The following is a 144179-nucleotide window of genomic DNA, read 5'->3' as shown; positions in this document are numbered from 1 at the left end:
TTAATTATATTTTATACGATTAGAACTTACGAGCACATATTGTAATTGGGTTAACGCCTGTATATATGCATACAATAAATAAATAAATAAATAAATAAATAAATAAATAAATAAATAAATAAATAAATAAATAAATAAATAAATAAATAATATTTTTGAAATGAAATGTCACACTTGTGTGGTTTGAAGTCAACGAGAAACTGGAGCTCTCGTGGCTGTGATCATGGTCAAACTACAATCTCTGAAAACTAAAAGCTTGTTTACTTCGTATACAAAATGGCTATGGCTGGCGAGGTAAACACCATGCCTTTAATTAAGGTAAAATGCAGCACTTTCTGATGTGAACATGAGAAATCACCTTTACGGACGCCTACGTTGGACTTCGAATTTATCACGACACGAATTCAAGCCTTACCTGTGAACGAAAATTCTTTGTTAAATCAGAGCTTCACTGAGTTATCTACAGAAAAGAAGTGCTTAACCAAAATACACGGCGAGTCTCTCCTCTACAACTAGAGTTAACGTGGCAATTTGGGCGGTAATAAGGAATATACCAAAGCCAAGATGTATAGTATAGTTCATACCCCCATTTTGTATTGTAATTGTATGCTGCTAAGACAGTAATTGCGCATCCTGGCCTGCATCTCATGATGCTAGAGATTATTGTCAGTCTTTAATAACAACCATAATATACACAATTTGAGCGCAGGTATGAGTAATGCGTGTGTATAGGATATTTCCGTACTCGAATCTGTAGGCAGACTGTCAATGAGTGTGTCTCGTGTAACAGAGTCTACTCTGAACCAGCTGAGAAACAACGTCATCGCAGTTCTTGAAATAACTTCCGTGGGCACGCTAGAAATGACGCAACATGATGTGCGTTCTCCACCATCTCTGATAGACTGTAATTAATAAACAGTTGTAGTTGGATCATACCTTTTCGCATCCCACCCTCCTTATCTCGTCCCTGGTCACCTCACTATTTTGCCATGGGCAACGGACTTACCCAGTATAGTTAAGGAATTTTACTTTTTTTTAATTTTGCTTTTTGTTTTACATTGCACTGACACAGATAGGTCTAATGGCGACGATGGATAAGGAAAGGCCTAGAAATGGGAAGGAAGCGGCCGTGGCCTTAATTGAGGTACATCGCCAGCATTTGCCCGGTGTGAAAATGGTAAAACACGGAAAACCATCTTCAGGGCTGCCGACAGTGGGGTTCGAACCCACTATCTCCCGGATTCAAGCACACAACTGCGCACCCCTAACAACCCGGCCAACTCGCCCGGTGAACTTAACTTTCATATTTATAACATATAATTATAAATAACATAAATGACGTGTTACACGCCTTCCTAGAAGTCAGTCTCTGAAGTTGACATTCACGGACAAACTGAGCGTCTGTGAGGATGGGGCTGTACCTAGAATGAAACGGAATGTCGAATTCGCACAAGCACCCAGTCCACAAGCCGAAGAAATAACCGACTCAGGTGGGAATCAAACCCAGGATTCCTTGCACCAAAGGCAACTTGCTAACCAGTGAATACGGAACCGGACATACATCAAGAGGGAATAGAGGTACTGTATGCTTTTGTTGATGAGGACGGAAGAGACAATCGGCTTGAAAGAAAGTTCATTTTCTTGTTTTTTCTCTTATGCCGACAGTTTTTAACATAGTAAGGAGGCCCCGTGATATAGGGTTGGCAGGTCTACATCCTACTCGGAGGTCCCGGCTTCAGTTCCCGGCCAGGCCAATAATTTTTACCTGGTTCTGAGGGATTCTCAGCCGAGGAGATTTCAATTGAAAAAACTGACTGTGAGATGGCAACCCGGGTCTAGAAAACTACGAATAACGGCCGAGAGAATTCGTCGTGCCGACCGTATGACACCTCGTAACTTGCAGACCTTCGGGCTGAGCTGCGGCGCATGATAGGCCAAGGGCGCTTCGGGGCTGTTGCGCCATCGGGGTTAATTTAATAAGGGATTTACACTTAGACTGGAGAGTATTAGATCGGACACATCAGTATTTGCAGTATTGAAATAATCTTCTACCTTTGTTTGAGGGCTGTAAAACCAACGCGGCAATTTTGTCTTACATGCAGATAATCGGTAGCAAGATAAATTGTCCTTTTAGTTCATATATGGCTAGTTCCTAGATGGTCTCTCCTGTGACCCAAAATAACTTCAATATTCGGGCATTATCTGAATAAAGGTTGTCACTTTTGTTAACCATAGCGCCACTAACTTCAATGTCATGAAGATCATAAGACTGCTTACAAAATAATATAGCTGACAGATAAATGGATTTGTGTTTTTCTTCCACTTTGATTTTCCAGTTAGTGTACAACTCGAACCTCACAGTAGGGCCCATAATTTACTCCAATTCTCACTCCCACTTCCATGATCATAATGACGGCGCTTCAGGTACATCAGCTTGTTGTTAAAACATGCAGATCTCTTCCCCGGACAACTTATAACAATGTGGTACCCTTTAGTGTGTTGTCTGATGTTCCAACAAACCTTACCAAGCCGTTAAGAGCCCATGAGGTAAGGCGAGTTTCGATTTCGTCACATCGTCTGCAGTAAATTTCCATTGCTGCTGCTCTCATTTCCCCATTGTGACTGTTTTCGGTACTCTCACCATGAGGAACATTTTTTAATCGCTTGTATGAAGAAGTGTACTAGTACCTGCTATGAGGGACCAAAAGAAAAAGACTGGCATGAGTTTTGGTCATGGCCTGAATATTTTAATAAATTCAGAATTTGAAAGAAGCGAGTGTCACACAATCGTCAATATGTACTATAGGTACATAATCTATTGGTGCTCTTATCGTAAATTTTTGACCAGAGACCCCAGTTAATAGAGTATAACATTGTTTCCACTCAATTGTGCCAGGTTCCTTATTGTCATCTGTTATACCTGTACTTCTTCAACCAATACGTGTTCTGGTTTACGAAGCCTACGGAGTATTGCGTGTACATGCGTTTCACACCTTCAGTCTTCCAAAGGTATTCGTCTACCTACAGTTCTTACCGCCTATACTTCGTTCAAAACCGGGCGAGTTGGCCGTGTGCTTGGGAGCACACAGCTGTGAGCTTGCATCGGAGAGATAACGGTTCGAACCCCACTGTCGGCAGCACTAAAGATGGTTTTCCGCGGTTTCCCATTTTTTTGCTATTTGCTTTACGTCGCACCGACACAGGTATGTCTTATGGCGACGATGATATAGGAAAGGTCTGGAAATGAGAAGGAAGCGGCCGTGGCCTTAATTAAGGTACAGCCCCAGCATTTGCCTGGTGTGAAAATGGGAACCCACGGAAAACCATCTTCAGGGCTGCCGACAGTGGGGTTCGAACCCACTATCTCCCGATTACTGGATACTGGCCGCATTTTCCCATTTTCACGCCATGCAAATGCTTGGGCTGTACCTTACCTAAGGCCACAGCCGCTTCCTTCACACTCTTAGGCCTTTCCCATCCCATCGTCACCATAAGACCCATCTGTGTCGGTGCGACGTAGAACAAATTGTAAAAAAAAATATAAAAAACTTCCCTCAACAACCAACTGAACTAGTCTTGGATGTCTCTTCACCAAATCGTTCTCCTCGCACCAATTCGATTCGGTATCCCTTCATTCGTGATTCGATCAACTCGTCCAAAGTTCAGCGTTCTTCTGCAAAACCACATTTCAAATGCTTATATTCTCTTTCTTCCTGAGCTGGTTATTGTTCATGTTCCACTTCCATACAATGCTACGCTCCAGAAGGAAGTATTCAAACATTCTAATTCATCAATGTTCGCAGTGGGTAAATTTCCTTCTTTTAAGAAAGATATTCCTTGCTTGCGCTAGTTTGCATGTTGTATCATTCTTACTTGTGCCTTAGTTATTCTAATACCCAAGTAACATATACTGACCCGTAGCACATACATTATAAAGAGCGAGAATGCCTTGACAATATTCACACAATATTCCACCTTAGATGACAGACCCTTACCGGCCAAAGTTCTAAGCTAAAATATTTCACATAGGAGGTTTTGTCCAGGCAGCGACGATATTCATCCAGTTCCTAACCTAATATTTCCTGCATCACCCGACTTTGTTCGACTGCAATACATTATTTTTTTATTTTATTTTTTTCATCCTGTACTCCTCCTCCGAGAATGTGTCCATACCATTTATCAGTTCCTCCATATCGTCTTCACACTCAGATAAAATAACAGTATTATCGGTGAATCTCAGAGTTCTGATTTCCTCTCATTGGATGTGACTCCCTTTCAAAATGCATCTCTGGTATCTTTTTTCGCCTATTCTATCGAATTATCTTGCTCCGAATTTTTTTCCAAATGTAAAGTCAGGTCGCGTAAAACTTCAGGCCTCATGATTTATACCTTTACTCATAATTACATGTCATGAGAAACTCCAAGCTTGTGTTTAACCGTGGACTGTGCACATAAAGCTGTTAACCACTATACGCCAACCCCGGAAAAGAATAAAAAACAACAATAACAACAACAACAACTGTCCTTTCAATTCATTATCCATATTTATATTCGTTGCTATGAAGTTTCTTTAGAAATAGCTGTAGGCTCCGACGTCTGTTCTCGCCTTCCGTCATGTAATGTTATGAAATACTGATTCTGCTACGCTGAATGATGGATATTCAGCTTCACAATACAGTACTACCCACCTAGTGGGCGTGTTCGTTAAGGCATCAAGTCTTCATGGTTTGACACTTTGGTTAGTCAGTTTGAGTGTCGTCGATGGAAAGGAAAGCCGGCGATGCCGTGTAGGGGTAGCGTGCCTGACTCTTACCCGGAGGCCCCGGGTTCTATTTCGCGCCGAGTCAGGGAATTTTACTTGGATCTGAGGGCTGGTTCGAGGTCCACTCAGCCTACGTGATTACAATTGAGGAGCTATCGGACCGTGAGATGGCTGCCCCTGTCTAGAGAGCCAAGAATAACGGCCGTGAGGATTCGTCGTGCTGACCACACGACACCTCGTAATCTGCAAGCCTTCGGGCTGAGCAGCGGTCGCTTGGTAGACCATGTACCTTCGGGTCTGTTGCACCATGGGATTTGGTTTGTTTGGTGCAAAAGAAATCGCCATTAGAATGCTTGCTGGCAAGGTAGAAGAGGTCCTTGTAAACAATTTATAATCACTAGACTGCGTGCCAAAAGCCTGAGTTCACTGACTGAATTGACCGTGCGATTTAGCATTCGCAGCTGTGAGTTTGTATTCGAGAGACAGTGGGTTCGAACCCCACTGTCGGCAGCACTGAAGTTGATTTACCGTCGTTTTCGTTTTTTCCGCCAGGGAAATGCTCGGGTTGTACCTTAATTAATGCCACGGCCGCTTCCTTCTTCCTCCTAGCGCTTTTCTGTCCCATCGTCACCATAGTACCATCGTCGTTGCCAGGACAAAACCTCCTATGTGATAATATTTTTGGAGGTATACTGACCCGCAGCACATGCATTATGAAGAGGGACAATGCCATGACGATATTCACACAATATTGCACCTTAGATGACAGAACCTCACCTACAAATTTCTAAGCTAAAATATTTCACATAGGAGGTTTTGTACGGGCAGCGACGATATACTGTATTTGTCCCTATGCTATGTAAAACCAAACATAAAAAAAACATCCTGGATTCTGGGTTCAGTCGCAAACTTCTCGACAATGTTCATGGTGATTAGTTCGTCGAATAGGGATGTTAAGCCTTGGGCAGGCCTTTTGTTGTTGTTCGACAGGATTGGGCTATATGCTGACACCGGGTTTTACCCTCTTCATACCATTTTGTCTGTACCAGGCCTTTCCGGAGGCCACATGGCGTCATCACCACCTTAATAATAAAGACACCCATTTCACAAAGACGACTTATATCAAACTGTAAAGTAATCGTTCATGACATGGTCGTACAAGTTTTCTCTTCAATTGTTCCTTACCTGCCTTTAGTAGAAGGGTGATTTTCCTGATTTTCTGTTGTAAAATAGAAATAGTGACTCATTAACTGCCATGATTCCAACTTACGAACTTTTCCGTTGCAGATATTGAAACACGAGGTTGACAATGCAGTGCATTTTCCCTTGTTGTCCACAATCTTTGCCTTTGTACAAATGTGAAGTGATTGTTGAATTGTGGACTGTTACTTGAAGGAAGAACACAGATCCTTCAAGGCTTCATGACTTCTCTAAGTAACGTTATTTAGAGGATATTTAATACAAGGATAATATTTTGTTTATGACAGTTTACAGACTACATATAATAGTATTCTGTTTTCAATAACTGATGTTCAGTTACTTTAATAGGTACTCATGATTCATGACAGTTTTTCAAAATGTGTACTTGGCGTTATTTTTTCCTATTACTAGTGCTTTAGTAAACGCGGAAAACGGTTTAAATTATACATTTTTGTAGTTATTGGGTTAATTGTTTTAATATTTCCTTTATGGACGTCTTATTTCTCCTTGTCATCTAAATTGTGGTATATGAATAGCTACAGTATGTGTCAGGGTAAAGGGGACTCTGGTTTCAAACTGTTTAGTTACTGGACTTACTGCTGTTGTACTGTTCCTTCAATTTGTGGACGCTAATTAATTTGCATTCATAATGCAAGCCAAGCCTTATCCGTCCAGGTCATGCAGGGCCCTGGAGGAGAAAAAGTGAAGAATTATACGGTTTGTAATCTCAGAACTTCATGAGACACAATGGTTAGCTCCAGGAAATAGCGTGGTACTCTTATCTCGTATAAGCTAACTGAACTTCAGAGCAACGTGTTGGCAGAAATGGAAGTCTCGTTTTTTAATTTATCATCTTTCTGAGAAGGAATCCAACCTATGTTCTGCCCGGGAATTGGATATGTTCATATTGTTTTGGCTCGGTGACCCGAATTTTATCTGTATTTGCTGTACTATTAAACCCCTTTTAAATTCTATGTGAGTATGTTATGTTACCTAATGAGCTTTACTGTCGATTAGCGGTTGGAGAAAAGTGCTCGGGCCGATGACCTATTTGTTAGGCCCCTTTGAAGAAACAATAAGAAAAATGCCCGTGACCTCTTCTCAGCATTTTCCAAGCGTTATGAGCAAAAAACAGTTTTCAATTTTATCCACCTTGTTATTGTTGCGCATCCATCTTCCTCACTCCTCACTCATTACAGAAATTATCTTCGCATTATTATGAATAGGGAGCAGTCATGTTGATTGTTGAAGCCATGTGTTTTTGGCGCCAGCCTTGTTTGCTTAAAGCTGTAGGATCGAATCCTGACACAATCTGTTGATTTCAGTAGAAGGCAACTAATTTCACAGATTCACTGGTTTACTGCAATCCGAAGTGTCTTCAAATATCCGGAATTTATGAATATTCATTTATTTCATTATTATTGAAAATTAATTGATATAATTAAGTTAGTAAATTCGTTTATATTAATCAATAATGACTGTGCATACACTTGCTCAATAAGACGTATAGTGTGAAATATAAAAACCCCATTATTAATTTGGTTAAGGAGTGAGATATTCATGTGTATATTGTTGGAATATGTGACTTCTCAGAAGACGACAACCATGGACAGTGATCGCCGTTTTGCTTTTTCACGCTTAAATCAAACCTTCTTCTTTCTTATGCTTAAATGTACAGTATTTATTGTCCTCAAGGGCATTCGAAAATTTTTTCATTCTTTGACAGCTGCCAAAATATTCCTCTCACCTAAGACTCCCCATCGAAGTAACAGTATATTGCACTATTCTGATATACGACGCCACCTGCGTTGCTTCGGTAGAGATTACAACAATTAGGCTAATTAGCTCAGCTGAGGGCCAGTGTTAACCGCAATGTAAAGTAATAAACTAAGAGGATACCGATCATTGTATGGAAGCACAGCAACGAAGATAATTTTATAGTATAATTATATACCATTAACTACATTATCAACAAATAATTTACTAGAACAAACTCAAAGCCTTTGTGGAGGGAACTGGGAAGTTCACGTCTTACTAATAACGTCTTAATAATAACCCACGTTTAGAAACATATTGTGCAACAAGTAGTAGGAAATCAATTTTGAATATTTAAAATTGCCACTTCTTTTGGGTTAATAAATATTACCGACACATATTCCAATATAATTTTCTAAAAACGTTCCAAGTTTTTATGTTCTGAAGAAATATTTTATCTAAGTTCCGGTCATGAGAGGTTAAGAAATACTTAATTATCAGTGTTGTTTTACGTTTTCAGTTCAACATTCTGCGCCACTACAAATGCTGCTCGATGTGGGGACACCCTATGTCATTAGAAATATTGTATATCTGAAGGATTATCTGTCAATGTAGTCAAATCACCTGGTATGATTTGCATCCCATGTGCCATAACCAGAATTCATGCAAACATTATTATGTCTTCCGTCTCCACCAGGATTTCGTAGGTACTGCTACTCTTAGGCCCCTTTTAAAATTTTCCAGTGGAGTTTAGTTCAGTGATTGGAAGTTAATAACTGGGTAACTTCTGCCTCTATAGTACATCTTCTCTCAAAATCTTGTCCTGATAACCTTGGCGCTCAATTGCAGAATAGTGTTGTATTATCGTGTTGCACCAACGTTTGTTGACGAGTGTTCAGCGACACAGACCCTATGTCTAGAACTCCTTCAAGAAAGTCAAGTACTCGTGGCCCGCTAGGTGGGGTGGAAAAATGTGGTACTTTCAGAAGAGCACTGTTGAAACTTGCAAGGACATTGTTCAGCATTCCCTGGAATCTATGGTGAAATGTGTAAAAAGGGTGAAACTTGAACATGGCTTGAACATTTAGCTTTCTGGACCGTATTCTACTTCCGATAAACTTTCAGTATATTAGGTTGTCTTATGTAGTACATACCAAAGTAAAGTGCCGAAGAGGGATAAACCGGTGAAAACCGAACCCTTTCGAATACGATGCTGTACTATTGAGCCACAATGGCCTTGGTATTTGTGTTCCCTTGGCTTAAGAACTGAGCAACAGGTAAGACACTACACGATACGTGCCAGATTAGATTATTATTTTTGGAAATAATAATATATTTTGAAACATGGTAGAGAAAATAATTAATGGAAGCCGGTAGACCATGTAATGCTCTTCAATTTCTTCTCCCAATTTAGAAAATACGGTAGATTCATGTGAAACAATGATGAAAAAACCAGTGAAGTTTCTTTACTTGTTGTAATCTATAGTAATCTGCAAGAAGGTGAGTTCGTAAATAAAACTGTTCTTACATTGTCCATTTTAACGTCTGGAGCGACACCGGTTGCATCTTGTGATTTGAAGGTGGAGAGAATTCCTACAGAAGAGTTCAGTTACAAATGAATACTGAGAATAAATCTAACCCAAAGGATATTGGTGAGTTACCTAGGAGCTCAGTGGTATCCATCGCCAGCCCTAAAGGTAGTTTCCTGTTATTCGCTATTTTCACACAAGGCAAATTCTGGGGCTGTGCCTCAATGAAGACCACAACCACTTCCTCACCAGTTTTAGCCCTTGACTATCTTATCATTGCCGAAAACCTCAACGTATTAGTGCGAATTTGAAACATGAATAAGTTATTCCTTTAAAACTTGGGAATTATATTTAGTTCAGCTTCTGTAATCAATTCCCGGAATTTGATGTAAACTGGGTAAAATGCCGAAGAAAAAGGTGGAAAAATAATAATATACTACGTTAATTATTCTACATTTTTATATTTAGTTATCATTTTAATTTAAGAGTTCAACCTGTTTCAAAATTCAGATTTAAGGTAGTTGAAATGACGCTTATGGAACAGTATGGTTTTGGTCTGGTTTACTTGCTGCAATCCTAGATCCCAATAGTTACAGTTACAAGCATAGCAAGGGATACACGTGAATATAGCTCACCACACATACCTGTTGCCCTTCCTGTCTCAGAGAGCTCGGACCAGGATAAATTTAACTTTCACGCATGTCTCTGATCTGTTTGCGTTTGTGACATATAGAAGCTGCTGTGCTATGGATGGTTTTGTCGATAATGATAAAAGTTTTACTCATAAAAATGTAGTGTTTTAGCACTCATTTTTGGTACGGTGAAGAGAATGGTAGCGAATTACCTCACTCCTTATCTTTCCACGTATGCCCCGTTATTGTGCTGACGTGGAGTTTTCAGATTCCTCATTACCTGGATTGACTTCTAGACTCTAAAAGCTAACCTATAACCATAGCAGAACGCCTGAAGTCCAAAGTTTATACGATCTATCTCAATTTTTCTTACGTAGGCTAATTGAAACTCTATTTCTCTTTATTCCACATCTTTTTGAAAAAATGTGTGGTTTTTGTTTAGAAAGTCTTTTGTTAGTGTTGATGTAGACAACATTTGATACTCCTGTTTTCTTACGAGTCCATTAGCACGTATTCTCATACTTGTATCCTACACCAGTCTCCTGATCTCCGGTTACTGCTAAGAGCATGTACTAGAGGTTTCCTAATAGACTGCTTTATATTTTGGTCCAGATGAGTTACATTGTTAATCGACAATTGGTCTCGGAAAAAAATAAAAATGTGTGTTCACTCCGAGGAACGAGAATGTTAATATAATGTGGTCTATATTATACTAATAAGAACATTCTTCAATTATTGATATTTTCCTTTAGAAAATAACTAATAGGGTTAACATAATATGATGCTGGGGTATCAATTAAGATGTAATTATATGGCAAGTTTGCGGCAAGTTGTCCTTTCTGATGCCAACATCAGTTGAGCTAATGAATGTGAAATGAAAGATTGTACATTCAATCTGGTAAGGATGTTGAAGGAGTCGGCTGCGGATTAATAATAGGAACTGTCCTGGTATTTGTCTGAATGTGAAAATAAGTCTGAGGATAGTCGACGGTGGGGTTCGAACCCATTAGCCTCCCGAATGCAGAACTTGGCTCAATATCCGTAATACGTAAACATGCCTGCCCAGTCCACTCGGTGTGAATGAGACAGTACTTTTCTCAAATCGTCCATTGTTTCAACGACCCGCAACCTCAGACCTCTGATGTGTGCTTCTCCATGGTGACTAGAACGGCTTTGTATTTCAATCTGATCACGCCTACTATGTATTCTTGACAAGTTTCCGTTGAATTTATGAGATAATAATAATAATAATAATAATAATAATAATAATAATAATAATAATAATAATAATAATAATAATAATAATAATAATAATAATAATAATAATAATAATAATATTCCAGCTAACATGTGCAGGCATTTTAATTCAACGCCACTTCGACGTTAAGTTTTAATCTGCTGTTGGGCTATCTGTAGCTGGGATTTGATACTGTTGTCGTTTAAAAAACTAGTGTGTCGCCAGAGATCTTTTAGATGCCGACATCGTACTGTCGAGTGCACGGAATCATGCCGATTTATTTTTGTAGTGGTATGTTACAACATCTCTCCCCCACCCAGGGCCAGCCCAGTATCTGGTTCCAATAATTTCTGTGTGTTGATTGGTAACATATCCTTACCTTTTGGTATGAAGAGTCTGACGAGGTCAAGATAGCTAAAGGATCAAATTGTAACAATTTGATAGCCTGAAAACCCTCACAAATATTCATATTTAGTCACATACACTTTTTTTAATTACCTGCCAACTGGTCTGCTAGAAAATGACTTGAAAGAGATTATTCCAATCCCTTCCGTGTAATTTAAATACTGTCCCTCCATTTCAGAGAGATGAAACTGCTTAAATATTAGGCTAAACTGGTCGAAAATATACTTTGCAGAGAGATGAAACTGCTTAAATATTAGGCTAAAAATGTTGAAAATATACTTTGCAATATCTAAGTTTATTTTTTTTAAATTGCTGTAAATCCATGTAAATATATTTTCACTATATTTAGTTACACTGCAAATATAATTCTTTTTAGGACCGGTTTGTTGTCGAAAAAATGGTAATAAAATTAACATGATCATTGTCGAAGGAATGGTAATAAATTTAATATAATAATCATTTAATCTTATGAAAATAAAACCTCTATCATGCAGCCGCTCACGTCTGAGTCCCAAGGAGCATTTATCTCAGGGGTGAGCGGGTGCAACAACTGATGTGACTCAAGAATACACCACTGTTACGGTCAGCCCATGTCTCCCTCGTGCCTGTTTGTATGTACGGGTCAGTGATGTATTGTCGGTGTTACTTTTCTAACATGGATATGTTTTGGGTCGGGAGGTCCATCTGGATTTAGCGTGGACAGTTTTGCGTCGTCAGTTTTCCTACTCCACGGTATCCATGGCAAATGGCAACCAGTTTACGCCATCTATGTATACTTAGGACAGGAGGAAAATATATCAATTCTTGTATGCTTTCCGGTGAAGCGGAAAACTTAATTTTATTTTTCACGCTTTAAGGCTACTGTTTCACATGGAAATGGCGTAAGGCTTTTGGTGCCGGGAGTGTCCGAGGTGAAGGTCTTTCTGATTTGGCACCCGTAGGCGACCTGCGCGTCATGATGAGGATGAAATGATGATGAAGACGACACATTCACCCAGCCTCCGTGCCAGCGAAATTAACCAATTAACCCGGGACCCCTGTGACCAAAGGCCAGTACACTTTATAAAGTAATACATTTCAACTAATCAGATTAAATTCCTCTTTACTCCTTTCGGTTACCTGAAGGAAATTCTGCCAATAATGGATAGGAAATAGCATTGTTGGAAACTAGCTGTATTGACACGACTCGTGCCGCGTACTCTACTTCGACATGGACTGCTGAATGGACCATATTCCACCCTTCAAAATTCTGGCTACCTTTGTCGGATTTGAACTGGGTATCTTCGGATTCGGATGACCAAATGACCAATTTACTACTAGGATTACCATGGTCCAAAGTTGAATCTCTGTGGTTCGGATTCCACGTACAATTGAATGTTCTATTGCTATAATAGATAGCGTTATCAGCTTTCACGTAGGGCTTGCTTTGATTGCACTTGAGATTCGCAACTCTCGAAAACCATTGGACTTCCTTCGAGTCCCACTTCTTTTCAGCCCATTCATGAGATTTGTTACCTTTAGGAGACATTGCTCCACGATCGCACAACATCCGGTACAGATGTGACTATTTTAATAGTTAGCACTCTAGAATACCACACAATAAATTATGTTCGTCTTCCTCTACCACCTTATTTTCTTACTACTTCTGCTCACGTCTTGGGGTTTAACAACGTAACTATGAATAATCATTTCATAGGAAGTATAGAAAGTAATTTTATTATGTAACAAAGATACACACATTTTTGTTCTGTCTATATTATGAACAAGCACCATTGTGATAGTCGTAGTTCTCCCTCTGCACTTGACGAACTATCTCTGCCCCATCCCCGATCATCTCTCACCGCCCGACAGCGCTTAGCTGACTGCCTGATGGATTGTCTGTAAGAGGCGACAGCATTGCGCACATTGATACATTGAAACCTGCACATTGCACAATAAACTACTGTATATCACAAGTTGCCATAAAATGCTCCTAAATTTTAAAGACAAGAGGCATACCTAGTAGCCATAGACTGTTATTGAGAGAGAGTAACACATTTTTCCAATTTCGGACCCGGTAAACTGTCTAGAACGGGTGGAATTAGACTCTGCGCAAGGAGGGTAATTGTGATTTAGGAAACTAAATTATTACTTGCACACCTTTTAGTGATATATTTTTGTACAAGTGTGAGGAGTAAGGAGGCAGCTCTCCCGGTTCCTGCAATACTGCCAACTGAATGGAAATGAAATCTGAACTGAATCAATGATATGATCGATCGATATGAATTTTCTACACCTTTATTATCTTCAACCAACAACTGTGTCACACACACACTATATAATATTTCTCGATGCGAATCATGTTCCTAGCATGAATTCTATAGTTTGGCTTTGCTGTGTAAACAACAACAGTACTAGAATGTAAAGTGTACGCCAGATGTCGGACAGCGATGCATAAACAATTCATAGTTTGTGTGTCAAAGGTTGCCAATACGAATCTCGAAAATAACCGAGGTCGACCGATTCGGCACTAGAGTGTCCATATATCACTAAAAAGCAATACTTCGTAGGACGTGAATGATCAGTGTCAACTTCTCAAGAAGGTGGTCACAGTTCGCATTATAGAAGTGTTTGTGCGTTTTCGGAAATGCGATGTTACTTTCCTGTACTTAGGAGCCAAATTGAAACTGTAGAGACATTGATTTCTGATCACATGTTTAGCTATCACATAAAGGCAATTTATTAGCTTGTTTTATTTCCTCATGAAAATGTTACTAAATTTATTTAAAATTATTTGAACACAAACTAGAAGTTTTTAATATTAATAATAATAATAATAATAATAATAATAATAATAATGTTATTTGCTTTACGGATATCTAACCTACTTTTACGGTATTCTGAGAAACCGAGGTGCCGGAATTTAGTTCCTCTGGAGTTCTTTTACGTCCCATTAAATCTACCGACATGAAGCTGACTTATTTGTGCACCTTCAAATATCACCGGTCTGAGCCAGGATTGGACCTGTCCAGTTGGGGTCAGTAGACCAGCGCCTCAACCGTCTGAGCCACTCAACCCGGCAACTGTTAGTTTTTCAAACTAATGTTGTCTACGATGGGAGTTGGTCTTACCTACGTTGTTAATGTTAAAACTGTAAAATTAATGTCCATATATGTCTGAAACTACGACCACTAGAAATTGTACAGCCGTTTGTTGTTTCCGGATTATCTTATAAGTCTACAATATCAGATGTAAGTGATTATTGTAGTTCAAATAGGTTTTAGGTTTATTCACTTGAATTGTTTTAAAAGGAACGGCTATTATTGAAAACACTCTAATTTAGACAATGAGAAGTAGTTTGTGTCAGCCTCTGTGGTGTAGTGGTTAGTGTGATTAGCTGCCACCCCTGAAGGCCCGGGTTCAATTTCCAGCTCTGCCACGAAATCTGAAAAGTGGTACGAGGGCTGGGACGGGATCCACTTAGCCTCGGGAGGTTAAGTGAGTAGAGATGGGTTCGATTCCCACCGCAGCCATCCTGGAAGTTGTTTCCTGTGGTTTCCTACTTCTCCTCCAGGCAAATGCCGGGATGGTACCTAACATAAGGCCACGGCCGCTTCCTTTCCATCTTCCTTGTCCATTCCTTCCAATCTTTCCATCCTCCCACAAGGCCGCTGTTCAGCATAACAGGTGAGGCCGCCTGGGCGAGGTATTGGTCATTCTCCCCAGTTGTATCCCCCGACGCAATGTCTTACGCTCCAGGACACTGCTCTTGAGGCGGTAGAGGTGGGATCCCTCGCTGAGTCCGGGGGAAAAACAACCCTGGAGGGTAAACAGATTAAGAAGAAGAAGAAAATGTTAGTATGATTTTTGCTGAATCTAATTTCGTAATTGCTTTCAGAAGTTCATGAAGAATTGAAATGTTCGTTTGGTAGTTTGTACAAGAGAAGTAGGCCTACATACAGTATTTTTTTTTTGTAGTTGTTTTACGTCGCACCGGCATAGATAGGTTTTACGGCGACGATGGGACAGGAAAGGGCTAGGAGAGGGAAGGAAGCGGCCGTGGCCTTAATTAAGGTACAGCCTCATGATTTGCCTGGTGTGAAAATGGGAAACCACGGAAAACCATTTTCAGGGCTGCCGACAGTGGGGTTCGAACCTACTATCTCCCGAATACTGCACACTGGCCGCACTTAAGCGACTGTAGCTATCGAGCTCGGTATACAGTATATGGACGGACGGGCGGACAGCATATACATATATTAGAAAACCACTTATTGTAGAACTCCATGCATCCACAGGACTTCATTTTAAACCCGTGTGTAGAATGCGCAGGATACCAGTAACAGGTCCAAATTAGTTAATGTCCGCAACAGAGCGCACTACCACTTGAATTATGACATCTCTTATGATGAGACGCTTCCCTCTGAATGGTTTCTCTACATTGGGAAACAGATAAAAGTCACAGCTTTATGTCCGGTGAATAGGGTAGATGATCCACGACCTCCCACCTCCACCGTGCCTACAATTTCCTCAAAGGAGCAGCATTGTGGCAGCGGGTATCGTAACGCGGTACAACGGGCGGATACACTTTCTACACGGTGCAGGACGGCGATAAAGTTCCGTAAACCTGCAACAGTATGCGGCATATTTACCCATGTTCCTTGTTCCACCTTTGGAAACATCACTTTGCGGGCATTCCAATTTTACATCACAAATTGACGGCTTTTCATTCGTCACTTGCAGAATCTGCACTAGTTTAACAACGTGAGTTGCCTACCTCCATCTCCTCTCTACATCTGATACCAAAAGAAGCAAACTCAACTCTTCCTATGGGAAGTAACGACAGTATTAAATGAAGCGTATTACGACGTTCCTGCGTCCAGGTAGGTGAACGTAACAGAATTTTCCCAACCAGCTCCTCAGGGGTTCTGAAGCTGCGATGTATGTTTGAGCGTGGGATCTGAGAAAGACTTTGATGCGTCGATCCGAGGTTACTCACTTTCAACCTGGTGTGTTATTAATTCTTTTTACCTCCACGATGGACGTCTCCACCCGACTCATCAGTAACGACATTCAGTCAAAGAAAAACGTATACCTTGTTCTAATATGATATTCATAAATAAATTCTCAAGTGAAGTTTTCTCAAACTAGCATTATTTATAGACAAGTAAATTGTGAAGAAATGAATAAAAATTAAATCTGAAGATAAAAGTTTATAAGGTTTCCAGAATGCTTATGCCACTGAGTGTGTAATGCTGAACAGATGATCGTTTATAACACAACAACATAATACTGCTTGCTGTAATTCATTCATGGCTAATAAAATTAGGCTCTTCACTCTTCTTACACTTCACAAATAAATATCTCTTAGTGCTGCCTACCCTATAAAATATACCTTCCAGCTGAAAATAGAAATATTTCCTTTCATAATTACACTGAATTCGAGTTATTCATCTTCCAAGATAAGTTCCTTATAAATTACCTAAATTTTAAGTAGGCCCCATCTAATCTTCTTAAGCTAGATTTCAGTTATCATCTTTTCTTTAATCTGAATTTGAATTTGAATCGGAATTTCATCATGGGCTTGTTGACTAATTAACCATCGGAATATTCAATAAGTTTCTTGTATATTGCAGGTCAAATTTCGCTGCTAATAATCTGCTATACCTAATTTCAATATCATATCTAATATTCACATATTCAACACATGTATAACGTTGGGAAGATCAAATGTGTCACATTTAGCTCATTTACTACCTGTGTGCCATTAAAATGTATTAAATCTCTCAACATCCGAAAATATACTACTTCGCAAAATCACATACTCTCTCTTGTGTGCCACTAACCTAAATTATTTCGTAGCTTTCAACCATGAATTGGTTCATCCTGAAGACTGTAGCTCAATATAGGGTGACTAACTAACATCATAACCTAGTATTACATCATTTGTTTATAGTATTGAGGTTATCAGGTGACTATACTCCAATATCTTAATTCGTTATTTTGGCTTGAGTACGTTGAAACTGTGGTAGAATACCTATTCTCTGAGACAGTAACTTTTCTTATACACTCACGGGCAAGTACGATCCTATTTTACATGTATTATGAATTAACATATTCTATTTATTCTTCCTTTCTACGATGCATACTTCTTCATGAGCTTCTTATTCCATATTTCTCTTCAATCAATTCTTCTACCCTATAATTACTGCACTTCAAATCACGTCTCTTCTCAATATCAACTCTACATTGCAGGAATACTTTCCCTCGACGTATTACTTGCTCCTGTTTCCCTTCATAATGATATATGATCCATTTCTTCTTAAATTCTTATAATCTTTACCCTGTCTGACAACGTTACTCTTCCATAAACAAAGCAAAAACAAATGCAAAGTCACCTCCGCACAGGCCATGAAGACCCTAGAAGGAGTGGAAGGTAAAGTCTTCCACCATTGTCAACCTCGGCACCATAACCCCCAGGAATTAACCTGGTACTCATTTTCGGTGTAGACTGAGTGAACCTCAGGGCCATATGCATCTCCGGAAGTGGAAATCTCGTGTCTTAAATTTTCACGACTTCCTGACGTGGATTCGAGCCCACGTCCTTCCGGGTGAACCGAACACGCCTTTACTGTCTCGGCCAGGTAGCCCCTACCTTTCCATAAACAGAATTACAAAATAAAACGTATAACCTCTATGATATTATTTCATTGACATCTATATTAACCTTGGCTGTGATTTGCGGTCCACACACATTCTAGTGATGTTCTCCTACGGTATGAAAACTGTTGGCAAGACTTGGATTAATTTATACTACGGTCACATCTTACTTCAATATAAATGGATTGGAACATATGTTAATCCAAGTTGATTTTGACGATCACGTCAGGCACAACGATTATTTTACACTTGTAAACAACTATCAAACTACATAAATATCTTAAAATAACAAGAAACTTATCTCAATTCCTCCGCAATTTTGGGATGGACAGATCTGCTTGAACACCGCCAGAGAATCCTGCGGCTGATCACCTTATATTGGATCGGGCAGCTCTGACATGTGAGTAGTCCATTTCCCACATCTGGCTAAAACTTCTCCATGACGTCCAGTTCTTCCTTGCAATAACAACAGATGAGTTGGATCAGATAATACATGCTAATGAAGTTTTCTCTAGCAATCTTTCAATTGATCAAATGTTAGCCCCTGTAAAGTTCACTCTGGTCTCTAATTTCCTGTAAGTGGTTGTTTTCTCAACTGTTTCCGTAATTGAATGAATTCGGCGTCGGTTTACTCTCTTTATATGGGGTACTTTATAGCTAATCTGTAGTTTTGATCTTTTTCTTCTCCGTGCAGATCGATTTTTTAAGCGTATAATGCACTATTCTTCTCCCAGTTTTTAAGTTGTACTTTTCGTGAAAAAGCCTCTTCTTTTTCCTTGTTTTCGAATGGATATCGCTAATTTGGCAGGCTACACTCCTTAATACGCTCTAGGTCAGTATTTCCTTTTCTTTTCTGAAGTTTTGTAATATAATTTTACCTTCTTGGCTGAATTATGTCTAAATGCTGATAAAATAGTCGTTCATTTTTTTCTACTGTTGTCTCGTTTTTAATAATCCAAATTTCATTTATTTGTCTTTTACACGGCCAGCATGTTTCTATGTATTGTGCTATTCTGCTAATCTGGATTTCTGTGACATTGTATGCTTATTTACTATGTTTTATGTCACCGCCGGCCATCGTATTTATTCCGATCTCCTTAACATTTCCACTTTAGGGATAGCGTAATGATGCAGTACGAACCCCACTGTCGGCATCCCTGAAGATAGTTTTCCGTCATTTCCCATTTTTATACGAGAGAAATGCTGGGGCTGTACCTTTATTAAGGTCACGGCCCCTTCCTTTCCACTCCTAGCCTTTTCATGTCCCGTCGTCGCCATAAGACCTATCTGTGTCAGTGCGACGTAAGAACAACTTGTAATAAAAGGGGCCTGAATGTAATCCCTGATGTGCTTCGGCATATTTTCCACAGAGGAATACGTCAACATGTTCCTCATTTATGGGGAGGAAGCGAGCACGATAGCTGCACTCGCTTAAGTGCGGCCAGTTTCCAGTATTCGGGAGATCGTGGGTTCGAACCCCACTGTCGGCAGCCCTGAAGATGGCTTTCCGCGGTTTCCCATTTTCACACCAGGCAAAGGCTGGGGCTGTACCTTAATTAAGGTCACGGCCGCTTTCTTCCCACTCCTAGCCCCTTTCTCCCTCATCGTCGCCATAAGACCTATCCGTGTCGGTGCGACGTAAAGCAAATAACAAAAAAAAAAAAAAAAAAAATTGGGGAAGCAAGAAAACCGCGTGCGAGGCACTACGTCTGTACTAGGAACGATATCCGACTGGCGACACCCTACTGCTACGATATTCCGCCGTGTTGAAAGACCCCTAAGGACAACAGGCGTGATTTCCAAGTAGCCACCAGTCCGCGATAGGCACGTTCCATCGGGTGAAAAGAAGAGACCTTTCTGGAGGCAGTTCGTAATTATCCACACATCAGTACAAGGGCGATTGCACAACAGATGAACACCAGCTAGCCGTCCGTCTGGCGAGTACTGCATGAACATAAATCTCACCCATACCATCTTGAGCGGAATTTCGAGGCTCGAATGGAGTGCTGTGGGTGGCTACTAGGCAGGCTGGAAAGTTATGCAGTATTCGTATCGCACATCTTGTTCTCGGACTAATCGCGCTTCCACAATAATGGGAACGCCAATCGCCACAACGTGCACTACCGGAGTCTGGACAATCCTCACTAGGTGCAACAGGCGACTCATCAAGTACGAAAGGGAGTGAATGTGTGGTGTGGAATCTTGGAGGTTCGCCTGATTGACCTTATTTTCTTTTAGGGCTATTGGACGGCCCCACACTTCCTGCGCTTTCTGCGTCACGAACTCCCACTGCTGCTGGGGGATGTGCCCTTGCATAATCGTTTGACGATATGGTACCAACAGGATGGAGCTCCATCACCTTCGTCTTTACCCGTTTGTAACCATTTGAACGAGTAACTGCCAGGGAAATGGATAGGACGAGGCGGCTCTGTTTCACACTAAACCTCCGAATTTATCGACGTTATACTTTTTCTTCTGGGGGCATTTGAAGAACGTCGTTTACACCCAAGCGCCGGAAAAAACCCCACCATGTCCGCCAACTTATCACGGATGCCTGCCGAGCAATTACACCTGGAATGCTTCAGCGCGCAAGACGATCTACTGGACACCGGGCGCGAACGTGCATAAACCAAAACGAGCATTTGCTGCGATAAAACGTTGTCAGAGCAGTTGTGTTGCTGTTATTTCCGGTCCGTATGTGTCCGGCCTGCTAATTGGCCCATATTAGGGCAACAAACACATTCATTCACACACAAGTTGCATGAAAGCGGGTATTTAACTTACCTTTCGCGCGGTGCGTATTAAACAGATATTTCGAAAATATGGAATATTCGCCCCGGAATCGAATCTCCCACCTAACACGTAAGCCCTCTCCGCCGCGCCTTTACCAACTACGCTATGGTTCCGTACGGCACACTGTGGAGCTTATAGCGTGTTTTAGGTTTACTGCGGTCACAATATCAATTTAGCGTTTCGCCGGCGAGTCAGGTTGAAATGATGTACATGCATGCCTTCCAGTGATTGATACAAGTATAATATTACGGCGTCCTATTTTGGTGAGGCGGTAAATACCAAGATATCCGGTTGTGTTGCCTGAGCATACCGGCAGGGTAGATGTTTTGAGGACGGAATTAATATTCCGGGTTGCATAAAACTACATTGAAAACGGCGGCTGAATCACACGGTATAGAGAGTGTGCAGAGAAGAATTTGAAGAAAGGCGTACAGTAGGAATATAACGTTATGAATGTACTATACTGAGGAAATACAGGCCGAAATCGTCATCTTGTAAGCATATCAGCGTATCAGTGAATGACAGTTCCACACAATCTGCTAAGTTAGTGCAGCATCAGTTTACAGTAAGATATTATTCAAAGTCTTCTGCAACAGTATTAAAGTACTGTAACGGCACTAACCTCCAATAACTTGGCGTCTGCTTGCGTCGTTGGCATTCAGGACGTATTCAGGAAATAGCACTGCATATTATTATTATTATTATTATTATTATTATTATTATTATTATTATTATTATTATTATTATTATTATTTAAATGTGAAAATTATATGGAAAACAAATGGTATTTGGATATTTATAAACGTAATTTATTAAATAGGTGCCCACTGGAAAATGAGCCAGATTATCAACAGCCAATTGAATCAACAAAAGAAGTTGTATGACTTAACCCATTTTGATATTTTGCTGCTCTTCGTGGTCTGTGTCAAGTCTCACGTTCATAAAAAGCAGTTGTTATTAATTTTGTGACGTGTTTTGAAATATAAATCCTATGTTACAAGGTTCTATTCATACGTATTCTAAATATATTAGGTTTATACGCATTAATACTTACAAAGAAAGATTATGGAATATCAGGTATAATAAGAGGTGATAAAATAGAGAGAGGTATTGTGTTCTCAAAACTAAAGTACTCCTTACTGTAGTGATAAATTCATTGGAAATATTTCTTTCCCATATTTTTAGTAACTTTCTCGTTCCGTGTCAGTGCTAATGATGGGTAGGGCGGGGCTGTGCGTCCAGGGTAAACAGCATGTACAGTACCTGTAGAGGGCTTATCGCCATAGCAACAGTGTGCTGGGGACAGCTCCTGCGCGCTGCTACATTACAAAATGGACTTGTTTAGGTCTGCTAATATCAAATGAATTAGTTACTCAACAAAATATTAAACTTTACTATATACAGGAATATGCATTACTCTATACATGAGACGTGAGTGTCAATGAAACTTAAAGAAAATACCTTCTTACAGACAGTATCTCAATTAGTGAATGACATTTAATCATACTGTATTCCCCTCAATAAAATATTAGTGTCCATGACGTCCCTTAATGTATAATCGATAAATACTATTTATAAAAGCCGAATTGCCCTTGTAATTAGAAAGCGCATTTCTGAAAACTTAAATAAATCGAGTTCTAAGGGTTCTCTACCCCATGCAACCATCTTGCGATGAGATGTGCATAAGTAATGTATTTCCAACACTTGCCGCGTTGCTTTACGGAGTATGAAGTGCGATGAATCTTCGTACAGTGTTTTTTACGACCAGATGCCCTTCGTGACGTCAACCTTATTAGAGGAGTTATTGAGGGAAATGAATGACGTGAAATTTGACAGTAGGATGGATGAGAAGGTGAAACCCGATGTTGACACATAGCTTCCTCCTGTTGAATACCACCAAGGGGTCTGGTTTACGTCTTCATCCAACGGACGATTCACCACCAACAGCGTCAAATTCCCTCACTCCGTACGAACACTGTGGAGAGGTTTGGAATTTATTTCAGGCATTTGGCATGCAACCTAGTGATTAGGAATTGTATATCAGCAGCTTCCCTACCCTACCGGCCAACATTCTGCTGATGAAAATTACAATAATACAGAAATCACAGTAGTACAACGTAATAATAATGCCGTCTTGTAAAAGAGTTCCAAGGAAAGTAACATTAAAAATCACTCAAGATTGCCATATGCCTTAGACAGACGGTCTAAAAATGAAATGTGACACCTAATGGGGATGGGAGTGTCCTTACAGTTTAGGAAATGTAAAACTCGTCAAGATAACAAAAATACAAATACTAAGTCCTAGGAAAGATGTTAAGACAACAGAATTATTAAGGCCACTTGCCTTACTACAGCACGCACCATTTCCCCCAAGTTGATTTGAGTTAAAAATAATGTGTATGAGAAAACAATTCAGCCTTCCATCGCGGCAACCTGAAACAGACCGACAGCCAAGCCACAGATGGGCTCTGACGTCCAAGAAAATGCGATGAATCATGGGAAGGACAGGATAAATAACCAAAGCCTGCTTCAGGAGGAGATCAATTTACAGTTTATTAATATTAAAAGAAGCTTCCAGCAGATATCACATCAATGTCGGTCAGGCAATAATGGGAGAAGAATGCCTGTAAAAAGCTTCAGAAGTAACACAGGTTGCGTGTTTGCGCCTAAGTAGTGGTGAGCACAAAATACACGGGTCCAGAGTTTTTATCCCCTGAGGTGCGTAGTTGTGCACAACAGCATGAGAATATCGTTATGGTAACAATAATCGTATGGATTTGATTTGATCTAATTTAGACCAGGGTTAGCAGCCCTTTACCGACTTGCGGTCTAGTTCATTACTGTTTAATGTCTAGTTTGCGATTGGTTATTTTCGTTTAAAATCATTATAAAACCCATCATCTGACTTCGTTTAGGCATTAGATTGCATTACATATAAATCGAATGAATGTTTCATGTTTATATTTTGCAAACATCACTGAAAATTATGTTAAAAACAGGTAAAATTTAAGAACCTATATAAAGAAAATCGTAACGACCATGTGTCGGTAAATTTACTATTTTGGCGAAATTTTCATTCAGTTGTCCGTTTCAGGTGTAATAATGATCATCTGCATACTTTTTCTTAGCTTTTGTGTCTCTTTGTTTGTCTGTTTGTCTTCTTGTCTGAGTTCTTAATAATAATTGTTACCGTGTTTTAGCGGTAGGTAGAGGCGTAAGAAGGTGCGGGCGTGAATGGGTTTCAAACTACGGAATCAAAGTTAATGTAAAAGTAATTTAAAATTTAACTAGGTTATATTTTCTTTTCAAAAACAAAGCAATAACAGACATGGCAGGTACAATGTAGCAACACAAGGGGAGATACAATATTTACAGGTTTTGGGCTTCACGCCCTGACTTCTGCGATCAGCTCAGTTTTACCACAAACACAAGTTTTAACAGAGGGGCAGAAAACCCCATTCATCCCTAGGAGCCCCTGGCTCCGAATTACACAGAAAAGCCTCCACGAGGCATATGACACTCCATTTTCAAAAGAGCGATCCGCTCTTAAAATTTAAGCCTCTCAAAGGCCAAACCAAACTCTACCTTCAAGCTGTCCTTTAAGGACGTATTCACAGGGGTAAAATACCCAACCTACAGAGGTCTATTACATGAAAAGAAGGTTGATTACATGACCTCTAAAATAACAATTTGAGAGGAGGCGATCTTGCACTCCTAATACACTTTGTTTTTTTTAAAACCTAATCTGGCTCTGGGCCGCTAACGCAAGGGCTAATCCCATACTACAGAGGTGACTTAGAGAAGAACACTTTACATTACATAAACGAAGAATAGTTTGAGAAAATAAGTTCACCTCAAAACAAATGTGAGTGGGAGCTCGAGAGGGTTAGCACTCTCTATCCCAATATGTAGCTTTACAAGAAAAAGATGAAAAGAGTAATTACATTTTAGGAAAAGGTTACATGATGGAAATGCTTCGAACCCGCCGCGAGTGTTAAACTGCCGACCTAGCAAGAAAAGAAGTTATTAATAGGCCATTACCTGGTGTTGAACGGCTGAAGAAGAAAGAGGCGCTTCCCGCCTCCTGCTATGTACTTAATACACTGAAAGATGGAACAGAAATGGCCCGGAGACCCCAAAATCAGCAGTTTATATCCTCTCGCGGAAGATTCTAGGCGTTAGGGGAAATAAAACACCCTCCCTCAAAGTTTTTATTGGTTCGGGAAAAGAAACCCCTACATCGAGGAAAAAGAAACACATTATTGGTGGAAAATTAATTAAAGAAATTCGGGATTGGCTAGATCCAAACTAAGGGGAAAAAGAGGGGTATACAGCCAACTTAAACAAATGACAGAAGGAAATTTAACAGAGAACAAACTCTTGAAATAAAAATTTCTCCAACAAAATAGTTCTTTAACTCCGCACTAGGTCGCACTATTGTTGATCTTCAGTAGTGTCCTCTAGAAGAGAAAGTTCACACTTCTTACTTCAAGCGAAACAAAAACACATCAAAAGTGACACAGTTCAAAAACTCAAAATTTTCCACGTGGTGACATCTTCTGAGAAAGTAGAGAATTAATAGAATAGATAAAGTTCAACCTTCCTCCAGAAGAGGAGTTTCAACTGGCGCAACTTTTAAATAAACAGAGTAGAGGTGTACCGCCCGGTACAGACCTCCCCCCCCAAAAGTTCCTCCAGGGGTGACACATGAAATCAGTTTGAAACAAAGTCCAAGTAATGATGTTGATATTAAGATTAATTGCGGAAGCATTTATAAGATTTTAGTAATTTGGTTGGTTTCAATTTCAAAATTTTGTTGTTGCAGGTGCAGTAAAGTCTTTCTGTTTGTAGTAGTTGAATTTCTGAAGATAAACCTTTAATGCTTAAAAGTGAAGAAAAGTTTTGCAATGTCCACCAAATATTGTTGTTAAATTCCCAAATGTAGTTATCTCTTATAGTAACTGTCCATGTAGTTGATGTTGATGAAGTTGGATGGCCGGACCGGCCGTTGCAGCTTGCGTCCAAAAGGAGGCCGCTCGGACCCCTTAAGTACCCTGAGATACCGCTCGCCCGCACTATGAGGGGAGCAGAGGTGTTGAAGTACGCCGCGCCCGCGGTGAACAGATACAGGCTGCGGGCATGTAGCAGGTCGTGCGCCGCACATCAGCCTTGGCCGGGGGGGGAGCTCCGGCTCGCCGTGCACATGTCGTCCTCGCTGGAGAAGAGGGGGCCCATCCCCCTCCCCAGTCGCTGCACGGCGCTGCGCGGCTGCGGGGGCGCTGAAACATTAAAGCTAGGCGGCAGAATTGTGTTGGACTATCATCTTCTTTGAGGGTACAGGCTTGTGGAGAGGTTGAGGGGCCAGCGGCGTGTAGATATCCATGGCATTTACTATTATGAAGCCACAGTGTAAGGTGAAGCAGGAGACGGGAGCGTGGTAATGGCCGTGGCAAGAACAGGATGGCAGTTTAACGGATCGGGGTGGGTTTTACAAAAGGCTTACATCTAAAACCAAAATATTACAGAAGGGGCAGAATGCCTTAAAAGTGAAACTCAAAAAAAATATAACCTTCATATCCTTTCAAATAATATGAAGCAAGTTAACACAAAATTACACCGGTTTCACCTGGGACAGGTGAACTCTAAATATCCTCTCGGTGGCTGGATTACTTAGCAATAAGGTAACCGGCGTAAGAAAATCGAGAATGATACAAGGCCCATGAAATCTGGGAGCAAGCTTGCCCGCGGGAACAAAATTTTTGACCATAACCTGGTCACCTACCTTCAAAGTGGTGGGTCTCCGTCCACGATCATACCTTTCCCTAACCTTTTCATGAGACACTTTAAGATTGGCTTTAGCCTTCTTCCAAAGATCTTTAATGTTATCCGGATCTATTGTCTCGGGTAGAATGTCATTCAAAGACCAGAGGTTAGAGAGCGGCGAGTTGGGAACAAACTTGAACATCAAGGAAGCTGGAGTAAACTTGTGAGATTCATGAACCGCCGAATTCAAAGCAAAAGCTATCCAATGCAGGGACGTGTCCCACCTGGAAGGATCTTCATGATGATAGGCAATGAGTGCGGACCTGAGATTACGGTTAACCCGTTCAGCCAGAGATGGTTGAGGATAATAAGCAGATGTAGTTACATGAGAGATGGACAAGTCAAAACAGAATTTACGAAATAAATTAGATGTAAAAGCCTTAGCATTATCAGATACAATATATTGACACGGACCAAAAGAAGCAAAAATAGAATTTAAGCAAGTAATGGTTGACTGAGCGGTAGCCAGCTTAGTCGGAAATAACCAGGAAAATCTTGTAAAACCATCTACACACACAAGGATGAACTTGTTGGCATTGCCCTTTGACTGGGGGAAGGGTCCTACATAATCAATATACAGGCGTTCCATGGGGCGCGACGCTTGATGAGAAGACAAAAGGCCTACTTTAGTGGACATGGTGGGTTTACTGAGCAAACAAGATTTACAAGCTTTTACAAGTTCACGGATTTCACCGTCCATACCTTTCCAGATGAACATTTCACGAATCTTTTCACGAGTTTTAAAGATACCCAGATGCCCCCCCAATGGGGTCTCATGATAGTATTTGAAGATCATAGGTACAAGAACCGCTGGAACAACAACTTTCATCAACTTATCATGCCTCGAAGGGCAACATAGAACACCATTCCTCAGAACATAAGGGACAGCATGTTCCCCAGAAGAAAGGGTTTCCATTATAGGAGCCAGCGTCGGATCTTCACGTTGGTATTTCTCAATATCCCTAAAAAGCATGGGAGCATCTGTTAGGATGGCATTAACCTCGGATAGTATGGACTTGGAAGGTGATGAACTGTCGACCGGTTCGTGGGTTTCGACGTCGTTGTGAAACATACGGCTGAGTCCATCAGCAACAACATTTTCGGTACCTCTGATATGTCGTACATCAAATTGGAAGGCAGAAATACGGATGGCCCAACGGGCTATACGACCAGTACGACGCGGCCTACCTAAGACCCAGCTTAAGGCTTGATTATCTGTCTCCAGGTCGAATTTGACATGTTCCAGATAGAGACGGAACTTTTCTAAGGCGAATAAGACTGCCAACCCTTCGAGCTCATAGATGGAATACTTGGCTTCTTGAGCCGATAGAGTCCTAGATGCATAGGCGATGGGACGCCTCCCTAGTTCAGTCTCTTGAAGAAGGACTGCAGCTACAGCTGACGACGACGCGTCCGTTTGGACGATGAATTTCTTCGAGAAATCAGGCATAGCAAGTACAGGGGCATTACAGAGAGCTAATTTAAGATCTTCGAAAGCGGCTTGTTGAGAAGGTCCCCACTCAAATTTGATGCCTTTCCTACGAAGAAGGTTTAAGGGCGCCGCTCTATTAGCGAAGTTAGGAATAAACTTCCTGAAGAAATTCACCATACCAATGAATCTAGCGATACCTTTGATGTCCTTAGGAGGTTTAAAATCACGGATGGCCTGTGTTCTAGAATGATCGACAGCTACCCCATCGGGTGACACAATATGCCCTAGGAATGACATAGAGGGCTTAGCAAAGGCAACCTTGGACAACTTGACAGTTAACCCAGCCTTACGAAGGCGATTCAGAACTTCTCGCAGATGATCTAGATGTTCTTCAAAAGTCTCGGAAAATACGACGACATCATCCAAGTAGTGATATAAGTACTCAAATTTGATGTCGGAGAAGACCCTATCTAGTAGCCTAGTGAGCACAGCTGCCCCCGTGGGGAGCCCGAAAGGCACGCGGTTGTATTCATATAAATTCCAGTCCGTGGCAAACGCTGTAAGATGTTTAGACTCCTCGGCAAGGGGAATTTGATTATAGGCCTGATTCAAGTCCAAGATAGTGAAGAACTTGGCCTTTCGAAACCATGAAAAGCAAGAATGAAGGTCGGGAAGGGGCACAGATTGCAACACCACCTTCCGATTGAGAGCCCTGTAATCAATGACAGGCCTGAAGCCTCCTTGGGGTTTCGGGACTAGAAAAATAGGCGAAGAATACGCTGACTTAGAGGGCCTAATAATACCATCCTTCAACATCTGATCGATGATTTCTTTCAGAGCCTTCATTTTAGGTGGAGATAGCCTATACGGTGGAAAACGGACAGGAATTGAATCCGTGACCTCAATTTTGTATTCAATAAGGTCAGTAACACCAAGAGTATCAGAGAACACCTCGGGAAACGACTGACACAGTTTCCGAATACTATCAGCCTGCTCCTCAGGTAGATGTCTAAGGTCTAACAACATCTCATCCTGGGTTGGCGAAATAGATGAACATGATACAGAATTACACTTTAACAAGGGAATTCTACAATTGGACGCAAATTTGAATGTGCACGACCTACTCTGGAGATCGAGCACAAGACCAGTGTGAGAAATGAAGTCCGCTCCCAATATGATGGGGCAAGACAAACGCTTGGCCACAAACAATTTGATCTTCCATGTAAATTTAAAAACCCCAATTTTGACATGTAAGGAACCTAGAATTTCTAATGGAGATGAATTAGCCGAAACATATTTAACAGGAGATGAGTCATAGTCAGGGAGTTTACAAACAGATTTCAATTTAGAATACCAATCAGCCGAAATAATGGAACAAACACTGCCTGAATCTAAGAGAGCTGTTATAGGCTCGTTATTTAACTCAATCTTAAGAAAAGGAACAGGTGCGGGGGTATCCGCCGCAATCCTAAGACACTCTTTAGGGCATTCAAAAGATGAATTTGAAGGCTGGTCGTTCTCTGCATTTACAACCTGTTTACTAGGGGCTGAGTCTCGGGAAGAAGGATTAGTCGGCTCAGCCGACGCCACTAGTCACTTTTTATTATTGGCATAGCTGGAATTTGCACCAGAAGTTGAGCAGGAGGGGGTGCTATTTGAGTTTGGGCAATTCTTGGCGATATGTGAGAAGGCCCCACACTTAAAACAGCCTTGTGATGACCCTGCTCCATTCCTTGTCCCACTTGACTTGATCAGAGGACACTTATTCCGCAGATGGTCAGGCGACCCGCAAGCATAACATTTACGGGGATTGACTGGTCGGCGAGGTGGAGGCCGAGTGTTACTAAAGGAAGGCGGGGGTTCTTTCGCGACACGCAAAGAATCGGCGTATCTAACTCCTTCCGCTGAGACTGCCAATGCTTCAAGTTCCGAGAACGTTTGCGGGCACGCCGCGAAACACAAATATGACCTATAGGATGGTGAAATACCTTCCACAATGGCTTGTACAATTTGATCCTCAGGGAAGTGAAGAGCAAACACCCTAGTATAAAACTTAATATCTTGGATGAAGTCTGCCAGGTTTTCATCCAAGCGCTGTACCCGATAATAGTATTTCTGAATAAGGGAGGACCTGGCCCTAGCCGGGATGAAGTTAGCTAGCAAATGGGCATGGAAATCCTCAATAGAAGATTGCTCAGCGATGGCTCTAACTATTTTGTCAGATAGAACACCAATAGCATAAGGATAGATAATTTGCAAAATTTGACATGGGGAAAGAGAAAACACAAGGGCATGATCCTGAAATTCCACTAGAAATCTTAAAAATGAAATTACGTCACTGGTGGTGTTGACGGAAAACTTAGAGATACCTCTAAGCAACATTGCCAATGGATGAGGCAAGCTGCTGAACCCAGGTGACATAGTCGTTAAAGGTTTCAATGGCAAAGAAGTTAATTCAGAGCGGATGTTACTCAATGACGCACGGCGTTCAGATTCGTTGTTCGATGGGGCAGAGATAGTTTGAGCAGCAACGGTTATCCTATTGACTTCTCCCTGAGGAGGCTCTTCCTCGTTACCTACATTCACCGTGGCGGGTTGATCAGTTTTGGGAGGAGCTTCGCCGGTTAGCAATTGAGTGACCTTATTAGACATTTCAGAAATAGTTTCAAGGAGCGTATTAGCTTGCTTCCTCTGAACGTCATTCACCTTTAGAGACAACAGATCATTAACTCTATTTGCAAAGTGATACAGCCTGCCTTGCACACGCTTAATTTGATTAGGAGATGGATCGTTTTCATCAAAAAAGCTGACTACCGATGCAAGCCCAGTAATATTCTCGACAATCGTGGAAAGAGAGTCATCAATTTCTTTCTCTCCCAAATTGGGGATGGAAATGGGCAAATCAAGGGACTCTCTAAGCTTGTTAGTGTCTATTGCAACCGTGCCTCCAGATTGAACGTTTCTGATAGTTAACTCATATATCAACTCCTCTTTGCGCAAGTAGTTAAGGAGGAGAACATCGCGAGGGCCGGGCATGATGACAGAACAATTTTGAAAAACTCAAAAAATTCCAGCAACTGAGAAAATTGTTAGAGTTCGAATCAAAGCAATGTTTAGCCGTCAAAAGGGGCTAAATTGAGACCCATTCAACCACGCTCTGCTACCACTTGTTACCGTGTTTTAGCGGTAGGTAGAGGCGTAAGAAGGTGCGGGCGTGAATGGGTTTCAAACTACGGAATCAAAGTTAATGTAAAAGTAATTTAAAATTTAACTAGGTTATATTTTCTTTTCAAAAACAAAGCAATAACAGACATGGCAGGTACAATGTAGCAACACAAGGGGAGATACAATATTTACAGGTTTTGGGCTTCACGCCCTGACTTCTGCGATCAGCTCAGTTTTACCACAAACACAAGTTTTAACAGAGGGGCAGAAAACCCCATTCATCCCTAGGAGCCCCTGGCTCCGAATTACACAGAAAAGCCTCCACGAGGCATATGACACTCCATTTTCAAAAGAGCGATCCGCTCTTAAAATTTAAGCCTCTCAAAGGCCAAACCAAACTCTACCTTCAAGCTGTCCTTTAAGGACGTATTCACAGGGGTAAAATACCCAACCTACAGAGGTCTATTACATGAAAAGAAGGTTGATTACATGACCTCTAAAATAACAATTTGAGAGGAGGCGATCTTGCACTCCTAATACACTTTGTTTTTTTTAAAACCTAATCTGGCTCTGGGCCGCTAACGCAAGGGCTAATCCCATACTACAGAGGTGACTTAGAGAAGAACACTTTACATTACATAAACGAAGAATAGTTTGAGAAAATAAGTTCACCTCAAAACAAATGTGAGTGGGAGCTCGAGAGGGTTAGCACTCTCTATCCCAATATGTAGCTTTACAAGAAAAAGATGAAAAGAGTAATTACATTTTAGGAAAAGGTTACATGATGGAAATGCTTCGAACCCGCCGCGAGTGTTAAACTGCCGACCTAGCAAGAAAAGAAGTTATTAATAGGCCATTACCTGGTGTTGAACGGCTGAAGAAGAAAGAGGCGCTTCCCGCCTCCTGCTATGTACTTAATACACTGAAAGATGGAACAGAAATGGCCCGGAGACCCCAAAATCAGCAGTTTATATCCTCTCGCGGAAGATTCTAGGCGTTAGGGGAAATAAAACACCCTCCCTCAAAGTTTTTATTGGTTCGGGAAAAGAAACCCCTACATCGAGGAAAAAGAAACACTTTATTGGTGGAAAATTAATTAAAGAAATTCGGGATTGGCTAGATCCAAACTAAGGGGAAAAAGAGGGGTATACAGCCAACTTAAACAAATGACAGAAGGAAATTTAACAGAGAACAAACTCTTGAAATAAAAATTTCTCCAACAAAATAGTTCTTTAACTCCGCACTAGGTCGCACTATTGTTGATCTTCAGTAGTGTCCTCTAGAAGAGAAAGTTCACACTTCTTACTTCAAGCGAAACAAAAACACATCAAAAGTGACACAGTTCAAAAACTCAAAATTTTCCACGTGGTGACATCTTCTGAGAAAGTAGAGAATTAATAGAATAGATAAAGTTCAACCTTCCTCCAGAAGAGGAGTTTCAACTGGCGCAACTTTTAAATAAACAGAGTAGAGGTGTACCGCCCGGTACAATAATAATAATAATAATAATAATAATAATAATAATAATAATAATAATAATAATAATGTTAATTCTATTTGCTTTACGTCCCACTAACTACTTTTTTACGGTTTTCGGAGACGCCGTGGTGCCGGAATTTTGTCCCGCAGGAGTTCTCTTACGTGCCAGTAAATCTACCGACACGAGGCTGACGTACTTGAGCACCTTCAAATACCACCGGACTGAGCCAGGATCGAACCTGCCAAGTTGGGGTCAGAAGGCTAGCGCCTGTCCGAGTTCTTACAACTTAAAAACTACTGGATATATCTCTACCAAACATCACATTTAGAATCCACCTGTCCTTAGATAAGAGTTAGGGCCAACATTGTTTCCAAATCCCTCAATTGACTGGGGGTTTATATGAAACCCAAACCTGCTTTTGCACTCCCGCAAAATATACACAACCAAACTTAATGGAAATCAATTTCTAAAACATTTTTCTCATGTGCACCTTTTCGATAGGAGGGTTACAAAGGAGTTATCAATAATGGACAGTTTTATAGGCTGTAATGTCATTTTAAGTTGGGTTAAATGGTTTAACTAAAGATAAATTTTCATGTTTTCGATTTAATAGGTAATACGGGAGGTTATTGTCAACGACTGGTTTCATGAGTTTTCAGCCATAGTGCCACTCCCGGTGCCAGATGAACAACAATATGTAACCGAGAAATAAGGAGAATAACGCTCAACTTCGGACCAGGGCTGTATCTTTCAATAAACTCTGTGATCTATCCCATTCTGCTTCCACTTTTCTCAGCTTTATCGTACTTCATGTTACTGCCACGTGCTTTTGTAGAAGAATTCCGTGTAACTTGCCGTATTAAACGTTTGAATACAGGCGTGTAACTTCGCATAAATTCATGAAGGAATCGTGAAATCGATTTCCAAAGCCCGTACGAAGAACGGGTACATATGCTAGTAAGGTATATTTTTGGTTCAGCCTAATAAAATTTGTAAAAACGTACGGCAACAGAATTGAGCCGCACTTCTTTATTAAAGCGTAGTATTAAAATATGCTATGATGCGAGATTTCCGACATATTTATTACATGTTAAAAAACTAGTCTGTTAGTATGTTGTCTGACGTTACACATAAATCGTGTTCGCGTGTTACCTTATGTCATAGGTTCGCCGTCCCTGAATTACACTGTAAGCTTCACCATTTCGAGGTTCTATTTTCCTCTACCAGACAACAGAAAAGACAGAGCTCTGTCAAGTGGCTTATTGATGAGTATCGATTAATCTTGTGGGGGTAAGTATTAAATGTTGCCAGACGTCCACATTCTACAACATGGGGTCTTAAATGGATTTTATTCCTCTTTTCATAAATCTAGCTATCGCTCTCGGGTTCGCACCACCAATCTGGGGACCGAAACTCTACCACTAATCCACGGAGAGAGCTGATGCCTAAAAATTGGAGTTCTAAACCCTGAAAAATAAGTCTGGAAGATTCTACACACACATATACAGAAATAATAAAATGTTACTTTTAAACCCTTTGTAGATGATAAATAAATAAATAAAATATGTAAATGGAACTCTAAATGTTCTCGGCTATCCCTCGCATAAATAAAACTGAAATATTCTCTCACTGCCTTGGTGTCTTGCTATCGGCAACATCGTACTTGACACATATTACGATTTCTGAGACACAAGGATGGAAAAGAATTAGGCAGATACCGTAGCAGCAGGCACACCCGCAGATTTTTCCGGGAATGAAAATTGGAATCCTCTAAAAACCATTTTAAGGATTACCGAAAGTGCTATTCGAAACAAATAACTCCGAATGCAAGCACTTAGCGGAACCGTGTGGCCTACTCCCTCGTTGGCCCTAGCGTTGAGATGTATGGTAAGTATGGAGAAGTGTGAAAGATCCTTTACGAACGGCAATACAGAGAAGCGAGAGTGATTATTTTCAACCATGACACATCGAATGGTGGTAAGTTATATCTGAGCGTTGTGTAGAAAAGTACACGAGACCCCTTTACAGTCCTGATTTAGATAAATGTTGCAGGTTTTTCATCAGGCCTGGCATAAGGAATAGTGAAAATTTCCTCACGAACCTTGGTATGGACTACAGCTAAAGAGGTGTGAAAAGTTCTTATCTAACCCAGGAATATGAAAGAATTTTTTTTTTGTTTCTAGCCCTCATACGAGAATATAAATGTAAGTCCCCAATTATGGCCCCCATCTTCACACAGCAGTTCACCTGTGTGAAGATCTAACCACGAAAAGAAATGAAAATTAAAATACATGCAGTCTAGATATCTCACTATCCGTATCTTAAATCACTTCCAACGATATAACTAACCAATAAGTAAGTAAAGTGGGTTTAAAAAATAGAGGTAATGCTGATCATATATTGGCTCCAAATATGGCCCCACCCTTAATTAACTCCAGGAAAAAAATATTGGTGTAATACTTAACCAAGGCCAACGGCCGTAGCCGAGTTAAAACATCGGATCCCGTGAGATCTCCGAAGTTAAGCAACATTGGGCGTGGTCAGGAGTTGGATGGGTAGCCACGCGCTCTTGGTGGGGGGTAAGGGAATGGAGGAGCGGAAAGAAACTAGCCACTCTACCGCACGTAAACTCCGGCTCAGGAACACCTCTGCGGAGGTTCGGACCTGCCTTCGGGCAGAATAACCCTTACTTACCCTACTTAACCAGGAACGGATACATAGTGTTACGAATGAATCATTCGCTTGTGATAAGTATTCCTTTCGGGTATTGTCTCATTGTTTTTCACAAAGAGTGCATTTAAATATTTTTGTAACTTTTCCATTGCACTTTTCATGGCTCCACACGAAACAGTTAATGTACCGGATACATTTCTGACCCTTGCTGTCGTCTGAGTACAGTATATTGCAGATGGGACATTCAGCAACTACTGTTGTTATCGTCGGTTGAGGCAAATTTCTGCTTCATACTCTTCGTCGCTGCTAGACGAACTCACCTGACGTTTTAGTTTGGCGCGTCTCTTTTCTTTCTTAGCCGCATCCGCTGCTTCCTTCTGCTGTTTCTCCTGAATCGATGTTTCAACTGCACTTTTATGTGATGAACCAGTGACCAAAACAGCTGAACCTCACCGAGTGGATATTCTGGGTTCGATGACTGGAAAAGGTCGAATGTTACCGGGCAGCACGTAATCATCGTTGCCATAGTTGGACTCTCTATCAGAATTCTCCTTTAAGAAGTCTGTTCTCATTTAGTGGGTAAATCCCCGTTGCCCCCGAATCCGTTGGTGGCTGTTGTCGTGGGAGCCGCTCTAACGTACGCACGTCCCATGAGTTCGCCAATTTCGTAATGGCTGACAATCCTGTTTTCGTGGGAGTCTAGCCAATATCCGACCTCTTTTGCACAATATATTTTGAAGGTATACATAAGACCCACATCCAATGGTTGCATCCGATCAGTACAGTGGGGACGAAGGCAGACTATCGACACACCATGTTCACGACCTAAATCAAATACGTCCACATTCCTGGTGTAGGAGTGATGTCCATCCAGTATTAAGACGCTGGATCCTCTTTTTTGGGTTTCACGATCTGAAGAAAATGCTCGAATCATCTAGTGGAATGATCTAGCTGAATCCATCCAGAGAGATGCGTTACAGCAATTGTTTTAGGCGGTGTTCCGCCCAGCAGTTCAGGTTTCACATTCTTGCGCGGAAACACTAACATGGGTGGAACACACTGGCCAGAAGCAGACATGCATGTTACTACGGTCACTAGTGACACACGCTCCGCTGATGACAGTCTATGGACCTGACGTTCCCCCTTCACAGAAATTATATTTCTATCCTTTTGCTGATTTACTGTCAGTCCCGTTTCGTCCACATTGAATACTTTGGGATTATGCTGAATTTCTGGCTTCAGAATTGAGAAAAATATTACAACATTTTCTCGCCCAAACCCCTGAATTCTAGCTACAGACAGCAGTTAAGGTTTTCTGAAGGACAGATGTGGATGAAGGCGCATTAAGAGTTGCAGCCGTTTCTTCCCTCTTTGCCCTTTAGAATTCTTAAAAGGATGCACAATATTGTTCCTTATGGCTAATTGAAACGCCTTTCTTCATAAGTCACTTGCATGCAAACCGTAGAAATTCCTTTCCATGCGTAGGCAATATTCTACTAGTTTCTGTTCTAAATCGGTCAGAAAAACTGTCTTTTGGCCTGGTGGGATCTTAACAATTTCCTCATGTTTCAGGTCATTAGAGTTATTTATTTCTCTTAAATAGTTTCTCAAAGCTGTGTGAGGTACTTTTAAATCCCTTACACCTGCTTCACTGACATTTTGTCCTCTTTGACACGCTTAATAGCTTTCAGCATTCTTTGTTTATCCCAACACTTTCATTTCGACATGTGGTGGACATCAAAAAATAACTACACCATGTGAAAATACAATACAGAGAGTACTTATAGAAAAAATTACATCTTTAAAACTTAGTAACTAGATACCAAAATAAATTTATGAATACACGTCTGTAAAAATATCACTTTTCAAAGAAATGTCAATGTTAAAAGTGGAAAACTACACGTTAGCTTTGTCTTTTAAACGATCACAACTCATTCATAGCAGCAAACTGGCGTAGTCTTAACTTTTTTCGCCAGAGTTCACCACCTAGAAAACGCAATATGAGAAGGGGCCATACATGGAATCTACCCTTATTAACTACGCTTTAGTCTAATTTGCTTTACATCACACCGACACATATAGATCTTACGGCGACGATGGTTTAGGATAGGGCTTGGAATGGGGACGAAGCGCCAGTGGCTTTAAATAAGTTACGTCCGCAGCATTTCTTCTGGTGGGAAAATGGGAAACCACGGAAAACCATCTTCAAGACTGCCGACGGTGGGATTCGAACCCACTATATCCGAATGTATCCTCACAGCTACGCGAACGCTTACCATCCATTCTTTTGGAATGGTTACAACGCAAGTGTATTAATAAAGTCATGATTCAACACGTTGTTGTCGTTACAGCAAGGCAAATCTGTCTACACATAGTAGTTTATTTTGCTAGCCACTTAATCACTTAATGTCGCATTTACTCATCGAAGGTTTTCGGCGCTATATGGATGGGGAGGGGCTAGGGTATTGTCTGTACATTCGAGTCATAGTTCTTGTACGGGTAATCACCATGTATAAGGTGATGAGCACGTAAATATATTACTCTACGAAAAAAAAGACGTAATGCATAAGAAGCACGATTTTTTTATATTAATAACGATTTCCTGCAGGAAGACTAGCGCCTTATGATAAGTTTCCAAGGGTCTAAAGACAGCTACGGAAGACGATATCCTTTGTAAAAGACCTACTCGGGGTGCACCAGTGATGTCTGGTGATATATAAAAAGCTGCGAATAATGCAATGACAACACCAACACCGCAGCTCAAGGGCCATAGGGAGTGAAGAAATGATCTGAACATCATCCAGGCGTCTGTACTAGTGGCCTTTATTGCGGCTCGCACGGGAGCGAAATAAATGAACGGAAATATACATCCAGCACTAATGTTTGAACCTCCGAACATACGACACGACATTGGACATTAACGACCGCTTAGAAGTCTTTTGCAGCTGTTCTTGTACACACATTCACAGAAATGGTGTCCTGATATAAACAAAGCTTGGCGTCTCCTCACCTCCTCGCTTAACGCATTGCTGGAAGTAGGGAGCCCGCAAAAAACTTTGTTGTGATTGAAATGGACACAGTGGTGGAGGTATAGCGATACTCACACTCTACCTTCAGCACTACTCGTTCACTTCCTTTCCTGTGCTGGAGAGGCATTCAATACTACCCCTTCGATTCCCTCCCATCCTTTTCAGTATTAGAGTGGGGCAGTGTTTCTTGTTTATGTCAGAACACCATTTCCGTGCATGCATGTGCATTGTTATTCTACTGTCAAAGCAGTTTCTGATCAAGAAGGAACGTTCCTATGATGGCTCTATGCGTTTATTCATTAAAACCTTCTTATTACTGGTTGTAGCACGAAAAGAAGGAATTTGAGCCATGCACCTACACAAGACACTACTATTCGAAGACACGGGAGATGATTTCTCGTTAGATAAAACTGCGGGTTGCATAGATCCTAAGAAATAGGAGTGGCTGGTTCACCCTGTATACTAAAACATCATTTCAACATCCAGACAATAGAATGATTTAACAACTAGACTCCCTTGATATATACGAAATAAATTGTGATTCACTACAGTGTTAAACTGAAGATAATGCGTTTGGTAATATAGCAATTTAAACTTATTCATTTAGTTTTTGGCCCTCAGTGGTGTATTCTCCAGTATCAATAACCCTGGATGAAGTAACGTTTTCCATGAGGCTTTATTAAAACCGAAATAATTTTGAGAAACATTTCCTTGTGAAGTTTATGGCATCATTCAGCATTCCAGGTTTAAGTATACATTTTTGCTTGTACACTTGGTTTGATCGTGGGAGATGAGGAATATTCTCAGATTTCAGAATGTTAAATTTGAGATGAGATTCAGATTCGAAATTCATTAACGATTAACTCACACCTGAATGCCTGGAGTTTCATTTTCAATAGCTGGTTATTTAGTCACTCAAAAACCTTTCATTATGTTTATTAACAGTGATCCGTTTGAAGAGACCTTTAAAATGTTAGGCCCTAACTCATGGAGCGATGTTCCTGTTAACCAATCAACTGCAAGTTTGGATACTTATGAGTTGGTTATTTATTACATTTCATTCCAATTTTGCATCATGTAGTGAGACAATATTTTCTATACAAGACCAACTACTTCATTTAAATTACTGGAGAGGTCGAACTTAGCTCGCTCTATATTAATAGCAACCCTGGCATAGGGAAATGTAGTATGGTCTTTTAAAGTCTGGCATAGAGAAATGTAAAATGGTAAGTTGTCGACGTTGTCAACCCCAGCATTGTCAACGTTGGTGTAGAGAAGTGTGAAGGTTTATGGAAAGCCTTGTATACAGAAGTGTGAAAGATTATTTAACAACTACAACTCTGGTATAGAGCAGTATGGATGGTTGAATTTTCAATCCTTGTATAAAGAAGTGCGAAAGGATAAATAGTCAACACTGGTATTAAGAAGTATGAAAAGTTAAATTGCGAATGCTTACGCAGGAAAGTATGGTAGTTTATACTGACAAAGCTGGTATAGAAAAGTGTAAATGTTTAAATTATCTAGCCTGGTATAGAGAAGATTGAAATATTACATATCGGAGCCTATTATAGAGAAGTGTGACATGTTGTTGGACAGTTCTAATACAGAGAAGTGTGAAAATTTACATTTCCAACTCTGGTATAGGTAACTGTGACAGGTTTGGACAGCTCTTATAAAGACATTTGAAATGTTCTTGGATAGCTCTAGTACGGAAAAGTGTGTAAGGTTAAATTATCAAATTGTCAACCCTGGTATAGAAAAGTGTAAAAGGTTACAAGTTATTTTTTTGACAGGTATGCCCTGTAGAAGTGTGAACTGTTCTTTGCCATACCTGGTGTACATCCTGTTCACTAACATTCTGTGACATATGTTTCTTAATCTCTTTCCACAATTCTCAGGAAGTTGCTATTGTATATATTTTTCATGGCACACATTCCTTGTATTGTTCAAGTTTATTTTCACTGTGCAATACAGCACCCGTTAGCTACGAGTCGTATAAAAACCAATATTGGAGTTCTTAATAAGAGAGCTGAGGCGGCGAGTGCGAGGAGAAATGGAGGGGGTGAGAATAGGAATGCGGGAAGGTAGAAGGGTACATGCCAGACTCTAATAAACAAAGATATTTCACTCCCTAATTAACTTTGAAGCGCTGCTGCTATACATGACGTGAACGAGAGAAATTTGAGCACAAGAAATGTAGAGTGAGATGAAGGCTGTCAAGTAGCACGGCTACAACAAATATAGGAATCAAAGGGAATATTGTTCTCAACAAATAACGGGTGACTGGCAATCTTCTCGTGATGAACTGCTTGTGAAGACACCATTCAAAATATTAACTCTTTACTGTCATATTATGTAGCATGCCTACGAGCTCTTTTGTTATTGAACGATAGAAATATCTTGTTTATAGAAATTAGAGCCAATCAGCCATGTTTGACTTAAAATAAGGGAACATGCGCATCATATATCTTCCTCATTATCTGATCCCTACTCTACATAATTAAATGAAAATCAGTTCGGAAGGAAAATTAGACAGTAAGGTTAGCTGGCATTCTTTGTCCCTAGCATGGATAACGAACAGCTTTTAATAGCGAGCAGAAAATATAAAATGGCAACCTTTCCAACTACTTACTATCTTGAAATGAATTGAATTTCAGAATCAATTTCATTCTCTCGGTAGGAATAGTACTCATTAGTATCAGATAATATCAAAAATTACTTTATGCCTAAGAGAAATGTTAGGAAAGAGGGCCTCAGTCACTAGACTATATTTATTGACCAGTGGTCGATAACTTCTGTACATTCTATAATGAAAACAATCGAGGGATCATAAGGGTTGTATTTATACATCTCTCAGAAGGAACGAGTGTTGTATAGATTATTAGCAGGTATACTTTTATCAGAAGCAATTGAAGTCATAGATATAGGCCTAGTGTTTGTTGTGTATATCCACGGGTTATGTATCTGCAATGGAGATGAATTATATTTTGATGATAAAATGTAATTCTTGGCCCTACGTAAAGTCTGATAAAGTGCACTCCTAACTGACTATTCAGCCAAGAAGACGGTATTAAATGCGAGGAACGTATAACACCATGCACTCACTCATTTTTTACTCGACTATACTTTCCTTTTTAATAAGGTGAAATAATAATTGTCTCTTACCTTAAAATAATGTGTTTATGAAGCATATTGTTGGTTAATGAACAGTACAGCCTATCCGAAATTGCTCTTTCTATCCAATAATTTCCTCAAGACTGGTCACGCCTTCCAGGCATATATGGATATGCAGTCCATCAGGACAATATTTTCATTGTGTTCATACTCCTATGCGCGTTTGTAAAGGGAAATGAACCTTACCGTATCATATTTTAGGACTGTACGTTTGCATGACGTATTCACGCACTCCTAGAATATACTGTATTTAAGGTTCATTTTCTTTTACACATAACCACAGGAAAATTAACACAACGAAAATTGTAGACCTCGATGCAAGAACTGGTCAAGTCCAGAAAGTAAAATGTTACAGGACAAAATAAAATCATTATGAAACTTCCAATCGTGCATGAATATCTAATAAAATTGTTCACACGAGATGTAGGTTATATATCGGAATTTTTTGTGGTTACCAACATTTTGTGCTTTCTTTTTTGTTCATAGACGCATTTTAGGATGATGGAATTAACTGTTTCTGTACTAAAATGGTATTTATTTGTTAATTACTTGAAAACATAAAGCCTAAAACCCATTCACCTCTCAGTACATTCCAAATAAGACAACTGGGTTTTAATCATTGAAATTTTGGAAGTCTTATACATATCTGCTAACACATTCTGTATAAACAATATTGTAAAGACCCTCTGTCTGCACATTGGCTATTTTGGCGAAATGTACATTCAGTTATCCGTTTCAGGTGTAATAATGATCATCTGCGTATTTTTTAGCTTTGTTGTCTATCTGTTCGTTTGAGTTCTTATAACTTGAAAACTACTTTGTACGAGTATATCTACCAAACTTCATATTTAGAAAATTCATTTGACCTTGGGTAGGTTTTGGGGCCAATATTGTTTTTACTGTAAATTCCTGAACTGACTGGAGATCTATAGGAAACCAAAACCGTGATTTTGCAGTCCCACAAAATACACAACCAAATTTCATGGAAATCTACCTGCCTTAATGGAAATAAATTCCTAAACCTTCTTTCTTATGTGCGTCATTTCAATACGAGGATTAATAAGGTAGACTTCATTAACGGACCATTTTCCGGTAAAAGTCCCAACCAGACTTAACTCAAGAGCGCGTGCGTGTAAATCGTATTTCTTAAAAATTGAAAACTACTAGAGATATTTCAGTCAAACTTAATGTTTAGAATGCACCCGTCCAAAGGTAGGTTTTTAGGTCCATATGTCAAATTCCCAAAATAGGCTGGGTTTTTTTAGTGAACCGAAACAGTGATTTTACTCTCCCACAGTATATACCAGACCAATCTGACTGGAAATTGACCAACATTGATGAAAATATATTCTTAAAACTTTCTCCCACGGGCATCTTTTCGGTAGGAGAATTAATAATGGAGATATAATTAACGGACTGTGTTTCAGTTCAAGTCCCACCCAAATCAAAAGCGGGTACGTGTAAAGCGTATTTCTTATAACTTGAAATCTACTGAAGATATTTCAACGAACTTTATATGTAGCATCCACCTGTCCAAAGGTACGTGTTTTTTTTTCTATTTGCTTTACGTCGCACCGACACAGATAGGTCTTATGGCGACGATGGGACAGGGAAGGGCTAGGAGTGGGAAGGAAGTGGCCGTGGCCTTAATTAAGGTACAGCCCCAGCATTTGCCTGGTGTGAAAATGGGAAACCACGGAAATGCATCTTCAGGGCTGCCGACAGTGAGGCTCGAACCCACTATCTCCCGATTACTGGATACTGGCCGCACTTAAGCGACTGCAGCTATCGAGCTCGGTTCAAAGGTAAGTTATAAGGTCCATACTATTTCATATTCCCGAAATGAACTGGTTTTTAATAAGGAACCGAAACAGTGATTTTAACCAACCTTCCTTATGTGCATGTTTTCAACAGGAGGATTAATAAGGCAGATGTCATGAACGGTCGGTTTTGCAGGCTAAGTCCAGATGACATATCCCAAAATGTGTTGTACGTGGAGCAGATTCCTTATCTATATAAATAAAATCGTAACGACCGTGTGTCTGTACATTGACTATTTTGGGGAAATTTTAGTACATTTATCTGTTTCAGGTGCAATAATGACCATGTGCATATTTGATAGCTTAAGTATCCTGAAAGTCCTCACTTTACTATTGGCTAACCTTAGATTTTGAAGATTGTTTTCTTCATGTATCGAAGTTATCAACACTTCCGCTGCTTCCTTTTTCAATAGCTATCAACCAATCATAAATTATAAATATTTTCGGTAGCCAGTTAAAATTGGAGATGTTTACTGAAATCCAGCATATCTATAAAGAATTCTGGAAACTTCCCCTCGACATACTATAAAAGCTGGGCGCTTCAGGGCCGTATGGTCACCTTCATTGCTCCAGTTTAGTGAGTGCTGCGTGTTCTTCGGGGTCAGGGGGCGCGGTCAGCGTTCGGAAGGCTCATAAACTCAAGGTAATGGCAGAATTTTCTTAAAAATGGATAGCTCCGGTAGATATCTTGAGGGAAAGGTTTCAGAGTTCTTTTATTTTATGTAAATCTCTAAATCTAGTGGTTTAAATGTAAAACTTTGGTCAGTCTAAGGGCTCTGCTTTATTCCCTACTGAGAAATATGTAATAAAAGGGAACAAAAATTGATTACCCTCTCTTAATTCCCATTCAACTTGGTATGGGGGTGATTAATGCACTGCATGGCCGAGGCGGTAAAGGCCTACTCGGTTCACACGGAAGGACGTGGGTTCGATTACCCGTCAGGAAGACGAAAAATGTAAGAAATGAGATTTCAACTTCCGGAAGTGCAGATGGCCCAGAGAGTCACTCAACCTACACCAGAAATGAGTACTAGGATAATTCCTGGGGGCAAGGGCGGCCGGGCGTAGAGCTAACCACTCTACCACATGAAGTGCCGGGGTTACGGACAGTGGAAGCCTTTACATTCCACACCTCCAAGGGCCGTCATAGGCTGTCTTTGCTTTGCTGTTATGGGGTGACTAAAGTTTATTATTTTGTAAAATTCTTAATGCTCTTTTGGTATTTATTGTTTGTCATGTGGTAGTCACCCCCGCGTAGAATAGGCTTAGCCTCTGTATCTTTGGGCCACGTAGGGTTTTTTAAAAACACTTCTAGGAGTGCAAATGTTTCGCCTCTTAGCCTTTTTGTTCATGGGCAACCTCTCAGTTTTAATTACTGCGTTGATGGGGTGAAAGTTCCTTTTGGGGGTCATTGTAAGTATCTAGGTGTTAATATAAGGAAAGACCTTCATTGGGGTAATCACATAAATGGGATTGTAAATAAAGGGTACAGATCTCTGCACATGGTTATGAGGGTGTTTAGGGGTTGTAGTAAGGATGTAAAGGAGAGTGCATATAAGTATCTGGTAAGACCCCAACTAGAGTATGGTTCCAGTGTATGGGACCCTCACCAGGATTACCCGATTCAAGAACTGGAAAAAATCCAAAGAAAAGCAGCTCGATTTGTTCTGGGTGATTTCCGACAAAAGAGTAGCGTTACAAAAATGTTGCAATGTTTGGGTTGGGAAGAATTGAGAGAAAGAAGAAGAGCTGCTCGACTAAGTGATATGTTCCGAGCTGTCAGCGGAGAGATGGCGTGGAATGACATTAGTAGACGAATAGGTTTGAATGGCGTTTATAAAGGTAGGAAAGATCACAATATGAAGATAAAGTTGGAATTCAAGAGGACAAACTGGGGCAAATATTCATTTATAGGAAGGGGAGTTAGGGATTGGAATAACTTACCAAGGGAGATGTTCAATAAATATCCAATTTCTTTGAAATCATTTAGGAAAAGGCTAGGAAAGCAACAGATAGGGAATCTGCCACCTGGGCGACTGCCCTAAATGCAGATCGGGATTGATTGATTGATTGATTGATTGATTGATTGATTGATTGATTGATTGATTGATTGATTGATTGATTGATTGATTGATTGATTGATTGATTGATTGATTGATTGATTGATTGATTGATTGGTTGATTGATTGATTGATTGATTGATTGATTGATTGATTGATTGATTGATTGATTGATTGATTGATTGATTGATTGATTGATTGATTGATTGATTGATTGATTGATTGATTGATTGATTGATTGATTGATTGATTGATTGATTGATTGATTGATTGATTGATTGATTGATTTTCAACCTTTTCCTTTTTATATTACAATGCCCATTAGTATAGGCACTCATTGCGCCTGTTTATGTTTCTGGAAAAGAAAGTGAAAAACTGTTGAGCAGAAAATAAGCTCAAACCAGTGCTGCGTGACGGTAAATACATTATTGGAATATTGTGAGGTATAACCTTGTGCGCTGTAAGAAACTCATGCCTCCGAGAGGCTGGACTATATAAAATTTTTGAGCTGACTCCTATACCATGTAAATTAGTGGAGCAAACATACAATTATGAATAGTGCACCTCTTCAGGGATACAGTGCTCATCTCCTTGTATATTATCTTGTTGATAATTCTCTCTAATTTTGTACATGGTTTTGGACTTTAAATCATTGTTGTTTGAGCTAACGAGCTCATTATCAGTTGTTATTGTTCATTCAGATCTTCTATTTATCAAATTTTAAATTGAAAAAAAGGAAAGAAAAAAATTCGAATTTCGTTGTGTTAACTTACGCTCTAGTTAATTCCTTTTCCGTCCATTCACCCAGGCAGCTTCTTACTTCTCTGTGATCCACGAAAATCCCGTATTAATAATAATAATAATAATAATAATAATAATAATAATAATAATAATAATAATGAAGGACTTTTCGTTCGTGGCATATACGTACATTCCTTACGATTCTTGGAAATGTATTGTAAACTTCAAACCACTGACAGCACTTACTCTTTTCGGAGACACATACAGTACATGCCTGAATTTTGTCCCACAGGCGTTCTTTTATGTGACGGTAAATCTACCGATACGATAATGTAGTATTTAAACAGCCAACTGATTCAGGATCGTACACGCCTCGTTGGGCTCAGCGCTTCTACCGTGTGAGCCACTCGGCCCGGCAGAAACAAAATTCATAAACAGGTAAACAGGTTCACCACATTGTAGACATCAGGACTTAGGGGGTGAGGTATATTTCTTTTTGTTACTATGGTCACAAGTAATTAGTATAACAGGGGAATACAGGGAGATAAACTGTCCTCATTGGGGGCTTCTTATTTTATATGTGACTTTTAGCTGCACTTGTATCATTAGTCTGCATTTCCGTGCATAGCAAAGAGGATTTGAGGTTACATAGTAAGGGGAAAGAACGTAGCCCGTCGGACACACGAGTTCAACAGGTTGACTAGAACAACAAGTGGCAGGCGAGCCGTTCGTGCGTGTTGCCTGGTTGAGTTATAAACGTAGCTTTTACAGCTGCTGAATACTGCACTTCAACATTTCTTCCCCGCATTCTGGATGTCCTCCAGAGCCTGGCGTTAAAAAAGAGATAATTCTATAGCAACTGTGTTAAACTTCCTACGACTATATCTCTTTCCTTAATGATTGTACCTTTGCTTTGATGTCCAATAGCAATGAAATCTGACTGACATACTTGTAGAACAGTTGCTAAGAATATGTGGTGGTATAACATCATCAATGTTCACTTCAACGAGGCAGATGAAGTGAAGATGCATAGTGAATTGTAATATTAAATTACATTAAAGGGCATTCCATGCAAAATTCACTAAGTTTACTATCTCAAGATTAACACTCGCTTGGAGCGTCATAGACCCAGGCATTGACATTGACTTATCATAAAGGTGACTGTGGTACGAATCCTGGCATATGCATGTGAAATTTTTTAAATGGGAAGTTACACACTTGTGGTTTGTTCTCCACGCAAATCTGGGAGGTTTCATAACTATTATCATGATATCAATATCCACATAAAATTACAAACTTGATCACTTCTGATAATAATAATAATAATAGTAAATCATTAGATATTAATTATTAATGATTATTAATAATACATGATATTATTATTATTATTATTATTATTATTATTATTATTATTATTATTATTATTATTATTATTATTATTATTATTATTATTATTATTTAAACAATAATATTAAGTAATTGCTTTTATCTTAATTTTTGAAGATCACCTTAATATTAGGATCAGTAACAGGTCTGGTATCGAGTTCTGGATCGATGTTGAAGAGCTGGGATCGATAGTTGCAGTCGCTTAAGTGCGGACAGTATCCAGTATTCGGGAGATAGTAGGTTCGAACCCCACTGTCGGCATCCCTGAAAATGGTTTTCCGTGGTTTCCCATTTTCACACCAGGCAAATGATGGGGCTGTACCTTAATTAAGGCCACGGCCGCTTCCTTCGCACTCCTAGCCCTTTCCTGTCCCATCGTCGCCAAAAGACCTATCTGTGTCGGTGCGACGTAAAGCAACTAACAAAAAAAAAAGAAGAGCTGGGAGAACTTCTTTGTATTTGTGCCTAGTTAGTGTATTCCAGTTGGGTTTACGGATTTAGTTTATGGGAATTTGAGTGGTTAGTAAACCTGGATGTTTTCAGTATCACACATATCATTGCAAACAATAACTCTGTTTATGGTATTGTACGGAATAAAATTATTTATTATTTGAGGAATAATTTTGGTATTTTAGGGGCAATTTCTTATGGATTGGCGTCTTAGATCCAACCCCTTCCTAGAATTAAGTTATATTCCGGATAGTTTGAATTAAAAGAAGGATGAATTTCACTGGTTTTTCACAGTGTGGTTGGTTCTATACCTTTCAGTCAAGAATGGTTTCGTTTCAGCGTGTATTATTTACTATCTTGCCTCCAATTAACTTTACATACATGCACCAGTAGATAACGCACAATAATAAAAATAATCAACTTCCTTTTTCTTACACACTAAGAAATCACCATCACGACCTCTATCACTACAGCCACCACAATCATGCCGTCGTCATCGGTCACTCGATTCGAGAAAAGTAATATTATGGATTATATTATGGTGATGGTATCTGTTATTTCTCACCATGAGTTTATAATGTATGTTGTTCCCATGCACTGCTTATGTGTAACGTTCGTTCTGTCTTTTATCAGGGTTATAGTGATGGGTAGTTCGCGAACGAACTAGTTCTCGGGAACTACTTCACTCTCACGAACTGTAAAGTGTTTACTCGTCTCTCGAGAACTGCTTCGCGAACTACATATACACAGAGCAAAGAACATCACGAATGAACTGTGAAGTATTCGCTCGTATCTCGAGAACTACTTCGCGAACTGCAGAACTTCACGATTGTGAAGGGAATGGAAAGGAACTTGTTCGCGGACGAACTACTTCAGCGGTTGCAGAGTGCTCTGGCGGGAAAATTACACATTTTGAAGTAGTTATTTCTTGGGAACGAGAGTCTTGGAGTCTACTGATAAACTTAACCATGATAGATTAATATGATTGTTTGATCCGTATTGACTAGTCTCAATCTATTACAGAACTATTTAAAGTAGTTTTACTTAAATCCGCCTTGACGTTTAGTGCCACCGGCGAGAAAAATTTGACCAACGCTCAGATGTTATAAATTTACTTTTAAGTCAGGTGATGAAATCACCACCAAGAAAATGGTTCTCTTGCGATAACAGATCAGCGTTTAAAACATCTCATTTTCAAGTCTACAATATTTAACAGAAATTGTCATTATCCTTGAAAAGAAATAGGTTTTTCCTACACTCGCATTCCTGAGGGGTTGTGGGCAGGGGGAGAGAGTGTGAGCTGACATTGCCGGTAATAGGAATGTTCATCTCTGTAGAAACTACAAATGTTATAGAGAAGTTCACATGTTGTCCATATTTGTGTACTTTCTCGTTCTAGAAAGCTCGCGAAACGATCAAGCCTTGTGTGAAGGGAATGAGAAGGAAGTCGTTCGCGGACGAACTACTTCAGATGTTGCAGAGTGCTCTGGCGGGAAAGTTACACATTTTGAAGTAGTTCGCGAAGTAGTTCGTGAAGTACTTCTTTCTTGGGAGCGAGAGTGAATGATTTAGTTCCCAGAGGTGAACTGCTTTTTCCCATTACTACAGGGTTAGATACCTAGTGGGAGCATTTTATCGGCGTCTTGAGCCCTTGGTCATTCCCTGAATGACAATATTCTATGGACCGCCTGTTTTTACGGTGTTCCCGAAGCATTTAATGTATTATTTATCTTATGTTTATTCTCTCACCATTCCTCTATGCCGTGTTTTGATATTGAGCTCTAACGGAAATACGCATTGCTTTATCTCCAAGGTACCCTTAGGATCCCTCTACACAAGTATAGTAAGCAGTAATCATATCTAAATATTGACAAAACTGCTCAAGAAGCATGAATTAATCTCTGTTCATTACCACATTCATCATAAAGAGCAAACACATTGTTGATGATACTACAGATATATTTCAATTATTGTTGTATGGTGCTTGAATTTTTGGCACATCATCATCCAGGCCGGCTACCAACGAGAGAAAATGGGAAGGTCCCTGACATCACAGTGAAATGTGAAGATACAGTAGAAATTGAAAATACAAGATAACCCTGGACCAGTGAGTTGCTAGTACTTTTGACAGCAGAAGACAACGATGGAAATGCAACTGGATACAAAGAATTTCACGGATAACTTTCATATTGTTAGTGGTTTAACATCGCGGTTTTCGATAGTGTTCCCATTTACAAACAAGGTGAATACTGGGGCTGCTCCTTAATCATATCCATGGCCATTTCCTTCCGAATCCTAGCCCTTTTTACCCCACTAACGCCAAAAAGTGTTTAGTTTAGTACAACGTTAAATTGCTAGTATCTTGATAATAATAATAATAATAATAATAATAATAATAATAATAATAATAATAATAAACTTGCCTTAAATTAATATAAACTCTAACAGGTTCTATTGGAATTATTCACATTTTACGCATACGTTACCATTCACTAGAAGAGTGGTGGACGGAGCGAATTTACTACGTGGTTTGGGTCACGTACAGTACCTGTAAGCTTGCATTCAAAAGATGGTGGGTTCGAACATCACCATCAGTAGACCTGAGGATAGTGTTCCGTTGATTCCCATTTTCACTCCGGACAATATCAGGGCTTAACTTAATTAAAGCCACTAGTGATTGCCCTTCCGTCTCCCATCGTCGCTAAAACACCGTACTGAGTGGACGTGACAATAAAGCACTAGGAAAGAAGTGCGAGGACAATATTCGTGTTATAGCAGAGACTCTGTATGCCCGAAACGTCCCCACACAAATTATCGAAATTCCTTTTTGAATGAAAATTAAACAAAACTAAAATTGAAATATTTAGTCTTATCATCCGATAACGTTGTAAATATTAGAGGCACAAAGCTTGTTGTAGTATCCTGTTGTATTTAATTAGTTCGCTTTGTATTTTCCGTTTCAAAGTGAAGGATCTTTGTAATATTGAATGTGAAGGCAGGTAGGCGAGAATTCCTGATGCATGAATTCAAAATATTTCGTTAATAGAGTCTTCCTGCTCTTGGTTTTATTTTTATTTCTTACGACATGTACTGTATTGTCATGGCAACAGTTTGAAGTGGTAGCTGGCGCTCGCTAACAAAATGAAACATTCCTGGTTGCTTGGATACTGCCATCTACATTATTAGTGCAGGAATGTTGTGTGATCTGTTAGTGGGAGCTCTCCACAGCGTTATTACTTCACTTGACGTAATACAGGTGGCACGATGAGGGGGGATACGGCGGAGCGTCCTCTTGTTCGACAGGTACAGTCTTATCTACTGACAACTGGAGAGCGTTTCAGGCCAAAATAACAGGGTAATACCGATGAAATATATATTTAGCAAAGAATGATGAATGGTCAAATAATAGAGATTTAAATTCCCTGCCGAATTGTTGAAGAATAAACCATGACATTTTCCTGATAAAGCCTAAACTTGATTATGCATAATTACCGTATATTATGAACATAATGAAATTGCATGCACTAAGTGGATTATGCGGCCATCCCCGCGGTTTAGGGGTAGCGTGCCTACCTCTCATCCGGAGACCCGGGTTTGATTCCGGCCAGGTCAGGGATTTTACCTGTATCTAAAGGCTGGTTTCAGTTCCACTCAGCCTAGGTAATTACGAGTGAGGAGCCATCTGACGGGGAGATTGCTACCCCGGTCTAGAAAGCCAAGAATAACGCCGAGAGGATTCGTTGTGCTGACCACATGACACCTCATAATCTGCAGGACTTCAGTCTAAGGTAGGCCATGGCCCTTCGGGGCTGTTGCACAATGGGGTTTGGTTTGGTTTAAGTAGATTATGCCTGCCAAACTGAAAAGCGATGCCAGTAAGTATATGCTCTTACGTATGGCCCTGATTGTTAGAGCAGGAAAAAGAAGCATATGAATGCTCCGGTGGTCTACTTACGTCTCATTGAAGGACCTTCCCGAGAATTAACACCTGCTAAAAACATTTAAGGTCACCTACCAAAGGCAAGAAGTTTCAGAAGAAGCAGTTTCGCCCGCATCGTCATGTAATGGGACATGAATCCCACCTCGTACAGTACATCGCTTTCTTCGACATGGAATAACCGAGCAGAGGAAAGGGAATGATTATTATTATTATTATTATTATTATTATTATTATTATTATTATTATTATTATTATTATTATTATTATTATTATTATTATAGAAAAACCCAAATATAAGACTTTTCTGGCACACTTCAACATGAACTCTCGCACGCAAACTGGAAAAGTGAAACAACTGACCAAAGCCCTCCATAAAAACAATATCTCTGTAATAGCACTGCAAGAATCCCACTTCACGGACGAAGGAACTTTCGAATCAAATTGGTGCCTTTTCTTCAAGAACAAAGCCCAAAAAAGTGTGATGAATAATACTCAAATTTTCGGCACGACATTTGCGGTCAACGGCTCAATCCTTAGGTCTGTTTCAAATTTTGAACCTATATGAATACCATTTTATGCTACGGTTATTAATCGTAATGCCGGCCCCCTTGGTGTAGGAGTAGCGTGCCTGCCTCTTACCCGGAGGTCCCGGGTTCGATTTCCGGCCAGGCCAGGGATTTTTACCTGGACCTGAGGGCTGGTTCGAGGTCCACTCAGCCTACGTGATTAGAATTGAGGAGCTATCTGACGGTGGGATGGTGGCCCCGGTCCAGAAAGCCAAGAATAACGGCCGAGAGGATTCGTCGTGCTGACCACTCGACACCTCGTAATCTGCAGGCCTTCGGGCTGAGCAGCGGTCGCTTTGTAGGCCAAGGCCCTTCAAGGGCTGTAGTGCCATGGGGTTTGGTTTGGTTTGTTTTTATTAATCGTAGGAAGATAAATGGAAGTGAGATCCATGGAAGAGTAAGGGTAATGGAATACAATGTTTTAGAAAATTTGTTCTCCTTAGGCCTCGAAAGTCTAAGATTATACGGACTGAGAATGTAGCCGAATTGAATTAGAGTACCCAGGCTGTCACAAGCAAGTCGAATAAATTCTAGGCTCTTCTGTCACGTATCTTGTATCGCCAGCATTTCTCAGTGTGATCAAGATTTTCGTAGTGGGAACCAGTGTAGTCAATCCTATGTAACAGCCAGCACATGTCACCAAATTCTATTAATGTGTAACCCCTCTCATTTAAACTCATTCCAATGACTTCTCTGTACAGACGAACAGGATAGTGGCAGGTCCTAGCTCTCACTTATCGTCTGGCACCCATGGCCAAAACGTACCCCAGTACAGTGTACGTTACGAAACTCTTAAATTCATTATAGCAACATAACTGGTGTGCTTTCACAATGATTTAATGTTCAAAAATAAATTTTCCTTCCTGTAAGAATCGAAAAATACGCACGTTAATAAATAGCATTCACTCAATAACATTTTATAAAGATTTTGGTATTGAAAATCTAGTTCAAAAAATTTAATTGAAACTAGGCGTTATATAGGGTGTTTCCTCGATGCTGGTACGGACTTTTGGGGAATATGGAGAAGGGCACATTTATCAATTTGAGATAGAAAACACCGATCTGCAATCGCATCAATCGCATCTTATACGCCTACACAGGCGTTCGCAGAAAAGTGGACAGAAGAGGCGATCATGTTGCCGGGCCACTCCATCCGCCTGATCTAATCCCACTTGAATTATTCTTGACCGATGAACTAGCTGTTAGGCTCCTATAAACAACAAACAACATATATTCTTGTGGAACTACGTGAAGAGCCTTTTCTGCGAGACACTTGTATGGACTGAAGATGATTTCCTGGCAATAATCCTCACTGCTGGTAGCACTACTAAAACGACGTCAAGTACACAAAGAATAAACATCCAAGTTTTAAGAATGTCTTTCTTTCGCAAAATGTTGTGACATATCGATAATAAATGGCTTTAAAGGTGTCGAGAACACATTATAGAGAATAAAGTGGCTTTTCGGAATTTTAAAATATTCAAAAAACCATGGCTGAGCACGTCTATTTTCCCATGGTGGAAAATTATTTGGAATCCATTGTCTTGAAGAGTTAAAATCTCGATTCAGCATAAGTAATAAAATACCAATAACGAAATTTAAAACTCATCCTGACTATATAATTCACTTCAACAATATCTATCATGCGGTACGTAGGCCTATTCTACGAGGAGACTTTGCGGAATTGATTCTGACACAGCTCCATTCGATTTTTATTCAATGTATGCGATCATAGGATAACGAGATACAGGAATGAAGCTATTATTATTATTATTATTATTATTATTATTATTATTATTATTATTATTATTATTCATCTATATATTAAAAGTGTTTATTAAAACAGCTTTGGCAAATCCGTCCGTCCGTTCTTCTGGACTGACTTACTTTTTCTGTTTTATTCTCTCCGGTATTACCAGCCGGTGAATCATGAGATATTGATAGGTCTCTACGTTCAGCCAACTTCGAGTGATAATAAAATCAAATCATTAAATGATCACTCCAATAATTGCATGCGTGCCCTAACTCGCAATGCATTCTATACTTAACAGGTTGCTAAACGACTAACACTCTCATTAAGGTTCGGATACATGAGATTTTCATCCTTAGTAATGTTATTGCGTGCAGTCATGTTTGATTGCTACCTGTCATGCCATAGAGTATACACTTCCTCTCATGATGGAAGAATACTATTCTCTTCTAGATACTCTTTGATTCTCTGACCTTCCCCAGCTTCTGAGTATACTCAACAGATGGCAGAACGTTCCTAATAACTTACATGCTACTAAGAGGAAACTGTCTACATACGTACAGACGGGAAAGTATAAAGACGAAGAGCCTTCTGTATGACTAAATATAAAGCGCAGGGACGAATTTGGAAAAGTGGGTGATCTACTTTCCCGAACTAGTATTCAGTTATGGCCAATTGAATGTTACACTACCTTGGACCAGATCTTTTTGAAAAGGTTAAGATTCAGATATGGTCGAATGGTCGGAGCACAGTGAATGCTATATGCGAAGAAGTGTCATAAACTAAATTAAGAATTAATCAGTTATTATGTACCGGTGTTAAATGTTCATAAAACTTTTGAAAAGGGTTGGTAAAAACAATATGACTACGACAGGCATATCAAGACGAACTATCTGACCTATTTTTAAGGACTGCTGCGGAGCTGCGCGGATCGTCTAGTTATTACTATTATTAAAAACGCATTCTCGCTGGTGCGTAGGGGAAAAATACAGAACACGTATTGATCACTTCCGTTTTAATATTATTTTAATAATATAATTAATAACGAAAATCACATTCATCCTAGCATAGGAGAGAAAGCACGAAAATAAACTCTGATAACTTCTGGTTAATAAATGTAATCATACCCAATTATTTCCATATTAATTTATTGTTGGACAGTAATAAAACCAAAAACAATAAGTCCCTGGTACGTTAATGTCAAGAAAGATTCCAAATAAATGGGTCTACGCCAAGACGAGAACATTCCAGAACAAGTATCGTGACTTTAGGTACTTTCTGAGATGATAAACCGCCATCTGGCGCAAAGTGGCCAGATGAACACAGTGAGCTAATGAAAACCTCCTGAATCTAAGGAAAATTGAATAAACGCCAGAATGTATAATGACACTTGTAGTAGCCCGTAGTTGGCCAATAGCGAATAATAAATAAATTAATACATAAATATAATAATATTATTAATAGTAGACGTAAACCACATCCCTTTTTGCGCGTAAAATTCAAGAAAAAATAAACACGATCTCCGTATTGCGGTTACATTTCTTCAGCTGATCCTAGTTATTTCTGGGATCACTGGAGCCACCCAGACTTATATTGGTTTTGGCCACGGCTTTAAACCCGCATGTCCTTCTTAGTGCCGCGTAATTTATGAGATGAAAATCTCAAACCGGAATCGACAGGGTTTCGAACCTAAGCCTTCTGGATGAGAAGCTAATAACTAAGCCACTGAGATAATCACACCCCGTATGATTAATTTGTATTATTATTATTATTATTATTATTATTATTATTATTATTATTATTATTATTATTATTATTATTATTAGAACGTACATTTTAAGAAACAAATCATACTTACGGTAGTGCTTGAAACCGAAACACACAGCCGTTATTTAAACAGTACTAACCTCCACTTACTGCCGAAGAGTGGGATTATTATTATTATTATTATTATTATTATTATTATTATTATTATTATTATTATTATTATTATTATTATTATTATTATTATTAGAACGCAAATTATAAGAAGCAAATCATACTTTCGTTTTTGCTGGAAACCGAAACACGCAGCCGTTATTTAAACAGTACTAACCTCTACTTACTGGTGAACAGTGGGATGAATCACCCGTTTATTCTGTTAAGCAAGTTTTCAGAAATGAAATGTATTATTTTCTATGCATGATGTGAAATGATAAATTCCGTGAGTGGAGATTGACACTGTGTGAATAATGGCAGGAACACAACCTACCAACTTAACAGTGCTGTGGTTACATTTTGCGATGATAATTACGGGGAATACAGTAGCATATTACTGTACTTTGACGAAAATAAATCAGGGACTTTATTTTAAAGATTCTAAAGATTTTACATTTGTACAATTCCGCGACAAATTCACTATTTTTTTCAAATTATTCCTCATAGATATTTTTATTTTGCCTACAAGCTGTTTGTTGCGTAATTCAGTGTATTAGCAATAGTAATATTAAGGTGGATGAATTTTTTAAAATAATGTAAAACGATTCCTATTTTAAATAAACGACGGAAAACTCCACAAAATTCACCATTCCCGTTTTAAATATAGTTTTAATCCGAAAAACAATTATCACAGCCAAATTAGAGGTCTCATTTACTAGAGGAAACACACAGAATCGACCAAATTTTCTCTTTCATGACACTTGATTATTTTGATCGTAGCTCCACTGTATGCCGTCTTAGAACTGGTATGGCGGGAGGACTGACCGCTGAACTCGAGGCATGAAGAGATATAGACACAAGCTCGCGATCGCGAAAGCCACCTGTGGTAGTTTTCGACAACACTCCTTTGAAATGTACCATCACCGTCATCATCGTCGTCGTCGTCTTCATCGTTATTCAGCGATTACCAGCCCTGGGTAACGCGCTGCCTTACCAAGTTTCCTCCATTTCTGCTGATCGTGTGCTTTTCTGTTACAATATTCCTTGAAGCCAATAACTTTTAGATCATTGTATAGGTAACCGTGTAGTGTATATTGATAAAAAAAAGTCATTTCTGGTTTTCAACGTAATACAATTTCACCTTCTTTTGCGAATAATTTGATGTATAATTTATTGTAAATTCTTTATATTTATGCCTTGAAATGTTTTTTTATATAAGTAATGCACACCTATTGCTCTGAAAGTGCCACATCCACTTTCACTTCAATACTTTCTCACCCATCATATTCACATTTTTTTCCCTCAGAGAAATTTTTATTATGCTTGGTAAATTTTAGATTCATACGTTGGCTATTCTGTCACCGGTTTTGTTCTTTGTTTCATTGCAGCTTTTTTGTGTTGGTATTATTGTTTATTTATCTTCCCGGCAGTGTTTTTCTTGAAAACATGGTTAGAAGTCAGAAAGTGCACAAGAAACGTAAATTCTTTGGCAATAGACATTCTGTGAAAATATAATAAAAACAGTGAACAGTGATTCATTGTCACAGTCGTATGTTAGTGTTGATTCCAACCCATCTTCTTCATGTGGTATTCCTAGAAAAAGTTCACAGCCATCATGTGCACCCAACAGAAAACTTTCTGCAGACGAATTTCATGATATGGATGCTAATGACCTAGTACACATGTCAATGCTGGCAATGTAATTATAGACTTTATAAAATACTGTCAGATTTTATACAGACAAATACATTATGTACATTATGAAACCTGTAAGAAAAATTGATCATTTTTCACAAACATTTGGTGGTATTTATTATAGTTTCTCAGAAACATTTTGTACTATTAGTGCCTTTATAAAAATACTGTTCGGTTGTGAGAAATATAAATTACATTGTATACTCATAAATCTATCTTAAACAAATGATACAAATTTCAAAGTACTAACATGGAAGTGTTCTGAAATACTGGGATATTTGTAAAGTTCTGCATCATTTGCCAGGTTCACACTACACTGTTACCTCAAGCTAATCCCATCATCGCTACCTTGATTTCGTAAACGAACATTCCCTCCATAATAGCTCTGCGTTTTGCATTTTCTGGCATCCTCACAACATCGCCAGCCCTCTGGATCTATCTGATACTGAAAATGCCATATTGTGATCCGATATTCACCCTTCACAACACTCCCTCTTTGTCCCCTACCTCTGTTATCCTCCGTCCTTGAAACACCCGGAGATTCGTTTTATCGAGCGTAACTTGTTCCGTCTTCCTAACGGTTCATGTTTCAGAGCTATGCATTACAGCCGGACAAATAACGATGTGTAGGCCTTAGATCTATGTGTATTTTCTAGGCTATATAAATTTTGTATTGCTTGGAAACCATGCTCCTAGGTAATTGAATTTATCTATTGATTTTTTAAGTCCATTCCTTGATCTTGACATCAGCATGAACATTATTTCACTTCCATTGCGGCCTATTGCATGATGATTACCATCAACTCAATCAGGTCTCCCTAAACTTGGCTTGTCAAAACGTCGGCGTCTCCGTAAGATCTCCATTTATGCATCTGCTAAGTCTTCAGACTATAAACTGATGGTGTCTTCAAAAAGCGATATCAAATGCCATGCATTTATATGGAAAATTAAAAAAACATACAGTGTTAGGGGTAATGAGGCGTACTAGGCACAATGAGGGATGAAGTAGTTAGCCATTACGTTCCTCATTGCGCCTAGTACGACCAGCCCATTAAGTAGCTCATGTCATAACATCCAGACACAGTTGTCATGCTCAGCACTACCCATACTGTCACAGCCATTAATTATTCTGAGATTTCGGTGGAAGCTACATAGTTCTCTCGCCTGTTTCCAGAGGTAGATGCAAAAATAGTTCATCCAATCAGAAATAGCAACAGGCTAATTTATGACGCATAGCTAGGAAGACGTCAATTTTTTGGCAGTACCGGCGCTTTATACTTTGAAATTATCCATTTAATGTTAGGGGACCTGATTAGGTGAGTGCCTTAGATGCTGTATTCACATCCGGAAGGCTGGAGTTTGAATCTCAGTCAATCGATCGTGGATTGAGTCTTCCTTCTCAGAAATCATGTGGCGTGAAGACCTTAAACATCCGGCGAAAACCCGAATGCGCATGGATAGCCCCAGCGACCCCAGAAATACCAGGATGAGCTAAATATTTTTTATAAAATGTCAGATGAACTGTATGTAAAACTAGACGGCCTGTGGCTATAATTATGATACGAACAAAAACTACTAGTTTTCCAGATTTGATGTATAAATTTTGGAGAAATTATTGGTCCAAAAGTCATAATAAGTATTTCTAAAATGTTACAGCTTGAATTTTAAACAGAGAAAGCTGTTAGCGTTTAATGCCATTCGCACAGCTATTATAAATAGTATTCTCCTATCTTAGAACATTCTGTACCAAAGTACAAAAACATCAATGAGTCTACCTCAACATCTTTCACATATTTCTAGCTCACAGTATCTATCTCGTATTTATAAGCCCAATGCCATTCATATTTTCTCCTTTATGTTAGAAATTGCATTGTTCGTTTAGCTCTCTGTGGTATTATACATATTATGCATTCCACAAAGCTTATTGTTTCCTCTCCAAATGAAATGTACAGTACCATTTCAGCGGTAGCATTTAACTAAATTGAATTGGGAACGAAAAATGTGTACTGTGGTTTGCGATGAGTGTCATTGCCCTGATTCGCTTTTGCTACTTCATATTCATATTGTTTCCAATTTAATGAGAAGCAATGGTAGTGATTCTCAGCTTCGGTCGTTTGAGTCTGGCGTGGAATGTCAGCCTAATCAAACAAGGTATTTGATCCAGTCAGTGTACATGGCATTCATATTTGAGGCTTATTTGGAATACAGCTAGGGCTGTTACCCACCTGATGTATCCGTCTGTGTAGCATAGTCATTGGCCTCACACCAAGGAGGCAAATACAATGTCGGATATATGAAATATATGAAGTCACGTCCATGTCATTCGGATTTTCTGTAAAACTAGAGGGTCTGTGTATATAATTATCACATGAACAAAAACTTCTAGCTTGCCAGATTTAATGTACAAATGTTGAATAAATAAGGAGTTCTAATCATAAGTATTTCTAAAATATTTCATTTTTTATGGTAAACAACGAAAGCTGTTAGTATTACATGTCATTCACGCAGCTGTTATTAATATTTTTATTCGTATCTTAGAACATTCTGTACCAAAGTAATAAAACATAAGCTCACCGGACAAAATTTAGTCACCTCTGGAAAAAAACATTACAAGCATCATTTAACGTCGCGTAACTACGCCTCTGGCCTTGATAACCACCTAGATTTGGTTAGGAAGTGAGTCCATAAGGTTGCGCAGGTACGTAGCATCCAGGTTAGGCCACTTGCTGCGGATTTGATCGCGCAGTTCCACCAAATTGCGGGGCTTGTTGTTTATAGGGGCCTGACATCTTGGTCATCGGCCCCGAAGATAATAATAATTCTTGGACACATTTACAGAATGGATGACAATAGACTAACTAAACGAATCTTCAAGTACCTTTGGGAAAGGAAATCAACCACCACCTGGATTCAAAAAGTCAAGGAAGACCTGGAAAGGAACAACATACGAGAAGAAGAATTATTGGAAAGAAAGATTTATAGGAAGAAAGTCTTACAAATGGAAGGATTCCAAGGGAGGAAGGAAAAGAAAACAGGCACAAAGTGGACTGAAGACAGGAAAAAGAAGCAGAGTGAAACAATGAAAGAATACTGGAAGAAAAGGAAAGAACTAAGGAGGAAGAATTGAAATTGTAACGTGGTCCTTAGAAGGCCGGAACGCAATAATAATAATAATAATAATAATAATAATAATAATAATAATAATAATAATAATAATAATAATAATAATAATAATAATAATAATAATAATAATAATAATAATAATAATTTACAAAGAGCATGTGTTTCAACTATGAATATGGCCCCATAATTCCTGCGTCGACAAAAGCAGAGGAGTACAAATAGCTAAGTGACGTTTTATTTCGAAATTCTTTCCCATAGACGAGCGGTCATCATCGACGATTAGTCCATTTCTCATGTACAAATAATGGGTGTGTTAAATTTGTTGATGATATCATTCCGACGGCCTCAAATTGTGGAAATGGAAAACGTGAAACCAAGAAACTTCATTTATTTTACGATAAAGCACAAAAATCAACTAAGTTAATTTAAATATTGAAGGAATACATGCGTTGAACAAGAAGGTTCTGCCACTTTACCGTCGCTAATCGAGAGAAGAAGAAAAAGTGAAAAGAAATCTGTATTGGAATATCTTGTTCCCCCTAGATTAATAATAACTAAATACTCCGTGGTTAATTCCATCCGTTCAAGGGACATGGACATGGATTTTTCTAATATTCAACATCAAAACATCCACGTACAATCCTACCAAGGTAGTTGGCCTTCTAGTAGTCAGACTTGTTGTTTCAAGGTATAGACCTCAAGCTAAGCAAACAAGTTTGAAGAGTTACGTGATTTTTGATAACGTGATCATAGTCACGGGACCTTCTATTGTACGTGATATTCGGGCCTGAGGCATAAAATTTTTATCTCTGAAATACCACATGCATTGGCCGTGATTCGATTCGTGGCACTCTTTGTTAGAAGCCAGTGATAATGTAACTTGCGTATAGACTTCACTTCACTTGGCGCACTGAAAATTCTGAGCGATAATAGCTGTTTAAATACAAGGAAATTGATATAAGAAAGTGAAACAACTCTTTTTAGTTGTCGTTTTAAACCTAATTGCCATTTTCTTTGTCGATACATGTTGATTCTTTAAAATATAAATTATTGTGCAAATACTATCCTTTCAATTAAGTTGTTGTGGGTATGCTTGTAGTAGGATATCCCTTTAATTGATAATATTTTGGGAGAGTAAATATCTTAGTTGCATTATTTTTCTTGCTTTTTGATGTTTTTACTATGAAATATTTCACACCCCATAAAACTTACGTGAAAGCAATTAGAAATATACATTGTAGAATTCGTAAAGTAAAAACGTCCTGACACACTTAGTAGATAGTAGTAATATTACAACTAAATAATCATCCAACTGTCCACTAATTACTAATATTCTATGTCTGTTCTGTTTTAGGTAAGTATCCTGAAAGCTGAGCTCGCTTTATGTCTGGTGAGTACCAGAAGCATTTCGCTCGGGAATAGTTTACTATCTCGTTTCGTTGATACACATGATTGAACAGAATAAGTTTAGGAGTGGATATTAACTTAGCTCAGTGCTACCTAGAATACCGTAGAAGCCAGTATTTGTAGATGTGAATGTACTGTGAAACAGGATGGGAAGATGTACCCACATACTTCATATTTGTCTTTGGACTTTTCGTATTAATATAATATTCCATGTGGATAATTAGCACTTTAATCACTTAAATTACACAACATTCGTACACCAAATACTATACGTTGAAAGTTATATTCTTGAATACCTGTTTGAGAAGGATGGTTCAGAGGAGTTGGAGCTGTCAGGTATTCCCTTTCTAGAACAAGAAATGGAAATTTCTGATTAACTTGGTCTAACATATGTTTAGAAAATAATTCTAAAACATAATTGTCAGCTCAGAGAGTGTTAAAAATACTCCATCTTTTACACAATTTTAATAACATCTCTGAATTTTCTGAGTCAATTGGCCTAGAAGGCTGTGACTTCGCTAATTTGTAGTGAGAAATTCATTCTTAACAATGGTGGCATTGTTGTACAGGGTTATTCACCTAACATGTTACACGGAAATAACTTTTAAACCTTTAAAGATATCGCCATTTGGTTACGCACAAAAAGAAAACTCCACACAGATTCTGGTAAAATAATCCACAATCAAGAGAAATCTGCATTTTGTTCCTAATATAATTTATGTAAATTACACAGTTTGTATCTCTCTTAGTCACTACTCTCCTATCTTGATATTCATGCCTTAGTAGTACGTATCAGCTAAGCATGCATTGTCCAAATGATCCGTCAGCTCCTCAGCTATCCTCTACGACAACCATAATGAACAATAATGGTAACTTCCTGGGCATGGTATCCCTCATTCATCACTCACAGTTGTTTCCATCCCACCTTAGGGGTACTAAAAATACTATTCCATCCTTCTTTCTCATTCTTGCTAGGATATTATTAATTATTGACAATAAACGTATCCTCACGAAAAACTTATCATAAAGAAAGAAATGGTTGACCGGACAGTTAGCTCTCCTAATTTTACGCTAACATGTCAAAAGAAAAAGAAAATTCCATATTAGGAAATGCATTATTGCAGCATTTATGTATTAACAAAAGGAAATCATACACTCTATCACTCCGGTTATGCTTTATCGTGCTAAGAAATAAAATTACATCAACTCATCTGTATGGTGGTCGGTTTTTTCCTTCCCTCGGAAACCCTTGGTAGAGTTCTGCTCGTCCATTCTCGGTGCTGTAAAAGACCGGGCTGAGTGGCTCAGACGGTTGAGGCGCTGGCCCTCTGACCCCAACTTGGCAGGTTCGATCCTGGCTCAGTCCGGTGGTATTTGAAGGTGCTAAAATACGTCAGCCTCGTGTCGGTAGATTTACTGGCACGTAAAGGAACTCCACGGGACTAAATTCCAGCACCTCGGCGTCTCCGAAAACCGTATAAGAGTAGTTAGTGGAACGTAAAGCAAATATCATTATTTTATTATTGGTACTGTACACGAGAGTATCAGCCTTCGAACCTGCTATGCGACAGTCGATCATCTTGGTTGGCTCGTTCACCTGATAAAAATCTTGAAGTAATCCAATTGGTATCAGCTCCAATACTCGTCACACGTTCCCTTTGTCGACAAGGACACACACATATAATTTACAGAGGATTTTCCCTATGTAGGCAAGTCACCCTAATCACGGGGGACACGCATTAACACAGATAATAGGATAACTCATAAGGCTTCAGAAACCCTGACTCCGAATAGCGGATTGTCCCTGTCGATGCTATTCAACCGCCGAATGTTACTGGTACGAATTGGATACCACCAATTTACTGATAGGGCGTACCAATTTATGCCGGCATTGTTCATAGCCGACTCCCACGATTCATTTATACAAATGTTCCTAGCGGCCTACTTTATTAATGCACAGCACTGTGACATTTGCCTACGCTCGATTGGATATTTTTCGAGTTCGTAACACACTGTTCACATGGTTAAAAAGTTTACGGTCGCGACGGGCACTCACTTCGTCTTTGTAAGTTCTCAGCGAGGGCCAGGGTCGGCCTTATATTGTCAACTTGCGGGTCCTTGCGGTGGGAGACTCCATCACGCTGAATTAAAGAAATTGGCTCCGTTAATAACTGTAGTTCAAGACATTTAAAGGGTGCGTATTGTAGACCTCCATTCCTCTTTCACTGGAGCCGAATGTGATCGCAATCCGATCGGCAGTTCTTAAGTAATCAAGCTCCCGCCATTAATTAGATCACTCGCGTCCTTTTGAGGGAAGGGCTAAATTTGAGCGCAATTCTCGGCTTGGGAGGCGCAATATGTGCACACGTGTTAGCAATACGTTACAGCTAGACATCTGGTGACCTAGATTCGCCCCGTGAATAAAGTATTAAATATTTTCAGTCTGGGATAGACAGAAAATACAGCTCTATTCCTTGATGGGCCTCACATACATTTCCTATGTCTGTATAAAAATATCAGTTAATTCTATGCGCAAAAATTCGACATTGGCACCCGTGAAACATGACCAAAAACACGAAGGTTCTTCTGTTTGCGTGAAACCTTGTAAAATAGGCCGCACCTCTCAGCGCATTACATTGTCGTTGCCTCACGTCTTATCTCCTACTCAGTCTTACACTTGAGAGCGCCTTTGCTCGCGGGCTTCGCTTCAGCCACACATTTTCATTGTTTGACGGGCTATGTTTCGCGGGTCCGGTTCTGACCACACGCCGATCGAGTCCCGGGGACGTACCTAGTGTCCAACATGTTATAAACAACGCGATATCTGAAGTGATTTTAATAAGATGTAAAGATGCATATGCGGTCATTGACCTGTACAGAACACTGTACGGTCTCAATATTGAATGTTAAATGAGCGACTATGCAATTACAATAGACTCCGTAGAATGTGATCATATTTATGAGGTAGGGAGTTACATTATCCTATTGGATTTTTCGCCTTTCTTCATAATTCAGTCATGCCACCTCATAAGTCAGACATAAAATTTGGTCGCGTCGTAATATTCTTGTTATCACCTTGAATTTGGGTGAAAGGGGTTCAAACTTCACTGTCGGCAGCCCTGAAAATGGGTTTCCGCCATTTGTCATTTTCACACTAGGCAAATGTTCACGCTGTACCTTCTTAAAACCATGGTCGCTTCCTTAGCATTCCTAGTCCTATTCTATCTCATCGTCGCCTTAAAACCTATCTGTGTCGGCGCGACAAATTAAAAAATCAATTCTTCGCAATTTAAACTCTAATTAAACTAATTTGTTAATGGTAATTGTACGCCAGAAAATTCCATGGAAAGAAAATAACTCAGACAAAACTAGACAGAAGTATTATCCTTGCGAAATTTCTGGTGGACATAAGTTCAGGAACAAAGATTTTTATTATAAGAATAGATTTGAAATTTCCGACATAATCGTTCTTAAAAGGAGGTATTTCCTCTAAATTCGTCCTTCTCTGTTATAATCAAAAAGTCACAGTTGCAATCTTCATATACAGTTGAGATCAATTTCTCCATTCCGGTATTTAGCCGTGAAAAACTCTATGTAGTTTTCTCAAGAGTTTACAGATCCATAGACATCAAAGTATAACTCTCATCTACAACTGTACTCAATATATTTCATAAGTTCATTTCATAATACCTGCCAGGATTCTTTACAGTTGGCATGTTTGTAACATGGAAAGTGTATATTTTTCGTTATATGCAAACATGAACAGATTCATTTCAATTTTCCAATTACATTTCGTATACTAATAATTCAAAACAATAAAGGATGGAATAATCTATCGTTATCTGTAATAATATTTCTAAGTAAACTTGAGTAGGTACGTGGAGAGTTGTGAAATGTTTGAGAACTTTATAAAAAGATGAATTGTCTCAAGGTCTTAATTTTAAAGGAGGTCAAACCTAGTAAAACAGAACTGAACATACCCAATATTTCTGATACTAAGTGTAAAAGTTTCTATGTGCATCGTAAATTCGAGAATGTCTAATATACGATTCCTGTCTATCCCATGGGGACAGGTAAATCGTAAAGCACACAACAAGATGTAACCGCGTAGGTGAATTTAGGAAATGGTGTGAGTTCACAATGATCGCAAGTAGAGACTCCAGCCAGAAAGAAATGAAACCTCTCTGAACCTAACACTGCGCATTCACTTTTTTCTAACACCATTCAACACCCACGCGATGTCTTCGACACAATCCTCTTTTGCTTTCTTATATGTGTATGTTAGCTGTAGGGTACCGATCAAAACCACATTATTTCTTTACATTTTGAAAACTCTTACGGAAATTTTCCTCTAGCTCGACAGCTGCAGTCGCTTAAGTGCAGTCAGTATCCAGTAATCGGGAGATCGCGGATTCGAACCTCACTGCAGGCAGCCCTGAAGACGGTTGTACGTGGTTTCCAATTTTCACATCAGGCAAATGTTGGTGCCGTGGCTTAATTCCGGCCACGGCTGCTTCCGTCCCACTCCTAGCCCTTTCCTGTCCCACTGTCGCCATAAGTCATTTCTGTGTCGGTGTTACGTAAAACACTTTGTAATATATATATATATATAACTGGATTATCATAATATATGTACGATCCTTTGTGTCACTTTTTCCGTCTGATACAACAGGGGGCTGATTATCTCAATAGCTTAGCTTGCTGACTTGTCATTTTGACGGCCGAGATTTCAAACTTCGGTAATCGGAGTCGAATTTGCACCTAGTGGTAATGGTGGTATTTATTGCGATGATTTTTGGAAGATGCTCGATAGTTAGAAGAATGGGGGGTTTTGGAGGGCCACGAAGGGCGTGAAAGTAAGAAAGCTAATCTAACACTGCCGGGATCAGGAAAGAACAAGTATTGACCAGGAAGGTCAGATAGCAACGCTGAAAGCGAGGAGGCTGGCACAGGTAAGTTGAAGCAATGCTTGAATAAGCTAGGGGACCTGTGGTCGTCATGCAACGCTCTCAAGTTGGGTGCCCTTGAGAAGTACCTATTCTAATCGTCTGAAACGATAGGCATCTGATACCGTGAATGTATTCTATTCGTACCCCCCCCCCCCAACCAACCAACAGCGAAGAATTTGTACCTGAAAAGTCATGTGGCTTTATGAAGATCATCTGGTCTTAAACACCCAGCCATAATCCAATATGAGCCATGGCAGCGCTAAGGATCCCCGGAAATACCGGACTAATCTGATGAAAGTATTCATCTGAAAGAAGGAACTAGCGTGAGGTTTCTCATTATGAGATACGCTATCAGAGCCGTGAACCTGTTTTTCATGGGTCTTTAGGAAATTATCTGAGATGTGAAGATCGAAGGGATGAATGAGTCAGTGTGTCATATTTTCAATTGGTGGACCATTTTGATACAACTTGCGCTCTGGCAGCACGTGTCGTAAGATGATGATGGGGGCATCGTTTTGCTAGCTCCCTACTCTACTTAATGCTACTTAATATGTTGTTATGACATACGCAATAATGTTGGAGCTTGTATATCACAGTAGCATTAGCTACTAATAACATGGGAGTACGTTCATGAAACTGAGGAGCAGCTACGTGGTATTAGTGATCAACTGGTAAGCCGATTGGTTGGTATGGTAACCTTCCCATTGTAAGTTGTTTCACTATAATCAGCATTGTTTCAAGTAGCAATTAGAGAGAAAGCCTCGAGTTATCAATTAGGGAAACAAGAGCTTAAGTCTGAAGTCCAGCAAATACAAATTCTCTAATGGGAGTGGAAATCGTTCAGCAAAGTAATAACATACTGAAGTGGATCATGTAACTTTGTAGCAAAGGTGGATCGGAGATGGTACTGTAGAGTAGCAGAGAGAAAACTGCTACATCAAGTGGCATTATAAGTTTGAAATGTTCTCTGAAAATATTTTCATTCCACTACCAATACTTTTTTTCAAGAATGACTGTTGTATATTTTTGCCCAGATGTTTTGTTCATAAATAAACCATGCTAAGTGTGTTGAGTAAAGCGAAGCAAAGCAGATCTATAAAGGCTTACGGTGAAGTGGAATCTAATGTCTTATACTACTCTTAACCATTTGTCTCTTCAAAAGTGGAAGACTCATTTCCGAATTTCTCTATTTTTTACCTAGAAATCGAACTCACATTCTTCTGGGTGAACTGAGTATGCCTTCACCACCACACAAACCGAGTATTCTACGAAAAATAGTATCTTTTCCAGGTTATTGCAAAAGGAATTATCACATTTTATAAATAATTATTCGTCATATTCATTTCTCAAATGGAAAATTATAATAATCATAAAATCAAGGAATTAAGACTGAATGGCCTTTGCAATAGCACGTGATTCTCAAGGTAATAAATAAATAAATAAATAAATTAATTAATTAATTAATTAATTAATTAATTAATTAATTAATAATAATGGCGTGTGACTTCCGAAGATGCCTGGTGCAGATCTTTTGATTTGACGCTCGTAGGCGATCTGCGCTTCGTGATGAGGGTGAAATGGTGATGAAGGTGACGACAGATTCAACCAGTTCCTGTGCCAGGGCAATTAACCAATTATGGTTGAAATTCCCTACACTGCCGGGAATCGAAACCGAGACCCTGTGAGCAAAGGCCAGCATGCTAACCATTTAACCATGGAGCCGGACAGGTGACCGTTCTGCTTTACATTTGACCAATATTCAAACATCGACTTTCTAGGTGAAATATCAGCACCTGAGCTGGTGTTCAACACAAATTTTCACAAAAACGTTCGTAGTTCTGTTATAATAATAGTGGGACAAGCAGCATTTAGAGCGATTTCTAGGAAGTATTCAAAACTCAGCAGGTGCCCACTTTCATTGGCAAAGTGTAGGTAAACTAACTGAGAAATCTCTGTGTTTACGTGCTCCTTCCTTTCATACGTTTCGAAAATATATTTTCTTTTATGTGAGGTAGTGTACATACATACATACATACATACATACATACATACATACATACATACATACATACATACATACATACATACATACATACATACATTATCATTATAGACTGTTACGCCTTACAGCGTTCAGTCTGCAAGCCTCTGAGAATTTACCAAACGTCGCCACAATCCTCGATTGGCAACTAGTGTTGTGGCCTCATTTAGTTCTATACCTCTTATCTTTAAATCGTTAGAAACAGAGTCTAACCATCGTCGTCTTGGTCTACCTCTACTTCTCTTACCCTCCATAGCAGAGTCCATTATTCTCCTAGGTAACCTAACCTCATCCATTCGCCTCACATGACTCCACCACCGAAGCCGGTTTATGCGTACAGCTTCATCCATCGAGTTCATTCCTAAATTAGCCTATATCTCCTCATTCCGAGTACCCTCCTGACATTGTTCCCATCCGTTTGTACCAGCACATTTTTGAAATTATTAAACCGTCTCTCAGAAACGGCCTGATAAATCTCACCAACACTATCTTCCTTCTTACTCAGATATTAGTTGTTGGTTACATATTGGTAGAGTAACCGATGGTCCTCAACTATTTCAGGAATATCAACATATGCATGGCTTTTTAATTATGTGAAGCACTAATTGCAATATGTTATCAGATGTCCAATAAATCAAATCGTCGATTTCTGATGGTTATTTAATTTAAACTTAATGTATATTTTAGGGGGCACCACCTCGTTTTTTACTCAACGTAAAGTTAATTTTCTTCGTCCGACGTCTAAAATTACATTTTCTCTTCTTACTATTTTTTTAACATCTGACTGATACACCGAAGGTTTTCAGCGACGCAAGAATGGAAGAAGGCTGCCATTAGCGAAGGTAGCGACCGTTGCCTGAATTTGGATACATCCCTAGTATTTTCATGCATTGCAAATAAGAAACAGTCAAAAACCATCTTTAGGGCTGCCGATGGTGGGGTTAGAACCCACCATCTCCCAAACGCAAGCTCACAGCTACGTTCGTACCACGTGACCAACACGCTTGCTGATACACATCTTTGAGGAATTAGTACCAAAACTATACACGCATATCCAAGTTTAACTGATTTTTATGAATGCCAGGACAGTTTGTGTCCAGGGAGTTTCTTCCCGACACAACTTTGCTTTAGTGTTATAAAATGTGAAAATCTATCAGAATTATACTACATTAGTTGACTAAAGATGAGTCCAGAAACGTAATGAGAAACCCAGTAATGACAAGTGAGAAGGACGTATACGAAGAAAGACAGACATGGAATGAGACTCACCAGATATGCTGGATATGAATATCTACATGGTATCTTTTGGCAGTTTGAAGCATATACAGCACATTAGACGCCTTGACTTGGCTTGTCAAGACGAATGCTGCCCAACCAAAAGCCTGACAATATTGTGATATCACGTGGCTACCGTGACGACACCCTCTGCTGAATTGCTTAAAAATCGTGACCAGGCTCACTGCTATTCGTATCAATAGCTGGTTTCACGAGGTTGAGTCAATCCTTGGTCCAGACGGAAATCGATCATTGGACTTTTGGGTGAGAGACAAGTACGCTAACACTACACCACGGAGACGGCTAGCTGGTTCCATTCCACATCTGCAAAATTAGCGCAAGTAAACATGTTGTAATAGAAAAACGGTTCCTGAAAACTAAGGTCAAACAACATCAATATTAAGCTAATTTTCAAATATTTTCTCTCAAATAATGGCCCCCACTACCGCAAACACTGTACTGTAACAATAGTACGTAGGTCGGACTCATGTTTAATGCATTCTTGGTGCTTATTACAGTGATGAGCAAAACTCAAGGACGATAGTAACTTTCGCATGTTCTGTCACTGCCAAGTAACACAGCTCGATGAAACTTCATCCATACATAGGAAGAAATGCTACAGTATGGTAAGGTAGGCAACTGAAAGGAATATGTGATGAGACGAACAGAAATGGCACTTTTATACAGAAGCAATAAATTCCACGCAAGTCACTGTAACGCATGTTGGTCCCCTGGACAGCACAGAACAAGGGACATGGTGCTCAAAAGGGTGTCTGATCACCACGGTCAGCGATGCATGCTCTGCAACGTGCTCCTATGCTTGCCACAAGATTCTTGAGGATTTCTTGTGGTAGAGCGTTCCATTCCTCCGCGAACGCGGTTGACAACTGCTGGATAGTCGTTGGTACATGTGGACCTGCTGCAATACGCCTGCCCATCAAGTCCCACACGTGCTCGATGGGATTTATGTCGGGAGAACGGGCAGGCCAGTCCATTCGCCGAATATCCTCTCGTTAAAAGAGCCATTCCACCTGCACTGTTAGATGTGGTCGTGCATTGTCATCCATAAAAATGAAGTCAGTGCCGAATGCACCCCTGAAAAGATGCACATTGAGAAGAAGTTCACTGTCATAATAACGTTGACCGATGAATGTGCCCTGTTTAAATATTCGGAGGTTGGTACGTCCATGCAACATTATTTCTCCCAACACCTTAAAATCTGTATCAACAAAATGATTATGTTCGACAATGTTTCTCAATGTATTACGTGTTCCCACCTCTCACTATATGAAGGCATGTCTAGAATCACTACTCAGACTGAACCTGCTCTCACCTGAGAAGAGCACGCGGTCCCACTCCTCGTCGGTCCTGACCTGATGCACATTCGCAAACGCTGCCGCCGATGTGCGGGTGTCAACGGAACACAACGTATTGGTCATCGGGAAAACAGGCCACCCCCATGCAGTCGCCGTGCCACTGTGGAGCGTGAGGCTGGACGCCTTGCAATTGTGATTGCAATTGTACCCGCTGTTTGATGTAAGTCTCTTCCTGCCTGTTGCACAGTGCAGCGGTCATCTGCTGCTATAGTTAACCGTGGTCGACCCCCTCCTCTCCTTCGTGCATGTGGTTCAGAATGATCTCCAAGCACGTGAAACAATGCTGTGAGCAATACCACTCCTGGATTACACTCGTTGCACGTTGACGTTATTCCAGTTTAGCGATGATTCTTCCCGGTGTGAAGCCATCCAAATGTTGTCTCCGGGACATGTTGTAATGAATAATACCACCGTAGTGCACAGTAATAGCTGGCTAATTGCTTCACACTGTCTTGTCGCGTTCCTTCAACTGCCTCGTTTTGTCGGGGCAGATCCTTCTGGCGCTATATTCGCGCTGACCTCATGCCAGGTTTCTGTGCACACGTGGGGGATCCCTGGCAACATTTTACTGCACTTTCATTCATTTAAATAGACTAGTTGATATGTTATGTTACTTTATCTACCTCGTCCTTAAATTTTACACAGCAGTATAGTTACAGACACCTGATCTGTAACTTTCAAATACCTGAGAAGCTCACATGCTATATAATTCAATGAATCCGTCGTTATCTTCCCAGAAGCCGACCGAGGTTTGATTCCTGGTCAGTTTTCAATAGAATTTCGGATTGATGAGTCGTATAACTAAAAAATATCAGTGGATTCAATTCTCTTGCTCCAAAAACCATGTCAAATTTTGGTGCTTTCCAACTTACTTGGTTACTCATTCACTTCCTTTATTCTAGGGATTTGATTTCAAAAGTGTTTAATTCCTCCGCTCATTACGGAGCGCGCCAACTTCTCAAATGATCACTGTGACGATGGAAAGAAAGAATAGATCATTGAAATTTAGACAGGTCAAACATGATATTTCATTCCAAATGTTTACTTTCTACTCCAATTTCACTAAGCCTAAATGAATTTACGGAACTGAAAAAAATGTGTAAATCGATAATAATTATATCCTCATGGACCTGGACGAAAGACCAGTCTTAAGTTATAGAACCTGAAATACCCCTTGGTGCGTTAAATAACTCTTCTGATAATATTTTCTGGCCTATGAGATTAAAGATAGAAAATAGTGCAACGAATGCCGACTAGCCATATCTAGGTATTATGCCTTACTCTGAATGTTAATAGTTCACATCAAAAGAAGGAGACAAACATCTTATCTCTGGTGGTATAGTTCAATTTCCGTTGTTATACACAACATTCAGAAGGTAAACTATGCACAACGTTAGTCACCTGTAAACGGCCATTAGATCGTTACAATAATACGTCTTCAGAGCATACGACTAGAGCTCAACAAACTCTACTCTACACTTACCAACAAATGGTTCATGGTTACTCAAAATTTACATTTTTAAGATCTGATCACTTTTATTTTCCCTGGCGGATTCCTAGGTTCTCCGTGGAGCACAGTTTGGGAACCAAGCAAGGTGCAAGATTTAGAAACTTAAGAGACCAAGACTCATTGATTGACGGATTTAATTACTCTGCCTTTCATACACCTGAGCAACTTAACGACCATACTAGAGGTGTGTGAAACATTTTCCCTCTCAACTTAAATATCTATCTATGTATCTATCTGTCTATCTATCTATCTATACATATATATGTAGAGTTTCTTTCTGTACATTGCTCATAATTAAAAAAGAATGCTATATCTGTATCTGTCGTATCCACAGTAACAATGGAAATGCACTTTAATTTTCCGTCATGTCTGTCTGTCTGTCTGTCTGTCTGTCTGTCTGTCTGTCTGTCTGTCTGTCTGTCTGTACGTGCATCACGAGAATATTTCTGAAGAGAATTGAATGAAAATTGGAATGGAAAGTCGGGAAATGAGGCACTACAATCTAGGCTATAAATAATTTTATTCGGGCTTAGTGAAATGGTAATTTAGGGGAAGGTCCAAAATTTATTTCTCAAATATCTATGTCATTGGTGGTTCTGTTCGATAAATTTTACATAATAAAATTTATACAGAATACAATTTCCGACCGTTCATTCATGAATTTAGACATTTGTTGCTTAGTCCATATCAACACTGAGTATTGCGAACATGGAGATATTGTTCAATTGTGCTGAGTGCCATGATTGTCTTAAGGTGTAAAACCGCACACTCATAGGTCCATATAGACAACGAAAATTGTGAAGATGATTATAAAAAATAGAAAAATCGTAAAGGAACAAGCGCGTGAAGAATACGACTGGAAGTAGTCATGAAGTAAGGAATAACTTCCTTTGCATTACGTGTTCTAATATTACAAAGTCGGATGGAAACTGTGAAGGCCTACAATATCGATAACTCGTAAAACTGGTCAACAATAACATTACATTGACCATTGTTTGTTGTGATGTGATGTGTCTTTTCTGCTTCCACTCATCTCCGATAGATGGGATTTTTGCAGCATTCCAAGTAGAACAGCATATGTAAATACTGGCTGGAAATAGCCAGGGTGTTTCACATGCTGTATGATTTTTCTGTCAACGACGGATACTACAGCTAGTTGTTTATATATGTGTCACCTACGGCTTCTCGTGCCGATCAAGAGTGGTTGGATGCATATGCGTAAGAGCTAAGGACGGGCAGTATGTCTTCTGTTTCCGGTAATCCTCTTCACGTCACACACCGCTGATGTAGAACTTAAAGGGGGTTAAGGAGAGGGACTTGAAGAGGACGGAAATTACCAAGGAAGAAGAAGGATCTGCCGATGACAGATCTTGTGTATTAACACAAGGGGGTATATTCTGCACTTCGTCATAGGGTCCCACTTCTTCTTAGATTGAGTTAGGAAAATATCTTATATTCAAGAGGTAAAATTCACGTCTTATCAGTATTATCTCTTTTATATAAAGACCACAGGATAACTTCACATTCAATTTATAGTCCGCTATATTCCTCCAGAATTGAGTTCCATTTGGCTTACGAATAGAAATAATAGGACCTGGATTACCGGGCATCAAGTCTTTAGCCTGAAGGCTGGTTAGATCTAATGAAATTGTACCACGAACTTTAATGGAAAGCACGGGCATGGATGTAAACGATAAAAATTACTTAATATCTTTAATATCACTAGGTTCGATTATTTAATAATTACTATTATTTTTATTATTGGCAATAACTTATCATCTTATAAAATAGTTTTGAATCAATTAAAATAGTAGTTACAGTATTACAAACAGTGTTCCAGTTTAAGACTGATGTCGTGTAAGAAACGGAGTACATCCTTAACTTTACCAGAATAAATATAATATATTATTATTATTACTTCGAACACCAGGCCTGTATTCTAGAACCCTCGAGCTGACGTTGCCATGGTTACGACTGGTAATTTCTTCATCCGTTTTCTGCAGCGGGAGGGTAGTATCGTGCCAATATTTCGAAAACGGTTGGTTTTAGGAGTCCCTAGGTACTTGCTGAGTTTCGTTCCTGGCGTTATGGGACTTAAAATGACTTTCGTCTCGTTCTTGTATGACAAATTCGATATTTTTCCTATATTAGCCTATTCTACTATCCTAAATCTAAGGAATGGAGAGGGATGTCCAAGTTTCTTATTCACAGGATTACTGGTGAAATGATAAAGATTTGTACAAGAAACAAACAAAGAAAAATAAAAGAAAGACAGACAGAGCGAAAGACATTCTATTTCATAACGACAAATTCTATATTTAGCCTCTATTAGCCTATGCGTATGTACCAAAGGGCTTAAATCTGGGGGATGGAGAGTGAGGTTGAAGTTTTTTGTATACAGGGTTACCCACAGGGTCCTGAGAGGTAAGTATAGACAATTTAGTTCGGATTGGTGGAACGTTATACTGTAGATTTGTGTAAGGAACAGACAGTCGGACAGATATTATATTTTATATATATAAAAACTTGCAAGATACCTGTGCTTCGCTACGGTTTTAAACTGGAAGTTATTATTCAAAGGCCGGGCTGAGTGGCTCAGACGGTTAAGGCGCTGGCCTTCTAACCCTAACTTGGCAGGTTCGATCCTGGCTCAGTTCGGTGGTATTTGAAGGTGCTCAAATACGACAGCCCCGTGTTGGTAGATTTACTGGCACGTAAAATAACTCCTGTGAGACTAAATTCCCGCACCTCGGCGTCTCCGAAGACCTTAAAAAGTAGTTAGTGGGACGTAAAACAAATATTATTATTATTATTATTATTATTATTATTATTATTATTATTATTATTATTATTATTATTATTATTATTATTATTAAAAGTTTTACATTTTGGAGAGCCCACTGTCAGCCAAGCTTGTAAGGTACGCCCTCAGTTCGTACGTCAAACGTCTTTGGGGAATAATTATTTATTTTCTGACCTAACACGCATTTTAACTCCATTTGACATCTAGGAAATAAAAGCGACCAACCTGTGAAATTTCGATTTTGTACGTCGAACAATAACGGAGGAATGAATATTTTTAAAAAATATTTCTTAACACCGTGGACATAGAAGACCACCCTTCATAAAAGGAATAAGTTCGTGCCCGGAACGGTTTCGAAAGAATGGATATTGTGTTTTTGAGAGTCAACCACCGTCTAACCCCCATAGGGAGAAATATTTTAAAGTATACGATATTTTACTCTTAGGACATAAAAAGAAGACCTTCCCTGTAAAATTACAACTTTGTACGTCAAACGTTTTTGGAGGAATGAATACTTTAGTTTATGGAGCTAACCTCATTCAACACTTTAGGGGGTGGAACGTTAAAAAAGTATTTCCTATTTCACACCTAGATTTTAAAATATTACCGGTATTTGGAATTTTGTCTGTGTGTTAAAACCGTTTCTGAGCAAGAAATTAATATATTTGTTTTCGATCGTAACACCCATTTAACATTATGAGGGGTTAAATTTGTTTCAAACCCTCTGCTATTTAACACCTACGATATCATATGAAATTTTCAATTCATAATGAAAACGTTTTCATATGAATGCACATTCTGCCTTCATTCCAGACCGCTTAGTCAAAGCCCCCTTATGTGTTTATTGTTTTAAGTCCTTTTTTATTTTTATCCTCACAAAAATAAATCAACTCCCTTTACACCCCCATTAAGTTGATCCCAACCCCTCCCACGCCACAAAAAACGCGCGTCTTCATTTTAAAAGGAGATTTTTCAAATATCAATTTTCTCGTCCGTAACATCCTTTGTTTTATAGATATAAGTACCCTCAAACAAGGAATTCAACTCATTTTTCAATCCATTTATCCCCCTCCGTAATTGGATTTTCCGAAAACAAAATATACGTGATTCTTTATTTTAAAGGATATTCCAAATGAAATTCTAATTTCTGTAACATCTTCCGTTTTTTGAGATGTAAGTATCCTCATGAAAAGAATTCAACCCCTTTTTCTGCCATTTTTACAACACCCGCCACTTAAGTGTATATCCGGGACAGAAATACGTGTTACTTTATTTTTAAAAGAGATTAAAATGCCAATTTTCACGTCTGTAATATGTTACGTTTTTTAGATATACTGTAGATATGCTCATTTTTTAAATTTATCCCCTTAAACACTTCCCCTTAAATGGATTTTCAGAAAACAAATTATGCTTGTTCCTTCACTTTTACAGGAGGAGCAAATACCAATTTTGTCGTCTGTAGCGTCTTCAGTATTTGATATAAATGTATCCTCATGAAAATAATTCATTTCTTTCTTCACTTCCTTTCACCCATACCACCCACTTGAGTGGATTATCCGAAAACAAAAAAATGGATTTTTATTTATTCGTTAAGAAGATCCGAAATACAAACTTTCATTCTGGAACATCTTAAGTTTTTGAGATATAAGTATCCTCATAAAAATAATTCAACCCAATTTTCAGTCATTTTTTCAACCCCCTGAAGTAAATTTCCAAAAAACAAAAAAAAAATTAAATATTACTATATTTTTAAAGAGGATTCCAAATACCCATTTTCATGTCTATAATATCTTCAGTTTTGGAGATCCAGATAAAAATAATTCAACCCCCTTTTTCAGTCATTTTACACTCCTTTAGTGTTTTTTCGAAAACAAAAATAATGCGTGTTAATTTATTTTTAAAAGAGATTAAAATACCAATTTTGACATCTGTAATATGTTAAGTTTCTGAGATACACTGTAAATATGCTCATTTTAAAAATTCACCCCCTTTAACAGTTCCCCTTAAGTGGAATTTCAGGAAACACGTTATGCGTGTTGATAGACATTTTTAAAAATAGTGCACCACATGGTTCTGAAAATAATTGATAGAACTTTTCACTTTGCATATACAGGCATGCCTGTTTGCTGTGTGAGAAAATATCCTGTAAGCATGGAAGGTTATTATTCAACTTAATTTAATTACATACCGAAAGTCATCAGACTGTATTACAAGAAATCGTAATATGTTCATCTATGGTCATATATACTATGAACGGATTAGAAATCTCCTATTTCATGTTCTTCGGATTTAGATATATGCCAGAAGTCATCAATTTATGTTATTACAAATTCTGCTGTGTTCGCCTATAGGCATGTACATAAAAGGATTATAATTCTCCTTGTTCATGTTCGTCGGATTCATGCTCTTATTTTAGTAAGTAATTAACTAAATTTCTGTTCACGCATTCCGTTAGGTGATTAGCACTCATCAAGTGCATCTCCAAAAGAAATGTCCGGCATGTACCATTTCAAGAACATACTACAGGCGGTATAATTTAAGACTTTGCACTTATGGTCGCAGACCGCGGGAATCCCCAAGCGAGCACCATATGGCGTATCTCAAGCTTGGCGGGGTAAGAAGTCTTGATAGTTGACGCACCCATTCCCTAGTAACTATTGGACTTGTAAGGGGTGTTGTGTGTTAATTATCACGATGTTTGAATACACCACAGGGCAGGGAATATTTTTGGTCGAGTGCGTTTTGCACAAGAAGAAGAAACCAATTAAAAGTTGCCTTCGAATATCCCGTAGATAGTTTCCGGATTCTACAACAACTCGTCACAAATGGGATAGTATTGGTTCCGTATATAATAAGAATAAACAGCGAAGGAGAGCAGCTCCCCAACAGGGGAGGCTAGGAGATATACAGGCAAGACTGCAAGTCAATCCACGTAAATCACTTCGAAAATTAGCTCAGAAAACTGGTATTTCACATCCGTCAGCACGTAATGCAAGAAAATTACCAAATTTACGATTTATCTGGACTCATTCAGTGGTGAGTTCAGTTTCATTTACTACAGCAGTTTATTTATTTATTTATTTATTTATTTATTTATTTATTTATTTATTTATTTATTTATTTATTTATTTATTTATTTATTTATTTATTTATTCATTTATTTATTTATTTATAATAAGAGTTTTGTCTGTACATTGCTCAGAATTTGAAAAGAATGGTATTTCTGTATCGGTCATGTCCATAGTAACAAGAAAATGTACTTTTTACTTTTCCGTAATGTCTGTCTGTCTGTCTGTCTGTCTGTCTGTCTGTCTGTCTGTCTGTCTGTCTGTCTGTCTGTCTGTCTGTCTGTCTGTCTGTCTGTCTGTCTGTCTGTCTGTCTGTCTGTCTGTCTGTCTGTCTGTCTGTCTGTCTGTCTGTCTGTCTGTACACGCATCACGAGAAAACGGATGAATAGAATTTAATGAAAATCGGTATGTAAAGTCGGGGGATGAGCCGCTACAATCTAGGCTATAAATAATTTTATTCACACCAAGTGAAATGGTAGTTTAGGGGAAGGCCTTAAATTTAATTCTCGAATGTTTATAGTATTAGCGGTCCTATCTATAAATACTATATAACTAAAGTTATATAGAATTAAATTTCCAATCAGTTATGTCTTATACATTTTTACCGTACCGACTCTGATAACACAGATATTAATGAATTTGTAGTTTTGTTGCTAAGTCCAAATCAACGCCTAGCCACGAGAAAATGGGTTAACAGAATTTAATGAAAACCGCTATATAGAGTCGGGGAATAAGGCACTACAGTCTAGGCTGTAAATAATTTTATTCGGCCGAGATGAAATGGTAGTTTAGGGGAAGGCGCCTAAAATTTAATTTTTAAATACCGGTACCTATGTTATTGGTGCTATCGAAAAGTACTACATAACAAAAGTTATAGACAATACAATTTCTGATCATTTATGTTTCATTCAGTTTTACTATACCGACTATGATAAGAGTGGTATTTCAGCAGGCCTACAATATCGAAAGCGCATAACACTGATCAACAATAACTTGACATTGACCATTGTCTGCTGTGATGTTCTTCGTTTCTTATGGTCCCGCTCAACTCCGATAGATGGGATTACTACTGCGTACCGAGTATAACAGCCCGACTGAACATAGGCGGGAAATAGCTGGGGAGTTGGAAAACTTTCTTCTTTAGCATGCCATTCCTCTGGTTCATGTAGCCTCCGTGGCTCAGACGGCAGCGCGTCGGCCTCTCACCGCTGGTAACCGTGGTTCAAATCCCGGTCACTCCATGTGGGATTTGTGCTGTACAAAGCGGAGGCAGGACATGTTTTTCTACGGGTACTCCGGTTTTCCCTTTCATCATTCAATCCAGCAACATTCTCATTTCGTAGCATCTATCAGTCATTAATATATCACTGGGAGTGGCGCCCCCATCGTACTAACAGCCTATATATATGCTTCATTTATTACATCCCTGACCCAGCCAATAACTGGAAAACAGGTTGTAGGTTTTCATTTTCATTTCCCTCTGGTTCATACATTTTCTGATACTGCAGGTACGTAACACACTGGTTCATCATAGTATTCCAGTTATTCGATCCCTACTGTAACGCGCTGTTTTGAATGAGCTGTATGCACACTTACGGCAGAGGCTCACTTAGTAGTAGTAGTAGTAGTAGTAGTAGTAGTAGTAGTAGTAGTAGTAGTAGTAGTAGTAGTAGAACTGTCTGCGACTTGGTCATTCCAGCTCTGGAATTCCAGCATAGTACTGTTCGTTAAAAGTGAGAAAGTGTGTGGTCTTTCATTTGATGGAGTATTTCATATTAAAGTATTGCTTTTAATCGCGCCATTCCTACTGACGTCATTGTAATGACCTATGTTCATTTCAGTCGGAAAAACCACTAAGACAGTCTTTCTGAGGATGTACAATGGCTGGTGGAGAGTGAGTGTCTGCCATTATAATGAAAACTCCCCAACCTGGTGGTGACTGATGGTAGGCAAGCAGGCCTATCATTACAATGAAAATTCCCTAACACAGTCTTCATATGAGAAAAGACGTTTGGTGACTTCCCCGTCGCGTTTCTAGGGTAACGTTAAGAGCTATGCAATTTAATACAATCTTGCTCACAACGTGTACACTACCTAGCCTAGAATTCTCTATACAATGTAGAAATCCGTAGCAAAGCACGGGTACATCAGCTAGTTTATTTATTTATTTATTTATTTATTTATTTATTTATTTATTTATTTATTTATTTATTTATTTATTTATTTATTTATTCATTCATTCATTCATTCATTCATTCTTCGCGAATGGGTCGCTTAGGACCACGCGGAATCAACACTTTCTAGCCTTCCTGTTGGCCCAGTATTCATGCACAACGATGGGATCTGTTTTCGTTGCTCTGACAGTGTATGTTGTGTAGTCTTCTCTTCTTCCTCGAAACCCCGTGTGTGAGTGATTTTCCTGATTTCATTCCGGTCAAGTAGGTTTGGTGATCCTAATGCCTTCAGGTCTTTTTTCTGTAAGCTGGTACCAGTTCGGTCTAATAGCCCTGTTCTTTATGAATGCATGTATTTTGTGCGTTAGTCTGTTCGGATCCATTCTTTCTAAGTGTCCCATGAACGGAATTCTTCGCATTCGCATTGTGTCTATGATTTTGGGATTTTTAAATATATTTCTGTAGTAGGCTTTGGATAATGTTCACCGTCTTTGGTTCTTGGCCCAAGGATTCATTATTTCTACTGTGTTTTGGCAGGAGATCATTACATGGTCCAGTTGTCATTCACCTAATTCACCTAATACTGTAGTTGATTAGGCGAGATCCAAGTTATGGTTTTAGACGGTTTTTTTCTTGAAAAATGTAGATTTGATAAAAAGTCATGGTTTTTGCAGATCTCAATGTGTCGCATACCATTCTTGTTGGTCTGCTTATGTCCTGACCATTTACTGACCCAGTATCTATATTCCTTTTCTCTGCCTATTTGAGCATTGCACCAACGAGGACTCTGACATGAATTTTTGGCATTTTTTGAGACTATTATCTGATTCCAGAATTCTTCCACTTTTCCTGGATTGATTATGTTGATATTAATTGCCGCGTGTCCTTTGATTATTGTGTAGATATTTATTTATTTATTTATTTATTTATTTATTTATTTATTTATTTATTTATTTATTTATTTATTTATTTATTTATTTATTTATTTATTTATTTATTTATTTATATCGTGCATGTATATACCTGGTGAGTTCAATTAGTTTAATTTCTGTTGGTGGAAACACGTCGCTTCTTAGAGACGATTACGTCCGCTCGTCATTGTGGGCTCTGCGCTCGCTATCACCGCATATCTGCGCTTCTATGCTTCGGTACCCCACTGCGAAGTCTTAAATTAAACTCCCTGTGGTGCACCTGCTAATCATAAATCTCTGACGGGACCGAAAATCAAACCCGGGCCTCCGAGGACTGCTGCTAATAGCACTAACCATTACACTGTGGATGTGGACGTCTCTTTATTTGAATTATGTATTAATCTTTTATGGTATGGAGTAAATTCCAGACTCGTAGGCGTACTTTTCTGCTACCTCTACCTGATAAATAGCACGACTTGCATCTAGCATTTCATATTGAACGAATATCAGTTTACAACTATGTAACTTAATATCCTCTATTATCAGTAGATCAGATCCATAAATTGTAAGGCTTTGTTACAGACGACGTAATGTGAAATATCGTAGGACAACTATTGTGTGGGCTTCACATCACTTGCTACTCACTTTGGTAAATCTGAATTCTAACTTCTTTTTCACTTATTTTTGTTATTCTTTGTCCTCCTCATATGGTATAGTTCAGGATATAAAGCCTATTACTGTGGCAAGGAATTTTATTTAAACGGTTACAAATTATAGGTGTAATAAATATTGGATACATATAAACAATACTATTAAAAATTAATTTCCTAAAATTATATTTTAAGTTATTTAATGTTAATTTTCATAAACTTAATATCCATTCTGATTTTTTATCTGTATTTGTTGAAAACTATTTTCCGACACTTCAGAAACATTAAAAAAAACACTCGTATTCCGTATCATTGTTTTAGTGTGTATTGCTGTGTACAGGGCCTAAGCATGGATCTACTAGTAACTAGAGAGACAGAGTTAACATCCTAAGATGAGTAAATTCAGCTATTAATCTCAAAATCAAAGAAATTTCGCCGTTGATTACTAAAAGTACAGTTTTATTTCGACAGATCAAATTTTCATTGAAATATACTATATACTATGAGAAGACGAACAGAAATTAAGAGGTAAATTTTACGAGCTAATATATTTCGTATTCAATATCAAATACTCGTAAAGTGTGAAACCGTGCCGGTGTTATAGATGGAAGTTAATTAAGGTGAAGAAAGGTGGGGTGAGGTTGTGAAACAGAAACTTCATCGCTATTTCGTTCCGGCAATTTTGTAGGGGGGAGCACGGCCATTGCCCTACTTTAAGTAGGCAGTAAAACTTGTAAAGCAAGCCCATTTCAACGTAGACCCATTTGCTTAATGAAAAAACAAGACTTACTTGGAGAATATTCTTACCAGTAGTTTGCGAGTCGTCCTGGTGCGTTAAAGTAGGAACACTATCTATTAATCAGCTACCTCACCAAAGTGTATTGAAGTAATATATGACAGAAAGAGAAATTGCTGCTAGACTTATGTATGCCAATAGCCATATGCTTTTACAGTAACAAGAAAGAAATCCAGAACGAAAAATCAGTGTGTCTTTTTAATTTCAGACATCAGGAAGAGATAAATGTTAAGCAGACTTATTTCAGCACAATATTTTAGGCAAATTTGGTCATTAAATAATTTATGATTTATTTTAAATTCCGTGTGGCTATTTCTGGCCGAGTGCAGCCCTTGTAAGGCAGACCCTGCGATGAGCGTAGGCGGTGGAGGATAGTGTTATGTGTGGTGTGTGAGTTGCAGGGATATTGGGGACAGCACAAACACCCAGCCCTCGGGCCACTGGAATTAACCAATGAAAGTTAAAATACCCCACCCGACCGAGAATCGAACCCGGGACCCTCTGAACAGAAGGCCAGTACGCTGACCATTCAGCCAACGAGTCAGACGTTTATGAATTGATATATATATATATACAGTAAGTTCAGTTGAACAACCTTCAGCAGTTTCAAAATTATTGCACGGATCATTATTGTGAGTCGAAAGGATTCGAGATAGCTGAACTCATAAAAAATGAAATCAAGAAAGTGTGATGAAAAGTAGAAACTAAAATACCTGTGCAACACCTGCATCTATTGTTGACACTGAACAAGTGGCTGTGCGGTTTGGGTCATGTAGCTGTGAGATTTCATTCGGGAGATAGAGTTCGAACCCCACTGTCGGTAGCCCTGATAATAGTTTTCCGTGGTTTCCCATTTTAACACCAGGCAAACACTGGAGCTGCACCTTAATTAATTCTATGGTCGCTTCCTTCCTACTCCTAGTCCTTTACTCTCCTATCATCACCAAAAGACCTACCTGTCTGCGTCGGTGCGATGCAAAGCAGGTTTTTAAAAACCGCTCTATGGTTGAGCAGTGTATGGTACATACCTTGTGAAAGTGAAGAATTCAAAGATCCGTAGTTGGATTCTGGTCACTTGTAAAACCCGGTAAGTATTTTGGGTGTATTACTTGTGAGATATCTCAATATGTACGTTGCAGAAACGAATAATTAATAACACCCATGTTCGCGAACTACAGATATTATATAAAAACATACATCACTCTTACACACAAAATATCTGGTGCAGGTGACAAAGTTATTGCTTGCTCTCAGAGTGTGAATTCGAAATAATAACTTTAAGAATAGGTCTATCAAGTCATACCAACAAACCAGTGCGTGTAGTGATCTTGAGACTCTCGTTCTATTGATTTCCTAAGCCTGTACATCGTATTGCACTGTAGTGAAATTATTCTCTGCAACTAGTGACAAACTTTATACATACGCAATAAGAATCTCTTTCACTAATTGCATATTCTATAAGAATTACTTTAATATCTTTGAGTCCAGAACTTCATTTTTCTAAACCCAGTTACATGAATTTGTGATTATATTAACGTGCTTTAACTAAATTATAAATATCAAATAACTATATATGGTCCGGCTCCATGGCTAAATGGTCACAGGAGTCCCGGGTTCGATTCACGGCTTGGTCGAGAATTTTAACCAAAATTGGTTATTTTCGCTGACACGGGGGCTGGGTGCATGTGTCGTCTTCATCATCATTTCATTCTCAGCACGACGCGCAGGTCGCCTACTGATGTCACATCAAAACCCTGCATCTGGCGAGCCGAACTTGTCCTCGGACACTCCCGGCACTAAAAGCCAAACGCCATTTCATTTCAACTATGTATGAACTAGTTTCGGCCATGGTTGTTAACAGAAACGTCAGCAATAGTCATTCCCTGATTCTGGTGAGGCTTTTGAGTATCTGTAGCTCCACTAGTCTCGTCAGTCTGTCTGAAATCTACGCGGACGTCTCGGATTTGAAGCGCACTGGCTCCTAACTTTTACTTGTGCTTTCCTTAAGCCTCTTCCATTACCATTTGATTTATTTCAGTTATTTTTCCCGTGTGGACTTATTTTTGGGGTATGCGCAGCTTATATAACATTCGTATAATAAAGACACGTTTACTGTTGACCTAGATTTTTTTTGTAATGAAATAATTTTTACTGTTTCTCTTCATCTCTTATAATAACTACAGCAGTGGTCTTAAAAAGAAAGAAAAAGGGAAAATTTGTCAGACCGCTAATAGCAGGATTGTATAATAGTAAAGGGGTTCGATACGGCTTAGATTTAACCTGCGCTTTTCCTTGACCCCATGGGCAAAGAAGAAAGAATGAAGCGCTGATTCGCCTCGAAGCCCAGATCCGGAGTGAGTGTAGTGGACCATAGTGCTACAGTATTTGAAAATAGAGGGTGGAGGTCTGAGGCTCATTTATAAATGCTTACAGACATCTGTCGGTTGTACCAGTCTATAGAGGGTGATCGAGATGTTTCTGTTGGACGGCCGTACAGTCCTGAGTCGGAATGTCATTCAGGGAATATCGACGTGAGTAATGAGGCACTCATCCCACCGCACACCAGGTGGAAGGTCCCCGTGTGGTAAAACACTGTCCTGCTGCGTTAAGAAGTCCATAACCGCCTGCAACACATCCTCGTCCGACAGGAAGCATCGACACTTCAATAGGGTACCGAAGGCGTGATAATCGCATGGAAAGAGATCAGGATTATAGGGCGGGTGCTCGAGTGACACTTCATCCACCGCCCACTTGTTGTCCGTAATGGATGAAGCTTGCCTCCCAGATAGATCGACGTCTTGTGTCGAAAGGCGATCCGAACCGAACTTGGTACACGATTCCACAACGGTGGTTTTCGACAGATATACTGCTCCATACACAGTCTTCATTCTCCGATGGATATACACCGGTGTTTGACCTTCATCAGCCAAGAACAGAATAACAGCACATTGGTCCTGTTTGGACGCATTTGGTAGTAACGTCACCACAGTACACGTGGGCGCATTTAAAGCACACACCTTGGCACGACACGATCGCCACACTAATCTCTTCACCTACACGTCCGTTCAATACCCGCATACGAGTCGCACTGCGTTGCACATCCGCTGCAGCAACACCCTCAAACGGAAACTTTTTGATCACTCGTTAATAATAATCAAGTTGTATGTATCTATATACCTTTTGGAAACCTCTGTTCGGTTTTTTATTATTATTATTAATGGCTCGGCGAGAGCCATGAAGAAGCTGATTTCCATTGCAGACGTCCTCTTCCTCCTCCTAGTCATTTACCACTTACTTGGGCGTAGTTCTTTGTATGGATTTAGCGCAGTTTTACGGCCGGTTGCCTTCACTGTAGAATGATATCTTTGATTATTCAAGTCTTGACTAGAATTCCTCTTCAAGTGACACGAAGACGACGAGAGACTATTTTATCTCCTTTTTTTATTTGATTTTGAAGTCCTTCTCATGTTTTTAGTGACAGAGGAAACTCTTTATTTCCTCATTGCAAAAATGCTAGCGACCAAGTACGAATTGAATCAGAAGAAAAGCTTATCGTATGCTGCGTTCTACTTGTTCATTTTGTGATTCCCATTGGCTGAGTGTTGCTGAAGTGATGACAGTTGACCTTTGCGTCTGGCGCCTTGTAAAATAACATTTCCGACGAAGGGGAAGAGTACGCCCATTTCAGGGTGAAGAAAAGCAAAGGACCACGACATGCTAAATGATTTCCTAGTGAAAAATGTTGGGGCTAGTATAGAGTTTGTACCAAATTTACGATTGGATTTTCAAGGAGAGTTCTCTAAACTGGCATATTTAATGGTAATTTCTGCATGAACGATATAAGTATTCTAAACTCAGAATGTTCTGAAATAGCCCGTAAAATATTATCGAATTCTGTATTCATCTATTACACGTCACATGTCATGAACGTAAGCAAGTACAGAGCCGAAGTAAGTTGGTTAAAAATTCAAAAAGGTATATTCTAACACTAGATTTTTCCGGTCGGATAGGATAGACCAGCGGTTTCCAATTTGTAAAATCTCGAGGGCCATTTTGGGTACCTAATCATGTTCGTGGGCCGCACATGAATAGGCCAATTTTCGTAAAATTCTGTAAAATAGTACGGAAGTACCATCATGAAATAATATACATAGTTCAATTGAAATGAGGGTTTGATAATTTTAATTGCTAAAAACATTATTTTAATCTTGCATAAGAAAGTGAAGTTCGGAGCCAGGCTAAGTGGTCGAGACGGTTGAGGCATTGGGGTTCTGGCTCAGTCTGGTGGTATTTGAAGGTGCTCAAATTCGTTAGCCTCGTGTAGATAGATTTACTGGAACGTAAAAGAACTCCTGCGGGACAAAATTTCGACACCTCGGCGTTTCCGAAAACCATCAAAAGTAGTCAGTGGGACGCAAAAATAATAACATTATATCTCGAAAATTGGATTTTAATATTTTAAATAAACATAATCTATTGAGAACAAGTGAATAGATACTTGAAAACAGGAACTAGTATTAAATAATAGACTTGGGTCGATAATGTGAATAAAAATGAATACGTTTTTGAACGAACTATGAAGTATTTTTGTTATTTTTCTTCACATTATTTCTTACAGTGCTCTCACGGGCCGCAAAAATGGCTTCGCGGGCCTGAAAATGTAAGTGGAAACAATGCCAGGACTCAGCTACGAGCCCTGTCGTTGCCAACCCACGTTCACAATTTAAGTGCCCCCAGGGCCCCTTTTAGTCACCTCTTACGTGAATGTTATTCTATATCGCCCACCTACAGAGGGTGGTTGGATGGCAAAGATGAACGTGAAGAGCCTGTAAGTTCGGGTGCTGGTGTTTGGTGATTATTGTTTTAAGAGGAAGTACAACTGGCCACCATCCTCTATTAACAGAGGGATAAAATAGTCGGGGTCTGACACTTCAAAAATGGACGTATCCGCAAAAGAAACATAGGGGCCAGGAAGGACGTGAAAATGAACGCCTTCCTAAGATTCACAAACTAATACCACCAGCGTCGGGAAAAAAACAAGAGTTGACCAAGAGAGGTCGGATAGGGTAGATGTAAGTGGTGAGATTGACACAAGTAAGTGGAAACAATGCGAGGACTCGGCTTAGTGCCCCGTGGTCACCAACCCACGCTCTAAAATTAAAAGCCCCTCAGCCCCCTTTTAGACGCCTCTTACGAGAGGCTGCAGATACGAATTGGGGATAAGTAAGTGGAAGCAATGCCAGATTCCACTAGACTCAGTGAACCTAGGTGGTTGACATATCGCATTCATAAGCTGTCAGCCCTGAAGGAGGAAATGGTGGTCACAATTCCATATTGTATGTAGTGCATGTCTGTTAAAACACCAGCCTGGAGTCTGGATGAATCCTCAAATGGCATCACCAAAGATTATGTTGTTATAGGAACACCACAAAAATCGATGGCGCGGAGAACGAGTCGTACCAGGCAATATGGGGATAAGTTAGTTTGCCGCTCCTTTCCTCAGTGGTCCAAAATACATTACTTCTTTATTTTTGTAGCAAGTTAACACCACACTAACTGAAATAGGTTTTCAAGCCATATGCAGAAAGTGGTGGTGATGGTGATGGTTTCAAGAAGAAATACAACTTGGCAACCATCTTCCATAAACACCAATCGGAGGGAAAATGGTAGAGGTCCGACACTTGGAAGAATGGAGGTATCAGCAAAAGAAATACAAAGCCCATGAGGGGCGTGAAAATGTCTCCCCAGAGCTCGATACCTAAAACTGTCGAGGTTTGAAGAGAACGGGAGTTGACCGACGGAGGTCAGATAGGTTAGATGAAAGTGAGGAGTCTGGCACAAATAAGTTGAAAGCAATGCTAGGACTTAGCTTAGGTCCCTGTGGTCACCAACCCACATTCATAAGATAAGAGCCCCTGGGGCTCGTTTTCAGTCGCCTCTTACGACAGGCTGGGCAGCAGCGTGCGGTAAACACATTCGTTACCCCAGCTGCAAATTAAATGTAACCGCAGCCCCACCATTCTCTCTAAAAACAACATTACTATTTTACACTCAGTAATTAAGTGGAAGTATGACAAGCAAACTGATCAGACAATAAATAAATAAATAAATATATATATAAATAAATAAATAAATAAATAAATAAATAAATAAATAAATATGACAATATAGGTATTAAAGAACTTATAACGCACTACAATAAGAATATCTTCAACCATCACCATCAACGTCTTTTTTTTTTACTTGAAAAGCCTAACCTAAATTGAATGAGGAAAATTTTGCAGGTATTTTACTGTCGGCGAGGTTTTACAGTTTCACTTGCTTACTACGCGTTGGTACAGCAACGACAAACGAAGGAAAATATTCCTCACGACAGTTATATTCACAAAGAATGCAACAGAACTCGTGAAAACATCATCTATAATCAATGAGGAACACTGCAAAAATTCACACTATACCACCATTACAGAAAATCCACTCGTATAAAGCAAGCAAATACAAAATTATTTTACTTCGCACTTGGCTCTGTGTTCATGCTGGGTACTTAAAATGATTTTTCACGTGCATGAAAAAACATTCTCTACACGTGCCATCAATGAATAGCTCCCAAAACTTCATACATGCTGAAATCCAAAAATAAATTAAAGTGGTTGAGTAAAACCAAGCGACTTGAATTTCGGTGCGGTAGCTCTCCTTCGCGAAAGCAAAGGAACCCAGCTCGCTGGAGAGACCTCGACTGCGGTAGAGGAACGGGTTATCAAAACAGCTTTACTTGCCTTGACATAGCTTGTTTGAAGCTTTTTAACTTGATAAAGAAACGTTCTAAGGAATAATAAGAAATTGTAAATACAAAATCATTTACGCCAGCAGTACTGGGGTAGCTGGGGTTCAGTACACTCCACTGAGGCTGGGGTACCATGAATGTTATTCAACTGCCTCCACCGACAAGTAGACTATGTTTAGAAAGAAAATAATAGGATAAACAAAATGACAGGTCAGTCTGGGAAGGGGGAGAGATATAAAAAGGACAAAAGACAAGATCAGCCTCCACATCTTCATACACTGCCATATTCAAATATATTTTCCTCAGAACTCACTTCTTCTACACCCATTTCTTCTCAGCTCCCGACGAGCTTGTTTCTGCTTTCCTACTTCATCAACGGTTACTCAATGGGACATCTTGACAGATCTTCAGTCAATGTGAGAAGTCTGGGATAAGGAGAAAGCTAAAAAAACATAGGAAAACGGAAGTGACAAAAATATAAACATGAATATAGATGGTAAAAGACAAACACAAACACAAAAGGAGAGAAGGAAATCATCAGATCATTATTCTCAAAAATAATTTTTTGGTGATGATGGGATTCGGAAGGGCTTAGACTTGGATGGAAGCGACTTAGAAAAATACAATTGAGTGTAGAAAATGTGGCCTATTCCCGTAAATGAAAATTGTGCTATTCTTCCATACGTTTATCACATTTACCGAACCAACACTCGATTCAACCCAATCTATCCTCTTTCCCTCCATGACTGTCTTGATGTAAATCGGGGTAAACAAAGATCAGACTAGTGAACAATGTTGTGACCTGGTGTGTAATGGTGACTTGGGGTCAGAAATAGTCTCTTGTAATGAAATTTGTTATGACTGGAGTACAGGGATGGACTAGGCAATATAATACTGTTAGAGACTCGCCATTGCATAGGGATGGTATAAATGCTCATCTACTCAGGGGAGGCAAGAAACGTGTCAATCACGTTGCTAGAAGCATGCAAAAAGGGGGGGGGGGGAAGTAATTGACGATGGAGATGGCGGAGCTATTACACATTGCATTACCACTATCAACCCCTAAACCCCATTTTCTGCCCATAATTCTTCATAAAGTCATGAAATGGATTTGCTGATTCGTGGCTAAATACAAAATGTATGCGAAATTGATATTTTAAAATTATGAAATGTTTGTAACAGTTTAATGTATCCCAACAAAATGTTAGCAGAACAACCAATCAGCGAGGCATATGTGTGGAAGTGAAATTAAACATCACTTGTGTGATGTGATACGGCCAAATGCTTACAATCCTATTACGAACGCTGTACTGGTTAACTACTCCTTTGTAATCCAATCAATAGGGAGTGAATGCGATTTCGAGCTGATCGCAACCCAAGAGGCTACTGTTATTGAACGGGTCGAATCTGAAATGACATATCCGTACAGCGTGACTCAACAGTCTGGAGTGCAAACCGTGTAGCACTGGGTACAATGAGAACATAAGGGAGTCCGGCCTAGAGTGAGTGCGTCGACTCCAGACCATGGCTCATTTCAGCGTATAATTTCTCAGGACTTCCAGCTTTCAAATCTTTTAAATAATACGATTCTTCTAACAAGTCTGTTTCAGTCTGCTCACGTATTCCAATATTAGTCCTGAATCGTTCTAGTTTTACAATAATTCAGATATTCAGAAATTACATACTTACACCAGAAATTGATTATTAAGAAACGCCGTGCCGCTACAGCTCTGATTGTCCAAAAGTCGCGGTTTCGATTTGTATTCAAGTCAGAGTACTTTTTACCTAGAGCTGAAGTCTGGTTCGAGGTCCACTCAGCCTACGTGTGCGCAACTAAGGAGCTATCTGACAGTGAGATAGTGCTCCCGGTCTTGAAAGCCAAGAACAACGGCTGAGACGATCCCGTAACGCTAGCAACGTATCATCTCGTTCTCTTAGGCCTTCGGAATGAGTAACGGTCGCTTGGTAGGTTAAGGCTCACCGGAGTTGTAGTGCTATGTCGTTTGTTTGCTTGAAGACATATGGAAGACTAGAATGTACAGGTTTCCAGTATTCTCAACCTCAACAACTGCATAAATTAGAGAGGTATGCTCGGCTGTCTTCGACCGAAGATTGTCATTTTTGGTGTGGAGTGAGTGAACTCCAGGAGTGGAAGTCTCGTTTATGATTGTTTCAGCTCTCTGGTGGGGAAATGAACTCACGTCTTCTGTGAACACCCTTTCTGCCTCGGTTAGGTAAATCATTCACATTCATTTTAAAATCCTCCTACACACAGGTTTTTCAAACTTCCATGAAAGATCAGTAGACGCACGAAGCATGTTTTTTATGTGATTACGCGTAGGTTTCATGATTATTTTCTAAAATCTCGTACACATGTCAGTATTTATTAAGGGTAATGTAGTATTAATTAAATTAGAAAAATGAATATAAAATTTGCAAATCACGGATATATGTGTTGCAAACAAAAGGTAGGACTGTGAGATTCCAGTTCTAACGTATTACCATATTATACTGTTCGACTAATAATATAAGTCTATTGTGTTTCGCTGCATTTATTTATAAATTGGAGCCTTCCTAATTAATTAACTTAATGGTCTCCACATGAGATGAAACTGCAATAGATTTCTATTCAGTGCGCTAAATTTGCGATAACTCTACTTTTATTCTCGATATTTAATGATATATAAGTTTAAAATTGAGAACAGCAACATACATTTTGAAGTTAAGTGTATGTTTAGAAAACAGTTTGAAGTTATACGTCATTTGACAGATGTCTTTATCAAATTTAAGATTGAAATTCAGTAATAAATTATAGGTGATTCATTTGCGAACTTTAGCTAAAGCTTACTTCTGCATCACAAAATATCTCATTTCAAGGATGTCAAACTCCATGAGTAAGTCGGTAGCGTGCTGGCCCTTGGTTCTGAGAGTCTCGGGTTCGATTCCTGGCCGGGTCGGAGATTTTAACCTTCATTAGTTAAATCCGATGCCTTGGGGGTGGGTGTGTGTGTCGTCTTCACCATTATAATTAATTATAGGTAGGGCCCCATCCTCAGAGATGCGCAGGACGCCTATAAGGCGTCAGCTCGAAAGACCTGCACAAGGCCTCTTCGTAGGCCATAAGCCATTAATTATTATTACATGGATTCCTCACTCACGGACCAGAATTCGAAGCGCGACCACCTTGATGAGAACCTAATGTCTATATCACTAATAATAATTTCGTGTGGCTATTTCTAGCCGAGTGCAGCCCTTGTAAGGTAGACTCTCCGATGAGGGTGTGTGGCATATGCCATGTGTAGGACACTGCATGTTATTGTGGTGGAGGATAGTGTTGTGTGTGGTTTGTGAGTTGCAGGGATGTTGGGGACAGGACAAACACCCAGTCCCCGAGCCATTGGAATTAACCAATGAAGGTTAAAATCCCCGATCCGGCCGGAAATCGAACCCGGGACCCTCTAAACCGAACGATGACCATTCAGCCAACGACTCTGACACTATATCACTAAACTACCATGGCCCTTCCTCGTCCCCCTCACTAATTCATGCTTGTACAGTACGAGAATTTATTGCATTCAAGAAGGGTTCGGTATAGTGCCATGCATAGAGACCTATATACATTATATAGTTTGAGAACGTTGAGAGGTAACCACGGAACTTTTCTTTACTTGTGCCAATCACCTCGCTTTCATTTTTCTTATCTGACTTCCCTTCGTCAATTCTTGTTATTCTTGTGAGGCTTGGAGAATCATGCATTTCTGGGATCTTCTCTTCCTTTTACCGACATCTTCATTCCTTTATGTATGGTAGGCCTATGTCTTTATTTCTCCCCTATAATTCACAGGGGGTATTATTGTCTCCTTCAAGTTCATGTTGACATGAAAATCACCATTCCCCCCACCACCCAATATGTTTCCGACACAACATCCTCTTAAATTCTGTATATTCATGTGAAATTCATGGGACATGCAGTGTGAAAAGGAATATTTTACTCCGATCATACAGGATATAAGCCAACAATGCTTGCAAGGCAAATGTGAAATCCATTTTTATTTTTCGGACGTACCGTATGTAAGCTACTATGATGAACGTTGTAAAATGTAAGATAATACAGTAGGAAAAATCACACGCCGAATTACAGTGGCTTATTTCTACAGCAAGCCGTTTAAGATCTCTGGGGACGATTTTTGAAGGGTAGTTAGTTTATAAAAAGCCACGTCTCCACCAACGACCATGATCAATTGGAAAGCCAGCATTTCTAGCTATAGCTCGACAACGTGGTTTCCATTGCAGCAGACATTTTCGCAGAGTTACTATGCCTGTCTTTTCCCACTCCTCCTGACCGGCTTCCCAGTAGTCATTGATATTGCGTGGACCTGTATTTTCTAAGGCTCTTTTTAGGAGTCCCAGTGCACAGAAATCAATGGGTGACCCATCGGGTGCCTTCAATGGAATGCTAGTATAATGATTTACATGGATTCCAGTTTCCATCTCCATTCTCTCTAAGAACAGACGAGTCGAACGAGAGGTGTGGCTGGATACTTAATCTTGTGTACCCATACCTGATTTTTCGCCCTCCCGTGCAGTGCTAGGATATCTGTGTTGTAAATGGGTCTTAAAACCTCTTTCTGATAGTATGTAGAGTTCACCTTCATATTGTTAAGGACACAGCGAATGGTTAACTTGCCATTGTAGCAGTATTCAGCGATGATCAAGAAACCTCTTGGAAAACTTTCCCGGCATTCTTTATACAATGCTTGATCACTTCTTTCGTCTCTAGGTTGGTAGTAAATCAAGCTGGGTTTGTTACAATCACTAAGGTATACATATGCTTCGTCTAATGTCACCACATTTTTCCATCTATCCCCTGCTAGATAGACCTCATACAGCTTTCTTGCGTCAGTGCGACGTTCCGAAATGAGAGGAGGCAACCGCTTGTAAACTCGGCGTTTATAATATTTCTGGTCTTTGTTCATTATGCTGTTAACTGTTGAAACAGACACTCCCAGCTTACGTGCGATAATCCTTTGGGGGCCTCCACTTTCCTCACCACTTCTGGTGTACGATTTGTGGCAGCTCGTGGATTTGCCTGCTTTCCCCTCTGTAATTAAGCCCAGTCGGTCTTTTCCTTTTTGATTCAATACATTCATTCCGTTCTTTGATATCAAGAAAATTACGCTTCTTGCACATTCCTTGGATTGCAGAATAGCTATACTTAGCATCGGAAAGGGCTATTATGTAGGTAGTCCTCCCAGTAAGGGCCAATTCGCTTCGGCATCGATGCAGGTAAGTCACAAAACGCTACACACACATTCTCAGTAATGACGTGAATCATCACTCCGTATTTTGACGTCCTCAAGTTGATAACAACGTCCGTCAAAGACGTCACCAGAGGTGCCAAACAATCTTCTGTATATGTTGTGAGGCACTGTAATCTAGACTGTCCTTAGGGCAAGCGACTTCTTCTTGAAAAATACAACATACCTGGGCGAAGGTCAAAATAGTAGAATGAATTACATCAAGCACACGAACAGGTCGTGTAACTTAATATTCACAACCAATCGCTTTTGTCATATACACAGACAGCAGTGCCGTGATGGTTTGTCTGACGGTCGCTCATGTGTACGTACGTACGTATGTGCCACACGTACAATATAAACAAAATGGAAAACATTAACCTTTGTCCATCTAGACAACAACTGAATGTTGATAGCTGTACTGTAGGAAACGCATTTCCTATATATTAGTCACGTTTTCGGTATAAGTTTCCCTTACACCCCTCACGTGGTCATCTACTCATGTATTTATATCCTGTGTTGTTGATCGATTTGTGCCTTTACTCGGAATTTTCATTATTCATATTATATTTTGGTATAGATTATTTAGTATTTAAATACAATGTGTTGTTGTGGAATAGACGCTCTGGTTTGTAAATACTGTCTGGCATTGAAACTGCTACGGTATTACTGTAATTTTACGTCGTACCCACTCAGGCAGGTCTTATGGCGACGATGGTGTTGGAGGTACTAGGACTGGAAAGGAAGTGGCCGTAACCTTAATTAAGGTAATGCCTCAGAATTTTTCTGGTGTGAAAATTAAATATTAATGAAATTAGTGAAACCCAGTGAGTGGTTGCGCGGTTTGGGTCATGTAGCTGTCAGCGTGGTTTCCCATTTTCACACCAGTCAAATACTGGTGGTGTACCTTAATTAAGGCCACGGCCGCCTCCTTCCCACCCGTAGCTCCTTCCTATCCCATCGTCGCCATAAAACCTATCTCTGTCGGTGTACTTAAAGCAACATTATGAACTAAAAAATTAAATCGGTGACTGGAACATCTGAAGGGTCTCCTTGTTAGTTCTGAGGTTATGGTTGATGGAAGCCTCTCATTACTTTCCTCCCCTCCAGGGATCTTCATGTCCAGTACGGAGATAACTTTGCAAAATCTGTTAGTAAATCAGTATCAACCTTTGTATGGCGCTATAGACATTTATGCACTATCTGGGAGAAATTGGTGGAAACAATGTTTTAGATAGGGATGATATCAGACTGATTTATAGATAAGTACTAGCAGTATTTTACTACAACTAGTACAAAAGTGGAGCCACACTGTGGAAGGACAACGTAGTTACTGTAATTATGTCAAAGCAGAACTCATTATCAGCAGAACCTAACGGCGACCTTTTCAAATAGATTTAGTGTAACAATTACAGTTACCTGCTCAGTGAAGTCTGGTGTGCAGGACAATTAATTACCGAGAGCTCATTGTCTGCCAGTGTGAATATGTACTTTGTCCAGTATTAGTGACGGGATTATATGTATACGGTAACTCATTGAACCATTCCCATCCAGGGTTAAACGACTAATTATTACAAAACATTTTACAAATGCACGATGTAATAGAGCTTAATATTGTCGTACGCAATTATCATTGCCCAAAGTATGGCTGCCATGGTTAGCATACTGGCATTTGGTCCAAGGAGTCCAGGGTTCGATTCTCGGTCAGTTTGGGGAATTTTAACATTATTTCTTAATTTCTCTGACTTCATCAGTAGAAGTCATCATTTTTGGTAGCAGCCTCATCCACACAGACACACAGTCGTCCATGGACTGCCCCAGGCCTCTCCGAAGGCCAAACGCCATGTTATTATTATCATTGCCCAAAAGAAAGTCATATGTTCTTATTATCAATTGCCGGACCCGCGATGTATTGCACCAGGTTCGGTTCCCGGCCAGGTGAGGGATTTTATCTGGATCTGAGGGCTGGTTCGAGACCCACTTAGCCTACATGATTACAATTAAGGAGCTATCTGACTTTGAAATAGTGTCCCCGGTATATAAGGCCAAGAATAATGGCAGAGAGGATTTGTCGTGCTGACCACACGACACTTCGTAATCTGTAGGCCTTCAGGTTGAGCAGCGGTCGCTTGGCAGTCCATGGCCCGTCGAGGCTCTTGAGCCATGGAGTATGGTTTAGTATCTTTATTATCAATTATTTCTCTTGTGTATACGTACTACTATTAATGTTACCTCACTTGCTAGATTCCCACCTACACCGAATTAGATTATCAGTGATAAAAATCCCAGCTTGAGGATTGAAACAGGCAACAGTAAAAATAGGTGAAAAGAGCACTGCACTTACTTGCATTCCCAATACCATTCCATACGAATGGCTGTATAATAATAATAATAATAATAATAATAATAATAATAATAATAATAACAATAATAATAATAATAATAATAATATGGCTTGTCAAGTACATATATAACATTGACAGTAAAGAAACAGTTAAAAAATCATATCCAGTTTAATGTATTTGCTATCGCACTATGGAGAGTGTCCAAACAATCTCCAGGACTTCTAAGTGGACAATTCCCTCAATGTTGAAATACTTATTTGCTGTCGATCATATAGCCTATTTAACTTTTGCTAGGGGCTTTACGTCGCACCGACACAGATAGGTCTTATGGCGACGATGGGATAGGAAAGGCCTAGGAGTTGGAAGGAAGCGGCCGTGGCCTTAATTAAGGTACAGCCCCAGCATTTGCCTGGTGTGAAAATGGGAAACCACGGAAAACCATTTTCAGGGCTGCCGATAGTGGGATTCGAACCTACTATCTCCCGGATGCAAGCTCACAGCCGCGCGCCTCTACGCGCACGGCCAACTCGCCCGGTGCTTATTTAACTAAGTCATTATTGGCGAATCTTAACTCTAAAATAGAATAGAGTTGACCTTCATGTTATAGCCCTCAAAATTGACCTTAAGAGCGGCTTTTACCAGATCGCCATCAAACCAGACTCCCGCCACAATTATGGGGTCCGATATCGTGGCCAAACATATCAATGGACTCGCCTACCTATGGGCCACGCCTTGGCCCCTTCCATTATGCAAAGATGGGCCTCAGCGGTGGCTGAGATCCTCCATGACGAGTTCAACGTTTCTACGGTCGTATACCTCGACGACTGGTTGATCCACAGTGAAGATCTCACCGAGCAGAAGGAAGAAGAGATTCGCCTGTATTTGGAAGTGATCTTTGGCATAACGCTCAATCATCGGAAGTCCATCCTCACACCAGTGATTGTGTTAACTTACCTAGGCGTGACTATCGACATTCCCGGACAAGAACTTACCCTGCACCATGCCACTCAAGAGTGCATCCTCAGCCTCCTACCTCTGATTACGACCACGGTCGACGACGGCAGGGAGCAAATTGCTGGCTACCTCAGCTGGGTAATCTGGGACATGGGCTGGCCCAGGTTTATCCCGAAGCACGTTCTCTCTAACGAACCTTTCTGGGTCCGACGACTCCTTAGCCCGGAAATCATCGCGACCTCCCGGCGCATTAACATTCCTGGGATACCCGTAGAAGTCTTCACCGATGCTACACCGCACTCCATAGCCGCCGTCTCGCCGCGGTTCAACGTGGGATGGGCCCAGGCTTTCCAAACACCGACCACCGTCAACGCAGCAGAGACAGCAGCAGCCATCTCCGGCGCCCTGTGTGCAATAAGAGACATTCCTCTCAGTTTTTATATATTGCGTATGTACACTGGCAGTTCTGTTGCTTTGTATACTCTCAGAAACGGGCGTGGGCCCGTGTTACATAGTCATATGTTAACTTTGTATTTATCTCTCATTAAGGAAGCAATGGAGAGGTACATTGCCCACTCATGGTGGCCTGTCGCCTCCGCCGCCAATCCCGCTGACGCCCCGTCCAGGGAAGTGCTGGATTCCCTGCTACTACTCTGCTACTACTGCCTCTCACCAGACGCCACCTCAAGAGCTCAATATGGCCTTCCTCTTCTTATTCTTATTCTTTGTCATACCCTCATGCCCTTCCCGACGCCAGTCCTACTTATTGCGTGTTCCTGTGGTCCGATGTGTTGTCTGCGTATGAAAAGGACTGTGTTGGTACAAACAAGAACACCCACTCGCTGAGTCAGAGGAATTAATCAATCGCGATTGAAATCACCAAGCTGTCTGGGAATAGAACCCGCGACTGTCTGAACCGAGGGCTCGATGCTGACCACTGAACAAAGGATTTAATATGCTCGCCAAATTAAACGTACGGTGTACCTCAATGTGGGGAGGGGAGGGGGGGTGTCATTGCCTTTAAGCGAGCACTCAGATGGTGCTAACATTACTTCTCAATAACAGTAGTCACAATGTCATCTCAAAGGCACATACGTAGTCCATACTTGTGGTGAAACGTCTCAAATGACTCCAACATTTCAACAGGTGCACCAATGAGCAAGTCAGTTACGCTTATACTTCTCCTTAAGGTATGGGGTTGTTGTTCCATATTCTGCCTTATTTTCATATTTAACGACTGCCGCATTTTCAAGCCAGATTGTGGGTCGATTATTATTAGCCAACTTCAGAAAGTTTTAGAGGAGGAAACCATGTACACAGAAAAAGTAGAGCCGTTTACATTATTATCACCCTTTCAGTGTGTATTTTACCCAGGTTATGCTATTTAATCCTGACTCTCATTGGTCCGAACAGCAACGGCCCCCATTTAATTCAGATAAAAGATTCGTTTACCGAGCTGTGTGCTTGATTTGTGTCAGAACCATTCACTCACTTCCAACCCACTGGATCACTTCAGAGAATTTTCATTTATGCAATTATGCATCCACACCTCTTCAATATATGAAAAATGTCCCTAAACCTGTTCTCAGGACGTAATGGTAAGAACTGGAATACGTCACTTAGGAAACAGAGTACCTTTTGGTGTTTGCGTTTACGCTAGCTGACTTACACTGTTTTGATTCTGACACCAATCCCACAGGAAATCCTGAGAATGTTCTAACCCTTAGGATGTTGAGATATATAATTTCTGGTGCTACGTTTTATGTTTGTAGGGTGCCTGGAATTATCTAAACAAATCACATCTGTTTTTATGTTTATTCCCACCTTCATACATGGATACACACGTTTTTCATTTCCCTATAGATAACATACATACCGTAAATATAAAACCACCTCACTTGAAGAAAGGATGAGTTCATTATGAAAGTTTTGTGATATTATTGCATAGGAACAAACAACAACCAAAAGCCTCACGTTAACTATCGTGAGTTATTTTAAAGCGTTCCATTTTGAAAGCAATGCGACTGAAACTCCACTAACAAGCGACAAACTTGCATCCACCGCATCCCTGTGTAGAGCTGATTACTAATTCGAGGTAATGCCACCCATAGTTTGTCCCTTCTCGGAATGCCAGATTTTGTAAATAAAAACCTAACTCGAAGGAAATCAAAGAAGAATGCGATAATCATGGGTAGAAGCACACAAAAGTGGACCGTAACAAACACAGCATTCGCGTTACTTGCAAAATATAATTTAGACCCATGTTTATAGAAATTTTTCGTAAACTAATGAGTTTCATACTTTCACATTGTACCGTTACATTTGAATCATCCTGTATATCACATTTCTTTTCATTATTCTTTCTACTCCTCCTTTTCAACGTTCTTTCTTCTTCTTCTTCTTCTTCTTCTTCTGCGCGAATGGGTCACTTAGAACCACGCGGAATCAACATATTTTTTGAGCTTTCCTCCTTGCCCAATTGTTCCTCATTTTCATCGATTGTTTAATTTCTGTTCCTCCGATCAAGTTCCTCGTGTTGGTTTCTTGTCGTCCTCCTCAAACCGCTTTTATATACAATTTTTCTGATTACATTTATATCCTGCAGATTTGGTGAACCTAATTCCACGAGGTATTTTTCTACTTGCTTATACCATTCTGATCTCGTACGTTTGATTTGCAAAATATTGTGAATTTGATAAGTATGTTGTTATTCATTCTTTCCAAATGGCTTATAAATTGAATTCGTCGTAGTCTCATTGTATCAGTAAGTTTAGATATTTTTAAGTGTATTTCCGAATAGGGTTCGGGGAAATGTATTCCATTCCAATTTTTCTCATGATCTTCCTTTCTTTACTCTCTAAAAATTCTTTTAAAATTTATGTTGTAAATTGAGCATTTATGAAGTATAAATAACTTCAGGCTTGATCACTTCTAAGTAATGACGAATTTGACTGTTCCAGCGACAAGCAATTTTTGTAAAAGTAAACTCGTGTCCTCATCCCGAGCTTGTGCAGCTCTTTTCAGGCACATCCCCACTGGGGGTGAGCTGCATGTACCATTTCAATGACATACCAGCACTCCTGCCTTTCTAAAATTTCTGGCAGTACCGGGAATCGAACCCGGGCCTCCGAGGATGGCAACTAATAACACTAATAGTTACGCTACGGAACTGGACAGCGTTTTTTGTTAAAAACCATCTTTGTGTGTTGAAAAGTAATTTCCATATTCTGAATTCTTGAAGCTAATGATTTATTTTTTGCCATTTCCAGTGTTCCAATCACCTAAGTAATTAAGTTCTTTTACTCTTGAAATTTTAATCATATCAATTGTAAGTACAGGTGGAGCAGTTTCGATATTTGTCATAAATTTAGTTTTTTCACACGAGATTTTAGGCCCCATTTCATAAGTTGCTGTTGCAGATTTTCCCTCTTCCATTTCTTCCATTCGTACGTATCATCCTCCTCAGATGGAGTCAGAATTATTTAAGAACCGTACTCACAGTGTTATCCCTAAGGCACACAGGTAGTCCATGGTTGTGGCGGAACTTCTCAAATGACTCCGAAATGTCAACACGTTCACCATTAAGCAGAACATTTAGGTACTTGTTGATGGCTGCTTCTTCACGTCGTTCTTGGTATACGAGTCACCATGATGTTAACCTCTTGGCCGCTAAGTCACTGTGTCCGAATATGAATTTTTCTTTTTTCCAAAAAAAAACTTTATTTATCAAAAGTATTTGTCGATTTCAAAAATAATTACACCACCTGTGTGAGAACACAATACCAGTATATTTGATGGTTTAGTAGATAATTACGGTGAACATCTGAAGTGAATCACATTATATATAGGCCTAATGTTCAATCCTGTATACTATATAGTAAGCTATTTGTATCCGCTGAGACTCTTATCCAACGCTTTACTTTCCGAACACTAAGCGAGTGGCTGTGCGGTTTGGGTCACGTAGTTGTCAAATTCGAACCCCACAGCCGGCAGCCCTGAATGCGGTTTTTCTGTGGTATCCCATTTTCACACCAAGAAAACCCCGGGACTGTATGTTAATTATGGCCACGGCCGCTTCCTTCCCACCCTATCGCCGCCATAAGACCCATCTGTGTCGGTGCGACAAAAAAAAATGAAAAAAGAATCCTTACATCTTGTAGTTTCACGTGTTTGTTGACTTCGTGGTCATAGACATATGACCGCCAGTTTTACGTGGAATCCTAACCGCAGAGACGTGATTTTCATGCAAATAATCCCACATTCGTTGGACGGAATTCGAACATCAGCCACCTTGGTGAGGAGCTAGCGGTGATACCACTCATTATTACATCCCGAAGTTAGGTGTCATTGTTAAGAGTATTGTAAGGTTGAACGGCCATCTATTAATCCTCCATTTGTTTTAAAAGTATATTGAGTTTTATTGTTGAGAAACATGTTCGTGATACAGAAGATTATTTGCAAATTTGTTTTGTTTTCGTCATTCACTGAACGTCCTGTCAGGGTCTTCGCTGTCTGAACAGTTCTGTTAGTTAAAATATCATCTGTGAATCACTAGCTACCGTACTAATGAATCGATCCTGCAACAGATTGGCATCAGAACAAGACTGTAGATCCTTGTCAACCAAAAAGAACTCAGATATTTTGATCATATTGCCAGAAGACAGGTAAGGTAAAGGTTATTCTGCCCGAAGGCAGGTCCGAACCTCCGCAGAGGTGTTCCTGAGCCGGAGTTTACGTGCGGTAGGGTGGCCAGTTCCTTTCCGCTCCTCCATTCCCTTACCCCCAACCAACAGCGCGTGGCAACCCATCCAACTCCTGACCACGCCCAATGTTGCTCAACTTCGGAGATCACACGGGGTCCGGTGTTTAAACACGGCTACGGCCGTTGGCAGAAGACAGGACGCAATTGAAATACTTATCACACAGGGAAAAGTGACAGCCGAAGACCTAGAGGACGTCCACCGTTACGATAGATGGACCAGATCAAGACCAGGATGAGCTTACAGCTAGCAAGTTACCATGCCCAAAGCAGAGACTCGTGGATGCAGCTCACCAAAAGGCTTGTCGCGTGATGCCACTACACCCTTACGAAGGGTTGGATTCAACGAGGGAGAGAGAGAGAGAGCTATAGTACTTGCCTTCGACAAGTCAGTCATGTAGGTGGATCAGATAAATATAAAAATGTAGTCATCAACCAGTTAAAGATATTGCAATCACATGAAATGCTCGGTCAAGTGAACAGCGGCACTTTTTTACGCTACGATCTAAGTTACCAATGCCAAGAGTCAGTGCTAGAATAACCTGGCCATAGACAGCGGTGAAGACGGCTCTGCTTTGTTCTTTTCAGTGTGTAAACTCCCCATTCCTATCAGAGCCTCCATATCGCAGATTGAATAGTTCGAATACTATGATGGACCAGTAGGCTATATCAAGCATCAGTGTTTTTCTTTCGCTTTACGTCGCACTGGCGATGGGATAGGAAAGGACTAGGAGTGAGAAATAAGTGACCGTGGCCTTAATTAAAGTACATCCCCAGCATTTGCGTGGTGTGAAAATGGGAAACTACGGAAAATCATATTCAAGGCTCCCGACAGTTGGATTCGAACCCACTATCTTCCGAATGCTAGCTGGTAGTTATGTATTCCAAACCACACAGCCACTTGCTCTGTATCAGTCTTATCAAAATATGTATTACACAGACGAATGAAGATATATATACGAGTAAAAAGTAAAAAAATATCGTGAATATATCCGTTATTATTTGTGGCGCTAGCAACTTGTACTACTCATAAGTTGGTATTGTTAACAGAGATTTTTGAAAATGGATTCTTAGAAATTCCCCTAAACTACTATTTCACCCACCGTTAATAAAATTATTTATAACCTAGATTGTAGTGTATTCTCCCCTGACCTTAAGCACCGAATTTCCATGAAATCTCCCAGGATAAGCAACATCGGGTGTAGTCAGCACTTGGACGAGTAGACACATGTTGTTGGCTGAAGGAAAAAGGAAGCGGAAAGGAACTGGAAACAGGGTGTCAGATTAGTAGTCTCGTGACTAAGCTGAGGGCTATGACTAGGTCAGCACCGTCCAGGTTTTCAAACGAGACCGCGATTTCTGGCACTGTGTTTGATAAATTTATCAAAATTAATCCTGAGGAAAAAATCTGAGTATCGTGTGGAGAATCCTTAATAAGTCTTGAGAGTACTGTACGTTGAAAGCGGATCTTTGAGGAATAAGTTAACTGGAGACTCGAAATAATTATAGGAGAAAATATCTGTAACTTAAAAGAGTTGTAGGTGTATACAGAAGGGTAGGGGTATATAAAACAAAATGGATCATAAACCCTATGAGGAGATAGAAATGCCGATCACGAATATATAATAATAATAATAATAATAATAATAATAATAATAATAATAATAATAATAATAATAATAATAATAATAATAATAATCCTAGTATTAATCCTCGCTACCATATTGTAAATATTTTTACCCGGTACCATCAAGCAAAAAGACCTCCGTGGTTCAGACGGCAGCGCGCCGGCATTTTTCTTCTGGGTTTCGTGGTTCAAATCCCGACCACTTCATGTTAGATTCGTGCTGGACAAAGCAGAGACGGAATAGGATTTTCTCCGGGTACTCCGGGTTTTCCCTGTCATACTTTATTCCAGAAACACTCCCCGTTAACATTTCATTTCATCTCTCAGTCATTTATAATTGCCCCGGAGGAGTGCTACAGGCTTCGGCAGCCGGCACAATTCCTATCCTCGCCGCTAGATTGGGGCTTCATTCATTCCATTACTGATCCAGTAGAATGACTGGACACAAGCTGTGGATTATTTTCACCTTTAAGCATGTTAATTTTGATGTGCCGTTTTGATCTGTCAGATGCCAGAGAGACCGGAACTGATTTGGTAACCTATGGCTGAATTTTCATATGATTCGGTAACCTATGGCTGAATTTTCATTAATTTTTTAAGATATCTTTTATTCCATCATCTTACGGCATGGTGTAACGAATGGACTTTTCTCACCCTTTCAAAAATCCAACTATATCGGAATGGCTTGGATCAGTCATCCTCGGACGTAGAAGACGGACAGAGAGCATTTGTTCCAAAGACGAGAAATATCCTACAGACGGTGCTGTTGGTGCGGAATGGGATGAGACGCTTCTTACCGAGGAGACAGAAAGGATAGCTTATGAATTATTTTGAAGACAGATGTGTTTTCTAAATTTGTTATGTGTATAGTACTCACTGGGACTCTACTTAGTATTTCATAGTATTAAAACACCAATGCATCTGCAGAATGAAAACAGCTTAATAAAGATTGTAGTGTGGTGATTAAAATGTTCTTTGTTGAAGCACGGACAGGCTAGTATTTAATAAAGCATTGAGGATAATGCGTGCTGCGTGTGTGTTTTGTGCATGCTATACCTGTGAGGAACTTGTGAAGCCAACTCTCTAATGGAGAGTGACCTCATAATACACTTAGCTTGTCCTGTGTTTCCACCAACAACTACGCTTTTTTTGTCCTACCTTCAACAGCTCTGACGATTACATTTAAAAATGTATGCATCCAAAAACGGTTTATGTCTATACTTTCTCCTATAATATTTATAAGAGATGAAAGCCATTCAAGGAATGGAATGAAGTTAGAAGCAAGCCAGAAAGCAAGCTCGTATATTATGAGACTTTTAATCTAGTGATTGTTACCTACGAAGGCTTAAATTTTACACACAAACTAACAACAGAGATGTGTGATTATTCATTAAAAAGTCAAACTGGTTTACCTGATATTTTTTTTTTTGGTAGTGGTTTTACGTCGCACCGACACAGATCGTTCTAATGGCGACGATGGAAAAGGAAAGGGCTAAGGGTTGGAAGAAAGAGGCCGTGGCCTTAATTAAGGTACAACCACAGCATTTGTCTGGTGTGAAAATGGGAAACCACGGAAAACCATTTTCAGGGCTGCCGACATTGGGATTCGAACCCACTATCTCCCAGATGCAAGCTCACAGCCGTGCTTCCCTAACCGCACGGCCAAATCGCCCGGTTTACTTGAGATTCAAACCACGGCCAGCTTGATGAAAAACTTGTAAAATAAAGTTAGATGCTACTGACATTTTGGGAACCAGAAATTCTGAAACTACGTTCATAAAATCTCACAGGGTCCAACGAGTTGGCTAAACGGTTCGGGTCCTGTAGCTATAATCTGTTATCATTATTGTTATTGTTATTATTATTATTATTATTATTATTATTATTATTATTATTATTATTATTATACCGGGAGGTATTCCTCAACGCCGTGCATTCAAAATTAGCGCCTAAATGAACCCCTCTATTGGTAAAACAGTGAAACTGAAACTAAACCAACTTTAATCAGAAGATGTCACCACTAAAATATTGATTAATTTTGTTATTGTGAAGTTTCCTAAATTGACTGAATTTTTACCAGTTTTGTTTGCTATACATCAAGAAGTTTGGACATTCTTCCACAGATGACACTACTAAAAACTATGATCTTGCACCCTGGTGCAAGGTGTAAGAAGTTATAATTTAAAGAAGTTTTGTATTTCTAGGTTTTTGTAACTGATTGATGTTCATTTATTTTTGGGTTGGCAATGTTTCCTTTTTCCTTCCGCCAGTTTTGAATCCAGCCAATCCCTAATTTCTGTAATTAATTTTTAACCTATCACAGGCTTCTTGTTTTATTTTGAGTGTTACTTTTGAATTTAACCAATAAAATTAAGAGGGTGTGCCCTGATCAATCTTGAATGATCTCCAGCCTTCCCTGAGGGTTTATAAACTGCAGCTTTTCACGTTTCTTGGCCAATTGATCGTCGTCTTTCAGAGAGTGTGTGTTTAAGCAGGAGGCGGGCGGCCTCCTTCGTCGGCAACCAGAACATCTACAGGGTAATGGCCACATAATTTTATTCTTTCTTGCTACCTCCACAGTTTAACCCGAGGGAAAGGTCCGACTCTTTAATATGTAACAACTTTTCTAAAATGTAACCTTCTTCAGGCTAACGTGAAAGCTTCATTAAATCTTTAACTGTAAACCGGGTATAGAAAGTAAATTACCCTCTCGAGCTCCCCTTTACCTTGGTTTGAGGTGACTACGTTTTGTAACTATTTTTCCTTCTGTAATGTGTTAAAGTAATTTCTATACGAGTCACCTCAGTAGTTTGGGAATAGCCCCTGTGTCATCGGCCTACAGCGCTGTAGGTTTCTAAGTTTTCATTATCTTGGAGCACAGTTCGCTTCCATTCATTTTGTGTTTGGGCCAGTGGTTTAACCTGTTACTTTTTCATGAAGGCCCCGTAGGTTGGGTATTAAATACCCCTGTTTAAATCATTTTCAAATTGTAAATTGTGCCTTGGGAGGCCAGTAATTGTAAGTTGACGTTGCCTTGAGTAGGCATGGAGACCTGAGAGCCTGTTAGCTCTTTTTCAAGTTTTGTAATTATAAAGTGTGCCTCTGAGAGGCTTGATATTATGAATTAAGGAGCAACTGCTCTGGAATTAGGGAATATCTGCCCTTAACTAAATAATTCTTCTTCCATTTGTAAAATTGTAAAACTAGGGGCTTAAAGCCCAAAGTGTTAAGGTTCTGAAACTTGGATTTTTCCTAATCTGGTTTCAAGATTGGCATTGTACCTGATTGTTATTTTCCCTTGTCGAAATTTGTTAAGTTTGTTTTTTCATAATGAAAGAAATACAATCTTTGTTAAAATTTTAATTCAATTCTTGACATTGTAGTTATACCCATTCAAGCCCGTACCGTCTTTCACCTCTGCGTTCCAAAGATACCCAGGAACAATTATTATTATTATTATTATTATTATTATTATTATTATTATTATTATTATTATTATTATTATTATTATTATTATTATTATTAGACCTAACTATTCGGTATAACGTAAATCAAACGTTACGGAAGTCTTTACTTTTCAATTCTCGAGGGGCCGTTCGTGAACTTTCGGGAGATAGATTAAATAAGTTGTGCTGAAGTGGTGTCTTAAACTGCTGTCATGAAGTAACAATACAATAACCAGCTATAACAGCCCATCATCTTGCAGTATCCTTGTAGAAAAGTTAGGGAGGCATTATAGCTGAATGCGATTGTAATCGACTTCTCACCAGGTGACCGCAGTTCAAATCCAGGCCAATATACATAGGATTTTAAAAATTAATATTTTCGTTTTTGTGTTTAGATGCCATGTAGAGTTGCTCAAAGAAAGAACGGACGCATGGTACTGTGTTCCTCGCATGGAATATTTATCAGATACAACTTTAATGATTATCAAAACATAATTCACCTTCTCTGTATATATAAACCTTGTGGATATCCACAACAACGGGGGGATGGGAAACAATCTGAACCGGTATAGGAGCGACGGAGTGTTGGTCCTACTTCTAAATAATTTGAAAAAAATATTCGATGCCTCGCACGGTTGTCATTTTATTAGCTGCTGAATTTAGCCTATTAGATCGCTTCGCGAGCGGATTCAAATGGGCTTTGTGAGGCGGTGTTGCTAAATCTGTACGTGACTTAAGACTGGCTTGAGGGTCATGCCGAGAAGTAGGCATCAAAACAACACACTGTAGGTTTCAGCCGGAATCACCGTAGCGTACTTGATATGGTGCGAGCGATCGTGTCAGCTCGTATGTCCGTGTTCAAATCTTCCGCTGCGGAAGGATACTTTTCTTCGACTTTCAAGCCGGGTCTTAAACCACTTGCAGATTTAGCAACACCGCCTCACCAAACCCATTTGAATTCGCCCGTGAAGTGATCTCATTGGCTAACTTCAGCACGTGATTAAATAATAAAGGCGCGAGATATCAAATTATATTTTTCAAATTATGTACATGTACATGTACACGGTTCACGTTGTTTCTGACCACCCTGTATACAAGAGATTGTTTCAGATAAAAGTATGCCTGCGAGGAAGTTATACAATACTATACACTAGATTCTCTCCTTGAGCGATTGTGCAATTTGAGGGCGTCTATCATCTCGACATAGACGTGACATAAATACAGAAGCACCGGTCGAGTTTGCCGTGCGGTTAGGGGCGCGCAGCTGTGAGCTTGCATCAGGGAGATAGCGGGCTCGAACCACACTGTCGGCAGCGCTGAAGATTGCTTTTCGGGGTTTCCCATTTTCACACCAGGCAAATTCTGGGACTGTACCTTAATTAAGGCCATGGGCACTACCTTCCCACTCATACGCCTTCTCTGTACCATCATCGCCATGCGATCTATCTACAGTATGTTGTGGACTAAAGCAAAATTGTAAATATTAATAATAATAATAATAATAATAATAATAATAATAATAATAATAATAATAATAATAATAATAATAATAATAATAATAATAATAATCAAAATACAATCTACCTTGTTTCATTTGGACAATTTATATAACAATTTAGTAATTTTCTTTATTATTATTATTATTATTATTATTATTATTATTACATTTTTGCTGATGCAGCACTAACTCATCGAAGGGTCTCGGCGACACAGCGATGAGAATGGGTGAATATTGGGAAGCTAGCAGCCGTGGCCTTAATTAAGGTACAGCCCAGCATTTTACTGGTGTGAAAATAAGAAACCACGGAAACATTTTTCAGGGCTGCCGACGGTGGGTTTCGAACCCATACTCCTGAATGCAAGCTCACCACTGTGCTACCGTTGTCACGCGGCCAACTCTCTTAGTTTACGACAAGTTAAAGTCTGTATTCGTTATCACTGACTTGTAGAATGACGTATTTATGTAGGTCTACTATTTGTGGTGTACTTATTGGCGTGCTCCTGAAGGCATAACTTCTGGAGACTCTTGCTAGTAGTGGCTGCGATGGAGTTAAGTTCAGTGGGAACCCTGAGTGCAGGCGCCAATTCACTTGCAGGATTACCGGGACCCCGTAATTCATTGGGACAGGCGTGCACTCCAGCGGCTTGCAGGGTTAATGCACACATCGACCATAGCGCTGTGCTGGTGCGAACCAAGTTTACTGACTTCGTTTATAGCAAAGTATAATGGAGACCACATTTCCGACTGAGAGAAGTACTCCACCGATGTCACTCATATTATGATGCTGTCGGCTTAGTAACCTCAAAATTTGTCTTTGTTTACCTCAGAATAATTCCAGTGGATGGTAACAAAGAAGCTAGCCTTTCATTCTATCTATTTCTTTTTCATTTCCTGCTTTATTACTTTACTTTTCATCCGCTAGCTTCATACAAAGGACTTCATGTGTGTTTAACCGTTAATAAGATACAAGTGACTAAATACATTTTCCAAGCAATTTGGCCGAGCTTTTAGGGTTGCACAGCTGTGAGCTTTCACTGGGGAGATATTGGGTTCGAACCCCACTGTCGGCAGCACTGAAGATGGTTTTCTGTCGTTTCCCATTTTCACGCCAGGCAAATTCTGGGTTTGCACCTTAATTACGGCCACGGCTTCTTCTTTCCCTCTCCTAGGCTTTTTCTATCTCATCGTCGCCATAAGACCTATCTGTGTCGGTGCGACGTAAAACAAATTGAAGAAAACTAAATACATCTACCTCCGAAGTTACAATTTGCGGGATAAAATCCTAGTTTAGTAGTTCCGGCATGCCTGAATACTAGATATTTCTGCCCGTATATTTAAGAACAAAGTATGTCTTCTCTTCTTGTTATCATCTCCGAACGGGCCATGGAGGCCCTTGGAGCTTCCATAATTTGCAGCATCCGAACGGATTAACTAGTTCTATTTCCGGGTGCCCTTGTCACCAGGAATTGCCCTTGTAATCATTGTTTTAGGCTAAGTGAACCTCAGACACACGTGCCTTTCAAGAAGATGAAATCTTGTTTCTAATTTTTTTTTTTCTAAACCTACGTCCTTCCGGGTGAACCGAGCACTCCTCTTCAACCTTGGCTAGGAATTCCCTATTTGCAATTTTAAGAAACGTAAGGTCCGCCTCTGTGGTGTAGTGGTTAGCGTGAGTAGCTGCCACCCCCGGAGGCCCGGGTTCGATTCCCGGCTCTGCCACGAAATTTGAAAAGTGGTACGAGGGCTGGAACGGGGTCCACTCAGCCTCGGGAGGTCAACTGAGTAGAGGTGGGTTCGATTCCCACCTCAACCATCCTCGAAGTGGTTTTCCGTGGTTTCCCACTTCACCTCCAGGCGAATGCCGGGGTGGTACCTAACTTAAGGCCACGGCCGCTTCCTTCCCTCTTCCTTGCCTATCCCATCCGATCTTCCCATCTCTCCACAAGGCCCCTGTTCAGCATAGCAGGTGAGGCCGCCTGGGCGAGGTACTGGTCATTCTGCCCAGTTGTATCCCCCGACCAAGAGTCTGAAGCTCCAGGACACTGCCCTTGAGGCGGTAGAGGTGGGATCCCTCGCTGAGTCCGAGGGGAAAACCGAACCTGGAGGGTAACCAGATGATGATGATGATGATGATGAAGAAACGTAAGACAGAAATATTAAGTAAGTAGTCTCCTGTTTTTCATAACTGTTCATATTGTGTTCGTAGACACAGGTCCTTCAGTTTTACGTTGAATCCTATATTCTTTGATTGGGTGTTGAATGAAGCAACGTTGGTGAAAAGCTACTGACGCCTTGAGATAAAATATGCCATATTTCCATCAAACCTGGTATAGTTCATATCGATACCGTATAAATAATCTGGACAATTTAACTTTCCAGTCGTCTTAGTGATAACAAAAGCACGTAGAAAGGTAGTGTTTTATTTTTTCATTTTCTGATTATTTTACGAACTGTTTGCTGGAATAACAGTGAAACATAAATCTCCATGTGCCAGAAAGCGAGTCACTTCCATATAATGCAAAATGACAGTGTTAAAAATAAAAATCACAAATCAAGTGCCTGACATTTCCTGTTCGAGGCCGATTATGAACGCTTTTAAGTATAAAAAATAAGTTAAAATTCTAAAGAACAAATATCTTTAGACGAGCCTCCGTGGCTCAGACGGCAGCGTGTCGGCCTCTCACCTCTGGATACCGCGGTTCAAATCCTGTTCACTCCATGTGGGATTTGTGCTGGACAGAGCGGAGGCGGGACAGGTTTTTCTCCGGGTACTCCGGTTTTCCTTGTCATCTTTCATTCCAGCAACACTCTCCATTCTCATTTCGTAGCATCTATCATTCATTAATAAATCACTTTGGGAGTGGCGACCTCATCGTACTAATAGCCTATATCTGCTTCATTCATTCCATCCCTGACCCGGTCAATGACTGGAAAACAGGTTGTAGGTTTTCATTTTCAAATATCTTTAGAACCTTCATCTTATAATAGTTACGTTTATGATCATAGGAGTTAACATGGCTCAGTTTAGATTTCAGCCCGGTAAATTTGGGAATTCGAGCCCTGTTGCCATTACGAAAGGACTATATCTAAGGCATTATTTTTAACAAGCCTACCTGCCCAAAATGAAAGTAGATTTTATTAAACCAATACATGTAGTGCACCTTGAGCTCGATCTCTACGATTAATAATTGTATTGTTTTACGTCTCACTAGCTACGTTTTCGGTTTTCGAAGACGTCGAGGTGCCAGAATTTTGACACACAAGCGTTCTCTTGAGTACCAGTAAATATACCGACAAGAATCTGACGTACTTGTGTACCTCCAAATACCACCAAACTGAGCCGAATTCGAATCCATCAACTTGAACTCAGAAAGATACAGGCTGAGCTACTCAACCCGGCTACGATTAATAAAGAATGTAATAAATTACTTTTATTAAATAGTTTCTTAAGGAATTTCTATATTTTGCTATATCTTGTCCCTGGTTTCTGGCTTGCAACGTACGGTACGAGAACAGAGCAGTGGTTAGCGGGTGAATGAATATGGAGGAAAGTGTTGGAGCAAGAGGAAGGAAATGAGCGAATAAGGAAGGAGCGCTGTAAAACCTTAAGCCTACTGAGGTGAAATAAGCTTAGAGGTCTCTGACGTGCGGAGCAAAATGAAAATATAATCAGGTCACTCTAAAAGAGTGCAGAAGCCGAGACGGAAGTTGGTGCGCAAGTCAGGGCGTGCTTAATATTCTGCAGTACTGTAAGTTATTGTTTGATAACATGTGCATTTATTATAATAAGAAACACATGTTTCACACGAATGATTATTACGAGGAAATCTGTCATTTCTGCTTGTGAAGCCCGGTTTCATTGGATCAATTCAGGGCTTTTCAGTCATTTTGCAAAAACGTACCGGTACAGTTAGTTACCACAAGAAAGGGATCATGATGTACTAGATATCATAACCAGAATTGGCATTATAAGAAGTGAGTTTACCGGGCGAGTTGGCCGTGCGCGTAGAGGCGCGCGGCTGTGAGCTTGCATCCGGGAGATAGTAGGTTCGAATCCCACTATCGACAGCCCTGAAGATGGTTTTCCGTGGTTTCCCATTTTCACACCAGGCAAATGCTGGGGCTGTACCTTAATTAAGGCCACGGCCGCTTCCTTCCAACTCCTAGGCCTTTCCCATCCCATCGTCGCCATAAGACCTATCTGTGTCGGTGCGACGTACAGCCCATAGCAAAAAAAAAAAGAAGTGAGTTTCTTAAGTTAAATCATATGTGAGCGACTGTGACCACCAATTAGAAACTTGCTAGCGTGAGTGAAGTGTTATATGATACCCGCGCCGCTTTAACAATGTCAAAGGATGAACATCGTAACCGTCGTCATTGAGTCGAATGCTGGCGTTTGCAATGTGGATGTATTGCGAAATGTTCAAGAAGCTATCGGTAGACCACATCACCAATGAGGAGGAACCGTCGTGCCGGGAAATCGTGTGAATTCTTAACCCTATTTCGGTCATATCTTCCGAATTGAAAAATACAGCCTGATACAGAAATATAAAATAGGACCGTTGTCGTAGCTGAGAAGATTATCTTGAGCAAAGAACCTTCGACACTGGTTTAACATCTACGACACGAAGACTCTGATACCGGAAATAGAATATAGGGGAAGTCATGATGGTTGTGAACTTTCAGTGAAGAGACGGCATCACAAGAAGAATGAATTCCAAACGTCGGTAACTCACAAGCAATGTACAGAACCTACGACATGACCCTACCAAGACGAAGGATGTACATTCAGTTCAATAGCTCGTGGGAAATTCAAAACGCAGCTTAGAGGAAAAAATCACAGTTTCTATTAAAAAACCTGAAAAATCTTGTATTTTCGATGCCTATTACTTTTCTGTCTTATGTATATAAAGTATAACCCTAATTAAGAATGGATGTGAAATCGTTATTTCCTTTAGGAAAATTTCAGGAGAACATTTTCCGTACACGCCATTAACGCCTTCAGAGGAAATGTCGATCAGGTTTTTGAATTTCCGTAACCACCGAAGTATTGAAATAGGGTGGTTAGCTCCCTGGCCTACCGGCTTTCACCCCAGGAATTAACCTAGTACTCATCTGTGGTGTGAACCCCACGGTCATGTGTCCCTCCTGAGGTGTAAGTTAATTTTTAAAACTTTGACTTCCTGAAGGTGAACCAACCCCACGTCCTTCTAGCGGAAATTTACACCTTTTTACTACCTTGGATAGGCAGCCTTTTTTAAGGAAACAATTGCAAGAAAAAACAATATTTTCTCTTAAAAAGTACAATTACTAAGTATCACTAATTCTTGCATAAGTCTTCTGAACTGTGGTATTTTACATGCTAAATACATTTCGTTTTACATGCTTCTAAATCTACTTTGCTACATGTACTGACTTTTCACCAAGTTGATCATTACTGAGGTACTCCCAGGTCTGCTACCGTGCACTCAGTCTATGCAGGATTTCTACAGGTTTAACACCTTCCTGTACTAAAAACGGCACAAGAAAAACATGAACCTCCTGTTCACTCTCCTTGATAACAGTAAGAGTAGTGAGTGTAGAAGTAAGCGTGCAATGTAGAAAGCGCCCAAGCATTTCTACCTACTCTGCACTCTTGTCGCTTTAACGAGCGAAGAGCGATGCTGGTAACGGGTCGGCAGATGCAGAGTGGGTTTCGGCCCTTGGGTTTCGTCCCTTATGAGGCCACGGCTTGTCCGTGGTCCAACTGCTCTGTACTCTGACCGGCCAACCGAGGAGAGGAAAGTTGGCCACGGCTCTACCGTGGCTCTACGCCTCTGCATTCGGGAGACGGGATAGGGGCACAGGGCTGGACTTCACGCCTGGCACCCCCCCCCCCATCGGCTGTCCTGAGAATGGTTTTCCGTGGTTTTCCATTCTCGTGCACTAAGGCGAATGCCGGTATAGTTCGTAGTATATAGGCCACGGCCACCCACCCCCTCACCTTCTCTGCACGTCTCCTTCGTCGTAACAAATCTCCCGGCCTGAGAGACGGCGTAACCGTCTAAGGGGCCCGCCTCCCCCTTCAGGGGAGGAATGAAAACGTTTAGTAGTAGTTGCTGGTAACGCTAATCTAACGCATCCAGTCCCTATGATGAACAATATGAAGGTGTCACTCATTGGATCGGTTGGTGTAAGCATTTTAGGGGGCTTGGAAAACTATAAGCACTCGTATACCTTCTGGCAAGGTGGGGAAAGCAGCGGGAAATTACCCATTTCCCTAGTACATCTATTCATTGGCACCTACGCCATCTATGATAGCTGATGGAGGAGGTGTTAAGGATCCAACCAGCCTTTGGGGAGGGTTCGACAGACATGCATACAAACAAACAAACAAACAAACAAACAAACAAACAAACAAACAAACAAACACACAAACAAACAAACAAAAAAACAAACAAACAAACAAACGTGCAAATAAAGTATACCGCGCCGTTTTCACAAGTCTATTCATATACGATCCACCTTCGTGAATAGCGACTCCTCTTAAAGTGAAATATTCATAAAGTGATATTTCTCTATTTGTATACAAGTGATTTTGTGTCAGTGCTTGTAAAAAATTGTAATTTCTAACCTCGTAAGAAAACATCTCTCAGCAGACTTCGAAAAATGCCATTGTGAACGTTGGTAATCCTAGCATTATAAAATGAGCTGAGAAAATGCGGGATATTTTGTGTACTTTCAGCATTATACATTATATGCAGACAGGAATATATTGTACCTCTCCAGGCTCAATTTCCTTGGGAATAGGTAGTACTGAACGCCCTGTCAACAGAGTTTACAGCTCCTTTAACCGCAGCGTTATCGATAGTTATTACTCAACCGGTCGTGTGAGAGTGTAAGCCTCAGATGAAGTTCGATAGGACTGATAGAACGTAATTTATATACTTCAGACCTTATTGCAGGAGCTCACACTATCACAAAAAAGCGCTTCTTCTCCTAAGTCATTGATTCCTAAATGTTTATCCTTTATTGACATTTATTTTCCAACATACAAAACTACAACAGCAACAAAATACAAATTGCTCTTCTTGTCTTCGCAGTGGATTATTTTACTTATTTGACATCAATTCTATTTCACAAATTCATCACCTTACGCATTATATATGTATAACGCAACTATTTTATGTTGGACCTAAGTAGAGTGATAGAAACAGAATATTTATACAATAATAGCAAGATCCGTGCTTCGCTACGGTATTATACTGAAATTTATAATTGAATACTTATTGTTTCATATATAATCCGCCGAAATTCGTGATCTGCCTCTTTTTTCTGAGAGAATCCGCCAAAATTCGCGATCTGACTCGTTTTCTAATAGATTGCGGCAAGTTTCCTCCCATTTTTCAATCTTTCTTTCCCGGGCTAGGTCCAAGTATTCTACCCGGTCACTTGGGTCCCTAAATCTTTGCCATCTTTTCCTATAAGCATTTTTAATATAGAACAAATCCTTCATGAGATTAGGCGTGGTGTCGTCTTGGGTGCCTTGGCGGTACTGAAACCGCGACCGGACTGCATTCTTAGTCATTACCCGTCCAGGACCCGTTTCCAGCGCGGCCGCACATTTGACATTATTATTATTATTATTATTATTATTATTATTATTATTATTATTATTATTATTATTATTATTATTATTATTATTATTATTATTATTATTATTATTATTGTTATCTTATAGATGTTCTGGACCCAACAGCAAGATACAGGACCGCTACTTGGCGGTAAATTACATCTGCTGCCATTGTCATTGTTGAGAATGTGACCAGCACCATTATCGCGCGTAGGCAAGGGTGGGGGATTACTGGCCATTCGAATGACATACTTCCGTGCATTATTGACTATATTATAGAGGTGAAAAATTGGACGGTCAATCTCATTCCTATCGTTTATTTCAAATGTGTTTAAATTTTTATTTATATGCCAGGAGAATCTACTGTAATCTAAGAACGTTCTCCGAAGGAAAAGAGGCTCTTGAAAACGAACCCAGGAAAGATTAAAAATGCTCGGTTTATGATCAGAATAAGTACATCGAAAATCTACAGCCTGTTTCCAGTCATTCCACAGGGTCAGGAATGGAATGAATAAAGCCCCCATCTAGCGGCGACAATAGCAATTGTGCCGGCAGCCGAAACCTGTCGCACTCCCCTGCGGCAATGATTAATGGATGACAAATGACATGAAATTATATTGGACAGTGTTGCTGGAATGAATGATGACAGGGAAAACCGGAGTATCCGGAGAAAAACCTGTCCCACCTCCGTTTTGTCCAGCACGAATGTCACATGGAGAGACCGGGTTTTGAACCACAGAACCCAGCTGTGAGTGTCCGGCGTGCTGCCGTCTGAGCAACGGAGGCTCCTTATAAATACATTATGAACAGTAAAATCAATTGGTCTCAACTCCTTTTATACCCCACCGCCGTTAAGTTTATTTACCCCTCCACCCCCAAAAAACTAAAAGAAGGCGTATTTCTTTATGTTTAAAGGAGATTCCAAACAACATTGTTTACGTCTATTACCTTCAGTTTTTGGATTAAAATAATTCACTTTTTTTCACTTTCACACTCCTCCCCGCCCCCCCCCCCCCCCGTTCCTTAAGTGAATTTTCCGGCAAGAAATACTTGTTTCTTTAATAGTAAAGGATCTTCTAAATACCAATTATCACGACTGTAACTTTTCAGTTTTTTATTTATGTGTCCTCATGAAAGGAATTCAACACCTTTTCACTCCCGCCCCCAAGATGATTTCCCTCCCCCTCCCCAAACGGGCTTTTCTTTGTTTTTAAAGGAGATCCAAATACCAATTTTCACGTCTGTAGACCCTAACAACTTTAGTTTTTTATTAGATGTAAGTATTCTCATACAATTCAGTCAATTAATTTTTCCATTCTTTCACCACCCCCCACCCAATTCATTGTATTTTCCGAGAATTAATGCTTCTTTACTTTTAAAGCAGATTCCAAATATCAAATTTCACGTCTGTAACATCTTCATTTTTGAGATAACAGTGGCCTCATTAAAAGAATTCAACACCATTTTCAGTCACTTTTACACCCCCCCCCCCCCCCTCCACCCAAGTGTTATTACCGAAAACTAAAAATACACGTTTCCTTATTTTTACAGAGATAAAAATACCATTTTTCACTTCTGTAACATGTTAAGTTTCTTGAGATATACTGTATAAATTCTCATTTTAAAATTTCACCCCCCTTTTAGTTCCCCTTAAGAGGAGTTTCCAAAAACAAATCGCCTATGTTTCTTTACAATTACAGGAGATTCCAAATATCACTTTTTACGTCTGTAACATTCTAGGTTTCTCAGATATTCTGTAGATATTGTCTTTCTAAAAATTCACCCAAATTTGTCACTCCTATGCCTTTGCTGGCGAGATGTAGTGTTTACAGTGCACTATGTCTTCTGGTATGTTACTTTCATTGACCTGTCTCAGTTTCATCCTTGGCGTTGACAATATGAAAGTGACTGAGGTATGAGTGATGCTAGTGAAATGAAATGTCGTATGGCTTTTAGTGCCGGGATATCCCAGGACGGGTTCGGCTCGCCAGGTGCAGGTCTTTCTATTGACACCCGTAGGTGACCTGCGCGTCGTGATGAGGATGAAATGATGATGAAGACAACACATACGCCCAGCCCCCGTGCCATTGGAATTAACCAATTAAGGTTAAAATCCCCGACTCGGCCGGGAATCGAACCCGGGACCCTCTGAACCGAAGGCCAGTACGCTGACCGTTCAGCCAACGAGTCGGACAGTGATGCTAGTAATACCACTCCTTATGCAGCCAGTCCCTGTTATGAATGGTGTGAAAATATCGCTCATAGGGTCGGTTGGTGCATGCATTTCAGTGGGCTTGGCAGACTGATATGTAATAATAGCAACGGCTGGCTCGGTGAGGAAAGCAACGGGAAACTACCTCACTCCTCATTTCCCTAGTACGCCTCTTCAGTGACGCCTAGGCTATTTATGACAGCTGTTGGTGGAGCTGCAGAGGATCAAACCAGCCTTCGGGCTGACTACTCAACATGTATGTCACTCCTGTTTAACCGCCATTAATTGGATTTTCCAAAAAACAAAACAATACGTGTTTCTTTATTTTTAAAGGAGATCCCACATACAAATTTTCAGTTCTGTAATATCTTCAGTTTCTGAGATATATGTATCTTCATTAAAGGCATTCAACCCATTATTCACCCTTTTATACCCCTGCTATTGGGATTTTCCGAAAACTTAAAATACATGTTTCTTTATTTTTTAAGGAGATTCAAAATACCAATTGTCACATCTGTAAACGTTTAAAATTTTAAGATGTAGATACACTCATTTTAAAAATTCACCGCCCTTTTCACCCCCCATTATTTGGATTTTCCAAAAACGAATAATACCTGTTTCAAAGTAGATCCCAAATACCAATTTTCAGTTCTGTAATATCTTCAGGTTCTGAAATAAATGTAGCCTCATTAAAGGCATTCAACCCATCTTTCACCCTTTTCCACCCTTATTATGTAAGGATTTTCCGAAAACAAAAAAGTACGTGTATCTTTATTTCTGAGGGAGATTCTAAATACCAATTTTTACACCTATAATCTTTAAAAGTTTTGAGATAGGTGTAAATACACTCATTTTAAAAATTCACCCCCTTTTCGCCCCCCATTAATTGGATTTTCCAAAAACAAAAAAATACGTGTTTCTTTATTTTTAAAGGAGATCCCAAACACCAATTTTAAGGTCTGTAATATCTTAAGTTTCTGAGATATAATTATCCTCTTGAAAGGCATTCAACCCGTTTTCCCCCGTTTTCACCCCTCCTAATGGGATTTTCCGAAAACAAAAAATACGTGTTTCTTTATTTTAATGAAGATTCTAAATACCAATTTTTACATCTGTAAACTTTCAAAGTTTTGAGATATAGATACACTCATTTTAAAAATTCACCCGCCTTTTCACCCTCCCATTAATTGGATTTTCCAAAAATAAAAAATACGTGTTTCTTTATTTTTAAAAGAGATCAAAAGTACAAATTTTCAGGTCTGTAATATGTTCAGTTTCTGATATATAAGTACCGGTATCCTGATTAAAGGCATTCAACCCCTTTATCACCCTTTTTCACCCTTTCTATTGGGATTTTCTAAAAACAAAATACGTGTTTCCTTATTTTTAAAGACGATTCTAAATACTATTTTTTTTTACATCTGTAAACTATTACAGTTTTGAGATATAGATACAATCATTTTAAAATTTCACCCCCCCTTTTCACCCTCTTAGGGGTGGAATATCCAAAAACCCTCTCTTAGCGAGCACCTATATCTTAATATGAATGTATCCCCAAAATTTCATTTCTTTATGTCCAGTAGTTTTGGCTCGGCGATGATGAGTCAGTCAGTCAGTCAGTCAGTCAGGACAAGTTATTTTATAGATTGTTTATATGGTGCTGAACGTGATACATCCTGCCAGGGTAATCGTATGTCCATGTGGACGTGGTCACTTAATTTTATACCAGACATGTTCTCAATTGTCTTAAAGATACAGCCTTGATCTGGCTCCGTTAGAGCATCAAAAAAGCAGCGTGAAATCACATGAATGTCTGGTTATCTACTGAATGTGAGCAGGGGTTCATATTCCATTGTATGCCAAAGGTTTGTATTTATTTATACATTTACAGAGTATTGATTTAAAAGGAGCAGTAAATGGTTGCCTTACAAGGAACGTTCACGAAGTGTCCGGCGGGGTTTTATTCCATCTTTAGCAAACAGGAAAATAATGTTCCACTAGATTGCAGTAACGCAAGTACTAGCTGTCCATAGCGACAGATAAGCACGCAGCAGAATGCTGGTGTGGTAGTGTATTAGAGCGCTACTACTGTATGTCTAACTCCAAAGTAGTTTTTTTTTACGTTTGTCAGCGAATACTATGCTCTGTAATTAGTGCATTCTTGAAATTGTGCATTTGTGTTTGTATTGTACAAAATGTGAATTGATGCAGATAAGGTAGATGTTCTGCACCAGATTGAATTATCGTTTCATCACGCGAAGTGCATGAATGGGACGGAAAAACTTCGAACATTATTTTCACTTTGATCAAGAAACTTGAAGACGCCACTTTCACTGAAATCCTGAAGGATGAAAATTTGGTGCAAATGCCTTCCGAGGAAATTAGTTATGTTGATCCGGAAGACTATGTTCCTTTTGATTATTTCAAGAAAGTAATTGAATCTAAAAACAAAGGTTAGTCATTAAAATTAATCACGTATCACAGCAGGTGTGTAAGGACGGCAGCTATTTATCTCGTTATGAGAGATATTGGTAACAAAAGACGAAACATGAGAAATTCAAGATCATATCGGAGTACCTGTGACCTAATTTTCTAGACGCAAGGGCTAATCTAAAGGTAGTACATGATATTGATATAAGATGGTGGGTATGTACTAAAGCTAGAGCACTTGGATTAACAAATTTCAAAGCTGAATCGACATTCGGGAGATTGTGGGTTCGAATCCTAGCGCTGGAAGCCCTGAAGTAGTTCTTCCGTATCCAGTAATCGGGAGATAGTGGATTCGAATCCCACTGTCGGCAACCCTGAAGATGGTTTTCCGTGGTTTCCCATTTTCACATCAGGCTGTACATTAATTAAGGCCACGGACGCTTCCTTCCCACTCCTAGCCCCTTCCTATCCCATCGTCGCCATAAGACCTGTCTGTGTCGATGCGACGTAAAGCAACTTGCAAAAAAATTAATAAATAAGAAGTTCTTCCGTGGTTTTACAATTTCACAACAATGTAAATACTAGTGCTGTACCTTAATTAAGGCCACGGACGCTACTATCCCAGTCCATTCACTTTCCTATCCTAGCGTCACCGAAAACCTTCGATATGTTAGTGCGACGTTAAAAAAAGTAGAAAAAATATTCATCAGCTGAAACCTGAATACCGATCAATATAGATTTAATGAAATTCACAGAGGTCGCACACTATTTAGCATCGGTGAAAGAGAGACGATTATCGGAGTTAAATCCGCGTCTGGAATATCACATTCATATACAGTTCAGCCCATTGTACCCATTGAAGATAAATTTCTCTCTCCCCTTTTTATTTTCTTACGTGAACCAAGTGGAAAAGTTGATCCACTTCTACAACATAAAATGATCCGCCCTTATAATATATAATGTATACAGGTGGTCAGAAAAAACGAGAGCTGGGTACATGAGCGTTCGAGGGTTGGTCATCCTGATAAATAATTTGAAAGATATAATTCGATATCTCGCACCGTTTTCATTCTATATGCTTTTAAATTTGGCCAATCATTTTGCTTCGCGGACGAATTCAAATGGGCTTGCGTGGCAGTGTTGCTAAATCTGTACATGAATTAGGAACGGCTTGAGTGCCATGCCGGGAAGTCAACATCAAACACAAACACACCGTGGCCTTCAGGCAGTGTCACCGTACCGTACTTGCTAAGGCACAATCCTGTCAGCTCAGAGGTCTGTATTCAAACCCCTTCGACTGGTGCTCTCATGCCGGTCTTAAGGCACGTCAGATTTAGCAACACAGCGTCACAGACCCCATTTCAGTTCGCCCACGAAGTGATCTGAATGGCCAACACCAGCAGCTTATAAAATGATAACAGTGCGGGATATCGAATTATTTCTTTCAAATGATTTATCAGAACGTCTAACACTTCGAAACTAATATACCTGCTTCACGTTGTTTTCGATCATCCTGTATAACTTACTCAAAATAATGCAGAGTGGTCAAGAGTATCCTTGAACAATGGCGGGATAATTGTTTCTCTCCCAATGTTGGAACAAAATGTTATCTGGTTCTAGATTAATTATCATTCCATCAACAAAATATGTTCGTAACTCCGAATAAACACATAAAGTTAACAATCAATTTACCACGTGCAATTTCCATTCAACTTTTGGATGTATACTTTTTTCGCCATTGTAAGAAGTTCACCAAACTCTTATGTGAAATAGTTTTACACGACAACATTAATACTGACCTCCAGAGCTAACGCCATCACCAACCTTTATGCGCTTATCCACAATCAATTCAGTATTCCCATATTCAATAACATCATCAAGTATGGCTAAAAGGAAGTTACATTTCCAGTGAATACCACTGTTAATGTTATCTGGGACACGGAAGATTAGAGTTGCCCAACTCCCAACTGCAAAAATTCATCATTCGTCCAAGATGCTTATCGTCGTTCACATTTCTGCCAAACATTTTCCTAAGTCAAGACCAACAAATATGTATAAGTATACGTAAGGACAGCTTAAATTAGCAGAATAATTATTATTTAAATCAGAGTTCCCTGTCGTATTCATTATTACAGCAATACCTATCTAGGCTTATAAAGACGTAAGATTACCACTGTGGGCAACTAAAATTGGTATCATAAGCATTGACTGCAGCTGAACTTTCCATAGCATTTGATTTCAATCAATCAATCAATCGATCAATCAATCAATCAATCAATCAATCAATCAATCAATCAATCAAACAAACAAACAAACAAACAATAAATACTCATCTACAGTTAGGCTGTCATTGTCATCAGTGAGCTACTTCGCGAATGTTCATTGTTATAAGAGAATATGTATTCATTAATTGTGTCAGTATGAATCTCGCAATTTGTGACTCAGCAATACGACACACGGACACATTTCTGTGCAGTATGATAGAGAACAAAACAAAAACAAAGAGCGTAGCGTTTCGTGTTAGCTACTTGATATGAACCATTTTCAATAAGCTTGAATATCTCTCAAACTGGAGTTATTGGCACCGTAAACTATCTAGGTATATACATAACCTGAAACTACAAATTACATTACAAAGCTATTCCAATGTTCTTTCATCTTTCCAAAAACGCAAAGTGCTCGGTGTTATACAGGGCATGGTGTCTCCTTGTAAGAAAAGTCGAATTTTTCGGTAATGTTAAAAATATCGACTCTTGACTGTTATGCGTTAGCAACACATTGAGCCTGCCATCCAAATCTTGATGTCTGGCAGTGTCGGGAATCGAGTCCGTGCCTTCGAGGTCCACAGCTAATAGTGCTAACTCTTACACTAGCGGTGTGAACTTAGATATTGGTGCGCCATTTGATCAGCGTGGTGACATCCTGAGCCGTATTGCTTAGTTTTCGTGACAGGGTCTGCCGTCTCTCACATGTTCCTTGTTAGAAGACACCATGAATTAATTAACTGTGTCAGTATGCACCTCACAATTTGAGATTCGCAGACACATTTCTGTGCAGTAGTAGAGAACAAACTAAAAACCAGAGAGTAGCATTTCGTGTTATCTACTTGATATGACACCATTTTAAGTAATCGTGAATATCTCTCAAATGACCCCGAGAAGGTTACCGAACAGTCAGAAACTTATCTCTTACTAGAAGCGCGAACGCCAGTAGCTGATATAGTCTAGAGTTAAAGTCCATTATGAGCGCTACTGCGCGAGTGCATGACAACATTCATGTTTCTTGAGCAAATCAATGCCCGTCATTTCTATTGAGACTATGCCAGACAAACGTAAGAGATAAAGTTGGCCGCAGAAGGCCTATATAATGACAAAACTTTAGGAAAAGTTCAATAAAAATATAATACAACTTCTTGCATTTTAATTTATGAACAATAATATTATAAATCATGGTACATGCTGCAAAGAATTTCAAGTTTAGGGGCGTGATGGGCGCCGTAGTTTCTTACTTTCCACTTGACAACGGACGTTGACATCTTGTCGGATCCTGAGATGGATATTCATTTTAAAATGTATTTGGCTTCAGAAAGAGCATTTGACCTTAAATGTTCCGGCTCAAAGTAAAAATAAGGCAATGGAAGCTATTCAACACGCTGAAGATGTCCTTACGCTGACCAATGATACTCAACTATCTGTTTGACCATCTGGGTAGGCAGGCGTCGTCTTGGCAAGCAACTAAGCTGGGAGTTCCAAAAGAGGTAGGATGCAGATGCAGTTACAATGACTTCATAAAATACTAGATTAAGTTGAGTATTTTTTTTGTAATACATATCTTTGTGTTATCACCTTTGTGTTCTATACCAATGGCTTATTACCTATTTTTACTACTAGAAGTCCGCATTTGAAAATCGTTGCAAGACAGAATTTTTAAAGAGTGTGGACAATTCATTTCTGTTGTGGTTCCATTTACAAGCTAAGAACATCACATAATAAATAAATTAGCGGTTTAAATCTGGAGTTACTTTTCTCCATGTTTTGATAACAATTTTTATTTGAATATGCCTAGCATGATTAGATTCTATTGATTTGAGAACATCATGCTATTTCAATTGTTTGAGGTACAGTATATATGTATCATAACTTCAAAAATATGGTATTTACAAGGCTTAAAGGTTCAGCAATCATATCGAACAATAGGTTAATGAAATTTGTGAAACCCAAAGTACAAATAGCCTGTCTATCTGCTAGCATGCTATGCGTCCAACATTCCAGCTCCAATCTGGTTTCATTGAATGTAGCTGGCTAGTCGGCATGCATGCATTTCGTGCGCTTGTATGGACTCTGGGCCTCCCCCGGGCTATTCAGTGTTTTCTGGCTTCATTTCATTATCCCAACCGAGTTCAAAGAACAGCTCTCTACAATGTGAGATTAATTTGCCTGGAATTCACCCAGTGTACCATAATTTTAATAATATTAATTCTCATTTATTGAAGGTCTGCTAATAAAATCCGTTTGTAATGAAATGCCACTTAGATATACCTTTCATTTAATTTAATATGATGTTCAATATAACGCGATCACAACATACAGGGATTGACTTGTGTTGTTGCAAAAACCCTCGAGGCTGCTTGTGTTGATGTCGTCGTCCAGAGTAACACTAAATAAAGACATCTTATTTTCGTAAACCATTGGTCGTAGATTCGTATCCTTAATGTTGTTTTAGAAATCCAGCAGGTTCTTAGCCTCCAACGGTCATTTTTAGATGCGTCGTAAACTAAATTTACTTTATGCTCTGAAATTTATAGTGAATATTATTTCTGGATTTATTTATACCATGTCTTATGTATGGCCCAGAACAAATTTTTTACTTTCTGAGTTCTCTCTCAGACTCATCCTTGATTTTGAAAGTGCATCACCGGTTATTGTGAAGCTATTAGGAGTGTAATCAGCCTTCGATATGAGAAATCGTCATCCTTATAAATAACGCTAATACATTTTCCAATTTTCTTTTAATCATAATCTATCTGAGGTAGAATTTTCTGAGTACTATGATCCTCTAAGGTTTACATGCCAGTAAATCTACTGACACGAGGCTGACGTATTTGAGCACCTTCAATATAGTTGATTCTAACATTCTAACCTTCAAATACCACCGGGCTGAGCCCGGATCGAATCTGCCACGTTGGGGTCAGAAGGCCAGCGCCTCAACCGTCTGAGCCACTCGCCTGGCGCAGTTACTTTTGCTTCTCTTGAATTGAAAATTTATCGTCCTGTTTTTCACGGAAGCAAGATGTTGATAAAAATTGTGGGTCGTCTGATATGGTGTGGAAAAGAAATACACAGCAAGTTGGCCGTGTGGTTAGGGTCACGTAGCTGTGATAGTGGGGGATAGTGGGTTCAAACAGCACTGTCGAAAGCCCTGAAAGTGGTTTTCCGCAGTTTCACATTTTGACATCTTGCAAATGCGCGCTTTCCTATCCCATCGTCGCCGTAAGTGCTATCCGCGTCGGTGCAACGTAAAGCGAAATTTGCAAATTTAGAAAATGGGAATGAAATTACCCTTGCGAGAGGAGAGGAAGCAGGAATGAAGTAATCTCCGCAGAGTGGCGCAATCTAACGGGGATATTTGGAACTGTTTCTCGGCAGGGGACTTGCTTGTCTCGTGCAACTCCCTGAGACCGATACTGACGAGCATGCTACCTGATGCTATACAGGTTAGGCTCGTCCCTGCAGAGGTATCCTGCGCCGCGCTGTCCGCTAGGGAGTTGCCGTAAGAAAGCGAACCCCCTGAGTTTGATTCGAAGCCAGCAGCATTTATTGATCCGTTAGGAAGCATTAGTACAACGAACGACCCAAGATGGTTGATTTTAACATGTTTTCGAATATATGTTATGTTTATTAAATTAAAACATGAGAAGAAAACACGACAAATGAAGTGAAAAATTATTGGGTGTTGTGCAACCCTGCAACAATACCACGCACCGCCCCTGGTAGCCATAGAACTAACCACAAATTTCCACTTGGTACCGAGGTTACGAACAGTGGAAGCCTCTACCTCCTACTCCTCCGGGGGCCTACACCGCCTTTACGGTGATGGTTTGCTTTGTACCCTGTACCTATAATTACAATATGAACAGTCACATAAAACTGCAAACTTGCTTGCTCAATTTTCAATATATCTGTTGAATTTAAAACTGGTAGCGTTTACCAAGTATGAAAAATTATCTGTAAACTTAAAACTAAATTAGTTTTAGAAGTAAAGTTGTAGTATATCTCCTCCTTTGATTTCAAATGTCAAATCATGCTTCCTGTCAGTTCTGCTTCTAAGTGTATACCCGTGTAATGCAGAGTGATATGGATTCATTTCTGCCTGTAGTGAGGTTATACTATAATTATTTATACCTCGACCTAAACCATTAATATTCTGTCAAGTGCCCAGACTTCCACTGCTGTACGAATTTGACACTTTACACGGGAATGACATTCGGTACGAGTTTAACTTCATGTTACGACGATTCTGGCTAATACGGATAGAAACGTAGGTTTTGCCACATTCTGAATGTTGCTTTTCCTCTGGTCATTAATTGAAATTATCAATAAGTACCTCTGAAAGATAATTAAAATCAACAGTAAACAAAAGGTATGGAAGACACTGGTGTTAGATGCATTTATTCATATAAGACAACTATGTGGAGCACGTGACTTTTGAGAACCAGTTCTTGCAAAGACAGCTGTTACAATGCCAGTTGACGAGCAAATATTGGAGTGTTATATGAACAGTGGTGTTGCTTAGATTTATATTCTGTTCAGACTGGCACGTGATAGCTGAGTGGTCCAGTCACTGGTTTTCCACCACGGTATCCGTGATTTAATGTTCGACCAGTGCACGTATTTCTTTTTTTAACGATAACCAATGTCCCTCTGTTTCGAAACCCATGTAAAATTGGAGGTCCCTTGGCTATGATCTCGATATCAACATTCAGGCTCCCTTGCCTCGTTCCAGCTAGTTAACCTAACTAAGCAGAGTGAACCCCAATCCAACCTTTCGGAGATGCAGCAGGGATTGAACCTGGAGCCTGCGTGTAATGTGCAGGAACGCTATCCCACCACAGTGGTGCTAGCGAAACAATTCTTAACCCTCCTATGGGTGGGGGACGCAGACGAAGAATACACCCTACCTGCCGTAAGGGGCGACTAAAAGGGGCGGCCAAGGGATTATGGATTTCGAAGCATGAGACTACTTGTGTTTAGTACCATTACGTGATGAACACCATGGGTCGACGTCACTAGTATCGCCATGTGAGAAACACCATGGGTCTGCCTTACCTAGAAGTAGTAAGAACCTGTATGTGAGGAACACGACGGGCCTGGGCGTTGTCTGTGGCTGTTACCATCGTGTTTATACCACCGTGGCGTAAGGGTGGGCGCACGGCTGTGCGGAGAAAGCTGTCGTACGCTGCACTGGAATGTGTTCGTTCCCCTGGGTCTGCGTTGCTTGTGAGTGGTGTTATATGAGGAACACCATAGGTCTGTGTTACCTGCGAGTGGTGCCAAGTGTGACCATGGGTCCTGAGATTAGTACCACCATGCGATGAACACCATGAGTGTACGTTACCTGTGATTAGTACCACTATGTCCGACTCGCTGGCTGAATGGTCAGCGTACTGACCTTCGGTTCAGAGGGTCCCGGGTTCGATTCCCGGCCGGGTCGGGGATTTTAACCTTAATTGGTTAATTCCAATGGCCCGGGGGCTGGGTGTTTGTGCTGTCCCCAACATCCCTGCAACTCACACATCACACATAACACTATCCTCCACCACAATAATCCGCAGTTACCTACAAATGGCAGATGCCATCCACCCTCATCGGAGGGTCTGTCTTACAAGGGCTGCACTCGGCTAAAAATAGCCACACGAAAAGAAAAGGAAAAAATCTACCACTATAGAAGAAACACCATTGTTCTGCTTTACCATTGATTAGTACTATTATGAAGAGCTGGTGACCTGGATTATGGACCCCTTTGGACAACAATCATCATATCAAAAATAAAGAAGGCATTCTGAATTGGATCTACTGATTGTTTTTATCATCATTCGTTTTAGATTTTAGTCAGTGGATACATTTTGAATTTTTAGTCGTCGTTTCATTTCGTTGCAACTCGTACCATTAGGGGCCTATGACATAAACAAAAAATCATCGTCATCTTCTTCATCATCATCATCCCAATCATCAACAACAAAAATGTATATTGCAAATGTTTCCCTGTTGGAGAACAGGTGTTGATCATGGCAGTAAGGGTTCCCTAAACGTAATATTTACAGAAATGGGGGTATGATAGCCGAGAACCATAGTCACCACAAGCCACCAGCCACAAGCAAGTCAGCCGTGGTTCAAATCCCAACTAATGCATGTGAGAATTTTTAAATGAAGCGCTCTTGTACTTTGCACGTAAAATTTTAATTCTCATGGCCGTAGTCACACTATTAAGCCACCGAATATGCTTGTTGTTTGCTTATAGAGTAGAAACATGACTACCGAGCTTGATAGCTGCAGTCGCTTAAGTATCCAGTATTTGGGAGATAGTAGGTTCGAGAATCCCACTGTCGGCAGCCCTGAAAATTGTTTTCTGTGGTTTCCCATTTTCACACCAGGCAAATACTTGGGCTGTACCTTAATTAAGGCCACGGCCGCTTCCTTCCCACTCCTAGCCTTTTCCTGTCCCCCTGTCCCATCGTCGCCGTAAGACCTATCTGGGTCGGTGCGACGTAAAGCAAAAAAAAAAAAAAAAAAAAAGGAAACTCGACTCTCCCCCAGGGGTCGGGACGAGGCCACGATGGACGTAAGAATCTCAAGTGAAGAAACAATCACTGCGGTATCCACACTCTGGTTTTCAACCGCTTTATCTATCTAATACGGTGATATAACATAAATTTGCTTGCTTACCATGCTGGCCTGTGTTCGAAGGGGCCCCGGGTTCGATTTCTAGCGTTTTAAACTCTCATTAGTTAATTCTAATGGCTTGAGGGCTGGGTGTTCGTGCAGTGTCACATTAGATTTCATCTTAAATAGGGTCCCCATACTCACATGTGAGCAGGTCACCTACTTGGCGTCAGCTCCAAAGACCTGCACCAGGCCACTCCAGAGGCCGCACGCAATTTTAAAACCCCATATTTTATATATTATATTATTAGTAGTTTATGACGATGAACAGTAGATGGCGGTCAATTAGCATACAGCTAGAAAGCCTTAATGCAGGTTGTATTAAGAAAACTATTGTCGATGGAATTATTTTGCTGTCTTCTTACCGTTAATGACTTTTACCTCAGACCATGTGGTTGTAAAATGTTGATTATTATGTAAGTATAAAGTTTTAAATTGTATGCAGGTTCATTTTTTTGTTTTGGTTTTCGATGTTAGATTAGGACAAGATAAACGTAAAGGCTCACGTTCGGGACCAAGTACAGCGTAGCCCACTTCGGAGTAGCGGCTAAAGATTTAAATGTTATATAAATTTCTCATAGGCTATATCTCGTAGTGGCTGTCGATCTACTTTAGAGGGATGGTTACGAGAAACGGGAATATGTACTTTATGCCACTGAAGATACTTCAAATTTCGAGAGAGCCTACAAACCAGTACGGCTGCTGTTTCTTTCGATAATACAAATTAAGCATGTCAGGAGTACCAAGAACAGAGACAAAGCATAAGGATGTCCGCAGACGCTGTTTCCAATGTGAAGTGCGAGTTGCAGAGTTGTGATGATAACAACAGGACCACTTGTCTGCCGCAGTTCACTATGCGTAACGTCAGTCACATTTTGATGGGTAAATTTGGTTATAATCGGGAGCACCTATACCTAATGATAAAGAGAATCAGGAAAAAGAGTTTTAAAAAAATGCACGCTCCCTTGCCTTCTGCTAGTCAAATCAAGAATGGAATTATGCATTACATTGGTACACAGGGGTTGGAGAACTACCCCATTCCTATCGCTAGTTAAAGTCGATGTGGGGAGTACTGATTACAACAGCAGACGCCCCCCTGCTGAGAGTCACTATTGATTTATAAAGTATTAATTACAATGTAAGACATTTCCCTTCCTAGATCGCTACAAATCGACTTAAATTAATCGACATACGAATGTATATGCACGTTCACCTTCATTTACAGAATAACTGCTGCTAAACGGTGCATTCATATTGGGAAACGGATTGTATAGAAAGACGAATCTGGCCTCATTTAGCTATCTAAATGGCTGGTCCTATGATATTTCCTCGTATCTCATCTATTTAAAGGCAAGATTATTTTAGAAACGTTGAATAGGGTGAAATTTGTGTGTGGTGTAAGGTTTTCACACAGTGAATTACTTTTCAGATACTTATGCGACAGCTTCAAACGTAGAATTTGGCTGGGTGGGCCAATATTCGTATAGAATTTGATGATCCCATCTTTCCTATAAGTGAATCAAACCATCAATTATACGTGTACAAAGTGCAAAATTTAGGTAAATCCAGATATAGAGCCAAATTTAACATAAGGGATAGAGATACGACAAAAAGTCATAGGACCAAAGTTGTAGATCACTCCAAATTGAACCGAGATTGTGCCATCCGTTTTGTGATACGACTTACCGTTTAGCCACCAAATACCTCGAAAGGAAGGTCTGCACCGTCATTAAAATTGCCTCCATATTTCGATATTTTGGGGGGTAAAAAAAAATTTAAACATCTCGTAAATTTTCCATAGGTTACAGGCAAAAAGCTATTATTTTGCCAAATTTATATTTTCTAACTCGTCTGGGAGATTGTGCTGTCATCTTGATATGGGGGAGGGGATTCAAAATAATGACTTTCAGGGAACTTTTAAGCCCATGAAACCAATAGGTTATCGTTCAGGATAAATATCACTGACTGTGTTCTTATGCAGATTTGAAACTCCCAACGTGTCCCTCTCAGAGAATTTTGAGAATTTTAGATTTTTCTAGGGATCCTGAAGTCTTCAGGTTGTCTGATACCAAGTTTTATATTTCTAGAATGCCTAGAATGGTCTCATTAATTCACGTCTGTTTTCATCTTTATGCCTTAATTCATATATGTATAGTACAGTATATATAGATCGCGCCATGCTGATTATTAATATGGATTATATATTTCACCCGCTTCCGAAGTGGTTCTAGGGGCGTCTTACTCCCACAGTATGTTTTCCAGGTAGTAAGTCATACTTGAAAGTCATACTGGAACATACACACGTCTATTATCTTCGGCATTCTTGACAATTTATTTTTTCATCCTTTCTCACCCTCTATGCCAAAGGGGGGCATTTTTGACAATTTATTTCTTCACCCTTTCTCACCCTCTGTGCCAAAGGGGACTGAAGCTGGACTTTAAAAATCCGGAATGTTACTATTCATCTCAGCGACCCGGAAAACAATGGATTAGGCAGTATATTCGATGATTATTATATCTCACTCCCCCTTCCCCCTAAAGGGAGTTAAACTTTGAGTTTTAAATAATCCGGAGTGTTTCTATTCATCTCAGCGACCCCGAAAACTATGGCGTCGACACTATTTTTGATTATGTTTTATCTGACCCCCCTAACCCCCACCCCCAATGGGGCTAGAGCTAGCTTACCCCCTCAGTACTCGTCTCCAGATAGCAAAGAATAAGTTTCAAAATTTGATTGAAATTGCTCCAGTGGTTTAGGAGGAGATGTGTCATTTACACACATGCATCCATCATCAGTCCCCCCTCGGCCCCCACCCAAATGGGAGCAGAAATTTGACTTTAAAAAAATCGGGAGTGCCACTATTCACCTCAGCGACCCCAAAAAGTATGGATTCCACAATTTTCGATTATGTTTTAACCTGAACTCCCTAACACCCCATCCCTAAGGGGGCTAGTGGTGGCTTACCCCCACAGTGCTCGTCTTCGGATAGCAAATAACGTGTGTTCAAAATTTGATTGAAATTGCTCCAGTGGTTTAGGAGGAGATGTCTCACTTGCATACATACATTTTTTATATACAGTAAGATAGAGGGCCTCTCATATAAACCCAGGCCGTCCGGCGGCGCTTTTACTCTCCGAGACTTGAGCAGCAGTACGGGAGGCGAGCACATAGTTTGTGACTTTGCAAGCAGCGTGCACGTGTTGGACCTGGCAGACGCCAGTCTGAATCTCAGCTGTTGACATAGGGAGACAGTTTCGTACGCCCTATGTAAAAGTTATTTTAAGTAGGAGTCGGCTCGACAAGTACGCGATGTATTTGTTCAGCAATTTCCTGGTGAAGTGCCACCTTCACGAGCACAGATTCACGTAATTGTAAGTAAATAAATAAATACCTTCTATATAAGTAAAATCGTTACGACCGTGTGTCTGCACATTGACTATTTTGGCGAAATTTCCGAACAGTTATCCGTTTCAGATGTAATAATGACCATATGCATAACTGTTAGCTTAGGTATCTGTTTGAATGAGCCCTTACAATTTGAAAACTACTGGATATATTGCTATCGACCTTGATATTTAGAATCCGCCTGTATTTGGGTAGGTCTGACAGTCAATAATTTCTGAATACCTAAATCTACTGGGGGTTTATCCGAAACCGAAACAAATATTTTGCACTCCCACAAAATATGCCCATCCAAAATTAATGGAAATCAACCATCCTTTATGGAAATCAATTTCTGAAACTTTTCTCCTGTGCATCATTTCGATAGGAGGATTAATAAGGGAGATGTCATTAACGGACGGTTTTCCAGCACAAGTCCCAACGGACTTGGCTTAAAAGCTTGTGCATTAAAGCGTATTTCTTATAACATGAAAACTACTGAAGTCATTTCAACCAAACTTTATATTTAGCATCCACCTGTCCAAAGGTGGGTTTTAAGGTCAATACCAGTTCAAATTCCCGGAATGGACTGGGGGTTTATAGGGAACCGAAACAGTGATTTTACTCTACCACAATGTATACAATACGAATCTGACTGGAAATCGACCAACCTTGATGGAAATGCATTTCTAAAACATTTTCCTCATGTGCATATTTTCTACAAGAGGATTAGTAAGGGAGGTATCATGAACGGTCCATTTTTCTGACTAAGTTCAAAGGACATAGCCCAGAATGTATTGTACGTGGAGCAGATTCCTTATCTATCTGTATAAATAAAATAGTAACGACCGTGTGTCTGTACATTGAATATTTTGGCGACATTTTCGTACACATATCCGTTTAAGGGGTAATAATTACCATCTGCATATTTTTTGCTTCAGTTTCCTGAAAATCCTCATTTTTACCCTCCTCCCCCAAAATCAAGATTGCGGCACTAACTTCCAGACGAGCTAGAAAATTAAAATTTGGTAGAAGTATACGTTTTAGCCTGTAACCAACGGAAAACTTCCAAGATCTTTAAATTTTTTACATTTTATCCCCGAAGAATATAGAAATATGGAGGCAATTTTAATGACGGTGCAGACGTTCGTTTCGAGGTATTTTGTGGCTAAATGGTACGTAATATGATAAAACTGTTGGCACAATCTCAGTTCAATTTGGAGTGATCTGCACAGTTGATCGTTTGACTTTTTGCCGTATCTACATCCCGTATACATTACATTTGACTCTATTTCTCAATTGTAAGTAAATTTTGCACTTTTTACACACATAATTCATACTTTGAATCACAGGAAAGATACAATAGAATTTGGTTCACATATGGCCTTCGATCGTGCCAATGTGCGCACCAAACTTGGTGATTTTATATTTCGTATAAGTGTATCAAACAATGAAGTATACGTGTAAAAATCACCACATTTATGAACAATCCAGAAATACATCCAAATCTAACGTATAAGGGAGAGAGATACGACAAAGGTCGTAGGACCAAAGTTGTAGATTATTCCCAATTGAGCGGAGATTGTGCCATCCTTTTTCTGATACAACTTATCGTTTAGCCAACAAATAGCTCAAAAGGAATGTCTGCACAGTCATTAAAATTGCCTCCATATTCGATATTTTGGGGGTAAAAAGTAAAAAATGTGAACATCTTGGTATTTTTACTTCGGTTTCAGGCTAAAAGCTATAATTTCGCCGAATTTCAATTTTCTGGCTCACCTGAGAGAATGTGCCGCCATCTTGATTTGGGGGAAGGGAGATGAATATTTGGAAATTCACGGATTTTTTTAAGCCCGCCAAATCTATAGGTTGTCGCTTTGGATAAATTTTTAGACTGTGGCTTCTGCTGAGCCCAAAATTTGAAGTCTCCCAGCGTGCCCCCTTCGGGGAATCTTTCTAGAGTCATTAGCTTCTCCGGTACCAAATTTCAAATTTCTGAGATTTCTGGAAGTGCCTCATGAATTCACGTCTATTTTCATTTTTATACCTTTATATATATAGATCGCTCCAGACCGACTTGCTTTTATATATATTGATATTACAACTAAATGACCTTCCAACTATCCACTGATTACTAACATTCTATGTCTGTTCTGTTTCAGGTACGTATCCTGAAAGTGATAGCTCGCTTTACGTCTGGTGAGTACCAGAAGCATTTTGCTCGGGAATGCTTTACTATCTCGTTTAGTTGATCCACATAAATGAACAGAGTAAGTTTAGGAGTGGATATTAGCTCAGTTCTACCTGGCATACCGTAGCAACCAGTATTTGTAGATGTGTATGTACTATGAAACAGGATGAGATGATGTGGCACCATACTTCATAGTTGTCTTTTGATTTTTTGCATTAATATAATATTCCATCAGCTTATTTAGCACTTTAATCACTTAAGTTACACAACATTCGTACCCCAAATACTATACGTGGAAAGTTATATTCTTGAATACCTGTTTGAGAAGGCTGTTCAGAGGAGGTGGAGTTGTCAGGTATTCCCTTTCTAGAAAAAAAAATAGAAATTTCTGATTAACTTGTTCTAACAATTGTTTAGAAAATAATTCTAAAGCATAATTGTGAGTTTAGAGAGTGTTAATAATACTCCATCTTTTACACAATTTTAATAAAATCTCTGCATTTTATGAGTAGATTGGCCTAGAATGCTGTGACTTCGCTAATTTGTAGGGAGAAATTCATTCTTAATATTGGTGGCATTGTTGTACAGGGTTATTCACCTAACATGTTACACGGAAAAAACTTCTAAACCTTTAAAGATATCGCCATTTGGTTACGCACAAAAAGAGAACTCCACACAGATCCTAGTAAAATAATACACAATCAAGGGAAATCTGCATTTTGTTCCTAATATAATTTATGTAAATAACACAGTTTGTATATCTCTCAGTCACTACTCTCCTATCTTGATATTCATGCCTTAGTTACTTAGTAGTACGTATCAGCTGAGCATGCATTGTCCTAATGACACGTCAGCTCCTCGGCTATCCTCTACGACAACCATATTGAACGTTAATGACAATTCTTGGATATGGTATCCCTCATTCATCACTCACAATTGTTTCCATCCCACCTTAGGGGTACTCAAAATACTATTCTATCCCTGTTTCTCATTCTTGTTAGGATATTAGTAATTAGTGACAATAAACTAATCCCCACGAAAGCCTTATCATAAAGAAAGAAATAGTTGTCGGGAGAGTTAGCTCTCTTTATTTTACGTTAACATGACAAAAGAAAAATCAAATTCCATATTAGGACATGCATTATTTACAGGATTTATGTATCAACAAAAGAAATCCCAACACTCTAGTACTCCGGTTATGCTTTATTGTGCTAAGAAATAAAATTACATCAACTCATCTGTATGGTGGTCGTTTTTTTCTTTCCTTCCACAGGAAACCCATGAAAGAGTTCTACTCGTCCATCCTCTCGGTGCTGTAAATGATATTATTAGACTTCGAATCTGTCCTGCGACAATCCATCATCTTGATTGGCTCGTTCAACTGATACAAATGTTGAAGTAATCCACATTGTATCAGCTCCAGTACTCGTCACACGTTCCCTTTGTCTACAACGACACATACACAGAGTTTGCACAGGATTTTTCCCGTATGTAGGCAAATCACTCTAATCACGGGCGACACTCATTAACACAGAGAGTAGAATAACTCATAAGGCTTGAGAAACACTGACTTCGAATAGCGGATTGTCCCTGTTCGATGCTATTCTACCGCCGAATGTTGCTGCTACAAATTGGATACCACTTATTTACTGATAGCCCGTACCAATTTATGCCGGCATTGTTCATAGCCGACTCCCGAGATTCATTTATACAAATGTTTCTTGCGGCCTACTTAATTTATGTACAGCACTGAAACAATTGCCTACGCTCGATTGGGTATTTTTCGAGTTCCTAACACACAGTTCACAAGGTTAAAAAGTTTACGTCGCGACGGGAAATCACTTCGTCTTTGTAAGTCAACTAGCAAATGTGCCCGTGCTTCGCTATGGTTTTCTACATAGTATACGGATTTATAAAAAAATACTTTTCACGCCGTAATTTAATGAATTTATTAAAGTGCAGACCTCCACTTCGAGATTCTCCACATCATATTAACAAACGGTTTGCCCCATTAGACGCCCCTTTATATGCTTCTACATGTTTACTTCTACAACATTTTCTCGTATCTCCCATATTTATGGGTTAAATTGAGTTCGAAACTTCAGATAGGGTGAAAATTGAGTACATTTTTAACACTTTACATTACTTTTTGCACACTTAAGTATAGCTAGAATCATGAAATTTGGTCTACATATGGCCTTCGATCGTGCCAATGTGCGCGCTTAAAATGATCACCCTATCTTACTTATAAATGTGTGTCAAACAATGAAATATACGTGTAAAAATCACCAAATGTTTGAACAATCCAGAAATACAGCCAAGTCTAAATTATAATGGAGAGAGAGATACGACAAAGAGTCCAAGTTGTAGATCACTCCAAATTGAACGGAGAGTGTACCATCTGTTTTCTGATAGGACATACAGTTAAGCCAACAAATAGCTCAAAAAGGAATGTGTGCACAGTCATTAAAATTGCCTCTATATTTCGTAACTTTAGGGGGTAAAAGTGAAAAATTTCAATAACTTGGAATTTTTCCGTCGGTTACAGGCTAAAAGCTATAATTTCGCCCAATTTCAATTTTGTGATTCGCCTTGCAGATTTTGCTGCCGTCTTGATTTTTGGGGAAAGGGGATAAATATAGGATATTCACGAATTTTTTAAGCCCACCAAAACTATAGTTTGTCGCTTTGGATAAATTATACCACTGTGTTCATATGCTGAGCCCAAAATTTGAAGCCTTCCAGCGTGCCCCCTTCGGGGAATTTTGAGAAGTTTCAATTTTTCTCCGGTACCAAATTTCAAATTTCTGAGATTTCCGGAAATGCCTCATTAATTCACTGAACATTTTTATGTATATAAAGATCGCTCAAGACCGACAGATAAGCAAAAGCACGTTTATTGGTGCAGACGTCCACTTCGAGATTCACTAGTCCTAAACGGAACATCATATTAACAAAAGGTCTGCTCCATTAGACGCCCCTTTTATCTTTCTACATGTTTGGTTCTATAACATTTCCTAGTATCTCCCATATTTTTTGGTTAATTTTTTTTTTTTTTTTTGCTTTACGTCGCACCGACACAGATAGGTTTTATGGCGACTATAGGACAGGGAAGGCCTAGGAGTGGGAAGGAGGCGGCCGTGGCCTTAATTAAGGTACAGCCCCAGCATTTGCCTGGTGTGAAAATGGGAAACCACGGAAAACCATTTTCAGGTCTGCCGACAGTGGGGTTCGAACCTACTGTCTCCCGAATACTGGATACTGGCCGCACTTAAGCGACTGCAGCTATCGAGCTCGGTATTGGTTAAATTGAGTTCGAAACTTCGGATAGGGTGAAAATTGAGTACATGTTAACACTTTAGATTACTTTTTGCACACTTAAGTATAAGCTAGAATAATAAAATTTGGTTCACATATGGTCTTCGATCGTGCCAATATGCGCACCGAACTTCATGATTACCTTTCGTATAAGTGTATCAAATAATGAAACATACGTGCAATAATCATCAAATTTACGAACAATCCAGAAATACAGCCAAATCTAACGTATAAGGGAGAGAGATACGACAAAAAAAGTCGTAGGACCAAAGTTGTAGATTAGACCAAATTGAGCTGAGATTGTGCCATCCGCTTTGTGATACGATTTATCGTTTAGCCAACAAATAGCTTAGAAGTAATGTCTGCAAAGTCATTGCAATTGCCTCCATATTTCGATATTCTTGGAGTAAAAAAAAGTGAAAAAATGTGAACATCTTGGAATTTTTCCGTCGGTTGCAGGCTAAAAGCTATAATTTCTCCAAATTTCAATTTTCTAACTCGCCTTGCAGATTGTGCCGCCATCTTGATTTTGGGGGAATGGGAACAAAAATTTGGAAATTCACGAATTTTTAAGCCCAGCAAACCTATAGGTTGTAACTTTGGATACATTATACGACTGCGTTCTTATACTGAGCCCAAATTTTGAAGTCCTCCAGCGTACCTTCTTCGAGGAATTTTGATAATTTTCGATTTTTCTAGGGAATGCTGGGATCATTATCTTCTCCGGTACCAAATTTAAAATTTCTGAGATTTCTGGAAGTGCCTCATTAATTCACATCTATTTTCATTTGATACCTTTATAGCCTATATATATAGATCACTCCAGACTGACTGCTTTTATACAGGTTGAACCGAAATTCGCCCACTCGGGCGTCGCTGCACGACTCCTCACATGCCGGCAATAAAAAAAAATATGTCACAAAAGTTCGTCCTGCGAGTATATCCGTCAGAAAAAGGATGTTGAAGAGTGGCAATCTGGCAACACTGTAACCACATGTAGAGTAACCACCTCTGTCAGCATATGTTACTCGTGCTGTACATTTGGTACAGTGGAGAGAATTTTTGGTTAGCATGCAGGAGGTCAAGGTTTCGATCCTGAGTTGAGGCGTATGTTTTTCATTTCGTAAATGTAGTCCAGGTGGTAAGGTGTCTGGCATCTTAATCGTCAACAGCGATTGCAACCGGTCCTCTAGAAACCATTTGCACTTACATACAACGATCCTAGAAGTGGACGAACAATCGTTTTCATTGGTTAGCTTTGAAAGACGCGCTTTCCATGTCGTGGGCGTGAATTTATTCGCTGTTGACGATTAAGATGCCTGATACCGTACCACCTGGACTACATTTACAAAAAAATAGAAAACACACGCCTCAACCCAGGATCGAACCCTCGACCTACTACATGCTAACCCAAAACTCTGTCCACTGCACCAACAGTACAGCACGACTAATGTGTGCTGGAAGAGGTAGTTACCTCATATGTGGTTACAGTGTTGCCACACTCCAACGTCCTTTTTCTGCCGGATATACTCGCAGGACGAAATTTTGTGAGAGATATTTATTTTATTGCTGGCATGTGACGAGTCGCGCTGCGACTCCCGAGTGCGCGAATTTCGGTTCACGCTCTAAATATAGATTGTATACCAGCTTAAAGCAGGGTGACCACGCGCGACTTAAGTTCGACTGAGGCAGATGCCGTAGCGCAGAATACAAACACCGTGCGCTCGGTCTGTATCCAAACCAAACCCCTTGGCACTACAGCCCTTGAAGGGCCTTGGCCTACCAAGCGACCGCTGCTCAGCCCGAAGGCCTGCAGATTACGAGGTGTCGTGTGGTCAGCACGATGAATCCTCTCGGCCGTTATTCTTGGCTTTCTAGACCGGGGCCGCCATCTCACCGTCAGATTGCTCCTCAATTCTAATCACGTAGGCTGAGTGGACCTCGAACCAGCCCTCAAGTCCAGGTAAAAATCCCTGACCTGGCCGGGACTCGAACCCGGGGCCTCCGCGTAAGAAGCAGGCACGCTACCCCTACACCACGGGGGCGCTCGGTCTGTATGTATATGAGAAACCCTGTATTTGTACAACCTCGTCATGATTAGAGGACATTAAAACAATAAGAAAGCACCAGATAAACATAGGCTGGGAAACGAACCATTGCCGATATACGACGTAATCTTATTATAAAAGTTTTCGAACACCATACGGTAAAACAAACAATAGTGAAATTACAAACACACTCTGAACTTCATGATACGCCATTATAACCAGAGTTGGGAGGTAAATGAGTAAACTTACTTCTTCGTTGATGACATACTGAATATTTGGCGCTTACATGAGGCCAGTACTATATTAGGGATACTTGAAGCCCGTCATTTAATCTAATGCTTTTTTGCACACCAAAACGTCGTTCCGTTAGCGTGGCCACAAACAAAGAGTGATTTACTGCTACTACCACGGGGATATGCGACGTAGAGTTAGGTGGGTAAGAAGCAGCTGTTGCCAGCTTCAAATCTTGTTGTTGAAGCATCTGTGTAGAATGGCCTCCAGTATTGTAGGTAGCTAGATGTATTAGCCTTATCTTGAAGTTTGTGTTGGTCATACCCATTCCATGCGCCCCTGCACAATCAAGTATATGACAATCACAATCGCTTTGCACGCCAAATCCGTATCTACCGTGGCATCACATGTATCCTTCCCGCGGAGACTCACCATGTCCATTTAAGAGCCCTCCAAGTATAACGCGTAGACTGGCTGAGAATGGACTGCGCCTCAACATAAATAGGGTACATTCTCACCTCAAACTGCGGTGCCACTACTGATACCCGAGCGAGGGTAAACGCAGCTTCGCTCAAGTGGAGACAAGTTACCGGCGTCTTCTGCGGTAAAAAGGATGTTTCAACACCTAAAAACAAAACAAAAAGTACAGCACCGTGGTACGCCTGCAACCACTTATAGGGCAGAGTGTCGTTGAATGATGAAAAAACATGAGAAGACTCTTCATACAATAGCGATGAAGTTGCTTCGATGTGTTCTTGGACTGACTCGTTGTGAACACGTAAGAAATGCAGACGTTCGACAACGATTTAACGTTACTCCGATTGTGCGAAAAGTAAGGGTAAGGAAAGATCGTCTCCGCTGGTACGATCACACAGGCCAACTCCGTTGTAAAACCAGCTCTCCCGGGTGGAATACGACCTCCTGGAAGACCATGAAAGCGGTGCACCGATAACGTCCTGGCCGACAT

This window comes from Anabrus simplex, chromosome 3 (genome assembly GCF_040414725.1).
Source record: "Anabrus simplex isolate iqAnaSimp1 chromosome 3, ASM4041472v1, whole genome shotgun sequence".
Taxonomy (NCBI): Eukaryota; Metazoa; Arthropoda; class Insecta; order Orthoptera; family Tettigoniidae; genus Anabrus; species Anabrus simplex.
The sequence above is the reverse complement of the archived record's forward strand: the minus strand, read 5'-3'. Positions refer to the sequence as shown.